Consider the following 138,175-nt stretch of genomic DNA (forward strand, 5'->3'; position numbering starts at 1 on the left):
TTGCAATATAGTACATTTTAAATGTGGCACTTGTTTTCTTTCCCAGTTTATCAAACCTAAATATCATGATGCATATCATGTATTGTGAAAAGTATCATGATGTTATAAATTTGCCATACAAGTCATCCAAAACAATACTTAAGTATAGTAACTTACAGTATATTACCCTACAGTATATATATAGTAACTATATAATCATAGTAGGTATAATTACTTTGATGGCAATTGTGTTCTTTTTTCTGCAGTAATGCTGAAAAACACCACTATTTATACTGCACACAAGTCACAGTGTGAGGCTTCTTAAGATGGTAATAGATTTAAATCTTCTATTTTCTACACCTAGAACTTGTCAATGTAAAAATAATTCCAAAACTCTGCTCTGTGGAGGTTTCTGTTTGAGGTGAATAGAAAAGATAGATGAAGAGAATGAGGTAAAATTGTAATAGAACTTTTATTTTCATATTTTAATGCTTACAGATATCTCATACAAAAATATCCTTTCTGATCTACTGCTCAAGTAATTCATTTTTGTCTGGGAAAATCCAATCATTGTTCATATAAAACCTGGAAAAAGAAAATTACAAATGAAACAAGCATCCTACAGTCTGTCACACTCATACTCTGGAGTTTCAGATGCCTGGGGCACCTCGATGAAGAACACCTCCTGATTGGCAGGTGGAGGTGTCGGGGGGCGGCTGCCCACCCCGGAGTCAGGGCTGGGGGCGGGGATGGGTGGTTCTCCGCCAGGCTGGGGCTTCTTTTCCATGTTTTGGTGGGCTGGACCATGCCTCTCCTCTCTCTCGACTCTGGGCCTGTGGCGCAGAACGTTCGGGGACGGGCCATCTCCTTTCCCTCTGATGTGTTTGTAGCGTTTGAGCCGGACTCCATCTTTGCCTTCTCTGGCGCAGGGCAGCAGAATGCTCACGTCCTTGCGGAACTTGGAGCTGAGGCCGAAGTAGATGAGGGGGTTGTAGAAGCTGGCCGACTTGGCGAAGAGGCGGGTGAAGATGCTGGTCAGGCTGGGCACGTGAAAGCCCCAGGCTGACCACATGGAAACTACAGCGTACGGTGACCAAGCCAGGATGAAAGCGGTGCAGATTACTATAGAGACCTGAAATACAGAGAGTGCAAGACAACTGGATTACTCCTACAGAATTCAAAGAAAAATTTCCATTGGATTAGGTCATTTATTGCTGGATTTTTAGGCACAGGTTGGTGAGAATTTTCCCCTTACTTCAGATATATTTGATTAGTTAAGATACACTACATGGCCAAAAGTATGTAGACACCCTTCCTAATTATTGAGATCAGGTGTTTTGGCCACATCCATTGTTAACAAGTGTAAAAAATCGAGCATATATAGACAAAACTGTCAGCAGAATGGGTCGTACTGAAGAGCTCAGTGACTTTAAACATGGCACTGTCATAGGATGCCACCTTTGCCACAAGAAATTCATCATTTCTGCCCTGCTAGGTCTGCCCCTGTCAACTGTAAGTGCTATTATTTTGAAATGGAAGTGTCTTGATATTTGCTTTCTACAGTCTGCCATGTGCCACCCCTCTGCCCCCAGTGTCACTGTTTGTGACAAATTATATGGTCACCCTAAGTTTGGCTAATGTAGCTAACAATTAAGTCAGGTTAATACCTCCCTAATTAGCACTGTGCAGACCTAAATCACCAGACACTCACAGTCACAGTCTCAAACTGTCTAGAGCTGTTAAGTAATCTCAAATAGACTTTCAGGGTTTCTAACACCACATGTTTCTGTATATCATACAGCTAAACAGTAGTAGCATCTTTATGACTCAACTAGTTGTATGCTTTTGTCCATTTTTATAGATAACAGAAGTCATATGGTGTTAGAAACCACATAAGTTTATTTGTGATTAACAACTTGACACAGTCTGTGGTAAGTGTGTGATGATCTGGCATGCACTTTGTATGATGCTAAGTGCATTTAGCACAATGCTAATTAGTGCGGCTTCCATTACCTGTTAGCCGCATAACCTCATTGTTGCAGAAAAACTAAAAAAGCAAAGTTCAGACACCAAACATATCTTGACTGATTGATTACATTTGGGATAAAGAAACTTCTATAAATGTAATTTTTTGCTGAATTACTGCTTTAAGTAGATGTTTAGTTCATTTGCTATAAAATTTTGGCCATGAAAGATAAGCATATCTATCTGCTTAGACACATATAATATCCATGTTTCACTTTATTAAATAGAAGACCAAGAACACTGATGAACAAATTACACTCACAATGGTGACGTCCCTCTCGATCTTCCTCTGTCTGTCTGTCAGGTCGCCCTCTGCAGACATGGCGTTTCCTCTCTTCACCGTGTTGATGATGGACACGTAGGAAAAGAGCATGACCAGCACAGGGACGACGAAACAGAAGATGAGGATGGTGATGATGTAGGATTTGTGGATGGTGGAGTAATTTGCTTTTGCCCAGTCAATCTCACAGGTACCATACCCTCGATCTGTAGAAGCAGGAAGGACGTATTTTACAAAGTGACTTAGTTTGAGAATAAATTAAAAGGCATAGAAAAAAGCTGAAATATCTTTATTATTAATATTAATACATATTTTATGTTATTTAAACCCCTGTTTTAGGGGTCCCTCAGTTTGTTTGTATCATGCATTTTTCTTGAATAACAAGGATGGAATATGGTTGGAAATGTGATTTAAAAATCGAACATAAATGGGCTTTCGTCTTCATAGGTAAGCATGCAAGTCATTATTTATTAAAAGTGATTTAATTGTGTTTAAAAGCTATGTTTATTATGACAGTTGTGCATGATTTTTTGATATGAAGAAACACTGCAGATTCACAGCAGAGGGTTTTCACTCCTCTCCTTTCACGTCTTATTGCTTGCTAGCAGCTCAACACAGTCACATTTCCCACACAGAGAGACGACACTGTCTTAGTCAATCTGACAACAGTGTTATGATAAAATAATATGTAATTTTATTATATTAACAAAAAATTTCTGAATGCATTTCCATTCCGCCAGTGGAATGGCCACCACAGGGCCTGCAGAAACAGGTTAAGGTTATGCAGCATGGTGAATACTATTAAGTCAGAATAAAAGTAATCAGGAAAAAAGTTCCTTTCTACTTTCCACAGTCATCACACTTAAGCACAGCAGGGAATCGGCAGGGCAGGGTCTTCTGTATCGGTGCCACTTTTAATTTGGACCCACAGTGAAGGCCCATATACTGCACAGGCTGTGTATTACCTCACTGGGTAGAACTGTGCAGACATAACTCCTTTTTATTGTGAGGAGTCTGGAGGTCACAAGCATAAACTGGAACATTTATACTTGTTATGGCACATTTACAATACACAGGCATGCACTCCTTAGCTACTATATTAGAAACCACTACCTTGCTGGTGTACAGTTAGATACTGGCATGTGCAATTTGTGTGGTGTGCCATTTTTCAGAGAAGGGATGTTCTATCCCAGTCCTGCAGGGCTGATTTCTATGCTCAAATGCGCCCACTAAACCTGGTAACAGATTAGTTGAATTAGATGTGTCTTTTAACTGTGGCCTCCAGGACTGGAAGTGAATAACCCCATAAAGAAAAGAAAAATATTTTTGCATACATTTTTTATATTTGGAAAAAAAAAACTGGCCATTTATTAACATTTTCAAATTTTGCATGTATTTCTTTTCCGCATGGCCCTGCTACAGACATCATCAGGGGTCAGTTTCTGATCTCAGAGCTACCCTAGCACTCTCAAGCTAGCAATGACAGTGACATATCTGATATAGTCACACCGGCACCACACACACTACCATGTCCACACTGCCATAGAGGAGGTCTGTAGTTGTACACCTGCACAGTGGACCTATAAGGTAGATTTCTGATAAAGAGAATGGAGAGTATATATAGACACTGCCCAAACACTGTCCCAGTGTCATACTGACCTGTGTAGCTTCCCCAGCCCAGCAGCGGCGCCCCAGACCAGAACACGGCTCCAATCCAAATGAATATGATACACATGCCTATAGTGGCATTCGTTATGCAGTGTGCTGTGAACAGAAGGCACAGTCGTTAAAAGCAGCTACAAAGCGTGAAATTATACTGCCATTTTTACTGTAATGTGGCCAACTCTGAACTGTACAGTGCATCCAGAATGACTGAAACCCCTAGATTACAGGAGAGGGAAAAAATCCTTCATACCTGTTAATGTTGAAATGTATGCTTTTCAAAGAATTTATCATGAAATGTTTACATTTCAATTACAACCCACAGAGTGTTTTTAAGATGATGCAAGATTGTCTAAATCAAATTCTGAAAACTGTTCATACAAATTTTAAGTGGTCAATAATTGAGAAAAATGAGAAATCCTTTCTTTCTATAATCTTTTTTTTAATTTATTAAATTATTTCAGTGTATTTTCAAATCAGATTTTTTCAAAGGTTTGGCCAAGGGTGCCAGTAATTCTGGAGGGAATGTAGCAGCAAACACCTGCATTGCATTTGCTGCCATAATAAACTAATCAATATTTTTTTTCTCTTTTTTATTTTTTTACACTATTTAAAAAAACACATAATGTAAAAATTTCTCTTCGAATACTCTGTCAATGCAAGATTCAACCGCGTGGGGGGGTCTGAAGCACAAAATGTTCTTCCGCACGTGGGAGGCAATTGCATATTTCAAATCCCCAAATCCTACATAGTGTTGCTTTAAGAATGTTTTTCCTTCTCCTATAAAGTTGCTGTTTTGGAGATAAGAGTTTTCCTTATGACAGCAAAGGTATGTTCATTTAGTTAATACGTCAGCACAAAGTGACATTAATTGAAATTAATTGCAGCCTACATGGCCAATTTAGGCCAAAGCTGCTGATTCCTCGCCTCACCTTTGCTTGGGTGGCATCCCTTGATGTATCGGGTGATGCTGATGGTGGTTAACGTGTTGATACTGCCCAGGCCAAAGAGCAGCGTAAAGAAGCCATCAACCTGTAGAAGGCACAAAAACTTGTATGAGAGATAACAGTACTGAATGAGAGATGTTCATTCAGCAGGCAATCCAAAGGCACACCAGTAACTCTATTAGCATGTCAGCACTTGTAAGCATACAGATTTTTTAAATACAGGGTTAAGTTATTCTTAGAAAACTCAGCTATCTCAAATGGTCTTATTTGTTCAAAACCACTTCCTGTGCTGTTTTTTGGGTCTCTCGGTTTGCTGTCATATTTGTCTCCTGAAATGGACGAATCAATTATGCACAAAAAGTAAAAGCACTTGGTTCTTAATGGACTGTTTGAGCACGATTCAGAAACTGATTATAATTGTGGTCTCTAAAAGCTGTGATTCAGTAAGCCAATTTAGAGACTGCCTGGTGCTAAACGTAAGGGAAATGTCCCAGGTCTCTCACATCTAACAGTGCTGGAAAAACTGTGTATTTAATAAACCAACAATTTATTATATTTCTTACATTTTACAGAGACACAGTACTGTGAAGAAGTCAGGGACTACCATTTATTTATTTAATTTCCAGTCAAAATGGTCATTAAATACAATACATTGATTTTTTTTTAATCAGGAAAAAAACTATATTACTTAAAGATAACTATATTAAACAAAAAAAAAAAAATAGCAATAGAATAATAATAGAAGCCTCAACAACTAAATATAAATCTTTTTTCAGTATTTAGTGTCTCTCTATCACAGCTTCCATTCTTTTCAGGAGACTCACTTTCAGTTTTTCAAAGAAATCTGCAGGGATATTTTTCCACATCTCTAAAGTTCAGTCTTAGAAGTTAGTTCAATTTTCTGCTTCTCACAATCCAAGTAATCCCAAACACATTCGATGATTTTGAGGTCTTTGAGAAGACTAGCAGCTTCTGTGTTTGATTTGAAATTTTGTTCTCTTTTGTCTGTAGGTGTTTCTTGACAGCTACACATCCTTTCAGACTCATAGCGTTGAGCTGTCTTCTCACAGTGGAAGGATGGACAGATCTGAAGCAAGAGTGGAGCTTGAAGACATTCTTCAAAGACATTGTTCATTCTTATAGAGAACAGTATGACATATAATCTAAGGAACCACATAAGCAAGTCTATTTGAGGTTCCTGAACAATTCAACACAGTTTGAGGCAAGTAGGTAATAATTCAGGCATGCAGTTTCCATGAGGATAAGCTTCCATTACTTGTAGCTACATTAGCCACTAGGGATGTAACAATATAATGTACTGTATTCAACTGTATCAATTTGCATTGCAGCAGACTGTATCATATTGCTCTATCATGACTAGCATGTTAGCTTGTGTGTTAGCTTGGAGCTAACATATTAACTTGTTTCTAGAGTGTAACACAATAAACAGCACCATACTTCTCTAATGCAGAACCAAAACATGGAAACATTTTAACATATGGCACATTTTCAGTTTCTGCTATATTGAAAAATGTATTAAATCGAATTCTGAGAATTGTTACATCTCCATTCACCCCACAGCTCCAGTGTTATGTTATTCTTTAGTGATTCTACTTTGTCATTTTGAGTCAAACGGACCAGCAGGAACACCCAGTCAGTCCTAGAATTTTAACTCGTGACCTTCTAGTCACTGGCTTACCAGTTCTACTGCTAGGCTACCAGCCACTCAGTCTAGCATAAAGAAGCAAACCTCAGACACCAAACATGTCTTGGCTGATTGACTACAATTTGGAAAAGAGGAAAAACGGGGAACTCCACCGATTTTGCATAATTACTTAATCATTCAGTGGTTAAGATGTAATCAAAATCATTCAGAGTAATTTGATGTGAAATGCTCCTTCCCAGAGGAATTTACTGAGTCAAAATTGTTCACCATTGTAGTACTAGGAACCAGACATCTGAAACATTTAAAAAAAAAAAGCTACGTCCCATTAAGTTATTATACAAAATAGTTATGAATGCATTTCTTAATACCTGAGACATTGTTTAGTGATAGTTTTATTATGAAGTTTTGGCCTAAAATGTATTTTTAGTATAAAGAATTATTCCAGGATTATTTCTGTGTTTCCTCTCAAAACCGCATTCTCAACTGAGATCAATGTGCGCGAGCTAACATGCTTTTGTTGTAACTAGCCTGGCGAGGTAAATACCTATTGCTTGGCCTACTTTGACAGTCTGTTGTAAGCTAACGGCTAGCATTGATATGTGCATGGTGGCTAACTGCGATTAATTTATTTCACTTACAAGCATTTCTTACCTGGATTCCAGTCTCTGTGGTGGAAAATACAACAGAGAGAACATCAGTTTTAGCAACTGGCATTTGAAGAAATCAGCTTTGCATTTTTTTAGTCTTGAGTAGTTCAGTTTGTAGAGTTGTTTGACTTTGGTATTTGTGTGTAGTTTCAAAACATTAGCAGAACAATTAGCAACAACTTCAGGATTTCTGGTACTTGTAACAGCAACCGAAATAAAAAACACATCATACCGTTTTCTCCATTTATTTTTGCATCCTGGTAGTTCACCACCATTGTAAACAGTTAACCATCTATCGCAGCACCTCTGATGAATATTAACATAAGCTATAAGTTTTGCTGACCAAACAACACAAAATGCAACCAACCCAAACAACACAAAATGCATACAGGGCGGTGAGGTGCATGCAGGGCGTTGTATGGAAAAAATAGTACCCAAAGAAAATGTATTTTTTGGAATTTTACCATTATCAGCGTGATATATAATAACTTAGTTCACTGTTCGTTTAGGATAACAGATACAATTGTGATATTTAAATTGTAAACATAAGGACGTCTGGTTCCTAGTACTACAATGGTGAAAAATTTTGACTCGTGAATTTAGACACATTTCACACCAAACCACTCTGAATGATTTTGTGTACATCTAAACCATTGAATTGCAAAGTAATGTTGCAAAATCGGTGGAGATCCCCTTTAAAATGAGAAATATGAGCTATTTCCTCTGTAAGTGGCATAGGTCTGTCATGACAACAAACAAGATAATCAGCATGCAGTGGAGATGTGAATCCTCTCAGGACGCTTAATGGCAGATTGACTGGTCATGTCTAAGCATATCCGCGCTCTCCCTGTCCAACACACGACCTCTGAATCAGCCGACTGAGGCTATTCTGTTCCTACAGTATGTAATCCTCCCTAATTCAGACTCTCTCTCTCTCTCCAGACACTGACTGCCAGAGCAGATTAACAGATTAATCTGCTTATTTGGGCAATTCAGCAATTTGCTATTAAACATCAATCTCAATCTCAATATTGTAGAAAAAGCGCAGTATAAATCAGCCAGGAGACAATGTTTTACACTTCCTATTCACAGGTGGGCAACAGAAATTCAACCAAAATCAGTAGACTATAAATAACGATTATAACCAAACTGTGGAATTAAAGGGGAAGTCCAATGATATTTCAAATTTTCTGCAGAATTGAAATATGAACAAAAAATTCAGACATAAACAAAGTCTTTCTGAGTTTAATGTGAGATGCTGCATTCTATTGAAACTTACTGAGTCAGAATTGTGCCCAGTGGTGGCGATAGGTGTAGGAACCAGTCATCTAAAGAGTTTAATGCCTCTAAAAGCTCCCTCACAAAAAGTTATAACATGAAATGGTTATGAATACACTGCCAAATGCCTGAGACGCCGTTTTATGATTGTTTTGAGATAAAATTTTGGCCTAAACTGTATTTTTTTCTAATCTTAGAGACACATGCAGGGCAAAATAATGTAAATAATATAAGGCAAAATTGTCCAAAGAAAACTGTTTTCAAATTAACCTCTTTTTTACTGTTACATATAAAAACTCAGAACACAGGTTCACTGGTGGTTTTGGATAGTAATAAAAGTGGTATATTTGTGCTGTAGACATCAAGATCACTGCTTCATATCACTGTGACAAGTCTGGGCCCCTGGAAAGAAACTGTTTGGGCCTCGTACCTGAAGTCAGAGAACCAGACCAAGAAATCGGATCAAGAGTCCAATCCGATATTCGTATTTTTATAGATGCTCGCTGTACAGTGCACACATCAAATAAAGTTAGTACCAATCTTCTTTAGGTAAGATACTCTAGGGTGCTATTTGCTTTTAACTCCTGCAGTAAGATTTTTTTTTATTTTTTTTTTTACATTTTTCAAATGTGCGTATGTGACAGTTCTATACATGCACATAAATCATAAAGGGTCAGGCATATATTTCAGAATATCTGTACATACATGCTGTGTACATATATGTAAGTATCAAATATTGCGCTTAACATTTGGAGCATACATGTATGTCTGATGAAGAATGAGCACATAATATCTGGAGCCACAGTTATAATTGTTACTATACCTGTTTGCTTTTAAATATTCAATTATTTAAATGTTTCAGTGAATAATATTTTAATATACCTTCTGTTTTAATGATTTTATTGCATTTTTACTAACTTTCACTTCATTAGAAAGTATTTGGAAGACACAATAGAGATATATGGCTTAATATTCTAATTTAAAAGTATGACATTTAAATGTATTTCATATATGTTGAGCTATTTACATTTGTATACATATGTATAGAGTCTTATGCACAAGTTTGGACTAACAAAAAACCTTATATTACATGATGCTGGCAAATATATGTTTTTTATCATATAACTCTATGTTAACTATATGTGTTACACATATATGTTTGTATATGTTTATATATGAAATATATGTCCCTTCTCTCAATTATGAACACAGATACTGCTAAAGACTGAGTTTATACCAGAAAGCATGACATGGTCAAAACTGGATCAGGTTTAAGTGATACTGATCTTTTAAAATATGCCACAATCGGTTCTGATACTGTTGTGAAGGTCCCTAATGTTTTCTCTCTGTGATGCCTCCTCTAGTGGCTCTGAAAACCTTTCCCCCTTTTCGCTCCTTATGGGCAACCCTGCCTATCACCACCACTGTGAGTTGGTAAGTTTCTCTATAATAAATAATTTCACATCAAACCACACTGAACGACTTTATTTACATCTCTGCCATTGAGGTATACACCAATTTTGTAAAATTGGTGGAATTTCCCTTTAACAAATGTTCAGATATTACAGTTCTTATTTTAAAACCTTTTTTACTGTTTAGCTCTGACACCATGGTGTAATGGTGTTACGGTGTAGATCCCAAGCACTCAAGCTCAGAACATCTGCTACTCACTTTTTCACAGATCGTCTGTACAGAACGAAAAAACATTACTCACTTTGATAAATTATACGCAGTGCTACTGACAAATTACCTATCCACTGGTATGAACTCTGCTCTAAAGCCGTAATCTCACGGTTATTCATAGAAACGTCATTATTCACTGATCCATTCTGCACCTGTCAATGAGTACAAATGAGTCCCTTCATCACTTTGCTTTTAACAGGTTGTGAAATTAGGACGCATTAGCACTGCCAACACCACACCCTGAGTCCCGCAGCTAAAAGACGTGTTAAAGTGCAAAAAGGACATCCAGCTTTCTCTTTGAATGAGACTAGCTGTGCTAATGGCTTATTAACAGAGCCATGGATTGAGAACCATCTGAAGGTAATGACAATGTTTGTCTAAATCCAGACAAAACATGATTTTGTCTGGTCTTTCTGAACAACCAGCTTCAGACAGCAAGGAAAGGCCTTTGATGTTTCTGAAAACCAACAGGTTGGATGGTTTGTTTAAAGGGCCCATTCCCTGCATTTTCCTTGTATTTTTTCCTCCTGGGGTCTGTTTATGACATTTGGGTAGGTTTTTACACCAAAAACAGTTATAATCAACATTACAAGACCATTTACCAACTATTCTTTATCCCTTAGAAATAAACAGGCTGTTTTTGTTACTTTAAGACTGATATATATGTAAATGATCTTTGTTCTGATTGGCTGTTCTATACTGTGTCTTATTCAAAAAGCTGGGCTGAAACGCTCTTCATAGCTTCAGCGTGAGTGGGCGAGGTTAAGCTGTTTTAAGTTGAATAGGCAGAAAAATGTAAAAGAACGAGTGACATCCCAAAAACAACTTATTCAAATCGTAGCATAGTTTCAGTATCTGGACTGTCCAGACTGGGGCAGTGAATAAAAAAAACAGTAAATTCAAAAAGGGCAGTTTATTAATTTCCATATATGGACCATATTGACTTGGGAGTGAATAGTTTTGACACTTTAACAGTGTTTGCAAAAAGTGTCAAACTCTTTCACTTCAAAAATGCAGGGAAAATATAATTTTCCATGATATCACAGAGTTTGATGTAGTATGTAAACACTGTTCAAGTTTCAAAACTATTTACTATTTGAATTTATTGTTTTTTTACTTAACAAAAAACAACATATTTTCATATATTCAACCTATTCAGCCTACATCAGTTTAGTTCCACCCATTCATGCTGAAGTTGTAAGGTGTTTCAGTGCCAACTGCCTTTTGAATGAAACACAGTACATGGCAGCCAATCAGAATAGAGCTTATTTGCAAAAATCAGTCTTAAAGATACAGTGAGTGATGTGAGCTTGGAAATTGGTTATGTAAAATTGAACTATGACAGTTCTTGCTACATAAAACCACACAAGTGTCAATAAGGGACCTCAAGAGGAAAATGTAATCCAAGAAATATGTATAATATGGCCTCTATAAAGCTGATCTTCATGCTTTAGCCCACAGTGTCGTACCTGGCAGGTCCACACGGATGTGATGAGGTAGCCGTTGTCCCGAAACACATTGAAGATTTCGAGGATCCCGCGTGAGTATCCAAACACGGATATGCTGGCGTCGGATATAGCCAGGTTTAGAGTGAGGTAATCTGTGGGCTGCAGAGACGTCCTCTGCTTAAAGAGGACGAAGATCACAATGCTGTTTCCAAACCATGACAGCCAACCTGCCAAATTAACAACACAAAATATTTAATACAAATATAACAAAGAACTAGACTCCAGGATTATTTTTCCTCTTTGGAATTTAAATGGATAATTATTAGTGAAAATGTTTGTCTTACGCACCTCAATTCCTTACTCTCATCACTACATACAGTTGCAAAAGTTTGGGCACCTCTGGTCAATTTACTTTTTTTATATTAACATCCTCTTCAGAGGATTTCTGCATATTTTAATGTACAATTACTTCTTGCTGAATTTCACATATTGGGAAAAATACATAAAATATGGCCTATGCAAAAGTTATGGCACATTTGATATGTTTTATTTTTTCCAATATGCTAAATTCAGGGAAAAAAAAGGTATTGTGTACAGAAATTTGCAGAAAGATGTCCTACTTATTTATGTTCTGTGTAGAGTGCAGAGTGTTAATGTATTTGCACAACATGTAATTTGACCAGAGGTGCTCAAGTTTTGCAATAGTCAACAAATAATATATAGTAGTTACTGATGTTAACTGAAGAATAAGCCTGCAGTTTAAGGGTTAATCCTGAAAAAATATTAATGCTGAAAACTGAAATATTCTATGAACAGTTCATTGAGATACAAGTCAAATAACAAACCCTCTATAGCTCTGTTAGCTAAGCCCAGAGAAGGCCATCAAGCTTCAGTCATCTTTCACTAGAACCACAAATAAGCTGCAAGTCTTCCACAATACAGGCCAGCTTCTACTGCTCTGACGCTAATGACCTGAAAGCTGCCCTACAGGTAATCCAGAGCATAGGAAGGATTCAAATGAGCATGACCCTGTGCTTCTGAGATCAATTCAAGGTCTTAAGAATCTAATTTTCACCATCAGTTAAGCAGCAAAGCTTTCATCTTTGAGAGAGAAGAGAAAATCAAGCTGCTTCAGATGTGAAAAAATCCACAGGTGTTTCTGTCCATCCTTCCACTGTGAGAAGACACTCAACACTATGAGTCTGAGAGGATGTGTAACTGTCAAGAAGCCCTTACTGAGAAAAGTTAATAGACAAAAAAGGAAAAAAAAATGTGCAAATCAAACAAAGAAGCTGCTAATGTTCTCTAAACAATGGACTGACCACGCCAGTCCAGACCTCAACATTACTGAATGTGGCTGGGATTACTATGATTGTGAAAAGTAGAAAATGCAACCAACTTCTAAGACTTAACTTTGTATATATATATGAAGTAAAAAAAACACATTAGATAGATAGATAGATAGATTGATTGACATTGAAGCCACTCCAACACTGTCTGCTACGAAAAGTAATGCTTGATTCACGTGTTCATCGTTTCCACATGAATAAACTATTACAAGATCAACTCGACACTTTTACATTGTGCTGCTGTTTTATTCATGTATTAATATTATACACAATTGAATTAAGTAGCCTAAATTCAGTGCAGCTCTTTTTTACAGTGTAGAAATCGGTTGTTGAAACAGGCACTGAAACGGCTGGCATGTCACAGCATACAGTCACCAAAACATCATATTTACCCTGACTTCATCCAGACAAGCATCTCTAAAGAAGATAAAATCACCGGGACGAAAACTTTGCGGATAAACACAAGCTCGATGAGCTGAAACTCACCCAGCAGCAGCAGGTATACTCCTATGATGGTCTCGCCCTGGTCAGAAAGCGGAGGGTCTTTGCTGGTCAGGCTGAAGTTGTTGTTCCTCCACGGAATGTTCACCTGTGGCGGAATCAGAGACATGCTGGCAGCGCGAGCCTCGGCGCTCCTCGGGCATGAATGACCGGAGAGGGAAGGAGGCGAAGAGCGGCTGTTAAAAGCTCCTGAGCCGTTTAGGACACCCTGCTGCTCACACACACACACACACACACACACACACGAAGTGTGTAAATCCTCACTATAAATACCGCGCGCCGCTGCCTGCAGCCCGAGATGGTGACGTGAAGCCTCGGTAATCCAGCTAACCCCCTCCAGCAGGTGGAAGTCCAGTGACAAAGATTAGAGTGGACAGCGTCGCAGATCAATAGAAAATATTTACTATCTGTGCAGATCAGCTGTATAAAGTTCGATCACCCAGTATGGAGCTTCAGAAGCGAGTCTTTCACTACAGAGACGACAGATCGCTGTCCGCGGTGCTGAAGAGCAGCACAGATGCAGAAGATGTAGATTTAGGATGTAGAAATTCACTACTCAGTAGGTATTTAATGAATAAACATCTAAAATATCAATTAAACAATAACATTTGCTAAACAATGGCTGGTAAAACATTGTCTAGGACAATATAGTGATGCTGGTTAGTACAATGTAGTGGATAACACTACTGCCCTTCACATGTAAGACTGAGGTTTGATTCCCCATCTGGGTAAAAAGACAATTTGTACATTATTTCAATAGTTCTTGTTTTCACATTATAAAAATGACTTCAAGTACCACATGGAAGAAAAGCTGAATAATTGTATTGCTGAAATAAAACCTAATGCTCCTGAAATAGTTTTAAGAAATTGTAAAAATAATTACGCGTATACACCGATCAGGCATAACATTATGACCACCTCCTTGTTTCTATGCTCATTGTCCATTTTATCAGCTCCACTTACTATATAGGTGCACTTACAAGTGGATCAGACATAGCAGTGCTGCTGGGGTTTCAACACTGTGTCCACTCACTGTCCACTCTATTAGACACTCCTACCTTGTCAGTCCACCTTGTAGATGTAAAGTCAGAGACGATAGCTCATCTGCTGCTGCACAGTTTGTGTTGGTCATCCTCTAGTCCTTCATCAGTGGTCACAGGATGCTGCCTACAGGACGCTGTTGGCTGGATATTTTTGGTTGGTGGACTATTCTCAGTCCAGCAGTGACACTGAGGTGTTTAAAAACTCCGGCAGCACTGCTGTGTCTGATCCACTCAGACCAGCGTAACACACACTAACACAACACCACCACATCAGTGTCACTGCAGTGCTGAGAATGATCCACCACCCAAATAGTACCTGCTCTGTGAGGGTCCATGGGGGTCCTGACCACTGAAGAACAGGCTAAAAGGGGGCTAACAAAGTATGCAGAGAAGTGTAAACAGCATATATATATATATATATATATATATATATTTGGGACACCTTGTTTCCTTTTGTCGTGTATGATGACCTTATTTTATGTTATGTTCTTACTTATCCCTCAAAATGAAAAACAACAACAATAACAAAAATGAGAATAATTCATCTTCTTTACCACCATAAGCATGATCATAATAATCTTACACATGCAGTGCAAAGAAATGCCCTTTTAAAATTGCCTGGTAATGGCCTCTCCACTATTATTACTTTATTCTATTCACTGTATTTGTATTTTATTGATCATTTAGAGAAATATTTGTCAATAGTCTGTGTGCTTGTCTTGTCTGGTGTTCAGTATGTTACCCGTCCTACATGTGTGCACTCACCAAGACAAACCTTGTATGTGTAACACTTAGTGAAATAAAGTGATTCTGATTCTGATGACGGGTTAAACTGCAATAAATGGCTCATAGAGCTTGATGCTGTCTGAAATGGAGTAAGTATGACATTTATACACAGCAATATGATATTTCTACTTGAATTACAATCAAAGGAAGACACGTGAGCACTGAGACAGACACTGATTTATATGTCCGAAAGTTAAAAAGACACCTGCTCATCCAGCATTTCTTCTGACATTAAGATTATTAGTAGTGAGTTTGTCCCTCTATGCTGCAGAAACAGCCTCTACTCTTGTAGGAAGACTTTACACTAGATCTTGGAACATAGCTGTGAGGATTTGATTCCATTCAGCCACAGGAGCATTAGTGAAGTCAGGTACTGATGGTAAATCCTCAGTTCTAGATCACTCCAACTCATCCTGAAGGTATTGGATGGAGCTTCATCATTACTGAGAATGCAGTTCCACTGCTCCACAGCCCAGTGCTGGGAGGCTTCATACCCCTATAACCAACACTTGACATTGGGCATGATGACCTCAGGCTTAAGTGTGGCTGCTCCAGAGTGCAAAGCAATGGTGCACCTTAAAGAGTAGCAGAATTCACTAATTATAAAGGGTGTATAGATACTTTTGGACCTATGTATTTGTTATTATTCAATGTTAATATGCTATGGACCATTCCAATGCTACTCTAATAGGATCACTGAGCTAATGAGTGGAGGATGTGGGAAAAGTGCTCAAGGCTTTAGAATAATCCTCACACGTATTTGATTCCTTAAGGTTCCTAAGGCAGACACAAAAGCATGCTGCAGGCACTCATACTGGAAAAAAATTAAGCTAAAATGAATATTTCAACTTTTTTGAGCCTCATCTGTATTTGCTGCAGCTGTAGCATATGGTCAGTTACCATAATATTAACACTTTTCCTTGATCTTAGAAAAGATCTGAAAACCCATTGACTCAAAACTCACTCACAATAGAGGTCAGTGGGCAGGTGCTTCAGCTTCTAGGTTCAGGGAAATTATATGTTATGGTCACTGACTCTATGCTACAGATGTGCAGACAGCAATGAGGTTAATTCCCTTAAAACAGCTAATGGAAGAAAACCCCAGTGAATGACTGTAGTGCCTGCTCAGTGCTGAGCTTTCCTGCTTTTCAACATGTTACACTAATGATCTACAGAGGCCATCATTTACATTACCCTGTGAGTCATGTGGTGACGGAAGAAGGCTCTATTCCTGTCCCAGTGAGGTTTGGTGAAGCGCGTCAGTATGCTTCATGTGTGCTTTGGCATTGTCTCAGCTATCAGAAGTCTAATTGTAGCTCATTATTTTAAAAGCCTCTTCCAGCTTCCTAGAGAAGTAGAGTGCAGTGTTACTTTGGTGCTGTTGTTGTGGTTCTACAAACATACCCTGGTTAACATCTTACAGCCCACATTACAGTAAAAATCTGAAATAACATATGAACCTAAAGGATCAATTACAAAGCTGCTTTGTTGAGTTACAGTTATGAACACAGCTGGTCAGTCTATACTGAGTTGAGGGTTTAAAGTGATGAATCGGCCAAAAATAAAACAAACAATTTCTGTTTTAACCCAAATGCAGTTGATCAGCCAAGATATGTTTGGTTTTGGAAAACTGCGTCTTCACTTTTGCACTGGAGCTACAAAGCTAATGGAGCTAACGAGTAGTGAAAGCTCACAACGAGTTTAGTGTCTTGCAAACGGTTCTAAATCATTTCTGATAGTGTATGACATACTGTTGTCTATGGACAAAAGTACATTGCATACAGTGCAAAGACTACATTTTTGTTTACATTATTTTCAGTAAAAGCAAGTACTGAAAAGTAAAAGTTATTCATCCATTAAAGGCCCAGGGAACCTAAATCTGAGTTTTCTTTCTAATTAGGTTAATCTTGTTCTTGCAGGCAAACAGTAAACATGTACTACATACACTATATTGCCAAAAGTATTCGCTCGTCTGCCTTTACACGCATATGAATTTGAGTGACATCCCATTCTTAATCCATAGGGTTTAACATGATGTTGGCCCACCCTTTGCAGCTATAACAGCTTCAACTCTTCTGGGAAGGCTTTCCACAAGGTTTAGGAGTGTGTTTATGGGAATTTTTGACCATTCTTCCAGAACTGCATTTGTGAAGTCAGACACTGATGTTGGACAACAAGACCTGGCTCGCAGTCTCCAATCTAATTCATCCCAAAGGTGTTCTATCGGGTTGAGGTGAGGACTCTGTGCAGGCCAGTCAAGTTCTTCCACACCAAACTCGCTCATCCATGTCTTTATGGACCTTGCTTTGTGCACTGGTGCATAGTCATGTTGGAACAGGAAGGGGCCATCCCCAAACTGTTCCCACAAAGTTGGGAGCATGAAATTGTTCAAAATCTCTTGGTCTGCTGAAGCATTAAGAGTTCCTTTTACTGGAACTAAGGGGCCAAGCTCAACTCCTGAAAAACAACCCCACATCATAATCCCCCCCTCCACCAAACTTTACACTTGGCACAATGCAGTCAGACAAGTACTGTTCGCCCGCCAAACCCAGACTCGTCCATCAGATTGCCAGATTTTACGTGGCCTACCACTTCGTGGCTGAGTTGCTGTCGTTCCCAAACGCTTCCACTTTTGTTATAATACCACTGACAGGTGACTGCGGAATATCTAGTAGTGAGGAAATTTCACGACTGGACTTGTTGCACAGGCGACATCCTATCACGGTACCACACTGGAATTCACTGAGCTACTGAGAGCGACCCCTTCTTTCACAAATGTTTGTAGAAGCAGTCTGCATGCCTAGGTTTTATACACCTGTGGCCATGGAAGTGATTGGAACACCTGAATTCAATGATTTGGATGGCAACATAGTGTATGAATAAATTTGAATAATATTCCAATGACCAATAAATGACTGATATATTTCACCACATTTCTCTCCTGTGGATGTAAACTGGGTGGTCCCAATCTTGGGTAACACTTCCGTAAGCATTCCTTTTACCAATCACAAGGCTGACATCTCTTGCCCCACCCACACAAAGCAGTTTCAGAGTCAGGGAAACTTAGCAAGCTAAAGCTAATGCAGGACAAACAAAAGCTTACACATTCCGCCCAAGACTTTTTTGGTCCAGTTACCGTCACATAAAACCTGGATAATGATTTTAGCTCTGTATGAGAGGCGGAGCAAGCTAGAAGTGTTGGACAGCTGTAAATCAAACTGCTCATTAGCCACACCCACACAGTTCTCAGATAGGTCTGATCAGCAATTTGTATTATATTTAGATCTTATATTTTTTATTCAGGCTTTGCTGGATATTTGATATGACACTGAAGTTTTTGATACTTTATTCTGTGTTCCCTGGAATTTTAACAGAAAATTACGTAAAAGACCCAACTACCAATAATATTACTAGTATTTTCCAGTCTTTAGTGCATTTATATGAAGTTTATTTTGTGCCGAAATGTTTGAGAGAAGATCCTGATGTTTGAAAGAGGAATGGTTCCGGTTTGAGAGGGCAGCGCTGCTCTGAGCGCGCAGTTAATGAACTTGAACGCACTTGTCAGCACGAAGTGCAGCAGGTAAACACCTCCGGATTTGCTCAACAAAACACTCTGGTTTCATTCAAAACTTCTGCACAACAGTACATTTCCCTTTCAGAACTCGCACGTGCAAAACACTCCGGTTTTCACTCAAAACTGGAGAACTTGCTCAATGGTGCGCTTCACCTTCAAAACTCGCACGTGCGCGCAAATCATTTCTGCTCTCAGCTCCACAGCGCGCGCTCAACTTTCACATCTGCTCGCTGTAAAATGTCCGAATGTTTGTGTCAAAACTCCAGCCAATCAGAGCTGCCGAGGGGCGGTTCTTATCAGCGCACCAATCATGGCATCTTTTCTTAAGGCCAGTTGGTCAAGGCACGTTCGTGGCTGTGGTATTGAGTCGGCTAGTGCGCTTGTATCCTCGACATTAGCTAGATGGCTTTTAGCTTTCTAGTATTTATCTAGTAGTATTTATCAGTAATACTCTGTCATAAATAATAACGTATTAATCTAACTAACATCGGTAGGTCGGCCATTTGTTTCCTAACAGAGACTTAACGTTAGCTAACTTCAAGAAAATAGCTTAACATTAGTCAACTAAGCTGACGTTAGCAAGGTTTCTTTAACTGTAGCTCACAATGTCTAACAGTGTTCTATTGAAAAGTCTTAACTCTCCTATAGCGATTGTCTTCATAGGCTCATCTTGTTAATCCTGTATATTTATCTTGTATAATGGCGTCATCAAAAACCAATGCTGATGCCATGCAGTTTTATATGGACAAAAACCCTCTTTTCAGTGAGTACAGGGAGTAACATGGTTCCTCCTACTTTGTTTATTAGACATAACACTGTAGTTCTTTTCTAAGGCCCATACATAATGTATTTTCCTCTGTATGATGTTCACACATCGGTTACTGTAAATCATTGATTAAAAATATCAAGCATCATCAGGAGATCGCGAGTTCGATCCCTGGTGATGCTACAGCCATCCGTAGCCGGGAGTCCAAGAGAGCACAATTGGCCTCGCTCTCTCTGGGTAGGATGCCCCCCCTTCTCCCCCATCACTTAACTCGATGCTAGTCAGCGCAGGCGTCTGTTAGCTGACGTAACAGATCTGACGGTTGGCGCTTTCCTCCGAGCGCGTTCAGCTGTCCAGTGACGTTGCGTGAGCGGCAGCTCGAAAAGATGCGGTGGCGCTTCACAAGTCTCGGAGGAAGCCTGTGTTAGCCTTCGCCCTCCTAGCGTTGATAGTATCGTGTGATTGGGGGAGTCCTAACTAGCGGGTGGAATTGGCGACGACTAAATTGGGTAGATAATTGGGTTAAAAATCAAAAAAAAAAAAAAATCAAGCACACAAACTATAAATATAAGGGATTTTCTTCTCATTTTCTTTGCTACCATCTCTGTATTTCCACCAATCATTTTGAATAAGCAGTATACTGTAAAACCCTAACATAAAAACCGCATGATTCTGAAACTTACTGTTAAAAGACTTAATTGGCTGACTTATCATCTGTTGTTAGCATTTTAATGTGTTAATGGAGTTAATATCCTGGACACTAAGTTTAGGTTATCATAGCACACTGACATTTGGCTTCAAACCAACCTCCTGTTGATGGATGCTAAATAACAACAGGAAAATACATTATGTATGGGCCTTAGAAAAAGAAGTACAGTATTATGTCTAAAAAACAAAACAGAAGGAATAATATTACTCCCTGTACTCACTGAAAAGAGGGTTTTTGTCCATATAAAACTGCATGGCATCAGTATTAGTTTTTGGTGACGCCATTATACAAGATAAATATACAGGATTAACAAGATGAGCCTATGAAGACAAGCGCTATAGGAGAGTTAAGACTTTTCAATAGAACACTGTTAGACATTGTGAGCTACAGTTAAAGAAACCTTGCTAACGTCAGCTTAGTTGACTAATGTTAAGCTATTTTCTTGAAGTTAGCTAACGTTAAGCCTCTGTTAGGAAACAAATGGCCGAGCTACCGATGTTAGTTAGGTTAATACGTTATTATTTATGACAGAGTATTACTGATAAATCATTTCTGTTCATTTGCTACTAGAAAGCTATAAGCCATCTAGCTAATGTCAAGGATACAAGCGCGCTAGCCGACTCAATACCACAGCCACGAACGTGCCTTGACCAACTGGCCTAAAGCTGCTTAAGAAAAGACGCCATGATTGGCGCGCTGATAGGAAACGCCCCTCGGCAGTTCCGATTGGCTGGAGTTTTGACACAAACATTCGGACATTTTACAGCGAGCAGATGTGAAAGTTGAGAGCCGAGCAGAAATGATTTGCGCGCACGTGCGAGTTTTGAAGGTGAAGAGCACCATTGAGCAAGTTTTCCAGTTTTGAGTGAAAACCGGAGTGTTTTGCACGTGCAAGTTCTGAAAGGGAAATGTACTGTTGTGCAGATTTTCAAGTTTTGAATGAAACCAGAGTGTTTTGTTGAGCAAATCCGGAGGTGTTTACCTGCTGCACTTCGTGCTGACAAGTGCGTTCAAGTTCATTAGCTGCGCGCTCAGAGCAGCGCTGCCCTCTCAAACCGGAACATTCCTCTCTAAAACATCAGGATCTTCTCTCAAACATTTCGGCACAAAATAAACTCCATACATTTAGTGTCCACTTTATGCCCACCATTTACCTCTACTACAGCTTTTATTCTTTTCAGAAGACACGCTTTCAGGTTTTTGTTAAGGAAATCCGCAGGGATGGTTTTTCCCACATCTCCAGTCTTAATAGTTGGTTGCGTTTTCTGCTTCTCACAGTCCACATGATCCCAGCTATAAATTTGCTCTCATCAGTCCATTAAACCTTACTCCGCATTTCAGATGTCCAGTTTCGGTGATCAAGTGCAGAATTCATCTTTTTGGTCCTTTTTCTTTTCTCTGTAACAGCTTCTTGACAGCTACACATCCTTTCAGACCCATAGCGCTAAGTTGTCTTCTCACAGTGGAAGAATGGACAGAAACACCTGTGGACTTTTTCAGATCTCCTCTCTCTAAAAGATGAAAGCTTTAAGTACTGTTTATCTGATGGGAATAGTTTTGGTATCTACCAGGTCTTGCTTGGTTGTTAGGAGTCTCATTTTCTTCGCATTTTTTAATAATTCGAACTCCAGTTTTGGAAACTTCTGTTTTATCACTTCCTTCCCTTTGACTTTCTCCTGCCTCATACCAGTTGATAATCTTATATCTAATCACCTCAGAAATTTCTCTTTTAGCCTGTTTAGATGCACATGAGATAGAAATGAATGAGGACGCTAAGGTGAGTTTGGGTAGCTGCTTGTACGAATGTTAGCGTCTTTTTGAAGGGGAACATAATGTCAGTGAGACCCTTAGGAACAGCTTTTGTTGGGAGAACATAGCTGTAACTAGTTGGTTTTGAGACAGGAAGCATGGAGGAGTTAGAGTAGCTCTAGTGTGAACTAAAGTAAAGCATGGACAAAATAAATACTGACATATTTGATATTATATGTAGTTTCTTGTTTTTCTGACACTGATGTACTTAAAGGTTGTTTTCCTTAGAAATTTAAAAAGTGTGGCTTCTGACTTTTGCACAGTACTGTAGCTGAAACAGCCATCTTTCAGTCTGAATCTTATCAGTACTACTGTCCACTATTATACATACTCTCAACACTGGTGGCTATAAGTCTGCATTACCTTTTAGCTACTTTGGCTAATGTAGCTACAGTGCAAACCTAAAGAAGCAAACTTCAGACACTGAACAAGTTATTTTAGTGTAAATTTGATGTTTGCCAGAACATGTTCTGCAAAGTGGGCCCAGTGTAACGTTCCTTAGCTTCTGATAGACATCTTGTTTTCTCTCCTGCTATTTAGCGTAGCTAATCCTCCACTTGCTGGGCAGGGCACAGGTCAAGTCTGCTAGGCTATTGCGGGAGAAGATAAGAAACCACCTGTGGAGAGAGTGTGGGAATGGCTTGAGCTGAGGAACCGCACAGGGCACACGCTGGACATACACAGCATGATCAGTAATGAATGACGCCACTGGAGAGCACTGGACTGAGGGAGGCGGTGATTACATTTGTGTTGAGAGTGTGGGGGCAGATGGGCAGCCTTTATAGACACACTGAATGAATCACTTCGATGGCTAAATACACTTGCAATGTATGAGGAATGTGTCTTGGTGGAACTGGTGACAATATAGAAATAGTAATTATATATACATAGCAAAAGGAATCGCATAACTATAGATTTCCACAGCATGTAAATTAAATATAGAGAGCATTTATATACAGTAAATCAGGCAGGACATGACTATAAAGTGGGACATGACTAATAAAAGATGTGCAAACTACAGTCAATGTCATATCAAAGGCACATAACTCCATTTTTTGTTTTTTTCTTTTCCTACAACAAAGTTAGAAGCCCCACAAAAGGGCAAAATAAGCTCTTTTACAATGAAATAGCCTGTTGAAAGAAGCTTCTTGAGTGCTGTGTTTACCTGTGTTTTTAGTGCCTGTAAGTGTTTACCAGACGGTCTTCTCTGAAACACGGGGTGGGAAGGGTCTGCAGTGATTTTCTCCAGATGCTTCTTTATCCTGGTGTTGAGATAGAACACCTACACCAAAGCAGCATTTCAAAGGCCCCAGTAGTTCCCTGCAAAGTGGACTGCACGCATATTTAAAGAGTGATTCCAGGACACAAGGTGTGAAAATGCTCCGTTGGAAGGAGACTTCAGACTGCACAGGGAGGAGTGAACACTTTGCAGGAAAGTTTAGCCATCCGTCATTTTACGTCTCTTGAAGATTCGTGTTTGAATATTACGCTGCATGATGTTCTGAATGAAGACATTTATCGGCTGAGGTTCCCTTAACCAAAATCCTTTGCCAAAGTGTGTAGGGGATGTAACGGTACTGCTTAGAGAGCTTAAATGGAATTAATGTCAAGAGCATCACTAGATCCAAATAATCGAGGGGGAAAAATTCAATACATAAATTATAGTGTTTTCCATTTCAACGTATCAACTTTAAAGTATACAGCACAAATGTTATGATCGAGTGATGTCACTACGTTTCCCATAGTGCCCCAGGATCTTTCCTGCAAACATGTTCAGTTTCTGTGGTCAGGCTGTACAGCACATGTGTCAGGCTCCCGTCCTCAAGGGCCAAAACACTTCAGCACACTGCCTCTTTAAACACAAGTGATTCAGCTCATTAGCTAATAAGCAAGGTCTTCATTAACTGAATTCAGAGCATTAGATGGGGATAAACACTAATTTCTGCAGAACTTTGGCCTGCAAGGTCCCAAGTTTGACATGTCTGCTGTACAGCAACTAGTATCATAGGTCAGAGTCAAGGCCAAGATCTGGACAAATGAAGAATCATTTAAGACCAAGACTTTGTGGACTAGTACTACAACAATAAAGGCTACTGTTCTCAACATGGAGCTAGCGGTAGGTGGACTTGGACATATTCAAATATTTACCAATACATATATACAAACACACATACAAACATTTTAACGCCGGCATTTAACAACAATTCAACTACGGAACAGCCAGAAAAATGCTAACACTTCTCCTTAAACTGACCTGTTGCCTAATTTATAGCCTTACCTTTACCTAAAATCCATATTAAATCAAAAGCACTAGTTAACAACTTTATTATGTTGTGTAAAACTATATGCCATGTTGCTTTCACAACAGTAATTCATGCTAGCTAATTATTCAAATGAAATAATTAAATGATTAAAGGGGGATTTCATTCTTTAGCCTAGTAACTTCAGTTTTAAACTAAAGAAGCAAAACTTTGACACCAGATGTGTCTTTGATGATCGAATCGAAAGTCTAAAATCACATAAATCTGAAACAATAACAATATATGTCAGTGCATCTTATGATCTGATTTTCTCATTTTGATTTTTATGAGGAAGATTCTTCCCATGTGAGGTGACTCTGTGTGGGCTGTGTATTCATACAAACACGTACACTCACACGGAGTCTGCATTGCAAGGAAAAGCAACTCTCCCTCCTTTCACTCACCTAAGGAACTGAGCCAGTGGTGAACAGTGGTCCTGCTGTCCTCTATGCTAATAGGAAAGAAAGTATTCAGCATTTTTTTTACCCTCCGATGCACTCTGAATGAGCCTGACGCTCAGGAGATGGATCACACTTGGCAGCTCATATCCGTCTGCTGGACAGAGTGCATAATTACTAAAGCAGGCAGGCAAATTGCACGTTGTTAATAATACAGTGACCATCATCCATGCCACATTGGAGCACTCATGTCATAATTCTGGACAGAGAGAATTGTACTTTTTTTTTCAGACAATAAAATGAGTACTGTATTTTCACATTTAATTCGCCACGCCAGAAAATCTTGCTATGACTCAGTCGAGCTTTGCAATCCTGATGGATGAAGACATTTCACTGCTGCCTCATCATTGTGTATCTATACAGAGTCAATTTAATTATTCACAAATCAAGCACTGGGGACTTATGACTCATCAACTGCTGCATGAACCCATACAAAATAAATAAATAAATATGTCAATCATACTTGAACAGTTTTCCCTTATCCCAAATGTAGTCAATCAGCCAAGCAAAGTTAAATTCTTTATATTTACAGTGGAGCTACAAGGGGGACATCCCTATCAATATGTTCATATGTCATATGTTCCCAGGGCCATTTATTTGCTATATACATAATATCTGACATTTATGGACATTATGGCTTCCAGATAGACTCACTTAGTAAAATACACTCTGGCTATACATTTCTGTGAACAAGAATGATAGTCTGTTCAGTCATATCGTGTTTTGATAGATTAATAGATTTAATAGACTGAAAATCATATGTTCCCTGCTAAAACCAGCACAGACCAGCACGACTGCTCACCGGCAAAATGAGCATATGTTATGTTTTGCTGGTCAACCAGCACGACCATGCAGGGTGACCAGCTAAACCAATATGAACCAGCCCAAACCAGCTTTGGAATTTATGCTGGCCTGTGCTGTTTTTTCAGCAGTGTTAGTTGTCACCAGTTTTTGAACTACAACCTTTAGTAAGATCACGATCCAAAACATGACCATAAGACAGGGGTGCTCAATCCTGGTCCTGGAGATCTACCACCCTGCAGAGTTTAGCTCGAACCCTCGTCCATCACACTGGATCCACGTAATGAAGGCCTTCAGGGGCATCTGAATAATAGAGCCAGGCGTGTTGGATCTGAACTCTCCAGGGAGGTAGATCTCCGGGACCAGGACTGGGCACCCCTACCGTAAGAACTCCCTTAACAATATACTGAAGTATGATATAAAGATCTGAAGGAACACAGACTCCTTCCCTACGATATGTATCTTGGAAGCATATGACCACTAACTAGCATTGAGCATTGTATACTTAAATCATCACACACTTGTCAAACTGTTAGGTAAGAAAAAATTGCTTAGGTGATTTCTAACACTGTATGACATGCTGTTGTCTACAGAGCCCCGGAGGGGACGGAGTTTAAAAAAAAATTAATTCGAAGTGTAAGTTTTGCAGTTTGTACGCACGTTTTCTTTTATTCGTGGTCGAGATTTCTTAAATCGTTCTCTCGTTTTCTTTTAATTGTGCGCACGTTTTCTTTACTTAGTGGGTACGTTTTTTTTCTGTTCGTGATCACGATTTTCTAATTTGTTCTCGTTTTCTTTTAATCGCGGTCATGTTTTTATTTTATATTTTATATTAAACTTTAATTTTATTTTTAACTGAACGCACATTATTTGTGTTTTGATAACAGCTACCTGAGACTGTCTGACGGGTTTTGATGCATTAGATTGATGAGATAATGAACAGAGATGCTCATCAGGTTTGATTTTGATTTGGGGGGTTATGAGGAAACTGCAGCTCCTCTTCACAGCAAACCGAACACCCACGGTGTTTCTGCTCTCGCGTCAAGCTGCGCTGTTAGAGACCATCACACAATTACAGGACGAAATGATCAGCGTTTCAACATCCTCACATTAATATATCTACATCTAATCCATAGATCTGTTAAAATCTCTCGCCATTTGACCTCATCCCACATTAATGTTTCTGTGTGTGTTTAATTTGAGTCTGTTGAAACCTTGACGCTGAGCATTTCTTCCTGTAAATTTGCTCTTGTCGCGGGAGCAGAAACAGTGCTAAGCGTCTATATCTCTGTTAAATGTGATCATTAGAAAGTGCAGTTTAGTGAAGATTTGGTTATGGTTTATTGTCTTCCGTCATTTCACCACCAACGTGCAGCTGCACTGGCAGTTTCCTCATAACGCCCCAAACTAAAATCAGACCTGATGAGCATCTCTGTTCATTATCTCATCAGTCTAATACATCAAAACCCGTCAGACAGTCTCAGGGAGCTGTTAGTTACTCCTGCACAGCACAAATAACACGACCTGTATCTACTATATTGATTTTGCGCACGAATAAAAAAATAAACAATGTGCGTTCAGTTAAAAATAAAGCATGAGAACGATTAAAAGAAAACGAGAGAACGAATTAGAAAATCGTGATCACGAATAAAAAAAAAACCTACCCAGGAAGTAAAGAAAACGATTTAAGATAACGTGACCACGAATAAAAGAAAACGTGCGTACGAACTGCAAAACGTTCACTCGAATTATTTTTTTTACCTCCGTCACCTCCGGGGCTCCATAGTTAGCTATAAAACTGAGTAAAAGTATAGATAACATTAAGGGCTGAATACGGGTGCCAACGGTTGCTAAGCGACGTAGACTAGCTACGTTTGTCCATTTATAGATACAGAATGGCATACAGTGTCAGAAACCACATAAGCATGTTTATTTGAAAGTATTTCACGACTGAACAGGGGTTGGGTCAAATGCGTGATGATTTAGGCATGAAATTTGCATGAAAATTCTTCAGTACACTTCTGTTAGCTAGCTATATTAGCCTTGTAGCTAACTTACAGAGAAAACTAAAGAACTGACTTTCAGACACCAAACGTCTTGGCCAGGGGTCGGTGACCCAAATGTTCAACAGACACTTCTCCAAATGTTAAGAAGAGCCATTTTGTTCTCTCAACAGAAATCAATCCACCTTGGGAGCCACAACATTTTATGTCCATTTTACCATCTTGGCTGTAAATATGTCTCAGTGTGTGCTAATGTCCTAGTATAGGCTACAAATATAATACAAACGAAGACGCAGACCTACTTTGCTCTGCTTTAAACCTAAGCTAGTTTAGCTACAGCCGGTTTTCTCTCAACGTTCAACGTTTTACGAGGCTGAAGTCGCTTCTTATCCGCCAGCTTCTTGACTGCGCTATAGTTGGTTTCATATTCGCATATTCGGATTTCTTTCTTCAACAGCTTTCGACTTTTTGTTGCTGACATCCAAACTAAGCAGCCACCACTTCGCTGAAGTCGGAAAGGTTTGCCGTTTAAAAACCACGGCACACGTTCATTTCTATGGGCCGCCGCGACCGCCGATAGAGTTAAGGGACTGTCTACAAATTACATTACACAATAAACAAAAGTGAAGACCGACGGGCAAAAAGCAGTTATTCGAATTTTCCCGTTCCATCTTAAATAGTGCAGCACAAGTTCGTAAAAGAAGCTGACTTCAGCTTCATGACTTTTTAGTGACAGTTTCTCGTTGCAGATTAAACGTATCAGAAAACCAACTGAGTGATTATAAATGCGGCTAAGTCAATTCCTCTCCAAATTCTCGATGTTCGTCTTAAATCTCTCTCTTTGCCTTATCGTTAGCTATTAGCCAGGCAGGACTGTTAGCTATCTGCATTGCTATGGTGACCAGCAGTTTACGCGCCAGCCTTCACGAAACGTTAGTGAATTACCAGATATACATTAACTCCAGCCTTTGAGACCATTTATTGTAAAAAAAAAAAAAGAGCTTTATTTTACTGCAAAGGAGGATTATTTTATTTTTACCTAAAAATCCAATTCTGCTGTGGAGCCGCAACAGTACAACGATTGTAAAAATTGATTTTTCACCAAACTAATGCTTTCAGTTAAGCTGATTGAATTAATTGGCAGCATTGTAACAAGACAGTATGGGTTAGTTTCTGTCTTTGTTCTGGGAAGGAATTGTGGTTCTCATGGCTGCTTGTGCTGTCAAGTTTAATACAATTAAACCAGCGTCAATCACCCTGTGCTTGGGAACACATACCACTCAGTCAAAGGTAATCAAGCACTCACTTCTACGCAGTTCAAAAAGAGTGAATTAAGATGATTCAGACTTGGGGTCTGCTCCATTTAATCATATCCAGTTCTAAAGAATTCAAATTAGAGATGAATGATGAGTTTCAATTCAAGTCTTAAAGTGTTTTCAATCCATTTTCTAGGTTTAATTTAACTCTCGAGTCGTCTGAAAGTGATTGTCATTTTGCTCACATAATAGAACACAAGCTTTTCTGAATTAAAGCAATGTGCTGGCTAAACAACTTCAAAAAAAGGGAGAAGCCCATTTTTAATTCAAATATATTCAGCAACTGGATGTGACATCAAAGACAAAGCCCAGCTACACTCATCTGTCTTGTTGCTGTATATTTAAGTGAGTGGCCACCATCATTTAACATCATCCACCACTTCCAGGGGGATGACCAGGGTGCAGGTGTCATGAATGAGGTAGTTCATCAAACCAAGGTTACAAAATAATAGTGCTGGTGCAGCACAGATCTACAAATAACCCTGCTGCAGATTTTACAGTCACCATGTTTCACCAGCTGCAATGAAAGCCAGGTTCTTTTATGGGACTTTGTGATAAGTAAATAAGTAAATGAATAAATAACTGTCAAAAATCAGGGACAACCCTTCATTTACGTAATTTGCAGTCAAACCAGCATTAAGTTATTCAGTTTCCAGGAGATATTTCTGACAACACTCAATATAAGATAAGCCATTTGTATAAGTAACAGAAAACTCAAAGAAAATCAAAAATATTAATAAAGAATATTGATAAAATCAATCTCAGTAGGTTTTTGATTGTTTTCTAAATAGACATAAATGTATAAACATATCCAAGTTATCCATGGTAACCAGCTTTATGATACAGAACTGACAATTCTAGATTAGGTTGAAAGAATCATTTAAAATTAGTATTATTTTAGAATATGTAACTGGTAGCCAATTTAGAGGCAGCCTTTATAGAACTGAGATTTAAGAACCTGGAGCAATGCAGCACAACCTAATATACTCACTGCTCATCACCAAACCCATTTAATCTACTGTTTACCAGTAGTGACCACCTGAGACCAGCCGCTGCATAATGCATTTACCTGCTGGATAAAAATACCACTACAGGATGTTTCCCCTCTCAGTTCACCTTCAGGCATTCACAGACTGCAACATACAAGCTGCTGAGAGCATTGAGGGATTTGCTCCCTCCTGCAGTGCAAGAGTATTAAGACAGACTTGTCCTGCAGTTACTTTGTGAGATCAAGAGTTAAGAGTGAAGCTCCAGTGGAGATTTGATTGAAAGAGACATGCCTGTAAATACAGAGGTTGTCGGTTAAAGGTCATCCACTAGATTCACAGTAAAGAATGAGGGTACCCTACTAAAACATTAAGAGAAAAATAATGGGATTTTCAATAATTTTCACAGAAATTGCTTTTGAGCAAGACATAAAATGAAAACATGAGAAAGATTCCAACAAAGTTTCTTTATTTACAAAATCTCACAGTAAATGCATATTGAGAGCAATCCACCATGAACATATTGGGTTCAACCTACATAAAAAGACAAAAGTAAATTAAAACAACTCAAAAAAAAAAGTAATGTGTCCAGATGAAACCAAAAGGCTCCTCAGAGTCTCACTCGAATAACCACTTCAGATCAGGTCCGCCACTGAGGGAAAAAAAAAGAAAAAATAATGCAAAAGGTCTGATGGAATGAGATCATGATAGTTGTTTCTGCAAACAACCATGACTAAAGACAAAGACTCCAACAAGAGAGGCACAGAAGAAATTGTCTAGGCATGCATGGATGTTTGATATAGTCTGCCAGAAAGTTACCCTAAGCCCACCCTCTCACCCAATGAGAGAACAGTTTTATACTACATCATTTATTAAATTCTTATTTTTCTTTTAAAAAGTACTTCAGTAACAAAATAGTCTGTTTTTGTAAATGCAACCAGCAAGTGGACTGTAACGTACCATTCATTGGCATTTCATCAATCTGTGTTGAGTAGTACTGCTCAATATCACGAAGGATGCGGATGTCATCATTCTTCACGAAGTTGATTGCCACACCCTTGCGGCCATAACGTCCTGATCGTCCAATTCTGCAAAGGGAAAGGTCATTATACGACTGCTTAAGGTTCTCCACAGAGATATTCTGACAAGACATTCAATTTTAATTTAAGAGGTAAACTCCAATCTGTTTAGTTTTTCCCAAGTTTTCACGATTTTTTCGCAATCATAATTTTAGGAATTCATTTATCTGCAGTGTGTTTGATAAAGCATTCATACCTGTGGATGTACAACTCTCTGTTGTTGGGCAAGTCATAGTTGATGATAAGTGAGACCTGAGGCACATCCAACCCTCTGGCCCACACGTCTGTAGAGATTAGCACTCGGCTACAAAAACAAAACAACAAAAAACAACCATCAGTGCATGAGGACCAGAAGCGTACAGATACTGACATGTCATTCAGACTATTAACCTGAAACTGAGCTGCAAAATGTCATTCCTCAATCATTTCACTACATTGGCCTCACTAAGTCAACCAACAATACTGACAGTCAAAGTAATATAAAATATGCAAATGAACATCTAACCAAAATCACTGAATGCTTAATCGTGTGCTATGAGCACCTTAACTAATCACATGTGGTTTTTGGGTGTTCAGATAAATAAAAGCATACTAAACGATTCAACAAAACTAATATTATTTAGTTATATATTTAATCCTTCACCATGTTACGTCAACTTTACTAATGTGTTATCAATATACTTTAAGATACACTATTCCCAAATAGAATTAACTGTCAATCTAGCAAGAAAATGGGTGCATTCAGAGGGTAATTAAGACAATAGTTTAGCTGCATATTTCACATTTCCTGCAAAATCATAAAATATTGCAATGTGACCTCATTTAATTATAACCTAAATCACTCTCCCACACATATATAAACATACTAGGTGCTAGTACTTAGTTTCAAAACAGACACAGTCAGGACAAAATGGGTGGACAGCACTCTTTTTACCATACCAATCACTTAGCCCCACAACACAAATGTGGCCCTGCCTAAAAAGAGCCTCAGCTTGTCAGGCTGGTTTTACCTGGCTCCAGATCGGAACTCCTTCATAATAGAATCTCTCTCTTTCTGTGGCATGTCTCCATGCATAGAAGACACAGTGAAGTTTGCCTCCCTCATCTTCTCAGTCAGCCAGTCCACCTACATAAAATAAGGAAAACCTAAGTGAACCAGTGATCAAAGACTCAAGAGAACACACCAATGAAGTAAAGATCAGACAGGCTGGCACTGTGCAAACTTTATGCCCAAATCATGACATACGTGCTAGAGACCACATGTATGTCTATTTGAGATTACTCAAAAACCCAATGCGCTTTAAGACCAGTGATTTTCAAACTGCCGGTTGCAACCCACTAGTGAATAAATTTGTGAGAGCATGTGCCATATACATGTATCCATTCACACCTCCTATTTGCCTACTGGCAATAGAATCTTACAGGGCATGTGGCAGAACAAGAGCTTATTTCCTGACTAAACGTACACACATAGCCACGAAAAAAATAAATTAAACGCTGGAGCACATCTTCAGTATGCACAGGTAAAAGGTGTCACAGATACTGCCTGAGAGGATGCTCTTAACCTACAGAGGAACCCCTTAGCTGGGATTAATGGCACTTTTCTTTAATAACCTGTTATAGCACAGCAGTAATGTAACGCAGTAATGCCACAGGGAAGCCTACTTAAACCAAAGAAAATAAATATACTTGTGTTTCATCAGAAGCTTGCTAAGCAAACACTGTTCTTACTTGTATTTTTTGGTAAATATGGTTTTGGTAAAATCACACTTTTACTGCCTATAAATCACTTCCAGATAAAATAATAAAAAGGTCTAAAGCCATGGTCACACTGGACTGCCGCCTTGCCATTTTCTTCACAAGAGTGGAGCAAAAGTCAGGTGAGTACAATCAGTACAGATATAAGGTGGGTTCGGAGGGAATGTAAAGCTCAGTAAGCGGTTAATGTTATCTAGTTAAGTAGTTCGGCTGTTTTTTTTTTTTTTTGTTTTTTTTTTGCAACTGTGAGTGACAGTTTTAGTATTTTTCAGAAAAAAGATACCCCAGCTCGCCCTCTTGCCTTCTGACATTTCCAAGACTCACAAATTTGCAGGGTTAAAGTTCACCTAGATGAACTCTGCACAAAGCAAAGTTTAACGCTACTGAATGCAAACTGTTTTCTTGCATTCTCATGTCCTTGCCCTTTCTAGTCCTTTTTCACCAGGCAGGTTTTACTCACATTTAAAGCAGCATAAATGCACTTTTGTTTTCTAAGAACAAGTTTACATAAGACATGTCCAACTAAATATTAATACAATTTATTAATAAGTTCCTACTGAATGCGAGAGCTGAACAGACCCAATCTGCATCTAAATATATGTTTTGTCAATTTTTAAATTAGTCTCAGCAAGTATGTAAATAATGTATGCCTATGCATGTTTCATTCTTTCATCCTGATATACTATTCCATTTACTGATTGAAAGAACAGTAATATTGGGAAAATGTGGACCAAAAGTTAACAAAAAAGATTTTTTTTCGGAGTTTGTCTTCTCTCATCACAAAATATTTGACTAATCTCAAGACTGCCCTGTATATGAGGGTCTTGTCATCAAGAAGAATCCCTTATTTACATAATGACAAACAAATTGCACAATATTTAGCCTGTTAGCAATATGGTTAGAGTAACTGTTAATAATAAGTTCTGCACATGCACATGAATAGTGATTCATTTTTGTTTTTGTTTCAATCACTGAACATTACTCTTTTCTTTGTATAAAACCTTTCTTGCAAGGGTGTGTGATACTCACCTTTCGTTTGGTGTTGCAAAAGATGACTGCCTGTGTAATGGTGAGCGTGTCATACAGGTCACAGAGTGTGTCAAACTTCCACTCTTCTCTCTCCACGGCCACGAAGAACTGCTTAATGCCCTCCAGCGTCAACTCATCACTGCACACAGCAACATCATTTAAATTTTATTCCTTGTCAAGGAGAATGTGCATAAAACAAGCAAATAACACAAATGCTGGAAAGCCTATCAGTGCTCAGCATGAGTACTCAAATTTACTACAATTTCACTGGTGTTCTAAGGGTGAGAGAATGAGTTGGCAGTGGGAAGATTCTTATTCATAATTCAATAGATCAGACTATGAGCAGACTATCAGCTAGAGTTAAAAAGGCTACTAAGAGACATTACTGAAAGTCAAAAATATACTATACAATATCAATATAATCATCCTGTATAAATGCAGCTTTAAGTTCGGTAACATAGATGATTATTAGTGTTTATGTGTTAGAGATAGCAAACATTTTGTTCCTTACCGTTTGACCAGAATACGGATGGGATCTGTCATGAACTTGTTGGTCATCTCCAGGATCTCATGCGGCAGGGTGGCACTGATCAGAACCACCTGAGTGGCAGGAGGCAGGTACCGGTACACATCATAGATCTGCTCCTTAAAACCTACACACAGGGAGGAATGAGACCACAAGAGGTCACTATACTAACTACTGTGCTCTCACTCAGTTCATGTAATTTTAGAACAAGTAGTCTCTAGTTTAAAATGAGTCCTTGCCTTTGTTGAGCATTTCATCAGCTTCATCCAAAACCAGCATCTTAATAGCACGGGTCCTGAGACTTCTCCTGCGGATCATATCTATGGGAAGTAAAGGATTTTATAAATCAGTAAATCTGTCAAAATATTTTATTAATTCTATATTTTATGCATTAACCTATGTCCTATTTTATTGTTAAATATTTCTATACTCGATTGTTTAATTTTTTGCTGTACATTTCACATGGGTATGAATTAAACCAGGGTCACAAAACACAATTTTACCCAAATTTTAGTCCCCATTCTCATATGGGCCTAATCAGCCCTGGGGGGTTACTCGTCTATATGTTTCAAGGCAGTATAAGTCATTGGTTTTGAGTTTTGGAGCAGTCAGAATATGTTAAACATGTTTGATTTGTTCAGCCTTTTTCTGGTAGGCAATTGAAAATATAATCAATATTTTATCACTACACTGATACCTTTTATCATGATGAACAATATGTTTCTCTGAACATGTTATGTTTAAAGAACACTGACCATATGCATGTTTCAATAAAAATGGAGCATAAATCATTCTGTTTAATTGGATTTAGAGGAGTACATTACGTGAAATGCTGAGTAAAAGTCAGTGTACTCAGACGTTTTGATGGCTTTTAAATGTGCCACTTCTAGAGCATCGTTTCTAACTGTCATAATACCTTGAAACGCACCATGAAAATGTCTATGTATCATGATATATTTGTGTCATATTCCTCACCCCTAGTCTGGATTTAACTTTATCTGAATGAATTCCACAAATAACTCATGAAAACTGAGAGCACAAGAAAAAGCGAACAGATTGAAAAAAATGAAAACTGTCAATTGATAAAGTACTTAAAAAAACATCAGTATGAGCAAACTGATACATCCATGTTTGTTTTGCTATCTGTGTCTTCTAGTACTGGGAGACTGTTCTGTTTAGTTCAGCAACAACTTACAGATTGTGTAGTGTGTGATCCCTAATATTTCAATTACCAAAAAAATGAACAAAATCAGTCAGAAAGTGTGAGAGAGCCTGTCTTATTATCATCTATAAAAATTTTAAAACTTGTACCTCCAAGTGTAATGTGCCAAGAGAAATACAAGCCAACTCACCAAACACTCTGCCAGGGGTTCCTGCTACCACATGCTGACCATAGTCCAGCTTCCTGATGTCTTCCCCTACGTTTGTGCCACCAATGCAGGCATGGCACTGAACGTTCATGTAGTCACCCAACGCAAGCAGCACCTTGAAACAAAGGACAGGCACTATAAGACACTGACAAGGAACTATAGAGTTGTGAAAGCTGGCTGGACAGTAAATACTAGACACATTTAATGTATTAACATGTAATTTATTGCTAAATTGATGTTACCTTTTGGATTTGTCCGGCTAACTCTCTGGTAGGAGCCAAAATTAGCGCTTGGGTCTCACGCACCTGTACAGAGGAAAAAATAAACAGAGGTTCAAATAAGCAACTGATAAAACACATCTGAGTCTCACTTATGTGAGTGGACAACTACAGCAATGAAAATAGAATTGATGCTCAAATACCTGAATGTCTAGACACTGCAGGACTGACACGCAGAATGTGGCTGTTTTACCAGTACCAGACTGTGACCTGATCGGGGGAAAAAAATAAAAAATAAAAAAAAAACACAGCCATGAGGTTAGACGTACAGCTGAAACAGCTACATCTCCAAGAATTAAAAGAGGTTTAACTTGCATTTAGCAAGTAAACTACAAATAAACAGTTTCAAAGTCAGAAAAAAGTTGGAGAACTCACTGAGCAATCACATCTCTCCCCTTTATGATTTGCTTGATGGCTCTTTGCTGGATTGCTGATGGTTTCTCAAAACCTAAAGAAATGATCAGAGGTTACATTACGAAAATGATCCGTCCATGTATGAAGCAGTACACCTTAAAAGATGTGATAAGCAGTAAAAATCTGTATGCTCACTCAATGAAAAACAACACGGCTGAGACAAAATATATAATGTCATGGCTTTTATGGTCCTTCTGTAAATATTCAATTCAGGATTTAAAATAAAATTAGATACAAATTATAAAATTTAGCATTTTTACTTATACTGAAGCAAGATGCAAATAAGTTAAAAAGGAAAAACTTTTGTTTGAGATTTATTCTAATTGTAAAACCTTGGCGTAAACTTGCAAATGGTAAGCTTTTGCACAAGGATGTCAATGGTACTGGCCTCTCAAATTTGTTCATCAAAATATTATACATTCTTTCCAGCCATCTCTTGTTTGCTGGAACATTAACTTTTCTTGCTGATCTGTTTTCCTCTGAATATAAAATATCAAAACATTTTAAAGAAGTCTGGCTTTGCGATATCCAATGATTATTAAATCCTAGCATTAATTTATGTTGCACATTGTTCTAGTATTCACTTTTTGGAAAATGTTTAGTAAATATAGGTAAAGACAGATATGTTCACTCCAAATATCTGGAGCCACATAAACTGGCCAAAACCAATGTCTCCTCTGAACTTTTAGATTTAAATTCACGAGTAGCAATATTAAAATGTGGAATGGTTTTACTAAGCAAGACAAATCTAATTTCACAACTACAGTAACCATCCTTCACAACAAAAGCATGATTTCTACGCTCTTAAAAAGATGGATCTTCAAAGGTTCCATATAAAACCATTTCATGCCTAAATGATTCTTTGCATGGTGGAATAGTTCTCCAGAGTGCTTAAGAATGTGTGTAGCGCTAAATAAACCTTTTTGAAACTGGTTCTAAATGGAACCATATAGGTTCTTCAGTTGTTACGATGTCACGCTTTTAAGGTTTTTTGGAACTTTTTTGGTGCTACACAGACCTATGTTCAAAGAGGTTCTACACACAACCAAGTTAGCTACATAGCTACAACACATTTCCCATCAATCGGAAGAACCATTTTACCATGCAAAGAACCATTTAGGCATGAAATGGTTCTATATAGAACCGATTCCAGTTCTAAACAGAACCACTTTCTTAACTTAGGAACCCTTGAAGAATCATTTTTAAGTGTGTAGCATTGTTAGCATAGCTGCTTCAGGCGGAAGCTAACAACACAGCTTGCTAACTAGCTAACGTTAGCCAGTGTGCTAACAACTCCACAGAAAGCCATCACGTTACTTATTAAATAGACAAATACCATCTAATAACAACTTAATATGAACCACTACGTGTTCCCTAGTGTTTCTAAGTGCGACAGGACTTTCTGCTCGACCCTGTAAAAGCCAGGAGTAGCGGTCGGAGACCGTGTTTGTGTCCGGGAGCCAGGCTCCGATCCGCGGCCTGTACCGTAGGCGTAGATTCCGCGGAGCAGATCCTCCCGGAGGCCCATCGTATCAAACGTCGGAGTCACATCCACCTCCTCGCTCGTCTCAAACTCGATTTTCGTCATATCTTCCTCCTTCAGGATTCGCTTTCTTCCACCTGCGGGAGCCGCCGCCATGTCTGTAGCGCAGTAATGTAGTTAATCTGTAACGTTAATAAACCGGTTTACAGCGGAGCTGCGGGAGCGGAGCAGAAAGCGAGCGAGCGCAGACGGCGCGTGTATTACAGAAGTGACGCACAAAGCATGCGACGGAGTGGAGAGTGGCGTGTCGGCTGGGGGGCGCACTCCAATATCCGCACTTGTGCTCTAACTAGGGCGCCTAGTTAGTGCGTAGACGTCTAAAACGCTTAACGTGTATTTTTTTTAATTCCAGTGAAGGGAATCAATACTAATGACAAATTATGTACCGTTAATTATAAATTATATATTTGTAGCATGTTAAAGAAAAGTTGTGGCATGTTAGTTTAGGATATGTGTTCTCCAATTTACTGCACTTTGGTCATTTTGCCATGGACTCTAATTGCAAGGCTAGGAACTGCCCCGGAGTGTGTGTATGTGTGTGGAGAAAGACAGACATAGGTGTTGTTAAAGAGAGAAAAGCTTCACTTATGTAAGGTGTGGCTGTGACAGCAGCTGGAAAATAAAGCACCACGACTTGTGCAAAAGCAGTATTTTTTTAATAGCAGTGAGTGCTTCAGATAACTAACTGAACCAGTGGGGCCAGTGCCCTGTGGCCTCTGATTGCCAGTGTGGGTGCAAATAATGCCCTTACGTGTAATGACAAAATAAATGCCCATACCATGCCACTATATTTAAAATAATTAAAAGCCCTTAAAACCAAAAATGTGCTATAAAACAGGAAATAATAGACCATTAGTTATTCTTTGAGAATTAGTAATTTTGGTTTAATTAATTTCTTTTTCCAGCACTGGTCATCGTGCACATAAACAAACTTTTATTTATTTATACGTTTTATTAAAGGGCCCATATTCATTTTTTAAATTAAAATCTTTCCATTTTCCAACCTCTCTTTATCAATTACAAAGGCGTTTTTGTTACTGTGCCTTAAAAATGAAAATATGTAAATAACATCTGTTCTGATTGGCTACCCTGTATTATACCTCATTCAAAAAGGCACGCCAGACTGAAACACTCATCACATGGAAAAATGTAAGTGAGGGTGGGCAGAGCTAAATTGCTGTAGACTGAATAGGCAGGTATTTGCAAATGCACAGATTTTCATGGCGACACTGAAACAGTGAATTTAAAAAAAACTTTTAACAGCTTAGTTTCTGTATATGGACTGTATAGACGGGGGTGTGAGTGGTACATTTTAAGACTTTAACAGTGTTGATATATCAAGTGCTTTTATTGCAAAAAAGTGAGGAATTCAAGTTTTCCATAAAATTCAAAGTCACTCCTAAATGTTGGGTGCACAGAAACAACCCAGTCATCAGTCATATTTCAGACAGAGTTCATAATTAATAAATTAAAACAGCAACACACACACACACACACACACACACATTTTCTTAGCCGCTTATCCTTTTGGGTCATGGGGGGAGCAGGAGCCTATCCCAGCAGTCACTGGGCGGAAGGCAGGATGTACCCTGGACAGGTCAAAAACAGCAACAGACATTGAGACATGCACAAATAAGAGTTTTCAAAAATCTCCACCCTAAACAGTATTTTGTTTTGTTAAATCTTTTTTCAGTGAACAAAAAAGTTGCTTTTGTGTGGACGGGAGGCCAAAACAAAGAGAAAAATTATGTTTTTCAAAAAATCTGTATACATGCAGAAAAGGCTTCAGCCTTCCATCAACTTGAAATACTTTGAAATGGTGTGTGGTGTTTAAAATTACAGACCCTAATTACTGGGTAGATCTCTAGCCTTCATTGGTAATATGTTCCAAAACTACTGGGGTCCATTGAGTCCACCAGAATTAAACTTCCATGTTTAGACAGCAGAATTACAGTGTTTTTCAGTTTGTGTTCTTTCATTCTCATATTCTTCATATCATCTTTCTGTCCTGTGCAAGTTCAATTATGTAGTCAAACGAAAGAAACAGTGATGACGTTGAAATGCGTTCCAACGGCAGCAGTTTCAGCTAAACTGAATACAAGCAGACTGGTAGGTTAACACTAGTATTCTTACAGTGGGCTACCTTACACGAGTTCAACAGTACATAGAAACCCAATCAGACCTCACATCTGGTGATAGTACATCACTGAAACAAGATTATTGCTATCTAATGTGTTATATTGTTTCTTACAAATAATTCTAATTCTTTTTACAGATTTCCAAGAAACAGCCCTGGAGTGATTCTCCTCTTTTTGAATCTGCTGATTTCTTTTGCTTTGATTCCTTTATTAAGGAGCCTATATCACGGAAAGTGATCATATAAAATTAATTAGGTTTTTGGTACATAACCCTGCAAAAAAAAGGAAAAAATGTAGCAGATGTGCCCATTAAACTCAAGATACAACTCAAGACTGCATTAAGGCCAAGAAGTACAAATAATACGTAGCTATTTGCAAACATTTGGGTCAAATGACGTTTTGTTGATTTAAGTGATTTAACACATCCTCTACAGAGAACACACTTCTGCACATTTTAATGCACAATTACTGTTTATTTGCAGAATTAAACATATTCAAAAAATTTAAATATATAACTTGTGGCCTGTGCTACAATTATGGCAGATTTTATATTTTGTGTTTTTTTTTTCAATGTTTAAAAACCTAGCAAATAAATAGAAAAGCACTAAAATATGCAGAAAAACACATTTACATTTGTTTTCCGTAGAGGACGTGTTAACATTCACTTACCAAATTAACAAAACACATAACTTGACTATGTGTTTAAATGCACAGATTAGAGTTTTCTCTTCCTTCACACATGATGTGACCTCAGGATTTCAATGCGTAACCAGGCAAAAAAAAGGCTGTTTTTAAATATTTCTGAACTAGTGTGGGATATGTTCACATAGGTTTTTCATCTTGCTTATCAACTACAAAGACGCAAGTGGAGGGTTTGGGGGAACATAGAGTAAGAACAGCCTCAAGCTGTAATGTAGCATTCTCCATTAAAAATCAAGTTTAGCCTGGGCTTAGACTTAATCTGGATCCAGGAAATTATCCCAAAGACTTTTAAAATGAAAAGCTTACACATTAAGACGGATTGCAAACCTCTTCTAGCATGATTTTAGGGGTCTGCAGCTTGTTACCTAGTATTGGCAAACTTACAATATATTGTATGTAGTTGTATAAAGGAATCCACAGAATGAAAATATTTAGTTAAATAAGACACAGATCTTGTTCCCTCAGCTTTTACACTACCCATTTACATCTTTATGAACTGTTTGATAGCTGTTTGGCTTTGAAATACACTTTTTACCTTGGATTGATGCAAAATGGTGACATTCACATCACTTCTTTCTAACTCTATCTCTGTTCATCTGATAGTATCCTTGCTGACAAGAAGTTTCCCCAAAGTCCTGCAAACATGCAAGACATTGTCATTACATGCTTACAACAGACCTTTGGTGTAAACTCATTCATTTCATACACACCATCATGTCCAATTTAGGGACAGCAACATTAATGAGACTTGCTATTATTGAAACTACTGTAATTAAACACTTCAAATGTGGGTGAAAGCCTGTCGATTAAAAAGGTGCCCCTCTCAATCAATTAAAATAACTACATGAACAATTTTTTTTGTTGCAGGAGCAGGCGTCCTCCCAAGAACTAACCAGTTTTTAAAATGCAAAAAAATAAAATGGCCTTGCCCCTATTTATGTTATTGAAAACTTTCAAGCCAGTGAGTTCACTAAACTCATTATATATTCTTTTGCATTCCTGTATGACTCTGGTCTTGTATGGCTGTAGTTAATGAAGAACAAAGAATCAGAAAAGAAATCCTGCTCAAGACTCATGAATTTATTGTGGGATGTTCAATGGGCCACACAGAAAAACAGAGTCCAAGACATGGAGGTTTTAATCTGTACAAAAACTAAGTCCCAGCCTACTGGTCCTTCATCTCCTTCAGTCTCTTGATGGCGGACTTGACTGTGACAGCAGATGTTGTGCTAGGAAGAACAGTAAGAGCGTGTTAAAGAGGCCGAACTATTCAAAGTTTACTACACTATGATAAGTACATACTTAATTACTAAAAAACAGCCATTATTAAAGATCCTTACTTGTACGTCCAGGCACCTCCAGCTACAGTCTTCATGCAGGATCCACAGTGCCAGATGCCAACAGCCCGTCTCTTCATCTTAGTCTGAAGGTATACAAGAGTCATTAGCAACATAACATTACGCTGTAATCGTACAAACCACACACAAACTAAAATTTAATGGCTTAGTGAACCCAATCAATTTAAGCTTGCCAGCCATGAATGAATCATTACTGCCTCCAACAAAGACAATAGTGTCAGTGATTTGGTCAGGACTGGAGCAATGGTGTAACAGTGTAAACCACAGCCCATTTTAAGGTTAGGATTAAATGTTTTATTGTCCTAATATGACCAATTAAGTTTTAACTGCCTTTTTTTGGCCAAGTACTCTGCGAAGATCTTAATAAGCCACTTTCATGAACCAGTACCCCGACAACAGCCCAGGCAACATGCAAAAAAGTGCATGTAATAAATCATAACCATATTTAGAGCTACAACATACAATTGTCAGTGTGCTACACTTTTCTGGTCCCATGCTCTCCTTCATAAATACTCCAGCTTTAAACAAACCCACTTTTTTTATATAATTTACTAGCCAAGCCACTATAAACCAAGTGTGCCCTCAGTGGGTATTTTGTGTGTGTACACAATCTACATGCATCTACAACAAATAAACACCCAGCCAATGGGAACTTTGTAAAAGAGACAAAAGGAGACTCGGCAATATTTACGATTTACAAGCCACAGAAACTGCTACAACTGCTAGCACAGGTAAGAAACATGGTGATAGTTTTTGTACTGTAATAAATTACATCATTTTTCTTTTCTGAGTATACTGTGGATATCAGCACTTACCATTTCTGTACACAGAACAGTTAGGCCTGTTTAACTGGATATGGTACAGCACAGTGTGAAACGCTAAACATTTATGTGCCATTACTGGTTTATTGATTCTCTGTTCCAGAAACAAAATGCTGTGATTTACTGGTAACCCCATCAAAACTTATGCCTGTCATCTTTTGGAAAGCTCAAAACAGCCCCAGCACCATTTTAACAACAATTACTGATTAAGGCTTTTAACCTGTAAACATTTCACCCAATACTCACCTTGCCGCAGAAGGAGCAGGTGTACTTAGAATGCTGGCTGATCTCAATTTTTTTCACCATCTTCCTGAGGGAAGCACCATAACGGGTGCCGTATTTCCCCACAATTCCCACCTTCTTGGTGCGCTTGGCCTGTAGTAAGGAAAAGCGAGACAAACAAGAGTAACAATCAATGTCTTTCCCACATTTCTGAAGAAACAACCACAAAAGACATGCACATGTATGTTTAGGATTTTACCTGTAGCTACTTAATTCTGTCAGGACTTCATTACAAATACTGACAAGGTACATTAAGGCCAACCTCAATGACCTCTCAACCCATTACACACGTCACAGACCTCGCAAGACTGCACAACTACAGCAACCAGTCTCAATGTAAAACCCTCCAAGCGCAAATTCAGGGCTTCTCCCACCTCTTTTAACGGAACACGATAAACACCATTCTAAGTTAATGACCTCCACTTCACATTTTAAGGTTTATCTAACGTTGATTACTAACGATGCACTTAAGTTACTCCAGAGCAAAAGTTCGACCACCATTATCTTAACCTCTGTCACAGCGGTCTCTGCCTGGCGGGCTACACTACCTCACCTTAGATTATTCAGCCCTAACGAACAGCGTAGTCCACACGCATTTCTACTTTATAAACGCCACATGAACTTTTCAGACCCGTAATATTTACCGCATAAAACCGCTACAACCTCTGCCTCCGCTTCGCTGTCACTGCCTGTAGAGTAACGACAACACACCGGGTGAGCCTAGCTGCTGGTCGGCTAACCGCCCCAGCAGAGACGATATACGCCGGCAAATGCGATTATACTCCAGTATATGCGAGTATGCTGGAGTATGATATATGATCCGCTCCAGCATGTACATCCACTGGTATATTTTACTTCCCAACACTTTGTTTTATTCTTTGCCTACACCGTCCTTAGATATGTAAAAGGGGCTATGCAAACTGAAGTGGTTATTATTATCATTATTAACATTTACTAACAACTACTTGGACGTAGTCACTTCATACACTTTTCAGATGGGTATAGTAGCTGAATATAAGGTATTTCGGACAGGATTGAGTGGATTTAGGTGGATTTTCCCGTCGCTGTAAAATCACTCACCATTTTAGCAGAAGAGGTGCGAAGCCAAAAGAGGGAGGGGAAACTGCGCATGCGCGATTTACCGTCGTTGTAGACATTGCATGCTGGGATATGGGAGGACCAACTCATCGGATTCAGACGCGAAAATATTATTTAAAAAGGTGCACACTATGTAAATGTACGGAATAAATTAAATTCAACATTTAATATATATTAATATATTCAGGATTCGATATTTAGGCTGTTTGTGGTCGTATCAACATATAAAAAACAGAATTTTGTGTTGTGTGCTGTGTTAATGTACACGCTTTCACTGCGAAGGCTTTAATTGTAGTAAATAATGAGTGATTTAAGGGAGAATCACATCACATTTTCTCCACTGGAGGGAGATCCATTCCACACATTCTCATGCATATATGGACACCCTTTACAGCACTGCATCACATTTTCTCAACTGGAGGGACTCTTCTTCATGAGAGGAGCACCTAACTGGGCACTTCATCATGTTTTCCCAGCTGCAGAAGTACCCTATGCAGCACTGCACCCAATTTTGTCTGCTGCAAAGGGCACAATTTGGGACTCTGTCATGTAGGGCAGGCATAGAGGGCACTTCTATTCCTGCCCCCACCCCAGTCTGCCAGAGCCAGTTTATGAGGAGCCTGATCTCTCTTCCTATTCCCCTCGCTATATAAAAAAACAGGACTGCTAAACAGCAGAGGGCGCTCGCGAGGGAGTCCTCAATGAATGGGAGTAAATGGCGCTCAAAGGCTAATAGTTTCTAATCACTCGCCCAGAACGTTTCTCTAACTTTAGAAAGTAGAAGGATGTATTTCACTAAAAAAGCAAAGAAAACGTATTTACTCGAGTTTAAAAGATCTTAAAAATATAACCGCTGTGTTAAAATGTTTTATGCTGTTCTGTGTTCAGGAAATTAATGTATTCTTTTATATTAAAAATGTTTATGCATTTATAAACTATGATTTTACTCAAATGCTCCATTTTAACCCATTCATTCTGGAGCGCCCTCTAGCGTTTAAGAAACCCGGAAGACATTACAGAGTGGTACTTCCCCTCTCTACAAGTTCTCTGATATTAATAAGCTAAATATGCACAAAATCATGTTTTATAGGATATTTTCTACTGGGTGGTGGCTGCCCCAAACCCTAACCCAGTGGTCTGCAACCCTGGACTCCAGGGGATTTCCTTGCTTAACTCTAATTCATCTGATCCATCCTTGGGAAGAGGTTGAGCAGCAGGTGTGGCGAAGTGTGGTAGCAACTAGGCTTTGCGTAAGGGTAGGTCTTCAGGATCAGAGCTGGAGACCACTTCCTAACCCCCAAATTTCATCTTGTGAAAATTATGCTTACATTATTTTTTTCTTTTTTGTTTTTCTTGGCATCTTATCACATCTACACTAATAAATATCAAACAATTGTACTGACCATTTACTTATTTTATGTCCTATTATATACTATTAAAGGGCCCATTTCCTATATTTTTCTTGTGTTTTATATTTTCTCTCTGAGGTCCACTTGTAACATTAGTGACGTTTTATGTAACAGTCACACTTCGTTTTGACATGACCAACCTCTGTCCTTTAAAATTCAACAGGCTGTTTTTGTTGCTGTCGCTTTAAAACTGATTTGTGTCAATAAGCTCCATTCTCACTGTCTTGTATTGTGCCTCAAAAAGCAATCCAGGCTGAAACACTCCTTATAACTTCAGTGTGAATGGGTGGGGTTAAACTGCTGTAGGCTGAATAGGTGGATTTCTGTAAATGTGTTGGCTTTCGTTACATCACAGAAAAGATGAATTCAAAACAGGCTGCTTTTTTGCAGCTTAGAACGCAGCTCTGTAATGACTGGGGACTGAATAATGTGTCTTAAAACCAAGCAAATGTCTAAACTACATAAAAGTTTTTGTTTTTTTTTTAAAAAAAGTGAGAAAAATTCAGTTTTCCTAAATATGAGCCATTTAATTAACCGACTTTATCGTTATTCATTAATTCTTCTTTCTCTTTATTTGCTATATCACTATAATTGTATATAATACTAATTAGAATAGCTTGGATTTGACTTAGCATAAAATAACAACACAAAAGAAAAGTTATTGTAATTGATACAACACAACTATATTGGTCCAAGTGATTATCAGAGCAACACAGCTGGAAGCAGAACTAGAATGTATTTATCCAAGAACAGCATCAAAATTTCAAGTGTTACTTTTATCTTCAATACAAAGAGAGAGATGACTGTTACAAACATACATGTATAGAAAGAGATTCAGGTTTAGGCAGGAAGGTTCGGATTGCTTTTAAAAATACTGGACAGTCCCTTTTGGAGATTAGATCTAGTGCACACTGGCATATATTAATTTCACATAAAGAAATACTAAATCTTTGTTACTTTTAAATACATTTGCAGCATTCTGATTACTGGGGTTATAGTTACATTGAAAAAGAACCATAACACAATACAGTGGATTCCAGTACGGTGAGTGCAATAAACGCTACCGAGTGCACATGTACTGCAATGGCATTTAACACTAAATATACAACAAAGGCACAGAGGGACCAGATCGCTAACATTTCAAACAGCATCACATCAATTACGTACTATAACACTGTAAATAAGGAAACAAACTAGTGTTCAAACTTAATCAAGAAGAGAAACATATCTGCACGATTAGAGGGGGTATCATTACAGCCATTACGTTAATGGATTATTAAATGTGCTACTGAGGTCAGCTCCATTTTAGGAACTATAAAATTTCACAGGTGGGAAAGAGGTATTCAGGGTTTGTCAGTACTGGAATGGCAGGATTGTTAGCTCTGGCGCCCTCTGGTGGAGGGAGTGTATTTTCATCTCTTCAGAATCCAGTCTCTATGCTGAGGGTCCGGCGGGTCACGTGCTCTATATCCCCGGTCACATACTCATCAAAATGAGTCTGGTACTTGGCCAGCATTTTCAGCATGACACGCAGATTTATCCACCACTGCTCTTTTGGCATCCTGTGCCTGCAGAGAGACAAAGCAGGTTGTTAAATGTGCTAAAATACATCCCTCGAGTGCAAATGCTTGTTGCAATGCAGTGCAACAAATTAAAGCTCCAGATAAAACAATGTAAAATATTTTCACTTTTGTTTTGTTTGATGCTAAATTTAAGTTTTATACTAAACATCCAGCAATGTTTGAATGAAAAATAGAAATTTAATAAAGCACTTAAAGGAAAGGCTTATCAGACCTATCTGAGGACTTCCAGAGGGGAGAGGGGGTCTTAATATTCTAATTAGCATGCTTGACTGACCTGTCCAAAACTCCAAGCCTGCTTTGCCAGCAAGGAGAAATGCCCCTTCTTGAGAAATGTGTAAAATAGACTCTACATATACAGGTGTACATTTACGTGCATATACACATATACATATACGTCTACATATATATGTGCTGTAGACGATCCCCACTGTGTCCCTAACTCAGTAAAATCATACTCCAGCTTTTATATGGTAACATCTTATAGAAGATGAGGTTTTTATTGACGATAGCAGCGGAAGAGAGTTTGGACGAAGCCACACCAGTGATTTGTAAAGGTACTGCTTATGTAAGCACTACCGAAGATCAGTAGTATTTAAAGCACATATTTTGTACATGCATAGTGTTTTCCTCAAGTGCAAGATTAACACACTTAGAAAGAAATTATGGATTTAGCTTCCGTGGAGCTTTAACTCACAGCCAAAGTAACACAGTGTGACACAACTAAATGCTAATCTAAGGAGAACGGTGCCACTCACTCAAAGTCAGTGTGGTCCTTGAGCTCCGTAACTGGGCTAAAGGACATCACTTTCCTGTTCATGCCAATGACGCATGCTGTCTCTGGAGCGTTGGCAAACACACGGCCTGGGATGGGGCAACATAAAAAAGGTTGACATGACACATTTCCAAACACTTCCGAGGTTCGCCTCACACAAAAGTAGGCTACTTAAAAATAACTTGACCAAGTTAGTGTTTTAATTTCCTTTGTTTACTGAATGACAAAATCACAAATAATAGCTTTTAATAATTAATAACCCTCTGCTTTCAGTAAACATTCACAGCATAATGAAATGGCACATAATTTTTCCAAATTTTTTTTTTTTAAGAGCCTTACTTAAGAACCATCACCTGCAAGCTAGTGCTATTTACTCTGGTATTAAAACACTGTTGTATTATCTAGTACAGTTTCTATTAAATAGTTTTTGCAACAGAAATCAAACAATTTCTGTAAAGCGCAGTTAAAACGGCTTTAAGGACAAGTTATTTGTTTTTCCACATATTCCTGAGAGGATATAAGAGGAAAGTTGAATGAAAAATAAATGAAAATTAAATTTCCAAAATGACTGAAAGATACAGAGAAAATAAGATTTCTAACAGTGCAAGATCTAGACCACCAAAACTGTAACCATCAGATAAACAGCACTTAAAGCTTTCATCTTCGAGAGAGAGGAGAAAATCAAGCTGCTTCAGATCTGAAAACATCCACAGGTGTTTCTGTCCATCCTTCCACTGTGAGAAGACAACTCAGCGCCATGAGTCCGAAAGGATGTGTAGCTGTCAAGAAGCCCTTACTGAGAAAGGTTTATGGTGTTCTCAAAACAATGGACTGACCACCCCAGAGTCCAGACCTCAACATCAACGAATGTGTTTGGGATTACTTGCATTGTGAGAGGCAGAAAATGCAACCAACTTCTAAGACTGAAGTCACTGCAGATTTCTTTGAAAAACTGAAAGCAAGTCTCCCGAAAAGAAACGGAAGCTGTAAAACGGCAAAGAGTGGACACTAAATACTGAAAAAAAAATGGTAACACTTTCTATGAATGTTACCTTTGTAAGCATCTATAAACACATTCATAACATGTTATAATGCATTCATAAGGCATTATAAATATGGCTATAAATATTTATAAAAATGCATTACACGTTATAGCCATGCTTATTATGCATTATGAATTGTTAACATAATACATCATAAGTACTGTTCATAACAAATTATAAGAGCTCATAAGTGGTATTTGTCCGCTCTAAGTAAAGTGAAGCGTACTGTACTAAAGCCTCCTCCAGTGTTAAGAGTGAGGCTTCAAGTTGAAATATTTACTGAAGGATTTACTGAAACACTAAAACATACATAATAAAGCACATTACAGGCTTTAAATGTCAGAGTTTAAACTAGAGCTGCCCTCAGTGTTTTACCCAATGTGGGAAAGTCAATGTACACCACCGTTAGCTTGGTATTTGTCTTTACTTTGCAGTCTCCAGGCTGGGACTGACAGTATAACATGTTATCAGCACTACTTATAATGCATTATATTAAAATTCATAATGTATAATAAACATGGCTATAACATGTAATCCAGTGTAATTCATTTTTATAAATGTTTATAATCATGTTTATAATGGTGTATGAAGGCATTATAACATGTTATAAATGTGTTTATAGATGCTTACAAACGTGACATTCATAGAAAGTGTTACCAAAATAACTTCTAATTAATGGCCATTTTGCCTGGAAATTAAATAAACAAGGGGTGGTCTATGGCTTTTGCACAGTAGTGTATGCCACTAAATAGTCCTACATCTGTGAGGGAAAATGCTGTCTTTCTTGCCTTACCTTGTCTGTGGGTCTCTTTCATTTTCTCAGTGAGCCACAGAACAGCCTTCACACCCATTTTGGTGCCAAAGTTCCTGTCAAAAGGTGTTGGGACCCCACCCTAAAACAAAAAAAAAAAAATCAAAACGCTTTTAACAAAATCCAAGCCTGCATAGCTCAGACACACAATATGGACCAGAATTATTATGTACAATGATACCGTTTAGATTCTGGTCAGATGGTCAAACTGCATTAACTTCTTCACCTGCTGTAAGTGTCCCAGGACATTAACCCTGCAGTCGAAGATACCCTTGCCCTCAGCTGAGTACAGATTGTGAATGAAGTCTGTTGTGTAGTGTTTGTGGCACTTCTCATTTCTGAAAAAAGGAATCAGTACTCAGTATCTCCTCTCTGTTAACATAAGATATTACCAGCATCAGACTTTTTTGGAAATCAGCCAGATCCATAAATATCATTCCCCAATCTGTCTGGATTCAACAGGTTAAAAACTTTAGGAACAATTATTTATAGGCCTGTTTTACTGATGGGTATGTAACAATCAATTTAAGTGTAAAGAAAGTGTAAGGAAGTGTAAGGGAGAGCTGGACCAAAAATGCTTATGTAGCTAACAATGATCAGAAGCTGGAAGCTAGTCTTAAGGAGCCAGGTGCGATAATGAGTCTTGGGATAACTAAATGTGGGTGGGAACGTAGACTTATTAGGGTGGGAACAAACTGAAGGAGAAATTTCTAAACTAATCCAATGCCCCATGAAGGTGGAGCTCAAAGTTGGGGACGATGGTGCGTTCGTCAACTTTGTTTGACAGACAACAAGCCTGTCGTTAGCCCATGATTGTAACCTAAGTTAGCATGACTTAATAGCCCCTCAGAAAACTCCAATTACACGTGTATGTGTGTGTCAGGTGTGCAGAGAACAAATTACACATGGTGAAAATAAACATTACTTTTACAAGGTGAAAAAAAAACAAAAAAAAAACAGTTTAGATAATGATAGTGTTCTGCTAGCTAGCTTGATTTGCTTGTGTTATCGATTACTCCAGTACACTAAATGCGAACAGCAGAGTTGTCCCCAGACGTGTATTCTTGCCCCACAAGACTAGCTACTTGCCACCAATTAGCATGGCATCATCTGCACAATGCTAAATGATGGCTAATTGCTGTCATTCAGTGTTAGCATCATTAGAATCGTTGGCTGAACTGTTCCTTGAAGTTCTGTACATTAACATCTTGCAATAAGTGTACGCAGAGATGAGCTATTAGCCTCCGTTTTGTATTCTTAAGCCGAGGTCAGACCCGGACCGCCGCCCCGCTGTTATGAGGTGGTGTTGGAGGGAATGTATAGTTCAGTAAACAGTTAACGTTAGCTGGTTAACAAGTTTGTTTTTTTAGTGCTAAGTGACACGGTTGCAGAGGAACGTTTCTCTGTTTAGTACTTTTCAGGATACGACAGCGCTTTAGGGCCACCGTTAATAAAAATAAAAACAGCAGACTCTGAGAAAAAAGTTGTATTATTTCGAGAAAAAAAGTCATACTATTTCAAGAATAAAGTCGTAATATTTGGAGGATAAAAGTGGAGTTCCACTCACTCCTTCTTCTTTGTGGATCATTTTGATTATCATTCTCATTGTCTGTGAAACTTATGCCCTCTTTGAATGGTGCGGAGATGTAGCCACCGATAGCTGTGTAGACGACCCTGCCTGAGATTCTCCTTCAACAAAACAGACAGACAGTTTCCTCCGAGTTCGTCTGGCTCCTTATTCTAAATAAACAGAGTTTCCTGCTCAGCCATTTCAGCAGTTTCTTACAAATAACAGGCTGGTGCTGATGTGCAGGAGAGACAGGGAGACTGAGTGTTTCTTTATGGGTGAAATCGATATGAAAGTATAACTCCACCAACTCACCGCCCCTCATTTAACACGAGGAGGTGCTGCCTTCCCTTTGCAAAGGCTTTGTCCACAATATTGCGACCTTTCCTGGTATTAATGCCACTTTAATGTCGTAATTCTACAATTTTTTTTTTTCAAAATATTACGACTTTTTTTTCTCTAAATAGTACGACTTTATTCTCGAAATATAATACTGTATGACTTTTTCTCAAAATATTAAGACTTTATTCTTGAAGTCTACTATTTTTATTTTTATTAACAGTGGCCCTAAAACGCCGTCATAGAAGACGCAACAGATAGCATTCTTTTTTCCTAGTGGTTGACACTTCCGAGGTTTGTGAATTCACAGGGTTAAAGGTCACCTAAAGGTGAAATTTAGCACTACTGGAAGTGAAGAGATTTTTCGGGATCTGGCATTCTTTCCCATTCAAGTGAATTGGCTTTTTTGCCAGGCAGATTTTACATGCGATGGGTGTGACTGTGGCTTTAAAGAGAAAGATCACCTCAGCACCAGGCCTCGCTGAATGTCATTCTTCATCTTCTCTGTCAAATGCTCCACATTCATCTGACAAACCGAAAAAAGCAAATCAAACTCATTACAGTGTGTTTTGTAGGTCTAAAACATGCTTGACTGGTGGCACTAGCATTAAACCTTTTATATCACTGCATATTCATTCCTATGAAAATCCCTCTAACCAGCATTAGCACATGCTTGACTTGAGATGCTAGTGGGCTTACAGGGAGGGTCACCTGGGTCTACCCTAAGTATTCAAATATTGCACTTAAAAATGTAAGGTTCAAACAGCAGAGTTTAGAATTTACCTCCAAGTCATGGATGTTGAATGATTCTTCAAAGATGTAAGCTGCATCTGCCCCCACAGCAATGCCTGTGGTGGTTGCCAGGTAACCACAATATCCCCCCATGGTCTCTACAATGAAGACACGCCTCTTGGTGCCGGATGCGGATTGTTTGATTTTGTCGCAGCTCTGAAAGAACAGCCAACAGACATAGTTTTATTGCTTATGTCCGTCTAATGTTGTTAACTAAGCCAAAAATAAGCTTTCAAAAATAACTGTTAATGGTTTTATTTTGCAATAAAAGTCTTATTAAGGCCCTAAATGAGCCTGGGCTGAAATCGGGTCATGACCACTCCAAGAATAATGCAGCATTCAGTGATTTACAGAGTGCACTGTTAATATGTAAACCATGCATTTTAATGAGTAACTTAATAGTTAAAACCTCCTTTTAGTGGACAACTCAGAATAGGTGTGATAGTGGTTCTTACAGTCATCTTCTGTGAGAGTTAGAGTTATGGTAGTTACAGGCTTTCAAAGAAAAAAAAAGACCCAAACAATAATCACATTTGTCAAACACCAGTGCTGATATATTATTACTCATATGGGGGGAAGTTATACCTCCATAGCAGCGTTGACGGCCGTGTCTGCTCCCAGACTGAAGTCTGTGCCTGGCACGTTGTTGCTTATGGTGGCAGGAATCACACACATTACAATACAGAGTTCATCATAATGCCCCCGAGCCTCCACCAGCTGCAGAACTCCCTCATAAGCCTGAGGAGGTTAAAGAACAGAGGTTTTTAATACTACAGGAGTACATCTCTAACCTCAGAAAAGAGTAGCAGATGATAATCTAGTAGACCACAGAGTAGCATTATATACATTATATCATATTATGATACCTGATAACATCTTTAAGACATACGACTACATCATATTTTGTTATTCTGAGGTTCCAACAGACACAACGTACCAGTAGTGCCCAATGTAAATGCACCATCAATACAAGTACACCATTAGTACAATTTTAACATTTCACATTGCTCTCTAAACTTTATTTTGTCTAAAAAACAGAGTGCAATACTGTTATAATCAACTGTTCCAAAACAGCTGTAGCTAAAACACATTTTGAGATGAAAAAACCTTCGAATTGATGTATCCTGTTGCAGCAATGCATTTTTACACCCCTAAAAAAAGACCAGTCACAGATTTGTAGTTTTAATACCTCAAATCCCCCGATCACCAGAAGGGACTGTATATTGTATTTGCTGATAGTCTCCACTATTTGTTCCATGCAGGATTTGGGGAGTGTTCTAAAATTCAGAAGAATGACATTAATTGAACTGCTTGTTTGTAAAACTAAAGAGAAACAAGCAATGATAAGCAGAAAAAACACACTCTGATACAGTTGTATGCAAAAGTTTGAACGGCCCCAGGCAAATTAGGTTTTTTTTTTTTTTAAGTTAACACACCCTCAGCAGGGAACATATCACTTAAACATGGCATTTTCTGCGTATTTTAATGCACAGTTAAATTTTTTTTTTTTTGCTCAGTTTAACATATCGAAATAAAATAACACAACATATAAAATGCGTACATTTTGCACTTTATTGTTTCCCTATGTGTTCAACTTGGCAAATAAATAGTAAATGTGCCGAAGTGTGTTCTCTGTAGAATGTGTGTTAACTTACTTTTTAGAAAATGAACAAAACATGTCATTTCACCAGTGGTTCCCAAACGTTTGCATAAAACTGTATACTTAATCTCACAACTCACACAGTCTTTATGAACCCACCGTTTAGTCCCAAGCAGTGACCCTCCCTGGCCGGTCCAGCCTGCTACATCATGCCAGTGCACCTCAGTCACCTGCAGAAAAAAGCAAATCCACTAATCCAGCTGCTGCCATTTATGTTTAATTGAAATGCCTTAAAATGAAAACAAATGAAAGACAGACCCCAATTAATTTTTCCCCCTCAGTGACTTCCCCTCACCCTTCTAAATTTTGGCCACCAGGACAACAAGGCCTTAATATGTCCCATTTCTCATTTTGGTGTTTGGGAAGTCATGAGTACACTACACGCCCTTAGACACATCAATGAGGACTTAGCAACAGCCTCTTACTTAACTTTGAGATACAAGCCAGGACCAATCAATCCAAGTAGATCAGCTGTCTGACCAACATTATGGAGAAGTAGATATTCAGATGTGTGTTAAAATGCATTTGTAGAATTTGCCATTGAGCTGCTTTACGCTTGTAACCCAAATTGCCTTGGAGGAGGACCTCGAGGCTTAGGGAACCATTTGGGGACAAGCCTTATGTTAAAAATTTAATATCTGAACACTTGCAAACACTACACTATACTAAAACAGAGGTTGCTTAGATCAGTCTTATAGGTCAGCAGGAAAAATAACCTGTTTAATTATAAGGGGTAAAAGTGAGGCTGGAAAATGGTCATGTAAAAATGGATTTTGACCAGTTTGGGTTCATAAAATCACATGAGAGAGAGAAAAAAAGAAAGAAATGTAGAATACTGGTTCTTCAGGTTAGGTTAATGCTAACTAGCATATACTTTAGTTCCAAGAAATTGCAGTTTACTGATATTATGTGCAATTGCTAAGCACACAGCACTAAAATGATCACACGTAGCAATCTAATGTAGCTGAAAGTATGCATCTTGTGCAGGTAACTCTTCGACATTCAGTGCCAAATACAGAATATGGCAGTGAAGTCTACAATTCACAATTCTGTCTCTTCCTAGAGTGAAATAGAGGGTGTGATGTGTTGCTGATAGAAACTTCCCTCAACATTTTTAAGAATTGCAGTGCACTTCATAAGAGATGACAAATCTGGGGTCATTTTTCTAGAACAGGAACCCAAGAAGGGTCATGTGAACTCACCATGCCTTTGGCCAGACCTTCAAACCCGTCATTGATGTTGTAGACTCGGAGACCCTGGGCGAGACCCACTCTGACCGCTGACCTCACAGCTGCATTCATCCCTGCTGCAGGAGCACCCACATTGAGAATGGCCATGGAGTGGTCACTCTTGAGAGAGGAAGAGAGTGATAAGATCAAGTCAAGTCAACTTTATTATCCATTCATAAAATTCAGTAGGTCAATAGAGAATGTAGAGAAAAATACACATACAGTATACCCTGTACCCTGTGTGTGTGTGTGTGTGTGTGTGTGTGTGTGTGTATATATGTGTGTGTACAAGAAACACCTCTGACAACAAATAAAAAGGGTCTTTAACGGGGAATTTCTACTCATCAGTTCAGGGTGTTCAGTGTATGATGTCATATCAACATGGCTGCTCACACTGTCAACGGTAAATACCACTATTCTTCTTTCATAGTATTTTTTGCTTTACATCAAACATACAACATTACTTATGACATAAATCCATAACAGCAGCTGTTTCTACCCAAAGGATTTTTAATGAAAAGCGCTATAACAAGAAAAAAAAAAAACAAAAGAAAAAATCTATTGTTAGCTCAATTTAGACAAGGAAAGTTACTTACTTTTGATTGAGCAGGTTTCTGATGGGCCAAAAGCTTGTAGGTGTTCCAGTTGTTCTCAAAGCTCCTGCAGTGAACAAATGTATGAGGAGTCATTCGAGGACAGACACACACACAGACACACACACAGACACACAACATAACATCTATTTATCACACTCACTTTCCACGGAGCTGAATGGCTTCTTCAAAACGCTTCTCATTCATGGCTTTCTGCACCTCCTTTGTCTAATCACAGGGGTAGAAGAGTGACAAACACAAACAAAAACTTTTAAGATTGTGAGGTTAGACAGTAGTACAATATTTCGAAATCAACCTATATCTCATATTTGGTTCAGCATGACCCAAGACCACCTACTGGATTTTTTTAGTATAATAATATGAGATTGTGAAGACTAATATTTTAAATGCTGTGTAGGATATGGATCACCATTAAGTTACCCTAAGTAACCCTAAGTAAGCTGTCAACCTACTGCCATAATCTTGTTGCAATATTCTCTAACAAATCTTAAACCTTATACTACAAACTTTAGATCAGCATACTAATGTTAAAAGTAGGCCAAAATATTATATTTTGTTTACATAAAATTATGAAAACATTAGTCTAAACATGAACAAAACGGCAAGGGCTAGGAAGTGATTTGGAATTATGATTGTGGCGGGGGGGTTACAGTGATTTGGAATTGTGAGTATGAAGTGTTATGAAATTATCTGATATTATGAAAACAGGAATGGTTACAGAGTAATTTGGGATTATGAGAATATGGAATGGTTATGGAGTGATTTGGGATTATGAGAATGGGAAGGGTTATGGAGGGATCTGGGATTATGAGTATGAGAGTTGTTATGGAATGATCTTGTATTAGGAAGGGTTAAGGAGTGATTTGGGATTATGAGAATGGGAAGGGTTATGAAGGGATTTAGAATTATGAGTATGAGAAGTGTTATGGAATGATCTGGTGTTATGAAAAAGGGACGGGTTAGAGAGTGATTTGGGATTACGAGAATATGGAAGGGTTATGGAGTGATTTGGGATTATGACAATGGGAAGGGTTATGGAGTGATTTGAGATTATGAGAATATGGAAGGGTTATGGAGTAGAATTAAATGCACGTCTCACCATATTGACACACTCCATTAGAGGGAGGCGCATGGCCTGGTTACCAGACAGTCCAATCACACAGGCAGGGGTTTCTGGAGTGGCCTCCAACAGAGCCACGACAGCCTCTACTCCCAATTTACTGCTCTGTAGAGACAGACAGACAGACAGACAGACAGAAACTGACCCAGAGATTTTTACACACTTTCACCAGCATTAGTAATACTTATGGTTTTTATTTGATTTCTTTCGATTTACTAATTGATCCAGGCAGGCGTAATGCTATAAACCTTAGCTAGCACTACACAGAGCCAACCCCTGATAACTCACCAGCACCCTGTCGAAGGCAGAGGGTGTCCCTCCCCTCTGCACGTGTCCCAGGACAGTGACTCGAGTGTCATAACCCAGTCTCTGCACCACCAGCTAAAAGGCAAGTCAAACTGACAGTGACTTTCAGAAGATAAAAACATATTCTTCATAATTTTAAGTCTGAACTGAATTTCAGGGCTGTTGTCTTACGTCCTTCACGTAGTTAGAGGTGATGGGCTGGCCATGCTTATCAATGGCTCCCTCCGCGATGATCACAATGTTGAGGCGAGAGCCCTTACTGCGGCTCTGTAGAAGAATGTATACATGCATATCCTACTGTTCAGAAGTTTGTAATCATTGTTTTCAATCATATAACACCAATCTGGCTGCAGATAAAAATGTCAAAACTTTCTAACATTGCAAATCATGTAAAATTCACAGACTGCTTAGGAAGCTGTTTAAGAAACAAATAAAAGGAAGTGTTAAATGCATCCAAAAATGTTGAACAGAACTAAAAATGATTCCAAACAGTACTTCTATGATAAAATTTCATTTCAGGACCAGATCAGATTGTTAAGTACATAATGACAAAAAGTAGATAAATAATAATTAAGGTACTTTATTTACATTTAAAAAAAAAAATCACTCCCAAAATATTTGAAATTGAATTTGAGTTGAATAAAACATCTAATATTTAAATCTACATAGTTTACTACAGTAACTATACTATATGGGGCAGTCATGGGCTGGAGGTTAGGGAAGCCTTGCGGTCTGTTTGATCCCCTGAGCCGACAGTACATGACTGAGGTGCCCTTGAGCAAGGCACCCAACCCCCAACTGCTCCCTGGGCGCTGCAGATAGGGCTGCCCACTGCTCCGGGCAAGTGTGTTCACTGCCCCCTAGTGTGTCTTCACTAGTGTGTATGTGGTGTTTCACTGCACGGATGGGTTAGATTGCAGAGGTGAAATTTCCCCATTGTGGGACTAATAAGGGTCAAAGAAAAAAAAAAAAGAAAATGTTATTGAGCACTTTCATTTTTCAATTTCCAGTTAATTTCAGCACAAGTTGTTCAATTTTCAAGAAAAAAAGCAGGAAGGTTAGATAACTACATTGAACAGAAAATTACACAAAGTAATACATAATTTTTTTTCAGTTCATTCAGTGTGCCCACACTTTGCCTTTATTACAGCTTCCATTCTTTGTGGGAGACCTCCTCTTAGTATTTTTAAAGAAATCTGCAGGGATATTTTTCCACACCTCCAAAGTTCAGTCTTAGAAGTTGGTTGCCTTTTTTGCTTCTCTGCTTAGAGCTTCAGTTTTTGGAAACTCCTGTTTTCCACTTCTTTTCCTTTCACTTTCTTCTTCTTCTTCTTCTTCTTCTTCTTCTTCTTCTTCTTCTTCTTCTTCTTCCATCTCCTCAGAAATATCACCTTAAGCCATTTTAGATGCACATGAGAAAGAAATGTAAAGTCAGATAAGGTGAGTTTGGGTAGCTGCCTGTGTGATTGTTAGTGTCTCTTTGAAGGGGAACAGTCCGTGAGTCCTTTGGGAACAGCTTTTACTGGGAGAACATAGCTGTAACTCAGTAGCTTAAAGACTGGAAGTACTGAAGAGTTAAAGTGGCAGTCGGTGTACAAAAGTAAAGTAAAATTATATCCTGATAAAATTTATATTCTTATTTAGTGCTAGAGGTGTTTGTTAAATATGTTTCCTGCTTTTTTCTGACAATAACAAAAAAAGGGACTTGTACTTAATGGCTGTTTTGGCTGGAAATTAAAAAAACAAAGGGTGGTCTTTAACTTGTGCACAACCTGTAGTCCATATAAAACCACAACAATGATTAATATGACAACTGATTCTAAACGTTTATGTCCTGAGTGACCGTGCCTAGAGATCGTGCCCTAATGTCTCACCTCTCCCAGGCGGGCACACATGTGGTCCTCCCACCCTTCCTCTGGGGGAGCTTCAGGGATAAAGACCCAGTCAGCACCAGAGGCCAGAGCAGACACCACAGCCAGATATCTGCATGTTAAGCATACAGGGAAGAAAAAGCACTATAACCTCATCAACAAGACTGACTGGTACACTTTACACAGAGAACTAGTAGGGGTGTTAAGCTTTTAACTGAAATCAAAGACAAGATCAATTTTAAACTTTGAAAGATGGAACAACCATGTGACCTTCCCCAAATAATTTAATGTTTCAAGCTGCTTCACCAAACAAAAAAATCCTGTTCTTATGTGAGCAATAATTAAACAAAAGCAGTAGCACATGCCATTATCAGCTCAAAATGAACGGCTAAAAGGCTATACTGTCCATGTTGTCATCACTGCAGGACTGTTGTCTATGATGTTATCTTACCAAGTGAAAACGCATTAAATCTAATCAATACATTTAATATTTCTTATAATTTGTTTTGTCATCTAGAGAAAGTGTTTTATTGTATTGGCAGATAACTTTGCTTGTTTTAAAGATTCAACGCAAATAAAAAAAACTCTCGCGAACAACAATTTATCTATATGATATAACATTCTCACTTATTTAATGTTTAGAATTAAGCTGAATAAACATTCTTAAGACAAACTCAAAATGAGAAATTTTGGAAGGAATTTAAGGAGATTTCACTCATAATTTCTTAAGTGCATAAAATGACACAGCAAATCAAATAAATACAAATATGTTGCATGACTAATAACGACCTTGTTTTATTCTGAAAAACATATCGAAGCAAATAAGCCCCAAAGTTTACAAAGCAAGTAAAGAGCACTAAAAGAAAACAGTACTTACCCACAATGTCGTCCCATCACCTCCAGCACAAATGTTCTCTGATGACTGGAAAAAGTAAACATACACTTATGTGGCAATAGGCACTAATAGATGAGATGTGTTCCTATAAATAGCCTCAAACAACGCAGTGACTGACCTCATGTTATGCCTGTGGTCATGTCTAGTGCGTGTCTCTATGACCTCTCACCTCTGTGCAGTAGTGCTGATTGCATCGATGACCTCCATGATGCGGTGAAGGGCGGAGTCAGCTCCGATGGTCATGTCTGTGCCGCAGAAATCGTTATCGATGGAACCCACAAGGCCCACAATGTTCAGATGGGTGTACTGCTGAGCCAAGGAGTCGGTGATTCTCCCTTAAAAACACACACATAGAACTGAAACTGAGACTGGAATTGTAAGTTCAGCTATTGTAAAACCAAAATGCTGCCATATGCTGCTCAAATGACATGTTCTGTTGATTTTATAACTGAAAAGTACACAATCTCCTCAGAGAACACACGTAAATATGGCATTTTTCTACACATTAGTGCACAATTGTTTATTTGCTGAGTTTAACATATTGGTGGAAGAAAACATTTAGAAAATATGCCATAACTTTAGCACAAGCCACATTTTATGTTCTATTTATTTTTCCAACATGTCAAATTCAGCAAGTAAACAGTAACTGTGGATTAAATTGTTCAGAAGTATGTTCTGTTTAGAGAATGTGTTAAATTATTCTCATTTAGAAAAACAATAAAGCATGTCATTTGGCCAGGGACACTCAAATTTTTGCATATGACCAAATTCAAATAGTGCTTACAAGACAGCACAACAAACGTCTCCTGCGGAGGAGAAAATTCTTGATGAAAAAATGAAATGATTAAATCAATAAATAATTTAATCAACTAAATGTTTTTTTTGTCAGTTTTGGAATATTCAGTGAAAACACTGAAATTTAAGTATATATTAAAAATAATAATTGATATGTTTTTTTTGCTGAATGTTCCCAAATAAAATGGTTCATTGAATTATTTCTTTCATTATTTATTGATTCACTGATTTATATTGTAGCCCTCCATTGTCTCTTGGCCAGTGATAATTTTTTAAATGCTCTAGAAATCCTGTGATCCAAGGTCTAAACTCAATTGATCAAATTTCATATGATTTCTAGTAAAGAGCAGAGCAGTCAGGCTATGTAAATTTGGCTGCAGGTTTCAGTCTTGGTGCCACGAAAGGCCATGAAATTCAGCGCAGCCTGAGTTAGCCAGCGCAGACAAGGCAGCTATTGATGCTGATTCACTCAAGTAAATGGAGCGGAAATCTACAGCTACACAATGAAAGGAGAGGATGTTAACAAACAGACAGACATCCAATACAGAGAGACACAGTTTCTCCTTTTCTCTGTCAAATCAACTTCTGGAATTTTTTGGTATGTTATATTATATGCTAACATTTACTGCTCATATATTTTGCAAATAAGCAAACATAAACAGTCATATGCAAACGTTTGGGCACCCATGGTCACATGAAATATTTGATTTTCTAATTGAGATAATAAGTGAAAATATCATCTACAGAGAACACACTTCTGCACATTTTAATGCACAATCACTGTTCATTTGCTAAATTTAACATATTAGAAACATACAGTGTGGCCTGTGCAAAAGTTATGTTTTATTTTCTTCCAGCAAATAAATAGAACTTATTTCTGCAAATTTTAGCGCACGTCATATTTAAGTGTGTTCTCCTCAGAGGATGTTGTTTACACCTAGAAAATCAACTTTTCTTGTTTACACCTAGAAAATCAACAAAACATGCAACATGACTGGGGGGTGTTCAAACTTTTATAGACGATTGTACGTACACATCATTGCTGTCAGCATAAAAAACTTTTATCTCCTTTTTTTCTTTTCTCCACAATTTGAAGAAACTAGTTGCCTTTTATATCACATGACCATTTTATGATGAATGGACCGACAGAAATGGTATGGTATAAAATCATGTTACATTAACTTCTCTTAAAAAGGTTACCATTTTAGATATTTTGTTCAGACAGCACTGGTGTATTTTTCTTCCTGATGATGGTTCAGATGTAGTTACAGTTTCTGAGCTTACTGACAAAAAAAAAATGCAATTAGCCTTCAATTTTCCCCCCTTTGATGGGCTACATTCTTATTCACTTACATTAGCTACACATTGGGACGATATCTTAGACTAAGAGTGATCCTAAACCTAGAATACACTGTTTAAAATGACATCTTGGCAAGCGGAAACATCTTAAATCTTGTCAATGCATCTAATATTTCTTATTTTGTGATTGTTTTAAGAATATAACGTCGTAATAGTTTTGGGGATCTGCAGACCTCTCTGGTAAAAATGTGTAATTGCATGGAATGTGCAGAATAACACATAACATTGGTTGTGCCTTGGATCCCTTCCCCAAATGAATAAGCATGTTGAAAGAGTATTTAAAGAGAAATCAGTTAAAAGTTTGGTAAAAAATTAAGTCTTCCATGGACATAAGTGAATGATCTACTATTGTCATCATATCTTCATCAGTGTAATGTCGATTTTGCATTTGGTACCCAAAATCCAACCTAACCAAAGCTGTACTCTGCAGTTGAAAATTTGCGGTTGAATTATTGGGCTTATGTTCCCCAGATAAAACCTCCTTCTTTCAGAGTTTGAACATTTTTTTGAAGCATTACCTTCCTGCACCAGCTGGGCCAACAGGTCACTCCACTCCTTGCGGAAGATGTTGGCTCCAGTGAGGCTTCCATCTCCACCACACACGCAGAGGTTAGTGATGCCCCTCTGGACCAGGTGGAAAGCAGCTGCCAAACGACCCTCTCTTGTGGTGAAAGCCTTACAACGGGCACTGCCAATCACCGTGCCACCCTGAGAGAAACAGGATTAAGAAGGGATGTAAAAATGCATTGTCTTGTGATGTACCTACCAATCTACAGGTGGTGATTCAACTGCATTGAATGTTTTGGAATCGATTATTATAATATTTTATAAAATATCCACTGTTTTTAGCCGAAATAAAACTCAATATATTTTTTTGTAAAAATAACGAAGTCTGGTGTTCCGTTTTTTTGTCTATATTCCATGACTGTATAAACCAAAGGTCATCAACCCTGTTCCAGGAGACCTACCTTCCTGCAGAGTCTAGTTCCCACAACAAACTAATATACCTGCTCCAGCTAGTTAACTTCTTCAGAAGCCCATGATTGACTGTATCAGATGCATTAGTGTTTGGCAAGTAGGGGCAGCAACTTAAATGGAACTAAAGGCTGGAACTAAACTCTGCAGGAAAGCAGATCTCCAGGTGGAGGGTTGGTGACCTCTGGTGTAAACAGTTTAAGTATTCATATACAAAAGCACGTAAATGTCAAATACAACCATTTCCAGTCAAAACAGCCAAAAAGGGCTAGTTATTCATTTTTCAGTGCGAGGAAAAAAAAATAAAAAATCAGAAAACATGTTTAACCTATAATTACAAAAGAAGCCTCAACAACTAAATGTAATACTTTTTTCAGTATTTATTTTTGTCCACTCTGCCTTCATTACAGCTTGCATTTTTCAGGAGATCTGCTGTACATATACACAGTGTATTTTTTAACATAATGCAGAATTATACCAAAATCATCAAACTGAAGTGAAATAATCATGTTTTATGAGGCCACCCTTTAAAAAGTTATTCTTACAGAGGAGATGGAAGGACCTTACAAACAGATTGTGTACGCAGACAGTTCATCCCTTTATTTCCTCCATCCCTTTTAAATTTCGACTATGACTATAAGGTCATTGTCAGGAATTACAGTTTAATCCAATTTAGAATAATTCAACACAAGCACGCACACAGATTATCCCACCTCTGTTGACGAGACCAGCAACACACAAGCAGTCTGAACTGAAAGGCCTCAAACCCTTTCAGGAGACGTGACTAAGGACATGCAAGTGTCCAGCGCGTATGATCACATGACCCCGCTGCTGTGTAGCTGCTGTAGGAGAGAAGAGGAACTGGACTGTGCTGAGGGCCGCTGTGGTAATCTCACAGATTTAATCCCCTCAGTCAGCACTCCCTCGCATAATCTCAATCCCACCCGCTCACTGTCATTATTTAAAACCTTCAGCAGGTCAAGACACAGCTTTGAATACAGAGGCGCTCACATTTATTGTGTCTGCAGTAAATAGGCGGGTATCTTCTTCCCCAGTGTATATCGCTAACAGTTCAGTGGAGATGTAGGCCAACATTTTCTATCTGTCTGAGACTTCTCTCAATGTGGCAAATTGCACATTAGAGCACAAAATGAGCTCTTACAGATTTACCCACCAGCTGGATGATGTTGCTCACGCTTTGCCAGTTGGCAATTTTGATATTGTCACCTCCATCCACAAGCCCTTCATAGCCCTTGAAAGAAAGACATGTTGTATGAATGTATAATGGACTAATGCAGGTACTATGATCAATATTCGTTGAAACTGGGTTATATATACTAATAATTTACCTTACCTCATAGATCAGATAGACCTTGGCGCCGACATAAATGCCCATGCGTGTTACAGCACGAACAGCTGCATTCATTCCTATGTATTGTACACATACACACAAACACTCTGCATGTAATACACTGTGATAGACATCCACTTGTTCAGTACAAAACTGTAGAATATGAGTCCTTTAACATTTAATAAGCTTTGCTGAAACAAAAACTCATCTTTTAACAGGATTACAAATCAACTGGATCAAAATAAAGACATTTTCATTTAAAAATGCTCCAAAAAGCAAGCCAAACATTATATATGAAGCTAAGATAATGGAAAAAACTGCATTGTAGCTTGTTTAAGTGATGTGTCCTTTAGGTGTGGGCAATATGGCAAAAATATTGGTACGTGCAAGCATGTTACAACCCAAGAGTAGTGAAGAAAGTGGTGATTTTTTAATAAATGTTTCAAAAATATTTCAAAATTAAGCCAATTTGCCAGTTTACTGACATCGTGGTATCACAATACTTAAAGACATTTTCTTTATACACAATGTGCATCAGAATATTTAGTTTTTATTAGGCTTGATTTATTAGGAACAAAGTAAAAAGAACCACATTGGTCAAAAACCATGACTACAATGATAATTCAGTGTTTCACATATTGTGCTGCACTAAACACACAGGACTAGTTATGCTCTCTTTGTAATGAAACATGCAGTCGGTCAGTTTCTTTAAGTCCTGACACAATGTGACATAATTTATCACCATAGCGAAAACTGAAGATACTGTCACACCATATTGCCCACCCCTGGCTCCTGTGTGGAGTGTGAATACGCCCCCTGCTCTGCTGCTGCACACGACATGGGGTTACATAAGAGCATTCTCATACAATCCATCCCCTTATATATATAACCTAACTCTATAATATTAAGAATAAAACACTTTAAATAAACTTTAGCTCATAAACTATTTAAATATGTAAATGTATTCCAAAATTGGCCTTTGTAGCAAAAAAAAAAACTTAATCCAGGTCAAAATTTGTGTCCACGCTGAATCAGATCCAAGCGCCCAGCTGACGAAATCTACGGAAATGAAATTCCTCAAATTTCCCACAATCCGCCAGACTAAAGCAACGGACCTGGACCGCAGGTCACAGACTTCAACGAAGCCAAAGTTCGCTTTATGCTCGAATTTTCCCGGTCCACCTTAAATGGTGCAGCCAGAGTGTAACTGCTGCACCATTTAAGGTGGAACGGGAAAATTCGAGCAAGAAGCAGGCGAAGAGGAAGCCAACTTCAGCCTCGTTAGACTTAAGCTGAGCAGGAGAAAGTGGATAGGGAAGCATATGATTAGCTGAGTGCAGTGCCAGCTTCATTAACGTTACCCTGTGCATCTCCACCGCTAGTCAGAACAGCGATGGCTTTTCCAGCGCCCGCCATCCGCAGCTTCTCAAAATCCACCAACATGATGACTGCCGTGTAGGTTATCCGCTAACTAGTGGTTTCGGAAATTCAGAGCCTACAACAGTCCTGTCCCGCTAGCCCTCCGTCCTGCTCAGTATGCGGGAGACATGGCAGTAGCCGTGTAAAGCAATGAGGCGATTTTGCTCTGCTCCGCCTCTTGTTTGCACTGGCGACGTCCGATTCATGAACGAATCGGTTCTTTTGATTCTCTTTACATTTGGACTGTTTATGACCACTAAACATTTTTGTAGCGTCTTATAGACAATATAATAACTTACCAATAAAATAAGAATAAACATCTTCTATAATTTAACTACATAAAATCATAATATAAAACAGAACAGTCTTAGGGGTCGCTTGCATTTTCTTTCTGTATTGTGTAGCTTCTTTCTCCTTTGTTTGTGATTATCCTTCGCGCTTAAAGATGCGAGTCCCCCAGTTTGTGCGCTTGTAATATGAAGATGAGAACAGGTTCAGCGAATCATCAGTGAATCACTGAAGCGGACATTCGGTCCATTTAAACGGACAGTTCAAAAGAATCGGTTCGGTAAGCTGAATCGAACTTCTTATCACTTGTTTGCCCTGGGATGTGTTTTTTTAACATTAAATGAAATGTGTAGCATGTTATTGTACCACTCTATGTACAGAAAACTACCGTATAACACAGACCAGAAAGCAACAGCATTAGATATTTTATAAAAATTCGGTTTCTATTTTTTCGTTATTTAATGTGTATGCGCTGTGCTCTGTATTACCGTTTTCCCCTTTCATTTCGGTGAAATATCTAATTTAAGTTGTGGCTGGACTGGGATACCATAGAAACCACTTAGCAACACCCTGGAAACCATCTGGGAGACCACAGCAACTGACTAGCAACCTCTTTGGATACCATAGCAAAGACAAAGCAACACCTTAGCTACTACTTGGAGTACCATAGCAACCGCTTAGCAACACCCTAGCAACCGCCTAACAACACACTTGCAACCACTTGGGATACTATAGCAACCGCCTAACAACATCTTAGCAATCTTAAGCTGCGTACTAACTCTACATTTTCTTCTGGACGAGTAAGGTGTTGTGGATGGACTGACGGGAATTACATGGTTGTGGGTCGCCTTGCAGTGTGGAGATTATATGCTTCAGAAGAGAACATAAAAATGCACCTTGAAGTGGCTGAAGGGATTTTCAATGGGGCAGCAGAGCCTCTATCTCTAACAACACAGGCCAGCCTCTTCATAATGATAAGCCTCTCTGTAGAGCCTTCACGCCCATGGAAAACAGTGATATTCAGAAGAGGCTGTATTTTATTTATTTATTTATTTTTATTTAACTCTCCTATTATCTTAGGAGTTATCAATTTGACCCCATTCATCTTTAACGTTTCTAAATAAAAGACTGACATAATTTTTTGCTTCATATTTAATGACTTTTGCTAATTTAATGGGGACAACTGGGTAAACATAAAACTAACATGATACATTTTCAATATCTTGTACACGTTTTGTATGCATCGGTGTTCTTTGTGGTCAATTTGACCCCAGGCTGCTTTAGTTGTATAAAACAGGATATAACTGGACATAAGAAATATCACCATTTTGAACACATTTGTTTTGGTTGTATTGGATGACACTGAGGTCAGTGCAACTTCATAATCTTCAAACTTCCCTCTGCTTTAGAGCCCTGACCAAACATAACCCTACATAACATGCCTGAATTAGTGCAAGAGCCACTGATAGTTCGCAGACATGAGAGAGGGGAAAACACAACACAGCTCCCACAAGAACATTAATGTTCTTTAAGTTCTTAAACATTAAGTTCTTTCAAGTTTAAACTGCTGGGGTCAAATTAACCCAAGGATAAAATATTTTATTAAATTTGAGGATAATAGGAGGGCTAATTTATTATTATTATTATTATTATTATTATTATTATTATTGTTAAATTCATTCTAAAGTCACGCAAAATCTGAAGAACATAAGAATGTTTGCTCTGATTGTTTCTGCACTGAATAATACAAACGATGCAATGTCGCCATCTAGCGAGTGAGCCTGGAGGTGGATGGTCGCGCCTGCGCATTCGCAGCTTGTCAGTGAGGCTAAATGATGCGATGGCAGGTCAGCTAATGTGCAGCTTCTTGGACAGTTTTGAACCAATAAAGTAAAATAAAGTACAAGTTTACAATGAAATTAACTCGGAAACTTGTTCTCGCTCGGGCCAAAGCGTCGGACCTCGACAGTGTAAAAAAACTGAATTGCTGGTACGTTGTGCATGTGTTTAGTTGCTCGCTAACATGTTAGCAAACATGACTGGTGTCTTAGTAACAGCCTGAAACCTTAAAGCTTCTTTACGACACGATTTGCCTGGCCACGGTTCGATATTTTGGCTTTTCGATATATATTTTTAAACTGTTAGGATTCACTTTCTTTTTAGTCGATATATCCAACCAGCAGGCTTAATTTTAACTTTTAACTTTCAGTTCAACGTCAAAATCGAGTTGGTTGTAAAGGTATATTAAGTTATGCTTGAATATAAACCCTTGTTATTACTGTCAAGTTTCAACATGGATCTCAAAGAAGAAAATTTTCGTTGCAAAAGAAAAACTTTGACTTTATGATAGGGTTGCTCGATTATGGCAAAAATCATAATCACGATTGTATTGGTCAGTATTGAGATTTATTGAGCTTTTAAAAAACTTTAACAGTGGATTTCTGTGAAATAATTCAACTGAAAACAAATAAAAAATAAATGAGATGAGTTTGGGCTTTTAGAGAGGGGTAAAAGCTACCTACTGTAAAGGAAAGGGGTGGGCTGGATTTCTAACACAAGACAAAACGAGAGCATCATTTCAAAACAGAATGCAACACAATAGTTGTTTTCTCGATTATCTTGTTTTCATAATCGTTTCAACCCAAATCGTAATTAAAAATAAATCTGATTAATCATCCAGCCATACTTTACAATATTTATACACTGGATTAATAAAATCACATCGTAGCCAGTAGAATCAGTGTATCAGGTAGGGATGTACAATGATGTCTGATTCATTACCGGTATCGGCAAGTAATTGTTAAAAGTTGATCAGCAGACAGATGTTTAGCTAACTGACATTTCAAACCGATACTCGATGACACATTTCTTGTACTCCGAAAAGAAGAGCAGAACATTTAGTTGATGCTGGACTGTTGCAAAATGTCTGTATTATATTAATTTTATGTAACTTTATATATATATATATATATATAGGTTATAGGTTAACCCTGTATGAAGGTTATATTTCTCTGTAATCCCAATCCAGGTGGATTTAGTCACTTTTGTGGAATTTGTTTCAGCATATGTCTATATGAAAAATATCTGACATTGGCATCAGCCCACAGTTGCTGGATTGTGTAACTTGAGCGGCATCTGTATCCAAGCTAAGGATATGTGCTTTTCTCAGGACATGGAATTTAGCTGTCACCTTCCTATAACTAAAATCATGCTGACTTGGCTAACGTAGTGTATATAGTCCTGTATACGGTATTACTGTGTATATCTTCAGCTATTACAAACTTCTCAGCCAGTCAGCTAAGACTGTCATTGTAGCTTTACATAAATTCGATTTTAGGCAACATCATCATTTACTAAACACAAACACTCAGTCTGCCAGCATACTCAATGTACTTATTTATATGTTGTAGGGGCTGCAACCTGACAGACGTAAGTATTGTTTCTATCCAACATCTATGTTTCATGTTTCAGGCCTTTTCTCAAATACCATATTTATTATTTTCATATCACTTTGTGTTTACATATGTTCTCAGATCTCAATATTCTCAGAAATACCCAATATTGAAGTCTTAACATTGAGGTAGGTTGGCTTTACTATACCTGATTCTGATTAGTGGTTGATAGTCAGATTAGGTTACATTTGTTGGGTTCCTTGTTTATAACCAACATTTATTATTATTCTTTTAAACACAATTCTCTTTCTCAGTGCCAATAAAATATCCTCTCTGGAGCACATCTCCAACTGTCAGAATCTAACAGAGCTCTACTTGAGGCGAAATGACATCCAGAATCTCTCAGAGCTGGGCCACCTTAAAAACCTTGCCTGCCTCAAGGTTCTATGGCTGGCAGAGAATCCATGCTGCGAGCCTGACCCAGTTAAGTACCGTCTAACCGTGCTGAAAAACCTGCCTGGCCTACACAAACTGGACAACCAGGGTGAGTAAGACGGCAAAGCTGAAGCTTTAGTACTACTGAATTAGACCCAGGGTAGCAACAATGTTATTGCTGCAAGCATATCATATATAATGTTCACGCTCAAAGTTCTCTGCCAGCATTATTAGTAACCATATAAAGATTAGAATTTTATGCTTAAAGTCTTCTGCTAGGATGGCTAGGAACAATTGAAAGATAACAGCAGCACAGTTAGTAACTAGCCTACCAGAAGCTCTTATTTAGCTCTGAATTTTAATAACACGTGTACCGTTTTTTCAGTCGTGACAGAGGAAGAACTTGCACTTGCTTTGGAGCAAGGAGAGGAAATTGTCACTCCTCCAGGTCCCATTTCAGCCAGTTCCACCAATGGCCTTGCAGAGGCAGACTCTGAGAATGACCCTCTTAATTACAGTATGGAAGAGACCAAGTGAGTTTTTAACCATTGTCCAGTCTCCATACTCACATAATTAAAAACTAAATTGCTTTATGTCACTGACTCAGAAGGATGAGCACACTTTCGAAGAAGAATGAACCTAATTACAGCTTAAAGGAATAGTTTGGCAAAAATCTGTTTTACACAATTTTCCAATTACCCCATCAGTCAAAACATGTTTGGTGTCTGAAGTTTGCCTCTTTAGTTTTCCACTGGAGTTAAGGAGGCTAATGTAGCTAACAAGTAATGGAGTCCTGTTGCCTCCAGTTAATGTTGTGCAAAGTTCAGTTGTAATTTTACACTTAAAGTTTTTTAGGCTCTATTTGGAAAACAAGTCCAGTCTACTAACATGCTTGTAGTACAGACTGTGGAGACTGTCAGAAGTGACATGTTTTGTGTTTGGTTCCTCAGTAAAATTCGTGCACAGCTTGGGATGAAGCCAATACCTAGAGATAAATTCCCATCGTTTTCTTCCCCACGAGAACTAGGGGCTAGTCCTAAGAAAAAGGTCAGTTCACATTTCGCATTATATGATATTTCCTAAAACTAAGCAATAAATATTAGGTTCATTGTTTTATATATTGTCACTTTTTACTGCCTGCATTTACATTAGCATCTGCTGACTCACTCTGTGGTCATTAACAATGTATGCACTGCCTAGGAAACTGCCTTAAGTAGGGTCAGTAATGGTCAATTTAGTGTTGAATGTTTCTGATGACGTTATCTCCCTATAGAGCCACACTCTGGAGGCTGTGCTGTTACTGCTAAAGGATCTGGACGTTGAGGAGCTGAAAATCGTTCAGAGTGCCACAGAAAACAAGCTCAGAGCACGCAGTCGACAGAAGGAGAAAGAGAAGGAGAAAGCTCTGATCACCCAGAACTAATGCTGCCAAAACACTGGACAACCAGCAATGATGTAATAACTAGGGCTACAGATCTTCTGATTTTTGAAATCCAGGTAAAGGTGTTTACAGACATCAGCCCATATTTTCAGGTGTCCGAGATTAAAATCACTGACCCAACGCCTCAAGTCCATGTAATCCTAGACAGTGCTATAGCCAGGCATAAACCGATCCCAGATCAGCATTCCTACTCAGCCAGCCCCAAGCATCCCAGGTCAGCCATAAATGTAAGTAAGAGTTCAGAGAAGCACCCACAAAGTGCATAGAACTGACCGTGTTGGACTGTGTTAGTGTTGTTCCGCAACTGCATCTTACACTGTTGCCTTCAGCAGAGACTGAATTATTCTGGAGAACAAAGGTATCTCATGTATAGATGTGTACACTACTATTCAAAAATTTGGAATCAATGTTTTGAGCAATATAGTAACAAATATAGCGGTAGATACAAGCTTAAATGATGTTAAAAGTCTGTTAGTTTGAAACAACTTGTAGGAAGCTGTAAAAATGACACAAGTACGGCAAGTGATTCCAAACTTTTGAACAGGGCTGCAAGTGCTAACTGTGTTTCATTAGGGTTTGTCTTGCATCCAGTTGTTACCAAATCACAAAAACGTTTGCTTGTATTATTATTTTGCTTTAATGAAAATGTTCCACCAACGTGTATATGCTAACTGTTTGAGTCTTTAATATTTGTATTTTTATATGTAAATAAATTGCAGTGCACCTTATTTATTACACCTCTGTACATGGCAGTACATATAGAGAGCACATTATTAACCATCAAAAGGCAACAGTACAAGTGCTGTGGGCAGCAATATCCAGTACTTGAGATTTCTAAATCATTCCAATCAGAAGGTTCCAGTCAACAGAATTAGTCTGAATCCTTAGTCCCATTCTGAGTCTGTTCTACTGAACCTCTTTCTGACCAAACTGGACAGTAGGGCAGTCTATGTCAGATTACTACTGCCTATCCAGAGTATTCAGAACAGGTACAGTCAACAGTGATGAAAGAGAGGCGGACACTGAAACAGGACTCTTCTGACTCGATCCTGCTCACTCAACATCCTCCTTTTCCAGGAAGTCTGTGAGAGTTCCAGCATCCACAGGGATGAGAAGGTACTCTACTCCATCAGCCCCCTGCAGAAAGGAAAGGGAAAAAAAAAAAAAGACAAATCTTGAAAAAGTGGCATTTGTATACATTTCGTTTCTAGTTAGTTGGGTACACCTACCTACATTTGTTGGCCATTTATTCAGAAACACCTACCGTATAGACTCACATTGTAGGCTTACAATGTCACCGTTTAGGTTGAGCATAGGAAAAAGATGAGCTATAGTTTCTAACTGTACCACTATCATACATCCAACCTAGGGATGCGCTCTCCCACTACATTTCATATTCAAGTATCTGTAAAAGATTAACGAACGGATAACATGTTAACTGCGGGTAAGAAAACGAACAACCTCCAAAAAAAAGTTTAAAGGCTGAGAATAACATAGGGTTGTAGGCTTTCTTTTTTTCCCTTAGTGATAAAACTTTTGTGTTGGATTAGTAATGAAAGCTGTCTCTTCAGATGAACTAACGAGCTAACACCATAGCGATCACTGGCACACAGATACAAGCCGTTAAAAGTGGCATTTCACTGAATTTTTGGCCTGTATATTTTCTCCCTGTGATATAACGGAACAGTATTTGAATACTGGCACCTCGGAGGGTTAACCGTGTATCTGTGCACATCCACAACACAACTTTGCTTCCAGTAAAGTGGGTTATTAGCATGTATTCCATGCACTGAGTCAGTGAACTGTTTTTGTGATTCACCTTCTTGGTGCGAATGAGCTTGTGGTCTCTGAACTCTGTGAGCTGAGTTCTCAGCGTGATGTCACTGTTAACCAGGAACGCTTCACGACAGCGCTGGTAAAAGTCTTGGAAAGACAGACCTGAGTACAAATCACAAGACAGATGTTTAGAGAGCAAACAAACCTGTAATATATAATGGAATCAAAGAGATAATACAACTGTTTGGTCCAAAACATGAGCTAAACGTTCCAAAACAAGAAGAGCACATGAAGGGCATACTGATTGATTCCTGGCTGGTTTTCAGATTTTTCCTGTTTTACTTAGAGCTGAGTACAAGGGAAGCACTGAGATGAGGATTTATAAGCTGTTGTTATTGTCATATTTGCCTTTGCCAATACATAAACAATTATAAAATGTAGAAACTGTGACTCAATTTACATGGATTTGCATTACAGAGAAACACATTTATTTCTGTAGTGTTACAAATGCAGTAAAATGAATGAAGTCCTAATATTTTAGCACCACAGTCTGGCATTCCCAAATCTTCTGCTCTTCCAGAGGACATCATCAAATATAGGTATGTAGTAGTCAAATATAAACCATCTGATTTTCTACCAAATACGATATGATCCCAATATCACTGTGCATCACTACTGGGTACTGTTTGTGATTGCGCCATACTGATTCTTAAAGGATACTTTTTTCTATAACTTCTTTTCAATTACAAACCTAAAGTGAGTAAATTTACAGACTGTAAAGGATTACAGACAAATATAGAAGTGCTGATGTTAATAGTATGCATATAGAATGTAATTTTGACAGCAGTACAGATTTTGTAAAAAAGCATGTTTATCAGGCTGACTACTTGTTCTTGAATGACATTTTTTTCAGTACTCTAAATTACTGAAGTAATTTGGTCAGTATCCTAGTTTTACCTGTATACGAAGGGTTGTCTTTGTTCTCCAGCTGAAACTCAGCAAGCAGTCTGAAGATCCCTCTGTGGAAACACAACACAATATCACCAACAGAAACATTTTGAGACCACGACTTTTCCCTGTTAAAGATCACCAGAGCACCAACAGCTTTGTCAGGCCAACCACAGCATCAATCCATGTAAGACTACCTGACACTGGGTATAAAACACACACATATCTATTTGTATATAAGCTACTTTACTTTGTATAAGTAAGTTTGTATTTAGCATTTAGGTGTAACTTTACATACAAATGCTAGGGACCCCTCCCCACCACTTCTTCAAATGCCCATTTTGGTCCCCACTGTTTTTTTGTACATGTAGTCTCAGCATTACAATGATAAATGACACTCTAGTTGTGACACAGATCACTGAAAACAAATAAGAACAGTTCTGTTGTGTGTATATTGAGATCAATGAGATATCAGTTAAATGCTACGTGTCCTTGTAATCAGAGGTGAGTGCAGTAGGTGAGATCAGAATATTAAGACAAATTTAAGTATTCAGCATAATAAATTCTTACATTTGTAGTTTATATACAGAACATTATTAATTGTATTATATACTGAATTTATAAGAGCTGATAGCTAGCAAGCTATGTTACTAAACTTACTGAAGGACTACACTTTTTTGGTGGGAGTGGCCAAATTAGCAGGTTATGTACTAAGGACCTCCATGCAAATACACAGATCTATATAAACCTATTGAGCTCATGCCCTTTGTATGAATGCCTGTTCCATTCTAGTTCAGAATAATGAAAATAAAAATAATGAGTCTAATGTGCAATTTCCCAGAATGGATCAGCATCAGAATGCAGAATGCATCCTGATCATTGGTAACCGTATGATTTTGAGCTTATCGCATTAAAGCAATGCAAAGCCAGAAGAGGTCCAAAAATAAGTCAAGCTTTTCCCAGGAGTAAACAGCATACAGCCAGTATTTACCATCAATCTTGGTAAATCTGAGTAGGTTGTTCATTACAATGATCTCTGAGGATTTTATGCTTTGACAGAGAAACTGCTATATATGCATAAGCAACGAGGCAAAGCGCAATATAGCAGCAGCTGTCCCTTGCTCAAAAATAGTGCCCATTTTGTACATCACCACAGTAAAAACTTTAGTAAATCACAAAATGTTAGTAGATCCCTTATATAGGGATTGTACAGCTGTATAAGCAGAACAGAAATGGAAACTAATCTACTCTCTGATCTCGTTTTAGTGCTATAAGAAATCAGGATGTTATGTATGTCACCTTTAAATGCAAACAGGACAGCTTTGCATACTCCTGCATAATTTTCGGTGTATTACTCCAGCAACTGAAAAAGTTTTTGCACCCCTTGTCAAGTTACATGTTTGTGTGCTGAATTTACCATATTGGGGGGAAAAAAACAAAAATGTGGCCTGTGCAAAAGTTATGGCACATTTTATATTTTGTTTTTATGTTTTCCAATATGTTAAACTCAGCAAACTAATAGAAATTAATACTAAAATTTACAGAACTTTCTACAAAATCCACACTGTTCAAACGTTTGGATGCGACTACATGGACTGAATACGAACAAATAACTGCACATAACAGTAATAAAACAATTTGACGGTAAACATGAATGTGTGTGTGTGTGTGAGGTGTTGCACTTGACAGGTGTGGTGCTGTACCTGGCATTTGGTGTAAGACTGCGCAAGACGTGTGTGAGTGAGCTGAGAGCCAGTGCACCCGTCTGCTGCACCAACAGTGAGTTCTCGTACGATGTCTCCTCCGTATATGGCAGAAACGAAGTCATCTCATACCAAAGCCAGTTAAACAAGCTCATCTTCGAGTGGTCCCACACTGAACGCCACCACAAACAAGCAAACAATGGAACACTCAAATACATCACTAGAACCAGGCAAGGTAGTTTTGCCTCAAATTAAGAAGTTAAATAACAAAAACAGATGCCTACAAGTCAATAACAAGCTTGACCAGATATTGAAGGATGACATTCATGTAATCTGATGGGGAAAAAAAGTAATAAAATTCTGGAAATAGTGTTAAAGTGTGAAAACACACCAAGAGGGGCGTTGATGTGATCTATGGAGGCCAGCAGGTGCATGTTGGGAATGGAGGCCAGCTGTCCCAGGGCCTGCTGGTTCTTCTCACCCCGCAACATGGGGCCATCAATATTGTGGACGATAAGATAGATGTGGATGTCTGGTTCTGGTGAGAAGACACACAATTATTAATGTGACTGCTACGTTATCAGACAGCAGTATCAAAATGCTGTAGCAAGGCTTCTGTCTGCCACACACTGGAAACAGACAGGATGACATTCAATATAGAGGTTGGCTGTTATCTAAAAATATACAGTACAGTGCAAAAGTCAGCGACCACCATTAATTTGTTTAATTTCCCAGTCAAAGCACAATTTATTAATTTTTCAGGACACATTTTGAGGAGATTAGATATTAGACAATCCAACTAAATAAAGAAGGGGAAGTCAAAGGAAAATAAGAGACAAACAGGGAGTTTCCAAAACTGGAGCTCAAAAAAGGATTAAAAGCTACAGACAAAATGGGACTCCTAACAACCATAGAAGACCTGGTAGACACCAAAACTGTCCCCATCAGATAGACAGTCCTTAAGGCTTTAATCAGAAAATCAAGCTGCACTCTTTCTTCAGATCTGAAAAAGTCTGCAGGTGTTTCTGCTTATCTTTCTACTGTGAGAAGACAATTCAGTGCTATAAGTCTGAAAGGATATGAAATCAAACAATTTGTAAATGGCAAATCAAATAAATAAGCTGCTGGTGTTCTCAGAACAAGTTTTATTACATGGAGTCCAGACCTTAACATTACTGAATGTTGGATCGTGAGAAGCAGAAAATGCAACCAACTTCTAAAGACTGAACTTTGGAGGTGTGAAAAAACATCCCCGCAGCTTTCTTTAAAAAACTGAAAGCATGTCTCCCACAAAGAATGGAAGCTGTAATAAAGGCACTGAAAAAATTATTATATTTAATTGTTATGGCTTAAATTAAGGTGTAATTTCTGTGTACTGTTTTCCCTTTTCTTCTTTGACACTTAACAAATGAATAACTTGCTTGGTTTCTAAGTTTGGTGTCTGACTTTTGAACAGAACTGTATGTTCTGTGCTTTTAAAACGATCAATATTTAAACAGTACCTTTTTTAAGGGTTTTCACAATGAAGTCTATTTGGTCCATAGGGGTACGAAAACTCCCATCATGCTCCAGCATCTCACCAGTGATTGCGTTTAAAATCTGCCAAAAAAGGAAAGACATAAACCAACACTATGAGAAATATTAGAGTAGCAAACCAATAATGCCTCTGCTGTAGACGCATAAGGACAAAGGAATTTCTGAACAAGGTGATAGTGTTTCCTAAAACTCTGATGGAAGATCAATTATAAAGTACTATTTTTATGACCTAAAAGCTGATTTATGAGTTTATACACAACTAAAACAACACTGTAAGATAATTATTACAGATACACTAGAAGTAATGTGATAAAAACATACTAAAACAATACAAATCAGTCTTTTAAAAGTGCAGTTATAAAGAAATAGCTTTTATACTTTATAAGGATATTTCAATAAATGAAACATTAATAAAAAAATTAGGTTATGCACATCTGCTTTAGATTTCTATCTCAAAACAGGGATGTGTAAATGGAGATAAAACTGACCGATTTGAGGGTAATGCTTGGAAAAAAGCCATTGACCACCATGTGGACAGAGTCTGACAACATGGTGGTGCGGAACTTCTCCAGTAAAAGCTTCTTGGAGCCCAGGCCATAGAGAAGTATGTTGAACCCCATCCTGAGGAAATGTATGCAGAAAATTGTAAAAAATTAACACAATACAAATGCAATACATCTAGTGGGGTCCACCAGTTACTTTGGAAAAGCTTCTAAAACATCAATAGTCATCATATTTTAAAATTTCATGATCATTTTACCATTAAAAATAAAAAACACATAAAACACTTTCTGAAACTCGCTGCAAACACATCTGACACACAACTCAACTGTAACTGCAGCATCCACTTGCTGAAATTCTTCTCGTGCTTTTTGTTAAGCTCACTGATCTCATCTATGTAACAGGAGGGCTTCCCATCCAGCAATCTGAGCAGTGTTTCCTGCAACACAACACGCAAAAGTTTTTTTCAGATACAAATAAATAAGTCTAATAGTAATTTCCTTTTGATCTCCTACTGGATGAACTTCACCTTAAGCCTGAGCTTAAGTTACCTGGCTAACTGAGAAATATTGCTTTTTTGAATACTTCCAGCTGTGTTAACTGCAGACAGTGGAACAGCACTGACCCGATCCAGTTTTGGAGTCTGGAGCTTCTGGAGAGTCCGGTCTGACGTCAGAACCTTCGAGCTGCTGTGAGCTTCAAAATATTCCTCCACCAGGTTGGGCTGAAAGCAGAAATGTTTACATAAATGCACACATACTTTTAGCACATACATACAAACACATATACTACACTGATTAAATTCTTTGAATCTAACTTTTGCCTTAAACGTTTTAAAGATCTGCTACCTGTCCTGAGACCAATAGGACCTGACAAAATATTGGGTTTCAAGCAAAGTTAGGGCTTATATTTCATGTACACTGAGCTCGGGATTGTTTTCTAATGAGTGATTATTCTCAGTAGTAGATATGTTTTCATTTGATTGAACACAATTTCATGCATTTCATTTTCTCTCTCTCCATTATAGGTTAGTGTGTGTGTGCAACAATTGAGACAGGGACATCTTCATTGTGGAAATATCATGACCTGGTCACTACATCAGATAAAAAGCACTACTGTCTTTACCACATTACATTTCCCATAGACGCAGCCTTTCCTCAGCAGCTACTAGCCAGAAACAAATGTTAGTGATATGAACAGAGTACTTCCTCATACCAGTTAGGTCAGTGTGAGGTACAGCGAAAGCTCCACTGTTGGATAGGCTTGTAGAGTTTTTTTTCTGTTTTCTATTGATCCAGTCAAGTGCTTAGTAACAAAAGCAAACACATGTGAAATTGTGTCTACAATCATCCATCTTTCTTAGTGTGTTAAAGTGGATTCGGATCAGGTTTGTGTTTCAAAAAGTCACAGATTAAAGCCACAGATGGCTGTAACACAGACAGCAAGAATCCCACCTCGGGCGCTTTCTTGCTCTTCTTGGCTGGTGTCTTGTAAAGAGCAGCGGCATCTGCAGACGTCTTACTGGGCGTTTTTGGCTGAGCTTCAGCTTTTGCCCCCTTTTCTTCATCATCATCATCTTCCTCCTCCTCCTCCTCCGAGTTTGAGGGGGAGAAATCACTGTCACTGTCTGACTTCAGATTTGGAGCTGAAAACAAACAAACAAACAAACAAACAAAGTGATCAACTTTTATCAAAACAAGAAGAGCATCTACCACTGTCAACTGACACGAGTTTAAATAATTTAACCAAACCTGATATCCTCTTTCTCAATCTGTGAGGAGTCGTAGAGACAAACTGTACTTTCTTCCCCTGGGGAAAAATAAATAAACAGGCAATAGGTAAAAACAGCTTATAAATAATATATGAAAATAAATACTTTAAAAGCATCTGATAAAATTTAAAGGGCTCACTTTTCTTTAATCAAAGATACTGATGTAGTTTGGTCCATAAATGGAAAATAGGCTGCAAAAACAGCCTGAATTTACTGTTACAGTGAAGTCACTCAAACCATATTATTTACATATATTCACTCATTCAGCCTCCAGCAGTTTAGCTCTGCCCATTCACACTAAAGTTATTAAGAGCATGGATTGCTTTTTGAATTAGGCATAATACTGGGCAGCCAATCAGAACAGAGCTCATTTACTTATATCAGTCTTAATGGCACAGTAGCAAAAACAGCCGGTTTAATTCTAAGGGATAAAGAGAGGTTGGAAAACTGTCATGGAAACACAAATTATGACAAAAGCAAACCTTTGCAAACCTTACAAGTATATCAGTACAACACCCCATGATATGGGGCCTTTCAATGAACAATACAAAAGAGAAATAACTATATTACATATAAAAGGTGAGCAGATGCTGTGTTCAGTGTTTTTGCATATTGTGGAAATTTTTGGGATTACCTTCTGAGGAGTTTTGTTTTGACTGGTCAACTCTGCAGTGGGGGCGGAGAAATGGAGGGGAATATACAGAAGAATTATTATATATATTACAGGCACATTAAACAGGAAAGTAAAACAGAAAGTGCAGTAAAGAGAGCAAGAGAAAGCAAGAAAGAGAGCGAGAGAATATGAAATGAGATGATGACTAACTGCGGGTTGCACGGGTAGGGCTGAGTGCCTCCTCGGGACTGCCAGGTGTACTAAAGGTGACACTTTTCCCAGGGGTACGAGCCCACTCCGACGCTGAAGAGAGGGAGAGAGAGAGAAAGGCCTAGTAAGGAGTGTGTTACAGTCCCTAATATCTCAAAACATTCACCAGATGGCTGATCAACACAAATATATATTAAGTACAAAATTTAAAAAAGGACATTAACCTCCTTGCCCTAAATAATACAGCTAATCAGTACTGACAGGTAAACCCTATGTATAGTCTTTGAGCTCTAACTATGGAATACAATAGAGTGGATCTGACGGAATTGAATTCTGGTCTCGTTATGTGAATGCAACTTTTTGTGGCTATAAATTGCTTTAAATAAATAAATATATATATATAAATAATCAAAGAAATCACTCAAGAAGCAGGGCTGATTCTACAGAAGTGGCTGTATAAATGCAGGAACCCAGGAACTCTTATGTATGGATAAAAAACTCTCTTCTGACATCAACTAAAAATTCCCTTCTAACTCACCCATCTGGGCCATTTTATTGGAGCGTTTGATGGTCTGAAACGTGAACACTGAAGCACCTGCAGTGACCGATCCATTCTCCTCTCCAGCTGCACAACAGAAAATTACAAAACAGTAACCACAATGACCACAAAATGAAAACAACTGAAATTAAAGGCCAACAAATGATTTCTTCAATAAAGGCTGAAAGTACACTGCTTAATGTCTGCAGTGTTTGTTTATTGATCATTTTACTTAAAATAATTTCAAACCTTAAAATAAATGTCAAACCTTCAGCTCCAGCTCCAAGCGCCTCCACATAGTTTTGCTCATTAAAAACTCCATCCTCCTCCTCTTCTTCTTCAGCAGCAGGGTTTGCCGATGGCTTTCTAGAGCTCCTCAGGCTTGCTAGAGTTTGTACTGAACCTCTGGATGCTTTAGATCCTAAAACACAATCGCAAGAAAAAGTCCAATATTGACTTTAGTCTCCTTTGCTCTCAAAGGGGTGTAAAGCCCCCCAGCACTGGGCTGTGGAGCAGTGGAACTGCATTCTCTGGAGTGATGGAGCTCCATCCAGTACCTCTGAGATGAGCTGGAGTGATCCAGAACTAATAATCCAACATCAGTACCTGACCTGACCTCACTCATGCTCTTAGCTGAATGCAAATCCTCACAGCAACGTTAGTACATCTAGTGTAAAGCCTTTCCAGAAGAGTTGAGGCTGTTACTGCAGCAAAGGGGGACATACTCTATATTATTACCCTTGACTTTGGAAGAAACATTGGAACATTGGATTAGCAAGCATTTACAAACTCTTGAGCATACATATATACAAGGTGCAAAATGAAATCTGGTCAGCGGTGGTCCTATGGTGGTCTTTTTCCATTGATGGATGGAGTAGGATAAAGTTGATGTTTTACATTAAGTAACTAAACCTACAACATCTAAATGCCACGTTTCTAATAAAATGGCCAGTGAGGGTGTACTCCCTCATTGGCCATACCATAAGTGGTAACCTACACTTAAAAAAAGGCAATGGTTCTATTTAGATGTGAGAGCTTTATAAAGCTACATCTGCATGTTTAAATGGTTCTTCACATGGTGAAATGGTTCTTCTGATTGACAGAGAACATGTTGTATATGGTTCTATACAGAATCTTTTTGAAAATGGTTTGCCAAAAAGGTTCTTCTATACTCTTAAAAAACATGGTTCTTCAAGGATTCTTTACTAAAGACAATGGTTCTATACAGAACCATGAACACTCAAGGAACCACTTGCATGCTTAAATGGTTCTTTGCATGGTGAAATGGTTCTTCAGATTGATGGACAATGTGTTGTATATGGTCCTATCTAGCACCAAAAAGGGTTCTTTAGCGCTCTTAAAAAATTTGGTTCTTCAAGGGTTCTTTAGTACAGACAACAGTTTATAGCACCAAAAAGGGTTCTTCTATTGCTACAACACAATAAAAAAAAGATGGTTCTTCAAAAAGTTCTTTAGAAAAGAAAATGGTTCTATAAAGAACCACAAACATTCAAAGAACTATTTGCATGATTAAAAGGTTCTTTGCATCATGAAAAGCTTCTTCAGAAAGTGCTGTAGATGGTTCTGTGTAGAACCTTTTTGAAATGAGTTCATCTGTTGTTACGTTATTGAGCTTGAATCAATAGAACTATTCTGGGTGCTTTGGGTTAAAAAGGTTCTACATAGAACCCTCTACTGCACATTCTGAATCAGTCTGAAAAACATGTCTCTTTACAGAACCATCTTCTTTACTAAAGAACCTTTGAAGAACCATCTTTTTTAAGAGTGCATGTTAAGCTTGTAACAAGAACAAGAACTCTTTTCAAAAGGGTTCTATATAGAACCGTTCTCTCACTAAAGAACCCTTGAAAACCGCTGAAAGGAAAGGAATGAGCGCATTAAAGCACTGTGTTTTTTTTTTGCAATAGCACAGAAAACAGATGTGATGTCACACCTTCTTGTTTCTCAACAATGTGATCCAGCACATCTTCATCTCCCACGAACCGGACCTCCAGAACCCCTGAATCAGCAGCGCGTTTCTGTGGACTCATATCGGACCTGTCAGTGGGAGAAACACCACATTTCTCGGTCGGTGCTTCAAAACACAGAAACTCATAGACTTGTTTATTTAGCCGTTTAGGTTAGCATAACACAGCGATAGCGAAACTGCTAAAGTAAAGGCTGCAGTGTGGCCGAGCTCACCCTGAACAAAAGTGATAATTTCATCCAAAAGTGACAGATTTTGAGACACTTCTCCACAAAGTTCTTCAAATTCAAACAGCACGGGCCAATATTTTCCTGGAATAGTACATTTATGTCAAACAGTCCCGCATTTTAAAGCGCTGTGGTGACACTGGAGCAGTTCAGCTCTGATTCCCCGCCACCAGAAAAATATTCATACCACGTGTGTGGAAGTGACGTGACGTCACCGCTGTAGTTCAGGGCTGTGTCTCAAATCGACTAGTTGTCCACTAGTGTAGTCCGCTAACTGGGGTTTCAGCTCATTTCACGGTGCACCTCAAAATGTAAGAGAGGAACAAGTGCCCTGTTTGTTTTATAAGCTGGAATACAGTAGGATTTAGAGTGCACTTAAGGAGCCTGTTTACACTTAGACACTGTATGTGCCATGGGTGTAAATCCTAGCAGACACATTGGAGACAGATGGCTGTCTGATCACTTGGACCACGTCAGGAGGTGGTTTGAGAGTCAATGTATCTGTTTCTTCAGAACACAAACATATTCTTCACTCTGCGCCAGTGGTGGTTAGCTGCCGCTAATGGCTACCACGGGTCCACTGCCAGGTGGAGAGATTCCTTCCACTCAAAGAAATCCAACTGATCATAAGTCAATCATAAGTGTTCAAATTATGCAGAAATACTAATTATGCCCAATCGCATAACCGCAGAACAATGAACAACTACATATATTAAACTTATCCGTTCATCCCTTTAATCACTGGGATGTAATTATCTCATGTGAGTTGCACTACAGTAGTTTAGTTTCCTCTATTACTCATTGTTGGAACAAAACCATGAATCTCTATTTTTGTTATTTTTTACCTTTTTTTATGAAAATTTGATAAAAATGCCAGCTGCCGCTTATCATTTTTTGATAAATGGACTAATAGAAATGCTCCATTAACATTTTTTGAAATGAGGTTTTGCTGCAGCACAGTGGACATGGTAGTGTTATGGGTAAAAGTGTTTTTGTTAAAAAAAATATCTTTTTAAGTTCTAATGATACCAAATTTGCTTTAGTGTTAAACACCGTTAACCCTTTTTCACAGAAGCCATATAAAGCCATTTCTGCCTTTTTTAGAGGAGGTTCCTCAGTTAAATTATGCATTTTTTTTCTTCAAAATGTTGAAATGATGAAAAATGTCCTAACAGTATTTTGTGCATGTCTTTAGTGGCATGTTGCTTGCAACAAGCAGGAAAATCGGACTGTATGAAGGCCAGCATTCATGAATGTTTCTATGGGGGTTTTTGTGAAATGTATAGCATGAACCCGTAGTATAGATGATATGCTATGGTCTCCGTGGCTCATGAATGGGACTTGGAGGTGAACGGAACAGAGTTTAAACAAAAACTCAGCAAAACTATCTGCAGCAATGCGAAATGTGAACTTATTTTTATAAAAATAAATTAATAAACTCTATAAAAAATGTTAGATACCTTTTAAAAAAGGCATAAAGGTACGTATATGTATTTCCCATATGCCTATCCTGTCCTTCATCCCTTTTTTAGTAGCTAAACAAATCTATCACTTTTGTTCCCTAGATAGTAATTCACTGGAACTGGTATTTGAGACAGAGCGCTTGTCAACAACCTGGAAAACTCCAATGCCCATCACCCCACACTTCAGCCTGATTTTTTGAGTAAAGAACAGAAGAAGAATAGCTTACAGCAGTGGCGTAACTACTGTGGGGGTCAAGAGGGGCAGTTGCAGTGGGGCCCATAGCACAGGGGGCCCGTGACAACCAGGCCCCCTAAAATTTAACAGACATATAGTGACATAATATGTAGATACTGACACATCTGTACATCCATGACTCAAAGACAGACCCAGTTTATTACCAATATCCCTCACCAGTTAGCTTCCATCAACTTTGCACTGACATAACTGACATCTGTTTGTCTCCCTTTTATTAATAATGCAGCTCATCCATGATAACTGCTTTCATGTGGACCCTTCACGACCTGCATCATATATTCAGTATAATTCTAAAATCTTAAGTAAGTAGTCTAATGTAACGTTTAGGTTAGGGCTAGGGTTACATGTTAGTGGGTGGGATGGCATGCCCTGAGACATAATAGCAAGTAAAACGAGCCAATTACATGGTCATTTTATTCATTGAAAGTAATTATTGTATGGAGGGCCTGACAGTTCTAGTTACGCCACTGGCTTACAGAATGTGTTTAGTGGATTTGTATTATTCAACCAATCATTAAGTATTGAGATTGAGCATTATGTCTAATATATACACAGACATGGAATGTAGATCACAGTTGGTCAACAGCATAATGGCTGTAGATCCATAGGATCCAGTTCCTATGTTCGAACCAAGGAGCCAGTTCCTTTGTTAATTTTTAAAAGCAGTCTTCTAAACCATTCTGCAAGGACAGGTTTCATAAAAGCCACTGCGCTCATGCTTTGAATCTGCAATAAAATCTGTATGTGAAAACCTGGCCATGCAAGACTGGATATAAGAAGACCATTTTAATAAAACTGTCTGGCTGCTCCACGGCTTATCGATACGAAGCAGAGCCGAGATTTGCCACTCAGGCCTGCGCCGTACTCCTTCCCAAAATGTCACGCGATAATGGCCTGAACATTTTCAATCAAGCCAACACACGGAGCATTGTCTCTAAATGTCACTGACCAGAACCGAAAGATCAAATTCAGCCTTTCAGAATGAAAACACTTAAATAACCAGCGTGGTGAAAAGAAAACTTTAGCACTGCTTTGACTGCTTGAAAGAAAGCACTGTTTCTGTGGTTTACCTACATGGATCCCCTCCATTTTTAGTCAAAATGGCCTTTATTTGTTGTTTAAAAGACAGTTTGTGTCCATTTTTCCCTCCTTTTTTTTCTTTTTTAGGAAACCCACTGTCAGTTTTTAGAGAAATCTGCAGGAATATTTACCACACCTCCAAAGTTCAGTCTTAGAAGCTGGTTGCACTTTCTGCTTCTCATGGCTTCTCATGTAATCCCACATTTAGACTCAACAGCCCATAAACCTCCTCCAGTTTCAGTGTTCTAGTCCAAATATTCCTTTTTTGTCTATTTACGTTTTTCAATAAGGGCTTCTTGACAGCTACACATCCTTTCAGACCCACAGTGCTGAGTTGTCTTCTCACTGCAGAAGGATGGGCTGTGGATTTTTTCAGATCTGAACCAAGAGTGGAGCTTGATTTTCTCCTCTCTCTCAAAAATGAAAGCTTTTGGTGGCTTACCAGGTCTTGCAGGTGCTTGTTAGGAGTCTTCTCTGAATCTTTTAATCATTTTTTGAACTCCAGTTTTGGAAACTCCTGTTGATCCACTTATTTTCCTTTGGATTTATTGCACAGCCTCAAAGTAGAACTATTAAATCACAGACATTGTTTCACCTGCCTTACAATACACTGAGCTCTACACATCATGAATCATCATGATAGGCTTCTCACGGTAGTCACTGACGTTAAAGGATGTAACTCATTTGACTGTGATACGCTACTAGCAGCGGCCACTGGTTTTCACTGTTAACAGTGACTGATTTTCATGGATCTGTTTCTCACTGTTACTCTGACAGGCCTCTAACAATAGTCATCATTATCGTTGGTTAATCTATGTTCTTCTGTCCAATGGTAAATTGATTAATTGCAAATTAATTGCAAAACCTTTTCTCTGTTGTGTTATTGTTTTGCTATTTGATGTTAACCAGAGGAGATGGTTTCTTCCTCTTGCTCTTAGGGAGTTTTTCTTTGCCACTGTCGCCCTTGGCTCAGTCATTCAGGCTGAGACCTGGATTTTCTATAAAGCTGCTTTGTGACAACAGCTCTTGTAAAAAAGTGCTATATAAATAAACTTTGACTTCACTTGATCATTCAAGTGGGTTATTTTACCTAATCTCCTCAGAAATATCCCTTTTAGCCTTTCATTTAGATGCAAGAGAAAAAAAAATGGAAGAGTTAAAGTGGCAGTGAGTGCAAAAAAAGTAAAAAGTGGACACATTATGTGCTGACAGATTTAACCGTATATCTAGTGTTGGAGCTGTTTGTGTAACTTAATGTTAAATATATGTTTCTTGCTTTTTTACTCTGACACTGAAGATGAATAACTTGTACTTAATAATCGCTTGGATGGAATTTAAATAAATGAAAGGGTGGTCTCTGAGTCCCCAGTTTCATTATTTTTTTGTCTAAATTCATTTTGTTGTGTTGGTTCAGCTCTGGACTGGACTGCTTTGCTGTTGATCCCAAACCCCTTAAGCATTATAAAAGAATCTCAAAAAGAGAAGAATAGCAAAGCTATCAAACTTCAGCTTCTCTGTTGAAAGATGCTGGATGTACTAAAAAGCTCCACTGTAATCCTCTAGGGAATTTAGCCCTTACCTATGGCTTCTGGCACAACATCCTGGCAAACGCTCATTGCATAAGAAACACCATTGTAGGCTCTTTGAATGTGGGCTTTGTGTTTATGGCACTAACGGCTGTAGCTCTCCAGTGAGAATTGAACCTATGACCCTCTACTCATAGGTCCAGCCCCAGCCCATACTGCTAGCCCCAGGCGTTCCCTCTGAACAGTAAGGAATCATCTGTTTTCTGAGAGGGTCCAGTTACATACAGGCCAAGAGCAGATGGCTCTTTCAAACTCTATCTGGAACCTTTCCAACACACTCAGGCAGTCTCCTAGTCATTTTAACGCTGTATCCTTGGTTGGGTTTGAAACCTCTGTTAAAGGGCCCATATCCTACATTCTTGTAACTGATGGCCATTGTCCACTGACTCTATATTCATTATAAAAAAAACAGGCTGTCCTGCACTGTGCCTTGTTCAAAAAGTAGTTCAGACTGAATCTCTCCTTATAACTTAAACATGAATAGAGGGATATATATATATATAAATCTCTTTATTTTCGTGATAGCACTGAAGGATGCAGACATTAGAATAGAATTTAATGCCTCTAAAAGCAACATCACAAAGTTATTTCACAAATTGGTTATAAATATGCTGCCTGAAGCATGAGACATTATTTTACAATAGTTTTGCAATCAGCTTTTGGGCTACAATGTATTTTTCAAAATCCATTCATGGTGGAGAGGTACATGCAGGGCAAAACAGTCCCCAAAGAAAACTTATTTTTTCAGATTTGACACTATTTTATCATCATCAACATTACATATAAAAACTCAAGACACAGGTAGGTTCACTGGTGGCTTTGGACAGTAAATTCAATGGCTAAATTTGTGCTGCAGACATCTCCAGCCCTGGTTCCTATCACCACCATTGTAAAGAAATATGAGCTAAAGTTTCTCCCCAATTGAACCATTTCACACATCAAACCACTCTGAATGACTTACATCTCAAAAAATGAATTACGTAGAAATTTTCAAAAAAAGGGTGGATTTCCCCTTTACTGATCTAATTAGGCAGAAATCTTGGAAAAAGAATTTCCTTTTAAGTGTATCCATGTGGAGCTACATGCTATTCAGCTCTGCCAGTGAGTGACACCATGTGCTACAAGATCAGGCCAAATTAAAATCAATAGTTTACTCAACTATCAACAGTCCCAGTAACCCACTGACTGCCACATCCTGATTTTCACTACCAAAAATTAGAAGCTGTTTGTTGTTTGAAATTCCACTAGGGGGCAGCAGAGGACTGCAGGGCCAGTGAGGCTCCATGTAGGTTGGAGTGGATGAACAGGTCATGCTGACTGTGGATGTGTGGCCTGTATGACTCCATTGTCAATGGACTGTGTCACACAACCATTCTCAGCCAGTGTTTTATAGGCTCTTCAAAAAATATACTGTAGATGAATTGTATTCCTTGCTAATTTACTTCAAATGATCCAATGCAGTGTAATAGCATAAAAAAACCAGCAAACAGGCAGCTCTCGTTTAAAGTGAAAATTCATATTTTATTGGTACATACATTAATTTAGTCAAGGGCAGAAACTAAGAAAAAAATAGATATATCAAAGAAGGGGTGTCTACTGGGTTAGAAGAGGGACAGATCACCATTTAGTTTCAATTACAAGTGCAGGGCTGGCAGAAATCTCACAATTTTAATGGAAATGATTTAAACTGGGCAGGGTACCAATTAAAAAAAGAATACAAAAATGACCAATGGATTTAATGAATAGGTAGACTTAGATTTCTGTCTCCACATGGTAACTGAAACATGGTCCACACAAGTTAAGGACTTGTCTATGCTGACATGCACTTAACAAAATAACCTGTTCGTACAGGTTATTTGACAGAACGACCTGAAGACAGAGACAATGGATCAATAAATCACATTGGCTAATATACATAGTGGAGCGATGCTATCTAATTTGCTCGTACAGGCCTTGAAATCCTCATTGTCACATAATGGCTGATACCATCATTTTTACGCTTTTGGTTGGCCTTCATGTACAGCATACACTCAGACCATGGACACACAGATCAATCCGGCGTGACGGTGCCCTTTTCTGAATCAATCAATTACACAAGTTCATAAAATTAGGGGAGAGCAGGGGGAAAAGAAGACAGGTCTGTGTTTTTTTCTTTTCACTTTTTTTTCTTTTTTTACACATCGGATCAGAATGGCTTTAGGTAATGCTAAGGAAGAATACATTTCCATACAGTTATACAGAACTTTGCTACTACCTTAAATATACAAGCACAAGTACACAAAATGAAACAAAAGCCCACACTAAATTACTCTCTTTTTTAAAAATAATACAAACCAATATAATTTGAGGGTTGAGATTTTAAGGACCTTTAAAGTCCTCGTAGCTCCTTGGTCTGTAGCTTTCAATGTCGGTAAAAAAAAAATCAAATAAAAACATTCTAGGGAAATAGAGGCTGGTATAAAATGCAGATAAAATTTTCCAAAATGCTTCGTTTTTAAATGCTCTCCATCTCCCCCTTTTTAAAACCTCGACCATTTCCGGGCTGTTCTACAGCGTGGTGGCGGTGGTGGTGTACTGGGTTTCATGTGTTGCGACATTAGTCCAAATATTCCCCTAACAGCAGGGAATGGTTTGAATGAAAGTATTCCCGCTCCTGCTCCAGAATGGGTTGGGTTTCAGAGCAGGCAGATATCAGCCTTCACCTTTTGCCAGTTTGAGAGCGTGTATGTGTACGCTTTGCTGGCGTTTTATATGTTGGTCTTCTCCTCTGAGGATGAAACAACCAACTCCTTCCTTAACTTAAACAATATGAACTATCTACACCTTCCTTGGAGAAGCTCTCGGACCATAAAACGCCAACAACTTCACGGCTACTGTATTAATATTAAAACCCAATACGATTATCTGCTTCATTCACATTTAAACGTCCCAGCTTTCATTCCTCTGGCCCTCAGTCTCCATCTCGCTCATTCCTCCAGGGCGCTGAGACGGGGCGAAATGGATGGCCGCCGTTTTTTGTGTATGTGGTTCTTGTGTGTACATGAGTGAGTCAGTCTTCCGCAACCTCGCTGCCACCTCCTTACGCCCCACCTCCTCCGTGAACCCACCCCCCCTTCACTTTCCCACCCCTCCCGCCCTGAGTCTCACTGAGAGGCTTGCGAGGTGGGGTTGTCGCTCTTACTCTCCTGACTGGACGGAGCCTTGTTGTTCCAGGGGCTGTTGGCACCCAGCGCGGGAGAGTTGTTGAAGCTGTCCTCGTCGTCGATGCCATTGGCCGCATCAAACTGTGTGTTCTCGAGCCGTGTGATCAGGCGCTCATCTTCATCGCCAAACTCCCCTCCCATCAGAGTGGGCTCACCCACAACCATCACGTCCTGCAGGACAGCACAAATCATTAAAATACTTGGCAGGACAAAGTGAAAGCAAATACCCACTCATTTTAAAGGATTCTACCCTTTGCCACCTGATGTCTGTGGCTTTATTCATCAAAACCAGTGGTAATTAATTTAACCTTTCTTTATCAGAAACAAGCACACTGTTTTTGTTACTGTGCTTGTAAGACTGGTAATACGTACAAGAGTGGTCTGATTCAATCTCATTCAAAAAGCAGGTCTGGCTAAAATGTAGAACAAACTTTAGTTCAGACAGAAATCCTTAGAGATGTCAGAAAGACATATCAACCAATTTTGGTTCTTTAGCAAGGCTATAATGATACATTTGTGTCCCGCCAGCCAGGAATGGCACATTAAGAGTGAGTTTAAACTTCTAGTTCGGTTCCCTTGGTCCTGACCAAAGCAGAAAACGATAGATTGCTGCATTTTGGTCCGGGTCCCTTAGTGTTCACACTAACATAATTAAATCGAACCAGAAGATGTAAACAAAAGTATTACAAATAAAAGGTCACAACTGACTGGGGAGATTTTATGATGTAGAATAACTGTGATAATGTCCACCAAATTTCTGAATCATGTTGTTCTGTGTTCTATCTGAGCAATACTGGCGGAGACATACTGGCACCGTAATACATATTATAATATATGCGTGCAGTCAAATGTGTACATTGAGAATTTTACAATGACTTCAAATGTGCTCAGCCTCATTTTAAATTTCAAACTGTCCATTCTATAATTATCCATTCAGAGCTTAGGAAAGGAAAACACATCATGTATCAAAACAGCATCACAAACTCGTCTTTTCCATGTACCAAGGAAGTTCTACAGAGGAGACAACGGATCATTCCGCCTTTAGTCCATTTAGATGTCTTTGATCCATATGGCGTTCATACTTTAAACGAACCACACTAGAGTTAGTCTTAAAGCAAACCAAGACTGATCAGCTCAGGGGATTCATTCCACTTACTTGTTACGCACCAACAGAGTGCACTGACAGAGCAATCGCACAGGGTTCATTTTAATCGAAACCTGCAAAGTCTGAATGAACCCTAAATCATTTTTCCTACATCCTCTGCTCCAATAACTCTAACTACAGCCTGTCCGCAGTAATACTTCAGTATGAATGGGCAGAGCCAATATGTTGTAGGGTTTATGAATGGACAAGTGTAAATATTCATGGTTGTTTCGGTATATGAACCATACAAGTTGGAGAGTAAGTAGGATTCGCTGAAACCATGTACCAATACATCAAAATAATAATGCACCTTTTCACACTAAATCACTCTGAAATACTTTGTTTACATGTCAATGATTAAATTATGCAGAAATTTGAAAAAAATTGGTGGAATTCTCCTTTAACATACTAAAAGCAGGCAGTGAAAGAAGCTAATGTCAACATGTGCTTGTTTGAGGTCTGCTTACAGGTACTTGGCTAGAGAGAGGGAAGCTGCCAGCAGGGCTTTTCTTCTTGCTGTTGTTGTTGTTGGTGGTGCCTCCTCCTGCACTCATGGTGCTTCCGCCTGAGATCTTACGCTTCCGCCGCTTGTTGGGTGCCTGTCGCGCTGGTTCCGCTGAGGAGAAACAGACCAAACAAAGCTTGAAGTTTAGCAATACTTTGTGGAAGCAGAAGTCCAGCTAGTGCTTGCAGCAGCAACCCGTTTACATTAATCTGTTCTGAACAGTGAAGAATTTATCAAGAACCAGAAACAGATGCTGAACATCTCCAACATTTGTATTTTTTTTTTTGCCATGTTGGGATACTGTGCAGGAGGTTTCCTTCAAATCCATACTGCATAGAAACTAATAAGATTCTCTACAGAAAACACATGTGAGAGCAGGAAGAACGACAAAGCCTAGCCTGATGAAAAGCAAATGTCTGCCTACCTGGTGGAGCTACCATCCTCTGCCACTTCTGGAACAGGCACGTCTTTAGACAGTCCCTGGGGCTCAGGCTGTACGTCTTATGCCTGGACATGAGCTCCTGCATTGGCTCCAATATCACACACAGCTACAGACACAGAGTGAAAACATTCTGGTCAGAATCTGCTATATTGTGTTTATCTTGAGTAATGACAATAGGCTATATAGCAACCAGATATTGCAGAGCATGAAGAAAACAGCACAATCTGAATTTTATAAGGGGCCTGTATTCCAGTAATTTTCATGTTTTCATAATGATATTATGGTAGCAGCAGGTTTCACATGCAGCATTTTCTCAGCCATAAACCAAACTATTCCAGCCATGAAAATACAGTCACGGGGGGTCTTTGAATGTTTAATGTGACATGCTCTGCAGTGGCTGATTTAATGGCATTGTGACAAAAGCCTATGAAAAACCTCAGTTTACATATATATTGTTGCTGTCGGACAAAAACCTCATATCTCCGAAAACCTTTCTTAAATTTTAATAAAAGTCCATGTAAAAAGGTTGTATTTGAGGTTATTTGGGATCACTTCTATTGGCCCTTTCATCATGAAATTTTAAACACAGTGTAAGTGGCAGCTGGCATTTTTAACTTATGTCAAAATGACAAACAACAAAAATTGGGATAAAAGATTTTGTTCCAACAGTGATGAGATACAGTATGTTTGAACACCCCAGTCAAATTACGTAGCGATGATTTTCTACGTGAAAAAAAAATGAACACATCCTCCACAGAACAAACTTAATATGGCATTCTCTGCACATTTTAGCACACATTTTCTATTTATTTGTTGAGTCAAACAATAAAAAATTATATATTTTATATTAATATGTTCTATAACTTTTGCACAGGCCACATTTTGTATTTAATTCCCTCCCCCTCCAACTTGTAACAGCAACAACAAGTTAAAATGTGCGGAATCATGTTCTCTGTAGATGATGTTAACTTATTTTCAGTAAAAAAATCAATGAAACATGTAATTTGACCCAATCTTTTGCATATGACTGCAGCTCTTGCCGTGCACCTTTTATAACAAGTTTTTTCACCAAGAGCATTTTTGTATAGATTTAAAGGCATTAAATCTTTATCATATAATCTGACTTTCAGCACAAATGATATTGCAGTCTGTCACGAGAGATAACTTGCAGCGCTTTGTGCAGTGTGAGATTCAATAAACTACAAAACCTGAGTTCACAGTTGGCTAGCCTAATTACAACTAGTCCAACTAACATCTCGTTCATTTGCAGCAGCCATAAACCTGCCAGACATCCTTTTCTGTAACCGATATAACAACAAGATCATTTCACAACTCTCAACTAGATCAGACTTCCATATGGATGTGCTTTCAATGATAGTAGGGCTGTCACTATGAAGAAATATCATAATCACGTAATGTGCTTATTATTTTGACAAATAACCTTTTTTTTTATTTTTTAAAGGAGGCAACCAACCTTAACGGAGCAATAGCAAACTATGGACAGCCTTTCAAATTTTTCAAAAAAACTTTCTTGAAAAAAGAAACCGCCAAGCCTTTAAAAAGAACTTAAAAATGGAAAAACATTAAGATTAATCTGGTAAGAAAGACCTGTAGGAAAACATAAAATATACATTATCAACTTGCAAACTGCCAGCTAATCACTGCTGATCCATCAAGAAGGTAGATTTTAACAAATGAACAATGGATTCTTCTTAAATAAACAAGTTTAGTTGAGTAATTATGACTGCACAGTATATAAACAGCGGTTTTATGAGTAAGGTGTAGGTGTAGCAACATGACCAATTTTAAGTCATGTTCAGAAATGTGTAATTTTGCCACTATAATGTTTTATGAGAACAGCACTGTCACTGTGAGACAGCTGGTACATATGGATGCTGGATGAGCACTCACTCGGAGGTAGTTTAGAGTGGAGTTGGAGAGGCCGCATCTTGTGATGTTCTTAGACAGCTGGTCCACCATCTGCGGGTCCTGGGCCTGGAAAACCAGACAAGTGACTTTTCAATATCAATGTTCTGACATCTCGGAAAGATGACTATATCCACAGTTAGTGTTAAGGGAGCAGGGTTTGGCACATACATGCATAGCCAGGATGCTGCGGGGGATGAGCTCTCTGTGCTGCCTTATGCTGAAGTGCCACGTCTTTATCCTCATCATGTCATCAAACATGAATTCCAGGTACAAACGCCCCTCCACACAGACCTGCAATGACACACAGATGTGTTATGGTATGTTTATGTACATACACAAACCAATTCCAAGTAGACAACTGTTAAAGTAATGTAAATAAATGTAAAAACCAGCACCATAATCATTAGTCCACACTATACATTTGCAAAACCATCATTTAACACTGACTCTTTTTTCTATTTTTATTATGATAATCCTGAAATAACTGAATGGATTAGGAGTCATGTATAAAAAGTATACATATTTAACTTGGCAGCAGTATCAGGAGGGATGCTATTACACTACTGCTGGTGCCAGTGACTTACTAGCTGTTACACCAACTAGCTACAAAATGCTCTTTAAATTATTTAAGTTACCATTAGCTACCACAAGCAGATAATGGCATATCCTGTGCGGAGATCCAGTGGCGAACCTTGGCTATTAGAGCTAGGCCTTCTGTTTGGGCCATAAATGTCAAAAAATACCTCTACAATCATGCTAATTTATGCTAGGTCTTTATGGGATTCTAGTAGTATGTCAGCGCTAAGCTAAAGGTGATTTATATAGACTTTTTCTGGTCCAGATGTTCTGGATTAAAACATGGACATTTGAAACCTGTAAAAGACATTCAATGTCTTATTTCCAGCTTGTAACATACATGCTATCATATCTTACTTTGTAGCAGTTTTATAGTGACTCTTACAGTAAAGAGTGCTGACACAGAGCTGCTGCAGTTGTTGTTCATTTCTAACAACTGACTGAAATGCACTGCACAGGCTACCTCTTTTACTTGTGATACGTCTAATGGAATCTAATGCAATCCAGAGGAAGAGCTCTCTTGGCTGTGTCTATCCAAATATCATGGAGAAAAAAAATTTCTGATGGACAATTTTCCATTGGGCATTTCAAGAATTTAACTCTTTTATTTCCAACCAAAACTTAACAATGGATTAAGAAAATTACTACAATACATGCAGCATTTAAATACAATAAGCATGAAATAAAATTCATTAAAAATATTGACACGGGGCCTTCTAGGCCCTGTGGTCTCATCATGAATTAAACAGGTTTTCTTTCTAACCAGGAGATGTTTAGACACTTTAACTAACTAACCATCGTATGTCCTGTGTTATTTTTATCTACATCAGACAGGGGATGGCATAACAGAAGAGTATCAGGTACAGTTTGTCTGAATAGCGTTTGCTCATTTCAAAATCTGGCAGTCCCATCAATGAAGCAGTCATTACACTGTCCTCTCAAAACCATAACCTGGCCAAAAGGCCACTGTGTCTTTCTTAAACCAATGCTGCACCGATTGTGAATATCACTAATTATTTTGAATAAATAATGTCAAAGGTATGACACATGGTCACCTTGAAAAGCTCTTAGATTTATCATATCTAACTCCCCTCACCACACAATCACAACTCCAACCTGTCTGCGGCTGTATGGCTTACCTGTGTGAACATAGGCTTGCCATTCTGAGTGACCATCGTACACTGGTCACAGTCCAAAGAGACAAAGTTATTGTGGAAGGACTCTTTAGGGTGTTTTAGCACATAGTAGAGCTCAGTAGCACCTCCTTCAAATATACTGCGGAAATAACGAGGAATCAATGTCCGGCCAATTGCTGAGGAGAGAAAGTACAATTTCCCTCTATTAAAATCATGCAATATCAAATAATAATTAAACAACTTAATTAACAAAGTATTATGCAATATTAAAGAAAAGTACATGCCCACTGCCAAATCAAATATCTAAAATGTACTTGAAATGACAGTGTTTTCATCTTGTTCAGAGCCTTACTGTATCGCTTGGGGCCGTCTTCTAGACAGAAGGTGATTGTCAGCATGGCATCATCTTCAAAAAACTCTGTGGTGAAGGCATCCCACCACAGGTTATCACACTCCTGGAAGGAGGCAAGTAGAGGGAGAGAGAAAAGGTGAGAAAGAGTGAGAGAGGGCTATAAAAGGAGACTAACAGAAAATTCTCAAGATCAAAATAACATTCATCATCAACAGTGTGCGTTCTGCTGTTTCTAACAGCTACAGCCTTTATGTAATCTTCTCTATATCTGGAGAACTCCACATTCTTACTTTAAGGCACTTTGGAAAAAGCAACTAGTTTCAATTTGTTCTGGAGAATGTATTATGTATTAAATAAATAATTACAGCTGTCAAACAATAATAATAAAAATAAAAAAATCAAACATATTTTGTGTAGTAAATTGTGACTAATCAGATTTTTTTACTCAGATTTGACCCTAAAGAAGTATTTGAAAAACCATTGCATTCTTTGTAGTTGTATGAGAACAAACCAAGCTTCATCCGAATGTCTTTATTACATTCAATAATTTAATGATATTATTTTAATATTGTAAATGCTGGGTTCACGTGAATCTGAACATGAAAATCAAACAACACTGCCTGCACGTTCCAACCATGTATATATATATATAAAATGTATTCACATATACACAGATACACACACACACACACACACACACTACATTGTCACTGTTGGAACACAACCCTGGGTCCAATTGTTGTTTGTATTTATGTTTTTACATCGCCCTTTACATGGTGTCCAAAGTGCATGGTCAATGAACTAATTGAAATAGCCCAAAACTGGTTTGTATAATACCTTGTTACATTAATTACATTAGTTAAGAAGGTTTTTTTCCTTGTCCCGTAGAACTGCCATTTTGGACGTACAACAATAGCTTTAGCGTCAATAGCTTTAACGCCTTTGTGATTGAAGCCTCTTGCTCTCCTTCATACAGCTCATGAATTCTTGTTACACTTGAGGCTCTAAAGGGGAACTGGAGCTTTCCACTTTGCTTTTGCTCGTTAAGTTTGTTTGTTTTATCCATAGGTCTCCCGTGAGCACTGTCCAGCATAGTCTGCCCAAGGTATTGCTTTAAAAGCCATTCTTAAACTGTATTTGAACAAGCAGGCTATAATCATGGATTTTATCATAGCAATACACAGTGCACGAGCAGCTATGCTTCGGCCTGGAATTACAACAGACAAATTGAAGTCTACAACATTACCTTTGACAGCCCTAAAAATAATACTTTTGTTACAAGTATAAAAGTAATACACAATGATAAATGTTGTATCAACCACGACATACAAAACCATAATCATTAACTTGTGAATCAGTGCTGCCCTCATGTTCCGCATACAGGACCCAGAGACGGTTTAGAAGTGGAATTTCCCCTCAGGCATGTAGGACTGTAGGATTCTTTACGGTTGTGCCTTTGCTCACCTCTGTCCAGTTCTGTAGCCGTTTGTTGAGCTCAAATATCCTGTAGTCTGTCTGGTTCCCATACGGCGTGTGCCTCCTGACAGACAAAGAGAAGGAGTGGAAAACAGAGACACTTTGATCCTGACCATAGCTCTTAATGCCTACATAAACACAAATGAATCTCTGTCCAAGTACTCTCAAAATAACTTCTCTACAGAGCTGGTAATACAAAGGTTAGATACAAGTTACTGGTGGGGGATATGGAAAAACTGGCATCACAATATTTCTTATATAATAAGATCGAATGATAGACAGCTGGAAAACACAATGGCAAAAAGTAGTGCCACCTTTTAAAACAGCCATTAAAACTGAGCACACTGACGACTATTCAATGTTTGTAAAAAAATAAAAATATTTAAGAAGGAACACAAGTGAAAAAAAACAATGGTAAAAATATATATTTTTGTTTATGTGTTAACTGTACTCCGTTCTAGGCTCTCTATAATTGGTTGAAATCTGTCTTTTTTTATGATACATGCAGTTATTCAGTGGTGATACCCAATGTATTCTCAGGAAGGAGCATTGTAACATTAACTTACCCTATCCCAGGCTCTAGGTATGTTGGTGGGTACATGGGCGTTGGGCTGCAAAGCAAAAAAAAGAAACATATCAAACAACTCAATAAAGATAAAATACCACTTCAGCCACAACAAATGCCTCAATGATCACTGATCATGGGCTTATAATAAAATATTTTTCATATAATCAATGTGCTTTTTTTATCGTCAAAACATTGAGAATGGTGCTGAAATCCACTGATGTGCGTTTGCACCATCTTTAGCAGAGCTGATGATTCAGGATTAAGTCTTATTCCCCCTGTGGGCGCCATTTCAGACAGGAAGGGGATCGTTTCCTCCCCAGACGCGGTTTTTCCCTCTTATCTCTATGGTGCAGTGAAGGCAGACACACATGGCATCCACAACACTTTCAGCAACCCCCTCCCCTCGTATGTCCAATCAGAGCAGAGGCTGTTGACTGACAGCTCAGTTTACCACAGACATGGCGGCATCAGCACCAGCAATTCCTTAGCCCACTATCTTCCTACAACCAAACCACCGTTGGCTGACTCAGCAAAACCGCCATCACCACCAAACACAAAGTACTGATAAGTATGTTTTCCTGCTTTTTACAATTTTATGAAGTTGCATCACTTTTACACCTTAAACTGCAAGGGTCCCTGCAATTTCTCACTTTTATGACTTACTTATAAACCCGCTTGTTGGTTTCATAGTAATTACTGAATAATTTATATTAGTTACTGAGTAATAAGTTGTTACATTTTAAAGACAATAAGATTTTTTACTATGTTGGTAGTTGATCTACCAAATATTTAGACAAGTGGTTCTCAAATCAGTCTTCAGGGCCCCCAGATGGTCCATATTTTTGCTCCAACATGACTCATAATCCATACGGATACAGCAAAAATGTAGACCATTTGGAGGGCTCTAAGGACCTGTTTAAAAAGCCCCTAAAAAAACACTAAACTGAAGAACATAAAACATTATGTGTCAAAAAAAGTGTGTCCATCAGGCTTTGATTCTTAATGCAGGACAAACCAACAGGAGAATATAAAATATTTATCATCATGCAAACTGCCAAATCACTGGCAATTTACAGAAAAGATAAATTTCAATCTGTGATTTTTTCAATCGAGTAATCAAATTTGAATCTAATCATAACAGTCCTAAATACGTCTTAGGTTTAATAACTGTATAATAAGCGTACAGATTAAGGGGTCAACTTAAATACAACATGAAGAAACCTAGTCAGAATAACCCAGTACCCGTAACAGGCGTAAGGGCTGAACGATTGCTGTGCAGGGAAAAGCAACAACAAAACACACTGACATAGTGATTATTATGGAAACAGTCAAAACTAATTATATGTAATTTAGCCTAGCCTGACTCACCCCACGTCTCTGTCCAGCATGGTGCCGGGATGGAAGGGGGGAAAGGCGCTACCGTTGGGGGGCTCCTTTGGGGAGTACAGCTTGAATGACTTGGAGGAACAGCCTGAAAGAAACAGAATAGAAAAAGAGGAACACTGATTAACTACAAGCTGGGCCAAACAACTCTAATGCTAATGTATCTCTGGAAAACTGAACAACTGCAAGTATCATAAAAAAGAGCAGACTATAGGTGCTAGAGTTTTTTGTCTTGGGGGACCGAAGTGCAATGTCTGTGGAGGGCTGAGGGCACTTTGGTGAGCCCTGTTTTAGAATGATTACAGATATAAACAACAACAATCATAGCATGGTGCAACAATCAAAGCCAAAGCACCTACAAGAATCATGATGATTTTAGTCCCATGGCACACTTGTATATTAATATTTATACAGTGGTATATATCATCATTTATACAGCGCTATGTATCAAACAGTGGAATGCCCAATGATCACTTAACTAACTAATGATTATGATACGGTGATTTTAATTATTAACTGTAATTACAAGTGATTGAACCTATAAAAGCATTTAATCAATTTGCTAGAAATATTGGAGATTGACCAGCATATTCATAACACACAGTGAAAAATATATGCTCTAAAACCAGGCAGGATTTAACAAACTATGTGCTTTAAACCCAAAACAGTGACAAAAAACAGTCCACTAACAATACTGTAAACACTCAAATGGTTCACCTGAAAAATGTACAAAAATGTACACAAATTTACCTTTGTTCAAACATAGTCAATCAGCAAAGACAAGCTTATGTAGCTAAAAAATAAGTCTGTCCTTTTGGGCAAAACCATTTGGACCTATACACCCATTATATCATGTTCTGGATGATCAGAATTTTAGACATTTAAAACGAGTACTGGTATTGGCCACAAGTGTTGGACACCAAACATCTTGGCCGACCAACTGCATTTGGGGTTCTTTGGTGAACCATTTCTTGCAGCATTACAACGCTACTGAATGCCAGTCATAAAGACTAGGTTATAACTTCATTTACATTTGATGATTTACATCTGATTCAGAAAGCTTTCTGACTGTGTATCCATGAGAGCAAGGGTCATTTTGACAGCGTCTTTGGACAAGACAGTGGCTGCCAGATATATAGGGCAATATAGTTTGCCCTCATTTCAATCCACTACACAGGTCACGTCCACACACACGCACACACACACACACACACATCTATAAACGGAAGGCAGGAGGGGGTTGTGGGGTGCAGACACACCCCTCACTCTATCTATCCCGCCAATTAAAAGGATCTACTGCACAGCGTATTCAGCCACGACAGGGTCGTGACCTCTGCCGTCACGGGAACGACTCCGCCTAATAATGACTGGCCGACGTGTCTCGCAAATAAATCCAGGGGATGTCAATGTCGCTCAGCCATCATAAAACCACTCGCATGGTTTTACAAGGTTTGCCTTTCTGTGTCTGAGTTATAAAATACAAATATTGGCTAAATCACAACATGCTCACTAATTTCCATGGCAATCCTTTTATGATCCATTTTTATATAATACAATTGTTTTTCTAGGTAGATGGACACTGAGTGACCAGTAATTGATTCTTCTTTCTAAATTCACCTTGATAACAAAAAACTAGACCCCAACCAGTAAACAAACATATGTGGGAGACACTGAAAATGACAGCATTGGCTGATACAATTTTATACTTACATTTTAACTTTGTACTATAGTAGTAAAAACAACAGTTTTAATTACACAGTGCTTTACTACTTGATAGGATGACTGACCCAATCTGTTATCAACTTGCCACACAAATGAACTGCAGGAAGTGTTTGAAGCAGAAAATAAAGTCTTCATTAGAAAAGGAAGTCTTAAAATATAAATATTGTAGCACTGGGGGTGGAGCTACCCATAAGTCTTTTGGCAGCTTATTTTTCATTAGCAGTCTTCATAACAAAAGGTTTGGATTCACTGTATGTTTGTCATTCTAAAGATGGCAGTGTTTCGTATTCAGATTTAACAGTTCAGTCTGTACTACTACAATTTATTTCAACAGTGGGACTTCATTTTGGGTTCCCCAGTGGTGCAACTGTAAGGTTCCCGCCCTATAGTTGGGACGTTATCAGCTATAACGTGTACCAATAAAACAGCACGTAGTTAATAGCACCCAATATTGGCCAACCAACATATGGGTTAGGCCTTACAAAACATACAAGGCAAAAGCTCCAATTATTTATCCAAAAATGCTTCAGACGTGAAGTGCCACTACTCTGATTGTCCGCAATGCAACAGGCATAAACACGCACTGCATTAACCAACTGTGATTCACTAAGTGCAAAATTTACAAGATTAATTCTGATCAAATTCAACCAATGCTACCACCAACCATGTGTTTTTTTTAGCACATTAAGACTTTGGGCAAACCATTGTCAACAAGCGACACGAAACTACCAATAAACCAACCAACCAACCACCTCCTATGTATTTAACCGAATGAGCTTGCATTCTATCATTATAAGGATGTGATAAACAGCCATTTAGCTTTTTTTCCACCTCACAGATGCTCTTCATTAACCCTATATAGTAGATAGCAGGGGACAGAGGGTTAATGAATCAAAGGCTGGTCACTCCACAGTGCTCCATCAGAAAGGTGTCCACCCCCAGTCACAGTGAAGCTTTTGTCCATCTCCCCGTGCTCTCCATTAAATGGACCTCTGTATCACACCCACTTCTTATGACAACTCCCATACACACCTGCCGCTAGTACACAGGTGTTCAACTAATGCAGCAAATGTCAGCTAAATTTCTGAGCGTATGAAGAAGTGAAGAAGCCACAAAGTCATCAAAGACTGTTCTTGTTATATCTGCATGAAAACAGCACTGTAACTGTCTATTACGTAAGTACCTGAGTACCAATTTTGTGACTAGCAATTATTTTAACAATTAATCCAGTAATCAGAGTTTTAAAAAAATGGACTTTAACCTAAACAAATAATGAGAAAACATGTATATTAGTTATGCTTTGCAAACATTTCAGAGATTTCAGAAGATAAAATACGGGAAAAAGACAAGCTGATAAGCCTTGAAAAATCTAAAACAACACAGCAAGAAACGTATATACACATAAAAAACACTGTACTTTTATGAGAATTGTGGGCCGATGTATATATTCTAATCTTCTCATATACATATCTGACGATTAATATTATAGTGAAGTGTCGATTAACATTATAGAGAAATGTAATATTTATTCCTGAAGGGTTAGAAATGCAATAAAATCAATAAAAAGTAGACATTTTGGTGCAGATCTGCTCTTACAGATTAAATACATTATCAAATATTTGTCTGAAACAGTGGTCAAACTGAAACACCTGTCCAGTAGTGATTTTTTTTAAGCAAATATCTGTCAATAACGATGCAATTATAATATCATTGTGCATCCCTACAAAAAACATATTAAATTAACACCAAATTAACACAAATGGTCAGGGTCTATCGATGGGCCCAGTGTTTTATTACACATTTCTATAATCTAAGAACAGGTCAACCAGTTTGCACTAGTTTACAATAATAAGTCTTAGTATGTAATAAGCCTGGGATTTTAGGAGGTTAAAACATGCATTATTTCTACGCAAACCGCTAACAAATCTTGAGACGGTAAGTTTTAATCTAAATCAAGCTTAACTGAATAATCGTGACAGCCTTAAGTGACTATCATAAATGTGTATCTTACAAGTGTAAGAGCTAAAACACAGATCTGTTTGAAAAATATCACAGTTACATGCACATTCACACACAGGGAAACACTTCCTGCATCAGTTTACGGTCTTCATGAAACATTTAGCTCTGGCTTTAAGACATTAAAAATTAAGGGAGGTTGACACTGGCCACAGAGCTGTCCTGTCCAGGGGCACCTCGCTGCACAGTGCATTTTGCTAGCTTTAATATCCTCGGGTTAACACAGGAGCACACATTACACTTACATTCATATGGAATACATAATCAATTTAGACTTGCCAGATTTCACAGGACTGATTACTTTTGTGAATGTAAACTTGTAACTGCCCATTTTTCACTGCCAAAGGCCTTATTTTTTGCATACTGCACGTTTAAATCTCACAGCTTGCCTAAATGAAGCCTTCCTCTGAATCAGAGTATCTAATTAAGAAGTGATGTTTTTTGCAGGGTGGGTTAGAAATGACTACAGTATGGCCATTAACAGCGATAAGCAAATAAATAAATAAGCAACAGTCCATTAGATCTTAAGAGCATACCATTAACAGAGATCGCTCAGTTGGTGGTTAATGACTGTCTGTCTAAATCAAATCAAGCAACAAACACTAACTTCCTGTGCAGTAAATTGCTTTCTTCAAAACAACACCCGCCCCCTCTGATAAACACATAGGGCTTGCACGCACACACACACACACACAAAATACATCCCACTAAAGGCTAAAATGTGGCAATAATCTAATTCAGCTCAAAATATGCCTCATTACAAGTTGTGCTGACAAGACAGAGAGGAAGCAAAAAATCCACTAGAGTAGCCGCAAAAGCTCCTACACAGGACATTTGTCTTCCCTAACATGATCCATTACTGGGATGGGGAGACAGCCTAGGCTGTCCCATACTGGAAACAATACACTTACTGCTTCATTAAAAGTGAAAACCATGAGTGAGTGCTGTGCAGATGTGGAAATCTCTGACCCTACAGCAAGGCAACACACATTAACACTTAAGTTAAAGACGGGGGGCTTCAGCACATAAATGCCAAAATAAGCAACTCAATAAAATATCTGCAAAACTAATGTTTGAGGGCAAAGTTTCAGCAACGTCCAAACAGCTTTTCATCGAAACTGTGATTTACACTACACTTAAATTTCTCTATTTACCACAGAAGTTATCATCATCTTCCAAAGAGGAAAGTGAAATGTCACAATGTGACTAATTAAAAAAAAAGAGATAAACAAATCTATAACACTTTAAATAAAGGTCAAATAAACGTATTAAATTGCCTTTACTGTTCGATTTCACAACAAACAAGAAAAGTTTCATGTGAGGTGTGAAATTTTTACAACTGGTCACAAGACAGCCTCTACTGTTAGACAAGCAGGCTAATAAACAGTCAGCTAGCTAGCCAGTTAGCTCCGCCTCGCTAGCGGTATTTAGCGAGCTAATGCACTTTTGAACCAGCAGGAGTAAAATAAGAGAAAGCTTAATATATAATGACACATATAAGCTTTATTAAAAACTGGTTTGCTCTGAATAAAATGACATTCTTGGACCAAGAACTGCTCGTAACGTTACTGGTCTCCTGTCTGCTAGTTAGCAGGCTAGCTTACAGGTTAGCTACTAGCATGAAACGGACACAATAAATGCAAAAAAACGACGATTTTAGTAATAGTAAAGCACAGCACAAACCAATGCAGTTTGAGTAAAAAATATCAACATGTGCGATAAATAAAAGGGGTAGTGTGAAAAACAACATTTTACCTGCAAGAAGTATTTTCGGAAACGAGTGTTTACGGAGCCAAACGGAGTTCCGTAGCTCCGCTGTAGAGTTACGACGGAGCAAAACGAACCGTCCCACAGGACAGAATTCACTCTAACAGCGGAAAATACATTGGAAATAAGTATTTCGGGATAAAAACCCTGTCGGCTAGCGTGATTTCAACACGACGCCTTGTCCCATTTCCAACAAGGCAGGCTGTGCAGGCTGTGGTCTTACGAATGGACCCCGGTTTAAGCCCTTTGTTCCAGGGCAGGCATGAACAATAAGCTGTAGGCCCTCCTCCTCCTCCTCCTCCTCCTCCTCCTCCTCTTTCTCTTTCTCTCCCCCACCAGCCTCTCACCTCCTCTTTTCTCCCAGAATGAAACCAGAGAGAGAGAGAGAGAGAGAGAGACACACACACACACACACACAGCCCACCGCCCTTCATCACCCTCCCCCCTGCTGTAAGGTTGTTTGCTGAGCAGATTTGTCCATCTCCTCTACACACACTTAAAAAAAGGATGGTTTCTCAAGGGGTCTTTAGTACAGGCAATGGTTCTATTTAGAACCATGAGCTCTATATAGAACCAGTTCATGCTTAAATTGTTCTTTGCATGGTGAAATGGGTTTTCAGATTGATGGAGAATGTGTTGAAAACGGCTTTTTGAAAATGGTTCTATAAAGCACCAAAAGAGGTTCTGTTATTCTTGCGATGTCTAGCTTAAAAAGTAGAGGAACCCTTTTGGTGCTATACAGAAGCATATAAAACACATTCTCCATCAATCTAAAGAACGATTTTACCATGCAAAGAACCATTTAAGCATGAAATGGATCTATATGGAACTCATGGTTATAAACAGAACCATTGCCTTTACTGTGCTGGTGACATTAAATTTTTTTTCCCCAAAATAAAAAAAAATATTTTATAAGTAAAATAATCCCACTGCATTATAAACATCGCTATTTAATACCAAAATACTCTTAAAAATAGAAATGCTCTAAGAAAAGTAACAATGAGAGGAAAAAATCAGTTCACTAAACTCTGATGAGGACCAGCGGTTTGCAAATGTACTCAGGTTCTATTAATAATGGCATCAATTAAAAATAATCTCAAAGACACATAATTGTATCAAGCGTCATTTGTGTTGCTGTTTAAATGTAACCCTATGCATATCCCAAAGAGATTATGGTCATCAACATGTCTAAACAAATCAATAATTCAATTACACACCCAAACAGCCCCACTGCATTAGCCCACTTCATAGCTTTATGTTCGTTGGCTGCCATGTGTCTGATAAAAGACAAAGCAGCTGGGAGTTTTAAATGATCAATTCCGGACTCAAGTCGATAGCAAGCCACTTAATGTCAAGAATCGAAATCAATAAAATGTGGTTTCATGATGTACAGTGTGGATCCTGGTCCAATGCTACAAAAACCAAACATACTGGAGTTACCTCCCATCAGTAAAGGTAAAATAAAGATTTCAGCCAACATCTCTCTCAGTGTCTCAGTAGTCTAAACAATCGAGAGCCTCCCAATACCTAAAATTTGAGTACAACCCAGTTTCCAAAAAAAGTTGGGACACTGTGCAAAGTGTAAATAAAAACAGAATGCAATGATGTGCAAACCATTTAAACCCTACATTTAATTGAAAATAGTACAAAAAAGCAACATACGAAATGTTGAAACTGAGAAATATATGTCCATTTTGAATTTAAAGTTGAAACTTTTTTGAAACATTGCTGGCATCAAATTGAAAATACATGTAAAAGGGGCAATAAAAGGCTGGTAAAGTTGTGTAATTCTAAAAAAAAACACCTGATGATTTATTGGCAACAGGTCAGTAACAGATTGGGTATAAAAAGAGTATAAAAAGAGAGGCTGAGTCTTTCTACTTTCTAAAGTAAAGATAGAGAGGGGTTCTGCATCCACAAATGCAAGTTAAACCTCCACCATGTAAATAATAAACCATACATAAACAGGATCCAGAAACCCCACCACCTTCTCTGGGCCCAAGCTAATTGAAGATGGACTGAGGCAGGTTGAACCCCAAACTGCTGAGCAGCTAAAATTCTATATCAAGAAGAAAACATTTTACTTTTAAAATGACAGCAGTTGGTCTCCTCAGATCCCAAACGCTTACAGAGTGTTGTTAACAGAAGAGGTGATGAAACACAGTGGTAGACATGCCCCTGTCCCAACTTTTTTGGAATGTGTTCCTGGCATCAAATTCAAAATGGGCATATATTAAAAAAAAAACACAATAAGATTTCTCAGTGTCAACATCTGATTTGTTCTTTGTACTATATTCAATTAAATACAGTGTTTAAATAATTTGTATAACATTGCATTGTTTTTATTTACATTTTGCACAGTGTCACAACTTTTTTGGAAACAGGATTGTATATGTAAAAGAGAATTCCATGTATTTTTCAAAATTACTACCTAATTCAGTGGTTCAGATCTAAACAAATTCATTCAGAGTGGTTTACTGTAAAATGGTTCACTGTAGAGAAACATACAGACTCAGATTTCTTTACAGTGGTGGTGACAGGAACTAGGAGTTGTGATGTCTACAACACAAATATAACCATTTTATTTATAATCCAAAACCACCAGAGAACCTACACGTCTTTTTAGTTTTTATATGTAGGATTAATAATTCTAAAACAGTGGTAAATCTGAAATAAGAAGCTTTCTTTGGGTACTCGTTTGCCTCAGAACACCCTGCATGTACCTCTCCACTATGAATGGATTTTGGAAATGTGCTTTAGGGCAAAGCTTTATCAAAAATAACAATGTCCCAGACACCAGGCAATGTATTCGTAGCCATTTAGTGTAATAAACAATAAACAATCCTGACTCTGTAAGTTTGTCTAGAATAGAGCATTTCAAATCAAACCACTATAAATTACTGTGTTTCAACCTTAACAATTAAGTTACTGAGAAATTTAGAAAATCGGCAGAATTCCCCTTTTATGTTGAAAACAGTCTTTTTAGATGCCTGTAGAGAATAAAGCACATATGAGATAGTGCAACTCTTCTTTTGTGTTCATGCGTCTAAGCGTTCATGATATTTTCTTTTTTTTGACCAATTTCATATTACGAGACTAGAAAGATGCTGTCTGATTGTAAAGGGACATTAGAAATCAGGTTTACAGATAGAAGGGGGTACAGTACAGTGATAAATCATTGACTTGCAGTGATTCCACTTGATTTGACACGGCCCCTTCATGCTGTGGGGACACAAAGAAACCTTGCCCCCAGGCCTTTAAGGGCTCCAGACAACTGATTGCACTGTTTACAATGACAGCATAAATAACGCAATTAGAGCTTCAGAATCTGAGTCCTCATTCTGCGATTGGTTCTTTGCACTGACTTGAGAGCCTTGAGTAACTAGGCAGTGTGTTATTAAATCCTTCAACTTCAGGCTTATTATTCAGTTATTAAAGTAGATTAGCGGCAAATCATATTTACACAATTACCTCCTTACCCTCAGTATATTCAATCTGCTAAGACATGTTTGGTGTCTGAATTCTCCTTCTTTAGTTTTGAACTGGAGCGAAGAGGCTAATGTAGCTAGCAAATAATCTAACACATTTTCCTTTTTTAGGGTATAATAAAATCATAGTACTTTTACTCTCACTTGAGTATATTGCAAGAAGAAACCATGGTTAAAAATGAAGAGATTTAAGAAAACTAATCAAAGCACAGCAGTGCGGAGCTCCAAAACGCTACCTGTCCGATGCTTCATGTGTTCAGAAAATTTGTTTAAATATGTCAGCAGTGGTGAAGATAGAGCGAGAAAATGATATCAGTGCACATGAAGGATATACCTGACCATTTTATGTGCATAAGTCTGTGTAATCTCAAGTTATTTTATGACACAACTTCTATCCTGAGATAGCATGTAGAAAAGTTAGCATAGCTGGCTAACTAATCTTAGCTAAATAGTTATGGTGTTTTTTACTATTTTCTTTTTACTTTTTAGCTTTAGTATAGTAAGTACAACTTATACAAAACCTAAAACTACTTCTTAAATGTTCTACTGCTAGTGCTTGTTAGCTAAGCTGTATTCTACGTAAGATAACGGACAGCCTAGCAAAAGCATGTGGCTCAGACGTTACACAGAAAGATGTGACTAATGTACACTAGAGACTGTAATCAGTCTCATGATAAACTTTCTCCTTCATGCCAAATTTTGCATAGTTTTGTTTTTACAGGTAATTTCTACAGATATAGCTAACTGAGAAATACTATCAGATTGTGATTGTAGACAAGTCTGTCAAAGAAGTTACTCAATGGGTTTTTCAACTAATAACTTATTTGCTCTTACATGAGTCTATTTTTATTAACACTTACTTAAGTAGGAGTTTTACTACTAATTCTATCTCTGTTTATACCCACCAATCAGCACTGTGAAAACTAAATCAACACATTCTTTTCTCTAACTGCACTGACGTAAGTCATTTCCAACGGTTGTTAATGGTGTTTCTGACACTATATGACATTCTGTTAAATATAAAAGTGGACAAACACAGGCTACATTGCTAAAAACAGTAATAGCAGCCATTTTGAATCCATATTTTTGTCCATTTTTTGGGATGTCATACAGCATCAGAAGATATGACATTTAGGGTTAGAGGGAAATATCACTTTCATGTTAGAACTCGTTATCTAGTAACTACTTTGAACGAAGATTATTATTAATTAATGGAAGTCTGGACCCATGAGCCTGTCATTAAGGGGGGATTTCTGCATAATTAATAATTCATTTTAAAAGTCATTTTTGGCTTCAAGTGAAAAGCTCTGTTCTAGAGAAACTTACCAGAATTACCAGAGTAGGAATTGTTTACAGTGGTGGTGATAGGAACCAGATGTCTGCAAGGATTAATGGCTCTAAAGGTTATCCCTCACAGAAAGTTCAGGAAGATTTATAAATATGTTGCCTGATGCCTGAGACAATGTTTTACAATGGTTTTGGAATAAAAAAATTATTATTTTTTTTTTCATAAAATGGCTATTTTAATATCATAGTGGTTCTTATCACCACTATAAACGACTGTAAAGTTTCTTCCCAATGCGTTATTTCACATTAAAATATTCTGACTTTGTTTACATCTCAACAATTAAACTATGCAGAAATTTTGAAAAATCGGTGGAATTCCCCTTTAAGGTTTAAGGAATTATTGAAGATCACAACACATTTTTTGCCATTTTCTTGACAGATTACTAGTAGCTACGTCTCAGTGTAGAAGGCTCATGTCTCCCTCTGACTGTCAGTCCAAACTGATAATACTACCAACCTAACGCTAGGCCATGTGCTCCCTCCACACGCACGCAGCCTACCACCATCATGCCTGTATTCGTGGTAGACACTCAGCAGCATTTTCTGTATGTATTGGTGCAAAATCCGCAGTGTGCTGTGTTTAAGCTCCCGACCCACCCATGACACTATAGAAGCTTTCAGTGGTGTCCTTACTGCTAGAAGGGCTGTGATCAGCTAGTAAAACGGTTCTCAGGGGTTAATCCCCTCATGGGGGGGGTCAAACTCTGACCATTGCTTTGGCTTTCAGCTGTCACAGTGTGACAGAGGCAAAGGCCCTTCTTACAATGCCTTGGCAGTCTGAAACACGCGCTTAGGGATGCTTATTAAAGCAGGCCTGGGATCAGTTGTTGCTGGCAAATTCTTGTTGATAAGGATGTAAAAATGCAGCAATGCATCATGTTGCCTCTGTTGCATCTATTTTGTAATATTAGTATTGATGATAATGATGATGATGATAATAATAATAATAATAATAATAACAATAATAATTATAATAATCATCAAATAAGCATGCACACATTTTGTGCAAAATAAAATGTGAAAACAATCCAGAATAAAATACAGTTTTAACCAAATTTAATCACTTTAATTCCTGCCTTTGATCTAAGAATCATTGTATTTTTAAATGTAGCTCTAAATCATACCAAATATAATTGAAGTGGTGAACTCTAAGATTTTATGATGCACTGACTCATTTCCTAAAGAATCATAATTATGATTCAATCAGGGTGAGGTCAGAAATTTACACCCCTACGATCAGCAGAGCGAATGAGAGGGCAGCTGATCTAAAGTCAGCGCTTTGCAGTATGACCCCAGCTGGGCAGACTGAGCCATGGCAATTCCAGCACAGCATGCTAGCCAAAGCATGCATACTGGATGGCTTCAGAACTTCATTAAAACGTTTGAAAGAATGAGACGCAGCAGAAGTGCGCACAGCAGGCCTGCCACCGAGCCTTTTTCAGACTCTAAAGCCAGAAGTCATCAAGGAGACAGAAGAGAAATGCCACATGAGGAGAGCGGAAGGGCTCTTTTCTTACTGGCTGTTTCCAGTTGGTCAGTCATGATGAAAAGTCCCACTGTTCCCTACTGACGCACACTACAAATCCGTACACTTCAAGTGACGAGGCGCTCTCACTTTCTCTCTCTGTTTCTCTCTCGTTCTTCTGCAAACTTACTTCATTTTCATTTTATAGCTGAAAAAATATGTTTTTTTGTACCTTTGTTATAGATACCAGTATGTCATACAGTGCCAGAAGTGTTTTTCACACACCAAACATGCCACTGGGTAAATCTGATGTTTTACCAAACTATCACTTGATTCATATTAGGGGAGCAAAAGCGCTCTTTTCTTACCGGCTGTTTCCAGTTGATCAGTCATGTTGAAAAGTCCCACTGTTCCCTACTTCCAATTCCAACTCCGTACACTATAAGGGACGGGGTGCCTATTACATGCTCTTAACTTTGGTTCTAACTGTTTCTCTCTTTTCCTCTGTTTTTCTCCCTCACTCACTCACACATTCTCGCTCTCTTTTTCGGGTAGATATCTCTAATGCCCAGCCTGCAGAGAGAAGGGCTGTAGCGAAGTGATGGAGGGGGTTGAGGACTCTCTTACCCACCTTCTGTTCACTAGTCAACAGGAAGTCTTGAGGCACGCATCTGCCACAGGCCTGATAACAGTCCATATTGCCCCACAAGTGCCCCCCTGCTCTGCTAACCTTTCAGGTTCTTACTCAGTGTCAGTCTGGACATGTACTAAATGGACATACACTATAGGCTCAGAGTATAGAAGCAAGCAGTTGCAAAAATGGTGTACAATTAAGCCTATTCAGCAGCAACCTACAAAATGTTGCCAAATCAAATAAGTTTAAATTGGTTTGCAGTGCTGTATTCTTACCCTACTGTATATCGCAGGGAAAGCCTTCATATTACTTTTAATGAGCCCATATCATGAAAACCTTAATTTTCCTCACATTTAAAAATGGTTTGAAATAGTATGTATATGTATACTGTCAGAGTTTCAAAGTGCACTGTCCGTATATGGAAACAAAGCCGCAAAAACAGCCTGTTTTGAATTCATTATTTTTGTGATGTCATCAAAAACAAATATTTACATATGTGCGCCGATCCAGCCTGAAACAGTTTCATGTTGAAAACATGTCTTGGTCAATCAACTACATTTGGGATGAGTGGATAATTTGATGAATGCAGAACTTAAGAAAAATAAAAAATAAAAATCTAATTAAGTATTGGCGGGAGATTGTGGTTTTTCTCAAGGTGGAAAAATGTGAGACTGATCGTCTCACTGTTGCTAACGAATTACAGTACTTTAACTACCAATCAGCCGTGCTAGACGGCTACGGTATTTATATATACATGCAGAAAACTCTGTCAGCTGCTCTTTTAGACAGTGGCCTACTATTAACAAGTATGGGGCGGGAGCAAAACAGCTGCTTTTTGTTTATGTAGATCCGTCCTCTAATTTCGACCTATACTTTAATGCCAAATCCTGACAGCGCCCCTATGGGATTCTAACAGTGTGTTAGCACTGAGCAAATAGCAATGCACATGAACCCTTTTTGCCATGGACATCTGAAGCTTGCAAAAGACATTTAGTGCTTTATTCAAAGCTTGGAACAGACATTAGCATATATTTTACCTTCTATGCAGCAGTTTTACAGTGACTTTTTCTTTACAGAAGCTGCCACCACTGTTTAACATTTTTTACAACTGACTGAAACACACTGGTTGGGCTGCCACTTCTATTCACAGTCATGTATCTAGAACTTCCAGATGGCCAAGACTGCCGTTTTTCCTCACCTCACAAAACTGGTCCCAACCACTGTAAATCAAAACGTGATTGCTTGATGCCTCTGTCACTTCCTAATTATGCTGGTGGTAAATCTGCCACATTAGGCTTTTCAGGTCTTGAGCTCGCTTGGATGTACCTACCTAGATAACATGGACAAAAAACCCTTATTGGACAATTCTCCACTGAGTGGTTCAAGAATTCAACTTTTGTTTCCAATGAAAACATAACAATGACATACCAATAATACTTAAATACAAGCATGATTATTTTGTATATAAGGAACTAAAAAATACAGACAGACCTCCTCTGAAGGTCCTGAGGATTCCCCTTAGGTCAGCACAGAAAAACATTTTATGTGTCCTTCACTGCGCATCCCAGTATAAATGAACAGTGCGCAAAACATCTCTCCCATTGAAAACAAGGCACCAAACACATCTACAATGTGAACTCCCTCTTATACACTTGCTACAGACTGTCCATTATCTCATGAACAAATATTTCATGTTTATTTCTACAAAGTTAATGTTGCTTCCAAACATCTACTGTGTGCTGGCCAGCAATAGTTTTAATTCTATGAAATCATCTACATGTAACAGCATTTCAGACAAGAGATGACTTCTCGGAATCCCATCCTCCAAATCCCCATTTAAAATTGGTGTTTTCCAGTATGTACTGAAGCATGAATTATAGTGGAGATGTGTTGAGCGTTTATGAGAACTGTCATACTATTACAAAAATAAAAGTTTAGGAAATATTAATGGAATATAGCTTATAGAAATACCAGTCATGATGCATTACACCTCATCGACACAAAGAGGGGGAGTGTTATCTGAATGACTGACAGGTCTCCCACAGGGGCCGCTGTATTTCTGTAGCGTTAAGCCTCAGATCAATGCTGTTTTGAAGTGCTGATCACAGCGTTTGGCTTTGGCTCTGCCAAGCTGGCGAGGCTACAGAAGGACGGAGCTGGTCTCAGATGACATCCTCAAGGATCACACCAGGCATTGTGATGTGAGATTAGAATAGCTGGGCTAAATGTAGTACAGTAGTGTTTTCCAGCTTCAATGCTTTAGGCCCCACCTGTTCTGTACAGTTTCGTGTGTTTCCCTGAAGCTGAGTTACAACATTATGCCAATGATCACATAATTCTCGAGTTAAATTAGGTGTGTCCAGAACAGAAAAAACAACATGAAACAAACATGAAACTGTACAGTTCTGGTGGACTACAAGACTGGAGGATACTAGGGTTAGATGCTGTCAAACAGGCGCCATCTTGTGGTGAGAGATTCACAGTTGTTAATACTATGAGTATATAAGGTATTTGTAAAGTATTATATGTGTGCAAACCTTGAAAATTTGTCTGTATTTAACAATTACAACTGTCTTAAAAATATAACATTTTTATATTTCTTATATATTTATATCAAAAGTAAACTGGCTAAATAATATTGTCAGCTTTTATTTTATATCTAATTTTTTATACATCATTTTTAAGCATTGTCAACAGCATTTTCATTTGTGTTTTTAGTACCCTAATTTCAATATTGGACCACATGGGCGATGGATCCTTCTGAGTGATGTTCCCTTAAATGTACACTTGTAGAGGTTGTAGCCTTTTCAGTCTCCTTTTAAAGTAAAAGCTGTAAACAATCTGAACAATATGGACTGTGATAGAAAATTAAACCATTTTGAAGCTTAGATGACAAGATGTAGATCAGAAAGCAAACTATGGCCACTCAGAACCACTGCGGAGCAACTGGGCATCACAAAATCAACAGCATGGAATAAGAGCTAAACTGGCAGAGTAAGCACTTTGTATCAGCCAGGTCTATCCAAAGACCACAGCAACTGATCACAGAAAAATCAGTGGAACTCTGAAGAAAAACCTCAAAAGAAATCCCAGATAATCTGCAGACAGCAGCACTGAGAGTATCAAAGATCACCATTCACAGAAGGCTGTAAGAAGAGGAATACAGAGGTTAAAACTGCAAGATGCTCATCAGCGCCAAGAAGGTCAAATACAAAAAAGTACAAAGGTGAGCCAGATGAGGTTAAGATAAAGCCTTATTGAAGTAATGGAAAGAGAGATGTGTGGAGAAAAAGAATAACTGTAAATGACTCTATGCAGCTGCCTCATTTGTGGAGCATGAAGGAGGTAGTGTCATGACCAGGAGCTGGTACAAAAACTCACTGGGAGTTTATAACGTAGCACCGGCCAATTTACTGGAAAACACCTCCCTTGTAGCTCCACTTCGCTGATGTCCAATTCAAGACAGCAGCCCATCAGTTGCTATTTGTTTAGTTATATGTTTTCCATCCAAACTGTTATGCGAGAGAACCCCTTTTTTCTTCCAATAAGAACTGCCTGAACACTTTCCATTTAGAAAGGCTGTAGCTGTAGATACTTCTCACTGTAGGAGCTTAAAAGTGGCAGCATTCCTTTCAAAAACGTTCTTGTCTCATTCTCCGTCCAGCTGTGCCTCTGCCATGCTGGTTTTTTGTATTTCTTGTTAGAGCCAAGTGGGTGAAATCTGTCAAATGATATCAAATTTGTGAGTAAATAAATTATTTTTCCAGCAAAAATGTCTCCAATGTAGGTTTTTCAGGTATCAACAAACAATTTATCCACTATTATTGAACGAAAAACAGTTTTTTCATCAGTCAGTAAAAACCGACAGTTTCTGTTTCTGACTATATCACCAAACATTTTGAAAAGTTATAACCTTTTTTGGTAAAAAGCACTCTGGATGGAAACTCCAGCACCACAGTGCCTGATGCACTCGTAGCAGCAACACACACACACTACCACTGATCAATGATGAAAAAATAGAGGACAGCTGACAAAAATATACATGACAACAGATGGTCTACAGTACAGTCTGTACACCTAGACAGTGGACCTATAAGGTAGATGGAGCTCATAAAGTGGCCAGAGAGTGGAAGCACATGGGAAGTGTTTCCAATAAAGTGGACTGTGAGCATACAACTACTCTACACACTTAAACAGAGTTGTCAGAAAGACAAAGTAGAGAGATCAGTTTCCTGATTTAAATCTGACTGAGCATGTATTTCACTTGAGGCCTCAAGATAGCAGCAACTAAAAGAGGCTGGCTGTAATGCATCTTAAAGGAAAATCTCAATTGTCTAGAAGATGTTACTGGGTGTAAGGGGTGAGCAAGCAAATACTATTACATTACACAATTTTTTAATTGCTTCACATTTATTTGTTCCACTACTTATTCTCAGCTGAAACTGGGGAGCTAAACATAATAAATGACACCCCCAATCTAATATGATTTCACCTAAAGGTGGCACGATATCACGTTTTAGTCAGATACTAATACCGATATTTAACCCATCGGGCTGATATCGATCCAATATTTCTTCTTTTAAAAACTTCTAAGCTTTAAAATGATCAGCACTATGTATTTTTGTTTGTTAAAATCAAAAAAGTACCATTACTTAGTTGTAGAAAAAATGTTAAAATATGCAGTGCGTGCGCTGCTCTGAGTCACCCTGTGAAGTCTGAAATAATAATTTTAAAAGGCAGAGGTGTCTGGTCGGAATTTCATGTGAGTTTTCATCCGCTCAGGGAAGAGGTCCAAAGCACAACCCACAGTACCAAATGCACTGTGCGTTGCATGCACTTACAAAGTTCCACCAGAGAGGTCTCCAAATCCTCTAAACTTACATGGTGTAGCTTTAAGATGATCATCCAACTATAGGCTATCCTGCTGAAACTACCCAAACACTACTACCCCACAGGAAGAATTACACAATATCATCACATCACACAATGTGAGCATGAGCTGTTTTAGGGTAGATCTGTCACAGGACTGGATCAGATGCATTTTCTTTTTTTTCCCCCGATATCCCATCCAGCATTTTCTGCTCGTATCAGCCCAATAACGACACCCACTGATCTAACCTAACCTGTATGAAAACATCACTCAGAAATAACAGCTTCTACACTGTAGTCACAAATTCATAATGTATTTGATTTAAAATACAATGCAAACTTTGAGAATGTGCAATAAAATAGCCAAACGTATTTCACTGTCCAAACACTCAGAATCACGCTGTAAACAAATTCTAGTGTCTGTCAAATCTCAGCCATTCTGTAACATCTTAACACATGTGCAGTGACATGGCTCTATGGCTGTGATTTAGAATGTGTTAACACATCTCTCTTTCTCTCTCTCTCTCTGCACTCGCGCTGCCTGGGGGCTGATGGGTAAGTGACATTGCCCTGATGCTGCTGTGTTCTTGGCACAGGAAGCCATTTTGTTCCAGATCTGTGGCTGCTGGGAGACAGGTCTGATGTGTGGAGACAGCCTGGCCAATGACAGATCAGTCTGCCAGCCAAACACACACACGCACAATGCTAAGTGAGCTCCTCTCTCACTCTCTCGCACTCCCTCCCTCTCTTCTCGCTCTCTCTCTCTGACACAAACACCCTCATGCCGTCCTCCTTGTTCTCTTTCGTGTGTCCCTCTCTCTCCAGCCCGTGTCTTGTGTAACTGCGCTGGGTTGCCATTTTAGCGCCGCCGCTGCGCTTTGAGTGATTTTTCTCTAATCAAGCGCGCGCCATGTGACTCCCCGCATGAGAAAGCGCACCAACCTCTGCTCATAATGCCACAGGAGGGGTGGCGGGGAGGGTGGGGAGGGAGAAGGATGGTAAGAAAAGAAAGAGAAAGAGAGGAGGGGTCAGAGATAAAGGGGAAGAAAGAGAAAGGTGGGGAGGAGCTTGTGACCTGTGGACGCTGAAGGTGACAGCAGAGGGCCGACATTAACAGCTCTATTAAAATAAAACCCGTTTACAGTCTGAAGCATGTCAAGGCATACAGTAGATCCATCAGTATGCACTCATACACACAGTCGTATGCAAAAGTCTAGACACACCTGGTCAAATGGCATGTTTTGTTGATTTTCGAGGTGAAAATAAATTAAATAACACATCTTTTACACAAAACACACTTCTGCACATTTTATTGGAAAATTACTCTTTATTTCCTCAATTTAAGAAATTGGAAAAAATGAAAACAAAAAATTTGGCCTAACAAAGATTATGGCACATTTTATATTCTCTAATATATATATATATATATATATATATATATATATATATATATATATATATATATATATATATTTATATTTTAGCAAATAAATAGAAATAAATTGTGCACTACAAATAGCAGATAGATGCCAAATTTAAGTGTGTTCCCTGGAAAGCAGGGGTCGCAACCCAAATGTTAAGAAGAGCCATTTTTTCCTTTTAACAAAAATCAAACCACCTTGGGAGCCACAACATTTTATGTCCATTTTACCATCATGGCTGTAAATATGTCTCAATATGTGCTACTAGCGTAGGCTAAAAAATATAAATGAAAATGCAGACTCTGCTCTGCTTTAAGCTTTACCTCAGCTATAGTCACTTTTCTCACATCTCTGGCAGGAAACCTCCGCAAAAGTAGAAGTTTCTTGTAAAATGTCTCTCAACATTTGACTTTTTACAAGCTTAAGTCAGCTTGTCGTTCGCCATCTTATTTTTTCCTATTCCACCTTAAATGATGCCTGAGTTGAGCTGGAGTGATTATATATGCAAATAAGTCAATTTGTCTCCAAATTATAAATTTTTTTCTTAAATCTTTTAATTATTATTAGAACTGTTTTAGAATGAGCACAATTTTATTTCAATTGCAAAGCAGGATTATTTTATTTTTACCTAAAGAATTTAATTTTACTGTAGAGCCGCAACACGCCAGTAAACAAGCCGCATGTGGCTCCGGAGCTGCATGTTGCTGACCCCTGCTGTAGAGGATGTGTTAGCTTATTTTCACTTACAAAATCAATGAACCATGTAATTTGACCAGGGGTGTTCTAACTTTTGCATATGACTTAACATGTGCTCACAGATATAAAGATGGGCAATATAACATTATGCTATTATTCTCAAGCAAGTTAGTCACAACAAGTTTTTCCAAACATTTTCCAAAACAGTACTTGTACTGCACTGAACAATTTTTCATTAAAAAGAGATTTGGCTCATGTGCTCATGAGCAGCGCAGCTGGCTAAAGTTTCACCCTGTTGTTGTGAGTCCAAGACAGGCTTGTCACAAATATTACATAATTGACTGATCACAATCATTTAAGCTAACTGCAATCATTTACCACAGTAGTTAGCATTCAAAATCACGTCTGTGTTGCAGAAAAACAGAATGTGCGTTTTCATTCGTTGGGTTGAGGCAAATTCATGCAAATAGAAGACAGAAAATATGTTTATTGAAACATGTCATGGGTTTTACAAAACAATGAAATTCCTAACTTCTGTTTGGTCCTATATCACCCTTAGAGGGCAGCGGTGAGTAATGTTTGTTTATTTGAGCTTGAGCTGCTGCTGTCTCAGTTGGGAGCTACTAAGCATAAACAGCTTGGAAGCAAGACAGCTAATCAGCCAATCTGACCACACTTTAATTGTGAAAGACAACAAACAACAAAGACAAACTGCTAATCATCATTATTTACATTGTAATTAATCACTGGCTAAAATTTTATGACTGTGAGCATTTGTGAGCATTCACAAAAATCAAACCACCTTGGAAGCCACAACATTTTATGTCCATTTCAACATCTTGGCCGTAAACATGTCTCAGTATGTGCTAATGTACTAGTATAGGCCAAAAAATATAATATAAACAAAAACACAGACTTACTTTGCTCTGCTTTAAGCTTTAGCACAGCTATAGGTGCTTTTCTTGCATCTCTGGCAGGAAACTTTTCCTCAAAAAGAGAACAGTTTCTTGTAAAATGTGTTTAAACGTTCAAGTTTTATGAGGCTGAAGTCAGCATCTCATTTGCCAACTTTTTACGATGGAACAGGAAAATTCAAACAAGAATATGAATTCAGCTGTGTGAGTTTTTAGTTTTTGTTAGCTATTAGCTAGACAAGATTGTTGTCTATGCTGCTATGTGACCAGCAGTCTGCGTGCCGATCTTCAGGGTTAAAGGGTGAATCAGCAGATACAGGCTACATAAACTTAAGCATTTAAAACCATCTAGTGTTAAAACTGTGTTGAACGATCAACAGAGCTTTATTTCACTGAAAAGGAGGATTATTTTATTTTTACCTAAAGATCTAATTCTGCTCTTGAGCCACATGTTGCTGAGCCCTCGCCTAGTATAAACAGGTAACTGGCCCTGTGTAAAAACTGCATAAAAAAAAAAAAATGTATAGCTTTTTTTTTTAAAACGTGGTGATACTGATTGGTTGGTACACTGTTTCTGTTTTTAACTGCTGAAAGCCTACGCCACAATGCAAAAATTATATTGCATCTAGTGTCTTATTGTATTTGCAGATAATTTAGCTTGTTTCACACACTATTTTTTTAAATAAGTAAAAATTATTTACCTGCAGAAGACTAGGTAACATGCCTACAAATGAGTAAAACATCTATAAATAAGATAAAACACACTTACAATATCAGATATAAGAAAATTTGATATTTACACAAAATTTAAGACGATTTCAATCGCCAAGATAGAATTTATGCAGTGTAAATATCACACTTTATACACTGCCTACTGTGATATTGTGATACTTCATGTTTGTCAAATTGCTCACCTCTTACATACTAATGTAGTACGCAAGACCACACAAGGAGGCAGTTCTAAACACTCAACATCACAGAGGAATGTAAACACACCGGGCTTACACAGAATGTGCTACTCTCTCACTCTCTCTCTCTCCCTTTCTTGCTCAATATCTCATTCTCTCTCTCTCTCAGTCTCTCTTCCTCCCTAACTCCCTCACTCACTTTGCTAAACTGACACTTTTCTCTCTGACCACAGGCCACGAACAAAGCCCATTCTCAGACCAAATACAACAAATGTGACCGATAGACACTCAAATACTCCCTTACAACCACCAATCACATAATTGGGCTGCAGCCACAGGCCATTAACCAGCCACACTCGCTGTATGCTCTGCGCTCCTCACACCCACCTACCCACACAATGCGCACTCCGAAACCAAAAGGATGCCAAACAGTCCAGAAAGTCGTTCACCTTTCCAAAATGCATTAATAAGATGGCTTCATCGTTTACGCAAATTCACTGCCACTTGTACGCAGTATGAGTGAAATTAAAGCTCCTATTTGACTGACAGTCAAAGAGACATCTTGCTCCAAATGACACAAACACTCGTCAGGTTCGTCGCACACAGGCACTGAACAAATGAATCATATGAACCTATTTAATGGTTCATAAAACTTTATTGATATGATATTGCAACAGAGCGAGTGAGCAGATGCTCTTGAGAACAAGCAGTCGTGCTCACAGAGACCTCCGCTTTATGAGGAGGGGAGGAAAAGAAGAGGGACAAGGAGGCCATCTTGTAAACCTGCTGGGACAGTGTCATAAAACAAAGCGAAAAACAACACAGAATGGATTTGAGGGATTTATTCTTTTTGTAATGTCCTTTAGGCCCTCTGCTGAAAAAGAGAAAAATGAGCACTATGACAAAACTCTCAGGCTGTGGAGATGACTGAGAGCACAAAATGTTATCAGTTCTGGATTCGGGGCGCAAATGTCACGGGTCCACTTGATTGACCACTGCTCTGGGAGCCAGTGATGGCATCGCCTGGGTGAACGCTACAATAACGTGAGTCAAACACAACGCCTGTGTGGTGGCACAATCGTAGCCGAGGCACTGTTTATCCTCTCTAAAGCCAGTGTTCAAAAGCTATAAAGTGAGTAGGGCTGTCACCATCGATCATATTAGTAATCGAGCAATCAAGTATTAGTATTAAACAACAGCAAACGTTTAACTTCATTTAATATACAATAAATTTGTTACTGAAAACAAATATGCATTAGTGAGATCCTGCTGGTGTGGGTTTCCTCCCTTTCAGGCTACGTTCACATCACCAGGCTGAAGTGCCACAAATCAGATTTTTTGCATTAATGTGTCCAAGATCTGATGTTTTCAGAGCTGTGTGGACACACAAATCTGATTTTTTCAAATTCAAAACACTTTCATATGTGGTCCTAGATCAGACATCAATGGTTATGCAAACTTAATAACAATGCTCAGATTGGAATTTAAATGTTTTTATTACACTATGCATGCGTTAATCATTCAGCATTTATGAGGCAGCAGCACCTAACCTGAAGTTAGTGCCAGTTAAAAGGGCAAAAGCAACGCATCTGACCCTTTACGCCTTTGTCTTGCTCCAACAATGAACAGCTGAGAGCTGTTTAGAGCTAATTTTCTTGGTGCTGAAGGTTTGTTCTGCTGGTTAGTTTGTTTGCTGTTCTCAACGCACATGGTTCCTTCACACGATGTTGATTAGAATGTGCGCATGCAGGTCATTTCAGGACGCAATATTTGCTCATATTAATGACATATTTAAGTCACGGACCTACATGAATGTGAACCAGAAAGTTAGGAAAATCGGATTTTAGCAAAAAAAAAAGGAATTTAGCAATGAGGCTTGTAATGAGAATGTAGCCTCAGTGATGCACACAAAAGTGATTTGAGTGCTAGTTCCCCCTTGTGTAGAATCTACAGACTACTGAATGCTGCTTTATCATGACCTGCAGATGCCCTGGGGCCGTTTTACAGAAACATCCTAACTCAGAAATCTTATCTGTTTAGTCACCATGACAACTTCAGTTAGGACTGAATTTAGCTATTACAGAACAGTTCCGAACTTCATTATCTTATTTTAACTCCAGATAACACAATAGTATTACAGAAGCATTATATTCACTCATCAAAATTTCATAAATATCATCCTAACTTTAAGATAACCCCAGTGCTAACTTCTGTTTTAAGTCTGTTCCTACTGTTAGCCAATCAAGTTAAAAGAGAATGTTCTCATTTTTAGGCAACTGTGGCAGGCGGTATAACGAGTTCACTAAAACTAGCATAATAGCGTTACATTTATTCATATTGCAAAATGGCATTTTCACTTGTGAGAGTTTTTGTAACTCTGTGATTGAAAACATCCTGCAGACACATTCCCTCCCATTACTTGTATGTGTGTTAACACATGAAAACTTGCTAAATAAACTACCGCAGCGATAATGGTGAATAATGAGGAGAGTTAAACGTGTGGTGCCTTAGGAAATGGAAACTGAAACTGAGGCGGCGACCCATTAAACCACATTTTTCACTTTATCGCACTTTAGTTTGGACATGTTTTTTGAACTATTTTAAATTATGTTTATTGCGTGTATTGTCTGTTTCTTGGCAACAGACATAACTGATTATCAACCTCAATTTGGTTCAGGATTTCCTACCTTGAGATAAGATTCTGTAAGATAAGAAATTTGCTTCTGTAATACAAATTTGTGAAAATCCTTATCTTGTCAGATCTTAACTTAGGACTGTTTTTTTTTTTGTTTGTTTTGTTTTTTGTTGTGATCGATTTTAATCAAGTAATCATGACAACCCTAAAAGCAATAAAGCAATAGCTTAGAGAAACAGGTGATATAAGCAGAGATGGCACAATACCACATTTTCTTTTCTGATGCTGATACTAAAACCTTGAGTAGTGAACAATACCATTGCAATATTTCCTTAAAAACTACTAAGCTTTAAAAGGAGGTATCTTTTTATTGCAGCACCTAAGATGAGCATCTAACACTAGGCTATCATGCTCAAACTATTTAAAGCCTCTACTACCCCATATGAAGAATTACACAGCTAACAACACCACATCACACAGTGTGAGTGAGCACTATTTCAGGATTGAACTGTTACAGGCTTGAATCACATTCATTCTTTTTTCACGCATTTTCTGCTGATATTGGTTCGATACCGATACCTGTTATGCCGTCTTTAAACATAAGTTATACCTCACCATTTAGCATTGTGCAAAATGCATGCTTAAATCATCATCATACAGTTAAGTAAGCTCACACAGACTTTCTTACATGGCTTCTGATACTAAACTATATTCTGTTACCTATAAAAATGGAAAAAAAAGCAAAATATTACTAAAAATACCTGAATTCTTGCCTGTTTTTAGAAACAGTTTGAGGCAAATGTGTGATAATATAGTGGGCAGTTAGCACAGTGTGACGTGGTGGGCTTATACCACTGGGTATAAGCTTCCATTACTTGCTTGCTACATTAGCCTCGAAGGTCCAGTGGAAAACAAAAGAAGCAAACTTAAGACATCAAACATGCCTTGGATGATCAACTGCATTTTGTTCTTTCTATATACCACCCCCTCCTTCGTTTCTCCCCTCCTTTCCTTCTGTTTCTCCCTCTCCCCTTCTTTGCTCCTGTCTCTCTTCTCTTTTCTGCATCTTTCTCTTTCTCCCTCCCTTTCTCTCTCCATCTCCCTCTCTCTCTCTCTCTCTCTCTCTCTCTCTCTCTCTCTCTCAGTGAAGGATGAGAGAGTGGTGGAGCTCAGATTTGATGGGCCGTCGCCAGGGCGACTGTCACTTTGTGCAATGAGTCTGAGCGACAGAGCGAAGATATCAGTCGCACACGACTGTGAAATTACATCAACCCAGCAGAGAGAGAGAGAGAGAGAGAGAGAGAGAGAGAGAGAGCGCATGGGGCATATCTGTAGCGTCGCCCCCTGCTGGAGGCACAGCGTGTGTTCACAAGTTCCCCCCAAAACATTTATCTATCTGGGCCACCTGCAGCGTTATGTCTCATGCTGTATCTGAGCTGTTTGAGGGTGTGAACATTTCACCCTCAGGACCTTTTAACAATAAAGTACAAGCTGATCATTTTATTGTATTTGAATGGGAATTCTACCAATGTTTTAAAATATCCTTATTCAGTGCTTGAGATTTAAATAAAGTCATTTGGAGTGGTTTGATGTGAAATGGTTCACTGTGGAGAAATGTGACAAATGTCCTCACAATGCTGGAGACATGAACCAAGGGCCACAATTTCCACAGTACAAAATAGTGATTTCATTTACTTTCCAAAACCACCAGTAAAACCAACACAAGTCTGAGTTTTCTATGTAACGCTGATGTGGTGTATCTAAAAAACAAGCCTTCTTTAGAGACTATTTTGCCTGAACATCCTGCATGTAGCTCTCCATCAAGAACGGATTTAAAAATAAGCATTTTAGACAAATATCTTAAAGTCACTAGAGTCACTAAACACATCAGATGTTTAATTCAATTCAAACGTGTTTTTTTTTATTTAATTGTTTTTTGCATAGTATTTAAAAAAGCAGCTTTTCAGAAATGCTGGGCCGAGCATCTAATGAGCGCTGCTGAGGGAGACAGAGGCAGGAAAAACTCCCTGAATGCTTACAGAGAAAGAAACACTGAGAGGAACCAAGGTTCGAAAGGAAAAGTCCCTAAGAGCATGAGGAAGAGCCACTAAGAGGAACCGAGACTCAAAAGGAAAACCTCCTTAGGTGCTTGAGGTAAAACCAATAAGAGCAACCGAGACTAAAAAGGAAAAACTTCCTAACAACACGAGGAAGAACCACAGAGAAGAACCAAGACTCAGACGGAGAAACTCACTAAAACCATGAGGAAGAAACACTGACAGAACCAACACTCAAATAGAGAACCACAGAGAGGAACCAACACAAATAAAAAAAACACAGAGAGGAACCAACACTCAAAAGGAAAAATTGTTTGAAAGCATGAAGAAGAACCACTGAGAGGAACTCCTTAAGAGCATGAGGAAGAAACAGTGAGAGGAACCAAGACTCAATAGGAGAACCAAGCCTCTTTTGGTTGACAATGACAATTTTACAACTAACAAATAAAAGCTAATATTATTAATAATGGGATTTATGATTAAGCGAACTGTTAGAAACCAGTGTCACAGACTGATCCTATTCATATCATTCAAGGACCTCATTATGCTTCCAAACACAGAACCAAAACCCAAAGGTTGCGTTAAGGGTTCCAGTTGTGAAGCTGAAACAGACACTTGTTGATGTGTGCAGACAGAAATACCAAAATAATACATGTTATGGCAGCATGTGGGCACATGAACTCCAAAACCCCATGTATTTACACAGTTATAAAGAGTACTATTAGAAATATATCGCAGCTGTCTCCAAAATAACAACTTTACAGCAAAAGGAAAAAACCTTCTTTACTTTTAATGTAAGTTAATGGAACCAGACTTATTTCTAAGTTATTTTGGGCTGTTTTTTTTTGTCCATTCCTCATGAAATTCACACACAATGTAAAGGGCAAATTATGCCAGAAACTAAGAAACGACAAAAATGGAGATATGAGGTTTTCTTCCGACAGCAGCGATATGTATCCTAAATGCAGTGGGCCATGACAGCAAGGGTTGCCACATAACTTATTAAGACTACTATGACTATTTGGCCTCTTACCAATGCACAGACATGCACTGATTAGTTTAATATAGGTATCCAAGATGCAAAAGAGCTTCCATGTGCCATGACAGCAAAGGCTGCCACTTAACTTATTATGAATATTATGACCTTTGGCCTTGTACCAAAGCACTTCAGCAAACGCCACTCTATTGATTTCCCCCCTCTGCCAACCAGAAATCCTCTACCTAGAGGATCTGCACATCTGCTTTCAGACACAAAACTGGCAACCTAGATGAAAAAAGCAAAACAACAAAAAATCCTCCTCAGCCTGTTCAGAATTAAGGCCATGAAACGATCAACAACAACAGGAGCCACAACAAGGCAACCCGAGCCATGACTGTCCCCAATGCAAACCAGCTGTGTGCGCTGGTGGGGAATGAAAACCACCACCAAACTCTTCCGTTTTTCCGTCCACTCTTCCCCCAAAACCCAAGAAAGCAGTTAATGGAAAGCAAAAGAAAAAGCAAAAAAAAAAGTCCAAGGCGCGCACCCACAGCTCCAGAGAGTACAACAGGGGGCAGCCATGTTTCCCCAACATGTTTGTACCTTCTGTGCTTTCCCATATGTCATTGCAACAAAAAAAGGCCCAGGGCCGCCTCCTCTCTCCTCTCGCCACGGAGACACACTTGACAACCCGCTCCTGCTCTCTCTCGGCGCCTGGCGGTAGTCACGGCGACGGCTCAGGGGGCGCTTGCTTACCCGGACACGCGCAGCCTCCCACGGACATCTTCTCACATGCCTGTCCCTGCCGCCGCTGCTCCGAGCGAATGGTGGTACGACTCCCTCACTTCTTCTCTCCTTTTCTCCTCCTTTCTCCGCTCTTTTCTCTTTTCAGCTCCTGCTTCAGCCGCTGCCTGCCTGCCTGCCTGCCTGGCTCCGCTGCTGCTGCTGCTCACATGGGCGTCTGTTTTCCAAAAGGTCCACACACGCACGTATGCACACCGAGGAGGGAGAGAGAGAGAGAGAGAGAGGGAGGGCGAGAGTGTGTGAGAACGTGAGAGGGACGGAGGGAGGGAAAGGTTAAAAAAAGAACGAGAGCACAAAGGAATGAGAGCACAGAAAGAGAGTGAGAGAGCGAGAGATCGAAAAGGAGAGAGAGAGAGAGAGAGAGAGAGAGTTGCAGTCCTGCTGCTACCTTGACTGTACGCTCTCACTTATTAGTGTGCTGATAGCAATGCAGGTAGGAGGAGGGAGAGAGAGAGAGAGAGAGAGAGAGAGAGAAAGAGAGAGAGAGAGAGAGAGAGAGAGAGAGAGTGAGTGATTATGTGTGTGAGGGAGAGAGAGAGAGTATGAGAGAAAGAGCGAGGGAGGGGAAAAAAGGAGGGAGGGAGAAAGAGAGGGGCTGTCAAAGTGACCTGAGCAGCAGATTTCAGAGAATAACAACCATGTGATGTGGCTCTCTCTCTTTTTTTCCCTTTTAAAGATGTACAGGCTTATTTTCCCGCTCGGCTCTGCTGTGCCGTTTCCAGATGAGCTGTGTCAGTGGGAGTCTGGTGGCAGGCAGAGCGAGGGGTGGGGGGGGCCTGTCTGAGTGGCTTGTTACTGCCGACAAGCGTCCACTGCAAACGGGTGAGGGAGGGGAGCCAGTGTGCGGTCATCTGACATCTTCCTGCTCATTTTCTCCCTCTCTCTCTCTCTCTTTTGCTCGCTCTCTCACTCTGTCTTTCGCACTCCTGGCTGCCTGCCTGCCCTCGCTCCATTTGTTAGTCCCCACACCTCTCTTTTGTCCCATCTCTCTCTCTCTCTCTCTCTCTCTCTCATTCTGTTACCCAGCCAGTCTTACACAACAGTTCTGCGGGCTGGGGGTGGGCGAGGGTAATATAGAGCACTGAAAGGGGAGGAAGTCACCTAGAGCAAAGCCCCCACTACATATAGCGGTAACGAACAGAGGTCACACCTGAACCGTCTAGCCTCATGCCCGGAAGAGCACACAGGGGTCGTGACCCATACCTGTCACTGATTTTATTTAAAGCCCTATTCAACCTGGTGGGCGTGCTGTAATTTAAGAGATTACCAACAAGATCTGTGATTCTAATCTGTGATGGAGTGAATTATGCTATGTGTCCAGAAATATCCAGACAATCCTTTCTACGTGGTGAATTCAAACACTTTAGCTTACTTTAACTGTGTATGCACGGCTTGCATAATCTCTAATCCTCTATAGGAAAACGTTGAGTAATAGAATGGGGCGCTCTGTAGCAGCCGCACGAGCCTATAGGTCACCATGCCCGTTGACTAGATGGGCTTAGGGCCCCAGCACTGGGCTGTGGCACAGTAGGAGTGATGGAACTCTATGCAATACCTTTGGGATGAGCTGGAGTGGCATTTGTGATTGTAGTGTCTGAATAATTGATAATGATCAAAATAAACCTTAATAAAAATAACCAGATAATAAGACTCAAGTTTAAAAGGGGTTAATCCTTGGCTGATGTTAAGTTCATTCGTTACTGTCTGAACTGGCCTGAGCATGTAGCCGTTTCACCTGTGTGGTTGGATTGTAGTGCAAACAGCCACGTCCTCATTACAGAATGATCTGTACAGGAATCTGATGTAATAACTTTGCAGATCAGTTCAGTCAATACAGGTAAACGAAACAAAGGCTCGACAGTACAGCAGGATAAAAAGAGTAGGAGAGAGATGAGAGGGAGGCAAACTGCTGAGAGAGGGAGAGATGGAGAGATGGGAAGCATATTTGGAGGAGTGTACGCTTGCGTGACAGGAGCCAGAGTGGCGTAAACATTTCCCTGAGGCAGTGGAGGGGTGAGAGAGAGAGAGAGAGAGTGAGAGTGAGAGAGAGAGAGAGAGAGAGAGAGAGAGAGAGAGAGAGAGAAAGAAAGAGAGAGATAATCATAGAAGGAGAGAGAGAAAAAGAGCAAGAGTAAGAGAGGGAGGGAGGGGAAAGAGAGAGATAATCATAGACGGAGAGAGAGGAAAAGAGTAAGAGTACGAGGGAGGGAAGGAAAGAGAAAGAGAGAGAGAGAGTGCAAGCTCTCAGCCTGTGAGTGTCTAGCTCTTGCAATGTGCTTCACATTCACTGCACAATCAGATCATCTCGCCTCTTGTGTGTTCTCTCACACACACACACACACACACACACACACACACACACACACACTGGACTTTATGTTGTACACTAGCACTCCTCTCTCGCTCATTTACCTTGTCTCTCTCTCTCACTCTCTTTCTCTCTCTGTGGCTCTCATGCAGTATTAGGAAAATAAAGACAATCTCTGTCTCAGCCTTTCCTGCAGTCTTTCCTCCATCTCTGTCTCTCTCTCTCTAGCTGTCTGTCTCTCGCTCTCTGTTTCTCTCTCTTTAAGCTGGGAATAATCATTTTTATCATTATCGTGATAAACAATACATTTTTCTGGGCATTTTCATGGGTATCATAAATACTTAAAGAACACTGACCAACTACATCTTCCCTTACAAAGAAAGTGTAGTTAGTCCTGTTTAACTGGATTCAGTGAAGTACAGTTTGTAAATATTAAATAAAATCAGTGTCCTCAGAGATTTTAATGCCTGTTTTTAAATGTGGTACTACTAATATGTGGTATGTATCGCACAGTTGTAAAAATGTCTTTAAACATTGTGATATTGTATTTTTGCCATATTGCCCACTCTTTCTCTCCCTCTGTCTCTCTGCTTGTCTCTGTCTCTCTAGTTGTCAAATTCAAAAAGCTCTATTGGCATGAATTGTAATTAACAGCTACCACTTAAGCAATTAATGCTTAATATTAATAGGGATAATATTAAGTAAGAAAATAAAAGCTTTGTGTTCATCTGCCTCCCTGCCTCACTGTCTCTCTTTCTCTCTCACACACCAACGCTACATTTTCCTTTCTTTTATCTATACTTTGATGCATTTGGAGGAGGACTCCTGTGGAAATTCCCTCTCATCTGCTGGAAACTGGAAAGGTTACGCCAATTTGGAGCTAAAGGTGCCACATAATGAACGACTCCTCATCCTTCACTTCTCCTCCCCTTTCTCTCCTTCTCTCTCTCTATCCCTCCTCCACTCTCTCTATCCCCCCTTTCTCTTCTTCACTCTATCCCCCTTACTTTCCTCCACTCTCTCCTCCTTTCTCTCCTCCACTCTCTCTATCACCTTTCTCTTCTTCACTTTCTCTATCCCCCCCTTTTCTCCTGCCACTCTCTCTATCCCCCCTTGCTCTTCTTCATTCTCTCTATCCCCCTTTCTCTCCTCCACTCTCTCTATCCCCCCTTTCTCTTCTTCACTCTCTTTATCCCCCTTTCTCTCCTCCACTCTCTCTATCCCCCTTTCTTTCCTCCACTCTCTCTATCCCCTTTCTCTCCTTCACTCTCTCTTTCCCCATTCTCTTCGTCAATCTCTCTATCCCCCCTTTTCTTCTTCATTCTCTCTACCCCCCCTTCTCTCCTCCACTCTCTCCCCCTTTCTCTCCTCCACTCTCTATCCCCCCTTTCTGTCCTCCACTCTCTCTGTCTCTCCCCTTTCTCTCCTCCACTCTCTCTACCCCCTTTCTCTCCTCCACTCTCTCTATCTCTCCTCCACTCTATCTATCCCCTTTTTTCTCCTCCACTCTCTCCATTACCCCTTTCTCTTATTTACTCTCTCCCCTTTCCCCTACTCTCTCTATCTCTCCCCTTTCTCTCCTCCACTCTCACTATATCTCCCCCTTTCTTTCCTCCACTCTGTCTCTATCTTTCCCCTCTTTCTCTTCTCCACTCTCTCTTCATCTCTCCTCCTTTCTCTCGTTCACTCTTGTTCTTGTCTCCTGCTTTCTGTCTCTATATCTACCGCCTTTTCTCTCCTTTACTCTCTTTCTCTCTTTTTCTCTATTTCGCTGACCCCCTTTTTTTCCTCCACTTCCTTTTTTCTCCTGCTTCTTTCTCTTCCTCTCCCTCTCTTACTTTTTCTCTTCCTCCCCTTCATTCTCTCACTCTCTCTTCCCTCTCAGTTTCTCTTTCCTTCTTTCATTCATTCATTTCAACCCCCTTGCAGACTTCTTTTCCTCTTTTTGTTTCTGTCTATCTGCCCAACACACACACACATACCCCCCTCCCTCATCAGTAAGTTCCTGCGCAGCACTATATAGATAGAGAGAGAGAGAGACAGAGAGAGAAAGAGAGAGAGCAGCAGAGCTAATTAGAGTGGCATGGGGACATGGAGCGAGGGATGAGAGACAGAAGCAGAGAAGAGAAAGAGGGATGAGAGAGGGGAAAAAAGAAGAGAGAAGGAGAGCAGCGTGAGGAGGTGGGGGATTAGCCACAGAGCCATCCCACTTTACCCATACAGGGCACTGTCGCCATGGCAATGTGGCAGAGCTGTGATCACATACGCAGGACAAGAGTGCACACACACACCTAAACACACACGCTTGTGCACATATGCTTATCCAGACAAAAAATAAATAAATAAATAAATGCAAACACACATATTCTGGAAGTGCACACATGAGTGTACCTACATATAAATCCAGACAAAAAACAAAAACAATTCAAATACATATATTACGCAATTTCATATGCACATACACACAGACCTTGACAAAAAAGCCAAAAAAACAAAAACAAATTAAAACCTATATTTTACACAAGTCTACACACACACGTGAGTATCAGGTGAATGCAGCACACAATACGTGTCATACTTCGGGATGAAACTAAACTATGCACTTTAAACTGTTGCTTTTAAACACACTATATGGAAAAAAAAACGTATTGGGACACACCTCTTAATCATTAAATTCAAGTGTTTCATTCAGTCCCATTGCCACAGGTGTATAAAATCAAGCACCTAGCCATGCAGTCTGCCTTTACAAGCATTTGTAAAAGAATGGGTCATTCTAAAGAGAGTGTGGTATTGTAATAGGATGCCACTATTGCAACAGGTCTGTGTGCAAAATTTCTTCCCTCCTAGATATTCCATGATCAACTGTGAGTGATATTACTAAAAAGTGGAAGCATTTAGAAACCTCAGCCACTCAGCCACAAAGTGTCAGACCAAGTACAGTTACAGAGCAGGTCGCTGAGTGCTGAGGCACATACTGCATAAGAGCTCTGCTGACTCAATTCCAAACCTCCGCATTAAGATCAGCAGCTGCATGCAAGCTTACATCACCAAGCACATTGCCAAGTGTCGGATGGAGTGATGTAAAGCTCGCCGCCACTGGACTCTGGAGCAGTGGAAACATTCTGTGGAGTGACGAATCACGCTTCTCTATCTGGCAATCTGATGGACGAGTCTGGGTTTGGCAAATGCCAGGAGAACATTACCTGCCTGACTGCAATGTGTCAGCTGTAAAGTTTGATGGAGGAAGGATAATGCTATGGGGTTGTTTTTTCAGGGGTCGACCTAGGACTCTTAGTTCCAGTGAAGGGAAATCTTAATGCTTCAGCAGACCAAGACATTTTAGACAACTGTATGCTTCCAACTTTGAGGGAACAGTTTGGGAAAGGCCCTTTTCTGCTCCAGCATGACTGAGCCCCAGTGCAAAAAGCAAGGTCCATAAAGGCCTGGCTGGGTGAGTTTGGTGTGGAAGAACTTGACTGGCCCTCACAGAGCCCTGACCTGAACCCCATGGAAGACCTTTGGGATGAACTAGATCGGAGATTGTGGGCCAGGCCCTCTCGTCCAACGTCAGTGTCTGACCTCACAAACAATCTTCTGGATGAATGGGCAAAAATTCCCACAGACTCAGTTGTAGCTTCCCAGAAGAGTGAAAGCTGTTACAGCTGCAAAGGGTGGACCTTCATATTAATGCCTATGGATTTAGAATGGGATGACATAAAAGCTCCTGTAGGTGTAATGTGTAGGTGTCCCAATACTTTTCCATATATTGTAAATGTATCAATGCATAGGGCTGAATGATTCAATGTTAACATGGTTTAATTGGGGAAATTTCATCTAATCACCTGGAGCATGTGAACCGGCAGTTTGGCACACTAAGTTCATTGTTCAAGCCTGAAGCCCCAAAAATGGGTGTGCTGGTTTTATTATTACTTAATTAAGCATTTACACATATATAATACATACACATTATTATGTACAGTGGCTTTCGTACAAATAATACATATGGCACATCCTATTATTATGTATGGATACATGCTGTACATAGAGTACTGTAAAAAAATTCAGAGACCACCCTTAATTTATTATGGTTCGAGTCAACATGGGCATTAAAAGCAATTCATTTTTTGGGAGATAGCTCTAAAGGGGGTTTTATATGTAATAATCCACTTGTGTAAGGAAGGGGAAAGGAAAATAAGTGAAAAGACAGGACGTCTAACATCCGCAAAAGACCTGGTAGACCACCCCCCCGCATCGTGTCCCCATCAGATACGCTGTCCTTACAGCTTTTATTTTTGATAGATAGGAGACTCTCAACTCCACTCTTGCTTCAGGTGTTTCTGTCCATCCTTCCACTGAGAAGACAACTCAACATTATGAGTCTGAAAGGATGTGAAGTTAATGAGAAACAAAACAACTGCAGGTGTTTTCAGAATAATGGGCTGACCACCCCAAAGTCCAGACCTCAACATCATTGAATGCATCTGGGATTATCTGAATTGTGAGAAGCAGAAAATGCAACTTCTAAGACTGAGCTTTGGAGGTGTGGAAAAATATCCCAACAGATTTCTCTGAAAAACAGAAAGTGAGTCTTCTAAAAAGAATGGAGGCTGTAATGAAGTGTGGACAAACTAAATACTGAAAAATGTGATTTTATATTTAGTTGTTGTGGATTTTGTATAATTTCCTGGTAAATATCTTTTTGCTTCTTTCTGATGCTAAAAAATAAATAACTGAAAAATAAATACCTGGAAATAAAATAAGTGAGGAGCTGTCTCTGACTTTTGCACAGTACTATAGTATATATACTTATGGGACATAATAATATAAGTACTTGCATATACAGTTGTATGCAAATGTTTTGTATCCTCTGCAGAACACACACTTATGCACATATTAATGCACAAGTACTGTTTATTTGCTGAATTTAACATATTGCGGGTAAAAATAAAACATAAAATGTGTTCTGTGCAAAGGTTATGGCACATTTTATATTTTATGTTTTTACTTTTTCCAATATATGAAACTTGTTCCTTATAGAAGATGTGTTAACTTGTAACTGTGTAATTACACCAGGGGTGTTCAAACTTTTGCACAAGACTGTATTAAATGCATACAGAACATTTTATCATTATAGGGACTTACATATATACATATTATGCTAAATCATAGGTTTATTTTATCTACCTGCACATATGGACACCTTACTGTACATATTTTACTTCTGCACCCCTTATCATACATCTGGACACTCCACACCTAGTCACTTTATTTCAGTACCAATATATGCACATATTTATTGAGTAATGTCATTATTTGCTGTCACCTCCTTGTACATTCATTATTGCACTGCCTTTTTATCTCAGGATAGATCTTATTCCATATTTTTGTATACTTCTGGTTGTATGTATGCCTGTAGATGGGTCTTTTGTATATATTGTTCTTTTTATATAATAACTGTCCTGTGTTGTGTGGCTGCTACTGGCTGCTAAATTTCCTTTGGGACAACAAAGTATCTATTTATCTATCTATCTATCTGTCTATATATATATATATATATATATATATATATATATATATATATATATATATATATACATGTTATCTGTGTAACATATACGTAACATATGTATGACCTCACGTCCTGACACTGTATAAAAACAAACCTGGGTGTGTCTACATGCACAGAACCTCTGTGCTCACCGCCAAGTGACTGAGTGTGTGTCTCTACCTCCCCAGAGTTCTCAACAGCATGGCTGTATGTGTACAGTCCCTTACCTCTCTGAAGCTCTACCACTGTGCAGTCTGTGATGAATTTGTCTGTTAAAGCCAGTCGTCTCTCTCTAGCTCCTCTGCGGCTCCCTAACAGATGTTTCTGCCTCCATGTGGGAGGGCATTCCTTTTTTTCCGAGTGACGGAGAGAGAGAACAAGAAGAAAGAGGGTGAAAAAAACAACTTTAGGAAAGGAAAACCGTATAGGGAAAGCAACGGCCTCTTCTTGCCATGCCCTGTGTGCTCTGCTGGCTCTGCATTAAATCCCTTCAGCTTTTTACAGTCTGTTTACACATCAGCTCATCTGACCCATAACCTGATAGTGGTTGTTATGTATGAAATCTCATCTACTGACCCCAGATCAGCTCCAGTGGTGGTGCATGTTGACACCGTTGGCACTCAGTGGGGAATGGCAGATGTGGTATCAGGTTAAAGGTCAGGGTTTCTCTGCTTTCTTTATGATGTCCCGGGACGCACTGGTGCTGAAACTAAACAAACACATGCACTCTGTTAAGGTCCACATACAGTTCTGAATAGTGCATGTAATGAGTAAACATTATACTTGTAATCTTATTCACTTATGGGGCTGTTAAAAGGAAATTCTAACGATTTTTTATATTTCTGCATAATTTCATCATTAACAAAGTCATTCAGAGTGGTTTGATGTGAAAATGCACCCTTCTAGAGAAACTTCCTCAGTCAGAATTGTTGGGATGCCACAATGGATAATGCCGCTGCCCTCTGTGAACCCAGACTGGGGTTCGATTCCCCGCTCGGGCGAGCACACCATGCTACAGCAGTAAGAGTCTTTGGGCAAGACTTCTAACGCTACATTCGCCTACGTTCATCTGTAAGATGGTTAAATTTAAGTTTGCTCTGGATAAGAGTGTCTGCAAAAGCCCTAAAAATTTTAATTGTAATTGTTAACAGTGGTGGAGATAGGAGCCAGATGTCTGAGGCGTTTGATGCTTCTAATAGGTCCCTCACAGAAAGTTATTAAATTAAGTAGTTAGAGCACGCTGATGTCTGGGACATTATTTTACAAGAGTTTTGAGAAAGTTTTGGCCCAAAAAAGTTTTTTTTTTTAAATCCATTCATGATGGAGAGATAAATGCAAGGTGTTGTCAAATTTACCACCATAACATATAAAAACTCAGAAGACATGTGGACACATGTAGGTTTACCGGTCATTTAGGATAGTAAATGAAATGGGTATATTTGTGTTGTAGGCATAGCAAACCCTTATTACTGTCACCACAACTGTATAGAAATTAATCAGTACGTTTCTCTACAATGAAAAATTCCACATCAAACCATTCTGAATAACTTAGTTTAGATCTCAGCCACTGAATTATGAAGAAATTTTGAAGTGTCTATGGGATTCCCCTTTTACCTATGTGTAAATGTTTAAAACAGTGTAATGTGTGGAAGGCCTACAGCCAATGTCAAATCCTGCATGTGTGTCTGTGTCAATGTATGTGAATTCCCTTTTTTCCCCTCTCTCTGTCTTACACACACACTCTCTGTTCCATTTGAGGGGCTCTCAGAGTTTCCTGCCAAATTCTAAAGAGGCCTCTGGTGATAGACTG

General features: G+C 38.8%; 7 protein-coding genes across 9 annotated transcripts; 1 reads left to right on the forward strand and 6 right to left on the reverse strand.

Moving 5' to 3' along the window:
* Positions 1 to 274: 274 nt before the first annotated feature.
* opn6a (opsin 6, group member a) lies at positions 275 to 13,574 on the reverse strand. The gene is made up of 6 exons (XM_036586073.1): positions 13,451 to 13,574; positions 11,637 to 11,842; positions 4,879 to 4,978; positions 3,944 to 4,048; positions 2,267 to 2,490; positions 275 to 1,111 (listed from the first exon to the last, which is right to left on the reverse strand). The coding sequence occupies exons 1-6, from the start codon at positions 13,572 to 13,574 to the stop codon at positions 599 to 601; spliced, it is 1,272 nt and encodes a 423-aa protein (XP_036441966.1). The 3' UTR covers positions 275 to 598.
* Positions 13,575 to 30,464: 16,890 nt separating this feature from the next.
* On the reverse strand, positions 30,465 to 38,217 carry eif4a3 (eukaryotic translation initiation factor 4A3). Its single transcript, XM_036586829.1, has 12 exons — positions 37,956 to 38,217; positions 36,432 to 36,504; positions 36,200 to 36,266; positions 36,021 to 36,083; positions 35,761 to 35,893; positions 34,648 to 34,728; positions 34,394 to 34,535; positions 33,883 to 34,021; positions 32,106 to 32,221; positions 31,292 to 31,399; positions 30,977 to 31,104; positions 30,465 to 30,668 (listed from the first exon to the last, which is right to left on the reverse strand). The coding sequence occupies exons 1-12, from the start codon at positions 38,107 to 38,109 to the stop codon at positions 30,652 to 30,654; spliced, it is 1,221 nt and encodes a 406-aa protein (XP_036442722.1). The 5' UTR covers positions 38,110 to 38,217; the 3' UTR covers positions 30,465 to 30,651.
* Positions 38,218 to 41,912: 3,695 nt separating this feature from the next.
* Positions 41,913 to 44,461, reverse strand: rpl37a (ribosomal protein L37a). The gene is made up of 4 exons (XM_036587177.1): positions 44,395 to 44,461; positions 43,279 to 43,407; positions 42,194 to 42,276; positions 41,913 to 42,082 (listed from the first exon to the last, which is right to left on the reverse strand). The coding sequence occupies exons 1-4, from the start codon at positions 44,443 to 44,445 to the stop codon at positions 42,019 to 42,021; spliced, it is 327 nt and encodes a 108-aa protein (XP_036443070.1). The 5' UTR covers positions 44,446 to 44,461; the 3' UTR covers positions 41,913 to 42,018.
* A 2,077-nt stretch (positions 44,462 to 46,538) lies between these two features.
* On the reverse strand, positions 46,539 to 66,490 carry pfklb (phosphofructokinase, liver b). The gene is made up of 22 exons (XM_036586372.1): positions 66,265 to 66,490; positions 64,907 to 64,980; positions 64,727 to 64,804; positions 63,096 to 63,285; positions 60,593 to 60,758; positions 60,406 to 60,450; positions 59,532 to 59,640; positions 57,829 to 57,924; positions 57,640 to 57,732; positions 57,331 to 57,456; positions 56,374 to 56,438; positions 56,214 to 56,277; positions 55,591 to 55,737; positions 54,488 to 54,558; positions 53,918 to 54,005; positions 53,314 to 53,466; positions 52,720 to 52,884; positions 52,401 to 52,462; positions 50,257 to 50,368; positions 50,013 to 50,112; positions 48,160 to 48,265; positions 46,539 to 47,389 (listed from the first exon to the last, which is right to left on the reverse strand). The coding sequence occupies exons 1-22, from the start codon at positions 66,344 to 66,346 to the stop codon at positions 47,242 to 47,244; spliced, it is 2,340 nt and encodes a 779-aa protein (XP_036442265.1). The 5' UTR covers positions 66,347 to 66,490; the 3' UTR covers positions 46,539 to 47,241.
* Positions 66,491 to 68,438: 1,948 nt separating this feature from the next.
* On the forward strand, positions 68,439 to 72,606 carry cfap410 (cilia and flagella associated protein 410). The gene is made up of 7 exons (XM_036587165.1): positions 68,439 to 68,600; positions 70,021 to 70,039; positions 70,144 to 70,190; positions 70,317 to 70,546; positions 70,823 to 70,970; positions 71,388 to 71,484; positions 71,711 to 72,606. The coding sequence occupies exons 1-7, from the start codon at positions 68,524 to 68,526 to the stop codon at positions 71,858 to 71,860; spliced, it is 768 nt and encodes a 255-aa protein (XP_036443058.1). The 5' UTR covers positions 68,439 to 68,523; the 3' UTR covers positions 71,861 to 72,606.
* A 60-nt stretch (positions 72,607 to 72,666) lies between these two features.
* Positions 72,667 to 83,873, reverse strand: orc2 (origin recognition complex, subunit 2). The gene is made up of 17 exons (XM_036587164.1): positions 83,677 to 83,873; positions 83,429 to 83,532; positions 81,743 to 81,895; positions 81,475 to 81,561; positions 80,937 to 81,029; positions 80,748 to 80,779; positions 80,094 to 80,151; positions 79,797 to 79,987; positions 78,968 to 79,066; positions 78,672 to 78,781; positions 78,330 to 78,462; positions 77,808 to 77,904; positions 76,697 to 76,843; positions 76,306 to 76,477; positions 74,612 to 74,673; positions 73,698 to 73,816; positions 72,667 to 73,015 (listed from the first exon to the last, which is right to left on the reverse strand). Exons 2-17 carry the CDS (start codon positions 83,523 to 83,525, stop codon positions 72,932 to 72,934), a joined length of 1,734 nt encoding a protein of 577 aa, XP_036443057.1. The 5' UTR covers positions 83,526 to 83,532; positions 83,677 to 83,873; the 3' UTR covers positions 72,667 to 72,931.
* A 5,695-nt stretch (positions 83,874 to 89,568) lies between these two features.
* Positions 89,569 to 128,834, reverse strand: ldb1b (LIM-domain binding 1b). Of its 3 annotated transcripts, none has more exons than XM_036586053.1 (11): positions 128,462 to 128,834; positions 100,773 to 100,875; positions 99,403 to 99,447; positions 98,825 to 98,900; positions 97,361 to 97,463; positions 97,012 to 97,184; positions 95,465 to 95,587; positions 95,279 to 95,362; positions 93,350 to 93,473; positions 92,888 to 93,036; positions 89,569 to 91,447 (listed from the first exon to the last, which is right to left on the reverse strand). In XM_036586053.1, the coding sequence occupies exons 1-11, from the start codon at positions 128,487 to 128,489 to the stop codon at positions 91,217 to 91,219; spliced, it is 1,239 nt and encodes a 412-aa protein (XP_036441946.1). In that variant the 5' UTR covers positions 128,490 to 128,834; the 3' UTR covers positions 89,569 to 91,216. The 3 variants fall into 3 exon arrangements, with proteins under 3 accessions (XP_036441946.1, XP_036441947.1, XP_036441948.1); XM_036586054.1 differs by lacking the exon at positions 128,462 to 128,834 and adding an exon at positions 112,961 to 113,182; XM_036586055.1 differs by lacking the exon at positions 128,462 to 128,834 and adding an exon at positions 106,281 to 106,608.
* Between the last annotated feature and the right edge of the window lie 9,341 nt (positions 128,835 to 138,175).

This window comes from Colossoma macropomum, unplaced genomic scaffold (genome assembly GCF_904425465.1).
Source record: "Colossoma macropomum unplaced genomic scaffold, Colossoma_macropomum, whole genome shotgun sequence".
Taxonomy (NCBI): Eukaryota; Metazoa; Chordata; class Actinopteri; order Characiformes; family Serrasalmidae; genus Colossoma; species Colossoma macropomum.

What these genes read in the sequence shown, in the direction of transcription:
- opn6a (XM_036586073.1), bottom strand. Translation starts at nt 13,574, where the DNA reads ATGTCTCTGATTCCGCCACAGGTGAACATTCCGTGGAGGAACAACAAC. An exon ending in CATCCGTGTGGACCTGCCAG is followed by an intron (nt 4,979 to 11,636) that starts GTACGACACTGT and finishes TGCCTTCTACAG; the next exon opens with GTTGATGGCTTCTTTACGCT. An exon ending in GGGCTGGGGAAGCTACACAG is followed by an intron (nt 2,491 to 3,943) that starts GTCAGTATGACA and finishes CTGCTTCTACAG; the next exon opens with ATCGAGGGTATGGTACCTGT.
- eif4a3 (XM_036586829.1), bottom strand. Translation starts at nt 38,109, where the DNA reads ATGGCGGCGGCTCCCGCAGGTGGAAGAAAGCGAATCCTGAAGGAGGAA. An exon ending in GGGAGAGATGTGATTGCTCA is followed by an intron (nt 36,267 to 36,431) that starts GTGAGTTCTCCA and finishes TCCCCCGATCAG; the next exon opens with GTCACAGTCTGGTACTGGTA. An exon ending in AACCCCTGGCAGAGTGTTTG is followed by an intron (nt 34,729 to 35,760) that starts GTGAGTTGGCTT and finishes TACTTCCCATAG; the next exon opens with ATATGATCCGCAGGAGAAGT.
- rpl37a (XM_036587177.1), bottom strand. Translation starts at nt 44,445, where the DNA reads ATGCGCAGTTTCCCCTCCCTCTTTTGGCTTCGCACCTCTTCTGCTAAA. An exon ending in GCACCTCTTCTGCTAAAATG is followed by an intron (nt 43,408 to 44,394) that starts GTGAGTGATTTT and finishes TCCTTACTACAG; the next exon opens with GCCAAGCGCACCAAGAAGGT. An exon ending in GGAGGTGCCTGGACGTACAA is followed by an intron (nt 42,083 to 42,193) that starts GTAAGGATCTTT and finishes TGTTCTTCCTAG; the next exon opens with CACAACATCTGCTGTCACAG.
- pfklb (XM_036586372.1), bottom strand. Translation starts at nt 66,346, where the DNA reads ATGTTGGTGGATTTTGAGAAGCTGCGGATGGCGGGCGCTGGAAAAGCC. An exon ending in CCTCTAACTACGTGAAGGAC is followed by an intron (nt 57,733 to 57,828) that starts GTAAGACAACAG and finishes CTTGCCTTTTAG; the next exon opens with CTGGTGGTGCAGAGACTGGG. An exon ending in TCAACATCCATGACTTGGAG is followed by an intron (nt 52,463 to 52,719) that starts GTAAATTCTAAA and finishes TCGGTTTGTCAG; the next exon opens with ATGAATGTGGAGCATTTGAC.
- cfap410 (XM_036587165.1), top strand. Translation starts at nt 68,524, where the DNA reads ATGAAATTAACTCGGAAACTTGTTCTCGCTCGGGCCAAAGCGTCGGAC. An exon ending in ATTGAAGTCTTAACATTGAG is followed by an intron (nt 70,191 to 70,316) that starts GTAGGTTGGCTT and finishes TCTCTTTCTCAG; the next exon opens with TGCCAATAAAATATCCTCTC. An exon ending in ACACAAACTGGACAACCAGG is followed by an intron (nt 70,547 to 70,822) that starts GTGAGTAAGACG and finishes CCGTTTTTTCAG; the next exon opens with TCGTGACAGAGGAAGAACTT.
- orc2 (XM_036587164.1), bottom strand. Translation starts at nt 83,525, where the DNA reads ATGAGTCCACAGAAACGCGCTGCTGATTCAGGGGTTCTGGAGGTCCGG. An exon ending in CAATAAAATGGCCCAGATGG is followed by an intron (nt 81,030 to 81,474) that starts GTGAGTTAGAAG and finishes CCCTCTCTTCAG; the next exon opens with CGTCGGAGTGGGCTCGTACC. An exon ending in CCCTACCCGTGCAACCCGCA is followed by an intron (nt 80,780 to 80,936) that starts GTTAGTCATCAT and finishes CCCCCACTGCAG; the next exon opens with AGTTGACCAGTCAAAACAAA.
- ldb1b (XM_036586053.1), bottom strand. Translation starts at nt 128,489, where the DNA reads ATGTCCGTGGGAGGCTGCGCGTGTCCGG. An exon ending in GGGAGGCTGCGCGTGTCCGG is followed by an intron (nt 100,876 to 128,461) that starts GTAAGCAAGCGC and finishes TGTTTCTTTCAG; the next exon opens with GCTGTTCCTCCAAGTCATTC. An exon ending in GGCTACAGAACTGGACAGAG is followed by an intron (nt 97,464 to 98,824) that starts GTGAGCAAAGGC and finishes GCCTCCTTCCAG; the next exon opens with GAGTGTGATAACCTGTGGTG.